Source organism: Hyperoodon ampullatus, assembly GCF_949752795.1.
Source record: "Hyperoodon ampullatus genome assembly, chromosome: 5".
Classification (NCBI taxonomy): domain Eukaryota; kingdom Metazoa; phylum Chordata; class Mammalia; order Artiodactyla; family Ziphiidae; genus Hyperoodon; species Hyperoodon ampullatus.
The window spans coordinates 59434637-59578815 of NC_136918.1; the positions used below are offsets into that span (position 1 = coordinate 59434637).

The 144179-nt window shown below is 38.0% G+C and overlaps 2 protein-coding genes across 4 annotated transcripts; one reads left to right on the forward strand and one right to left on the reverse strand.

Annotated features, from left to right (window-relative positions):
- Positions 1–23901: 23901 nt before the first annotated feature.
- PHC3 (polyhomeotic homolog 3) lies at positions 23902–100140 on the forward strand (the record flags this gene model as incomplete). 3 transcript variants are annotated; one of them, XM_079705018.1, is made up of 15 exons in its annotated part: positions 23902–24060; positions 28402–28557; positions 29685–29762; positions 45676–45834; positions 47909–48007; positions 54621–54867; positions 64158–64603; positions 64715–65029; positions 69586–69739; positions 75000–75250; positions 85639–85798; positions 91342–91456; positions 93543–93675; positions 93767–93998; positions 99986–100140. In XM_079705018.1, 15 exons carry the CDS (start codon positions 23917–23919, stop codon positions 100138–100140), a joined length of 2844 nt encoding a protein of 947 aa, XP_079561144.1. The 3 variants fall into 3 exon arrangements, with proteins under 3 accessions (XP_079561144.1, XP_079561143.1, XP_079561142.1); XM_079705017.1 differs by having other exon boundaries at positions 64158–65029; XM_079705016.1 differs by lacking the exon at positions 47909–48007 and having other exon boundaries at positions 23917–24060; positions 64158–65029.
- A 10080-nt stretch (positions 100141–110220) lies between these two features.
- Positions 110221–111538, reverse strand: GPR160 (G protein-coupled receptor 160). The gene has a single exon (XM_079705413.1). It carries the CDS (start codon positions 111530–111532, stop codon positions 110516–110518), a length of 1017 nt encoding a protein of 338 aa, XP_079561539.1. The 5' UTR covers positions 111533–111538; the 3' UTR covers positions 110221–110515.
- Between the last annotated feature and the right edge of the window lie 32641 nt (positions 111539–144179).

The following is a 144179-nucleotide window of genomic DNA, read 5'->3' on the forward strand; positions in this document are numbered from 1 at the left end:
AAAGAATTTAGTATAATATATGTAACAAATGTAATAATGAATGTAATAAAGGAAGAAACTCAACTGGAAGGTATGATGGTAGATTGACTTTTCTTCCTTCGCCGCCCTCCCCCCCCCAAATCTTGGCCCTTGTGGATTGCCACTGCATGGAACAGGTGCACAATGAATATTTAGCCAATCAGTCAACCCATCCAACTATCCATGCATCAGCATTTTTTAACATCGTTAAAACATTGTTAATATCGACCGTTTTCCATAGTGGCTGTGCCGATTTACATTCCCATCCTAATTTCATTTTTTATTATTCATTGCTAGTGTATAGAAATACAATTGATTTTGTATATATCTTGAATCCTACAAGCTTGCTGAACTCATTAGCTCTAATAGTGTCTCGGTGGATTCCTTAGAATTTCCTGTGTGCAAGATTATGCCATTTTAGAGTACAGATTGATTTACATCTTCCTTTCCAATCTGGATGTCTTTTATTTTTCTTGCCTGATTGCATTAGATAGAACTTATAGTATTATGTTGAATAGAGAGAAGTATGTTAACATTCTTGTATTGTTCTCAGTCTTATGTGGATAGTTTTCAGTCTTTCACTGTTAAATGTGATTATTGCTTTAGTTTTTTTGTAGATGCCCTTTATTGGGTTGAGGAAGTTCCATTCTATTCCTAGTTTGTTGCCTATTTTTATTATGAAGGGTGTTGGGTTTTGTTTAGTGCCTTTTCTGTGTCTATCGAGATTATCATGTTGTTTTGTGCTTTATTCTCTTGGTGTGATATGTTACATTAACTTTTAGATGTAAGCCAGTCTTGCATTCCTGGGAAAAATCCCTCTTGGTTATGACATATAATCATTTTTATACGTTGCTAAATTCGGTTTGTTAATATTTTGTTGAGGAATTTTGAATCTACACTCATAAGCATAGTTTCCTTTAGTTCTTTAGACATGTTTGTAACAGCTGCTTTGAAGTCTTTGTGTGCTAAGTCCAACATATGGGTCCTCTCAAAGACAGTTTCTGTGTGTATGGGTCCCATTGCCTGTTTCTTTGTATGTCTCATAAGTTTTTTTGTTGCAAACTGTACATTTCCATGGTAGCAACTCTGAAGACCTATCCAGATTGGCTCTAGGTCTGGTTGTGGTTGTCGTTGTTTGCTTGCTTATTTGTGAGTTGGCCAGACTTGGTCAATAGACTCTTGTTTCCTCCGCAGTGTGCAGCCTCTAATGTCTCTCCTCAGAAGGTGCAACTTTGGCATGCACACCGTCACCCTGACTCCTTGTCCCTCCCCTGGGGGATGACAGTGGTTTTAGTCAGGTTCTCTTTGACTGTCTCTTTTCCTCATCTCCCTATCAAGCTTTTGGCTGGTTTGCCTTTATGGATATGGCTCCCAGCTGTTAGCCTCCACTAATTGGCAACTGATTGCTCCAGTGTTTTTGACAGTGCCCTGGGGCATAAAATTGTTCTACAGTCTGATCCAATGGTCCTTTTTTATTTATAATTTTCACCAGTTATGGTGGTTTCATTGGGGAGAGTATACAGGGAGCTCCTCATGTTTCCATTCTGGAAGTGCTCTGACATTAATTTTTAAAGTCAGTGTGATGCAATTAAAATAGATACAGGGGCTTCCCTGGTGGTGCAGTGGTTAAGAATCCGCCTGCCAATGCAGGGGACATGGGTTCGAGCCCTGGTTGGGGAAGATCCCACATGCCGCAGAACAACTAAGCCCGTGCGCCACAACTACTGAGCGTGCACTCTAGAGCCCGCGAGCCACAGCTGCTGAGCCCGCGTGCCACAACTACTGAAGCCCACGCGCCTACAGCCCATGCTCTGCAACAAGAGAAACCACTGCAATGAGAAGCCCGCACACCGCAATGAAGAGTAGTCCCCACTTGCTGCAACTAGAGAAAAGCGTGCGTGCAGCAACAGACCCAACACAGCAAAAAACAAAATAAATAAAATTTAAAAATTAAAAATTAAAATAAATAAAATAGATACAAGACACAGACAGTTAAGCATATAGGATAATCAGGGCACAGAAATTATGTCATTTTTAGTAACAAAATATGAGAAACTATTGAGCCATCTCTTTAGTTTAAAGAAACAGGACTCTCTAAAAGGGTTTAAAAGAAACCTGGAATCACATTAATCATATCTTTAGGAAAATCTGGCTTCCTTTCTGTAGATTGAGCTGCTCTAACAAGAAAATGTCTACTCAGAATAGGTAGGCCTTTATATTCAATATTAACTAGCCTCACCAGTGTGTCCTGCTGTACATAGATCAAATATGAAAATTTGTTTTTCATGTTCTTTATGCCATCTAATAAATCCTGCTGCTGGATTTTTGATGCCTGTTTCTCAACTGAGAATCACATGATACAAAATGGGAAGTCAATGGTAAACACTGTGAAAAAGCCTCCCACAGCCCATTTTCTTTCTGTTGTACTTAAAATGGTGCTTACTAGTACCTTCAACTTTGGGTAAGCCTGCCTCCCTTCACCTAGCATTCTTCTGTGGTTTCATTAAGCATTTGATCATGTCACTAAAAAGAGAGAAAGGTGTTTCAACTGCAAGTCCTGATCATTTGGAGGGACTCTGTGACCTGTAGAGATAAATATTGGGCTCTGAGCTAAATTATACTTGCTTTTGGATCACTGTGATGACTTGAATAGCAAAAAAATTAATTAATGCTCAAATCCACCAGCTTAAGGGATTTAAAATATTTTTGGCCAACATCCTCTCATTTTGTCATTATCAGAGTGCCTGTCCCAATGTGGAGCAAAGAAATAAGCTGATTGGTGAATGGAATGAGATAATAAATAGTAGACACATGTCCTGTGTAATCATGTGCTAATAGTATTACATTAATTGTTTTACTTAACCTTCAAGAGCAAAAGTTGTGACCCAAACTCCTGATTGGAGTCCTGACAGCTGTTAGTAAGAGTTTAGTTTTTATTCTGTTAATTACCCTTACTGAGCTAGCATAGATAGCAAACAATACCCCCATGACTCCCTTTCCCCCTTCTTTCTCCTGTGCCTTCTCACTGCCCCATTGACACCGCCAGCTTTATCTGGGTACTCCCTTCACTGCAGCCACATACACTCATTTCCATTGCAGTTCCCCAATCTCACTCCCACAGTACATATAATGATGTACAGCAGTTTGAGCCTTAATTTATTTTGCCTTTGAAATAAAATGTCTTTGTTTTAATGAACTATCAGTGGAGAGTTCCATTAAGCCAAAGAGACAGCAAAATAAATAAATAAAATAATATAAAACATTTACTTAATGAAAGTCACTGAATAGCCAAAGATGTCTGAGAAACCTCAACATAATTAACTCCTATGGGGTTAGTTGGTGCAGGCATTATGCTCTCCCCTTCTTTTCAAGAAAGTTACAATCCAGATAGGATGTCAGGACATACCAATAAAGAGAAAAAATGCAAAATGGGAAACTGTGCGCCAGTAAGTGACAAAGAATAATTGCAACAGCTCCCGAGTGCTACCTCATCTTCTTTAGGAACCAGAAGAACCCACCTGTGTCTGGCTTAACTGAAAGGCACAAAGTTGACTAGTAAAATGTCAGGTTGAAAAAGCCTCCATCAAAACACACAAACTTCTTTTCAAAGTATCATTTGTTTAATGATGTTGGCGCACCAAGTATGCTGTCCCTAACAGCAGTCAACCATTAAATGTAAGCTACCCTCCAATTTGAAGAGGCAAACCTGTTCTTGAGGATGGCGTATCCAATTGAAAATGTAAACCTTATCTAATAAATTCTCCCCACTCCAGCAGCTCACCCACCCCAGCATTGGCCTCCTTCAGTACCCTAGTTCTCGGGGACTTCCCTGGTGTCCAGTGTGTGAGACTCCACACTCCCGATGCAGGGGGCGTGGTTTCGATCCCTTGTGGGGGAACTACATCCCGCATGCATGCCGCAACTTAGAGTTCACATGCTGCAACTCGGAAGCCCACATGCCGTGCTTCTTAGCCCGCAACTAAGACCCAGCGCAGCCAAGATAAATAAATAAATATTAAAAGAAAATAATAACCTAGTTCTCTCTCACAGCCTCTGGAGTACACTCCTCTCCCACACAAGGTTGTCAACCCGTCTTCACCCCTCCCACAGAGGACTAGCTCATTTTCTCTACCACCTCCACCTACTTCCTACTGGACTCAAATCTTTTCATATTGAATTTCTGCTGACCTCGAATTAAACCACATCCCGTTTTGGGCCACAGAGAAAGCAAGGGGGAAAAGCAGAGCTTATAGTCTGTAATGATTTTTTGGCTGCTTAATCCCATGTACAATGTCAAGGGGAACAGCACTCCAGAGATAAAGCTGCCTGTTTGTTCACCTGTACGTGCTTATCACCCTGTGATTTAGGCATGAGATATTCTACTGAATTGGTATGGCTTCCCATTCTGGAAACTAACAAATTATAAATCAGCCTATAATTAAATTAATAAGGACTCCAGACACTGAGACTTTTAAAGCAAAGCATTATTAGGTGCCTCAAGAGCAGGAATCTTACCTTCTAAGTTCTTTTTGGCACTTATAAAATTGTTGGTATTCGACAAATATTAAATTATTTAATTTAATATTGAAATAATTTTCTGTTGGTTTATGTCCACTTAAATACTAAAATTAATCTTACTGTCATAGGAAGGAAGCTGACAACACCAAATAAGCAGAACAAGTCTTCATTTTCTGTTTGCTTTGTTAAAACTGTGACCTGAAAAGTTAGTTCAACTTGCTGAGCAATCTGTTTGCTCAAGTCAAACACAACTCCTAAGAAAGTGACTCTCCTTTTACCTAAGGTGGACTCTTCCAACTAGAATCACGGGAATGGTTGAATTTACTAGCTGGAAGTTACTTTGTATCATCCAGGTCAGTCTTTTCAAACTTTGATAACCATACAGATTAGGCAGGGATTTTGTTAAAATGCATATTCTGATTTATAAGGTCTGATGCTGCTGGTCCCCCAATGACAGTTTGAAGAACAAAAAATCTACACCTCATTTTACAAATGAAGTCCAAAGAACTGAAATGACAGTGACTTTATCATTGTTCCAATGTTTTCCATTATTTAGCCTAATTTTAAAATACCATGAATTTGAAACAAGGACTGAGTGATTTCTGGCAGATGAGGAAAAAAGATTAATTTCACAAAATTCTTAGTTTTGATTTGTTTTTTGTTTGTTTTCCATGATCTAACCACCACATGCTAAAATGCTGTGGAGATTCATTGTTAGTAGAGAATCACTTTAATCCACACATAATCTGTTCTTATCATAATCCATTAACAGGCTCACTGTGTTCCCATAGGTGCATGGCAGGGTACTGAGTATCATGTCATGATATACTCACTCTTCCATTCAGCCACCTTTTCTATTTTACCTTAGTTAAACAGTTCCAAAGATTCTGGTTATGTTCTGCAGGGCACTGTTCAATATGAGGCTAGATTATTCCATCTCCTTCTTCCACCTCATAACTAGAAAGCAAGCTTCAGATAAGAAGAGAAACAGGATGTCTTTTCTCTACTTTTTTTTTTGGCCATGCCACAAGCCATGCAGGACCTTAGTTGGATCGAACCCGTGCCCCCTGCAGTGGAAGCATGGGGTCTTAACCACTGGACCACCAGGGAAGTCCCTGTTTCTCTACTTTCTGACTCAGTAATTTAAAAACTACAACTCAGAGTTTCCCTGAGAGTTAGTTTAATTTACTGGGTTCTGGGGGGAATTCTGCCAATCTCTTTTATCCTTTTCATAGAATTTTAAAACCTTTAATAGTAATATTAAGAAATATTTAAATATGTACATGTACTAATTATTAGTTCTCTGGTGTCTCCACTCCTCTAGGAGAGCAAGTAGAGGGTCACTAGTAATTGTCCAAAGGAGAGAAGGTGCTTCTCCCTTTGAGCCTGTCACCCTGAGCCTCTAGGGAAAAACAGAATGAAACTTAAGCCTAATAGCTTCTTATTTTAAAAATGAATTCAATAAAAACACAAATAATGTAAAGAAATATCTGTTGCATGTCCACTAGGTACAAAGCCCTATATTTCATACAATAAATGTAAAATGCAACTTTTGCCCCTGAGTCTAGTTGGGGCAGTCTACTTAGGAAGTTCACACATAAACCGGTGATAAATAATTCAAGATTACATAAAAATCCAAAGCACTAGGGCAGTACAAAACAAATTGCTAATTTTGTGGAAGAGCAAGTAAGAGCTATAGAAGTTCAGAGAAAGGAGTGATTATGTCCAGCTAGGGTGGAGCAAAAAAATTTTTTAATCTCTGATAGCAGTTATCTCAGAAGATAAGAGTGATATGAAACAGAAACAGCTGTCTTTCATCTGGAGAGGACTTTCTCAAGGCCTACTAACTGAAAAAATGCTTTATGGAGGCCTAACTGAAAAAAAATCCTTTGTTAAGTTGTAAAGTCATAATGTAATTTCAAAGACACCTGGGATCTCCGGCAAATTAACATGAGATAGGCCACAGGCTGCTATTAAGCCTTGTCAGGTCTGCTTTTCCTTACTGGAATCGTGACCTCCAAGACCCATTCCAGTGTAGGATTGTAAGATTCTCGGACCCCTTGGAAACTTCTGGTTTGAAAACTTTACTAGACTGTGAGTTCATGTATAAAACTTCCCCAGCATCTAGCAAAGTCTATGGCGCTTGGTACGTGTAGGTTGACACTAGGATTCTCAAATCAGCTTTTCATTTATTGAACACGTTTTTTGAGGGTTTACTACATCATAGTCCCATGCTAGACATGCAGGTAGTAATATAAAAAACCTTGCCCTCAAGGAGCTCACACTAGCAGACACGTGTCAATGTAAAGGGCCAAGACAATTCAGTGGGGGAAAAAATAGGTCTTTTTTTTGGGGGGGGGTTAATTTGTTTTAACAAATGATGCTGGAACAATTGAATATCCATATACAGAAGAATGAAGTTGGACTTCTACCTCAATCATTTACAAAAATTAGCTTAAGATGGATCAAAGATTTAAGTATAAGAGCTAAAATTATAAAACTCTTAGAAAAAAACACGGCAGGAAATCTTTGTGACCTTAGATTAGACAATGGATTCTTAGATTGCCACCAAAAGCACAAATAATAAAAGAAAAAGATAAATTGAACTTCATCAAAATTTAAAATATTGGTATTTCAAAGGACACAATCAAGAAAGAGAAAAGTCTTCCCACAGAATGGGAGAAAACATTTGCAAATCATATGTCTGATAAGGGACTAGTATTCATATATACAAGTAACTCTTACAACTACAAAAGACAAATAACTTAATTTCTCTTTGTGGGCAAAGAATTTGAATAGACATTTCTCCAAAGAAGACATACAAATGGCCATAAAAGCATTAAAAAAATTCCTTATTAGTCATTAGGGAAATGCAACTCAATCACTTCATACCTACTAGGTTGACTATAATCAAAAGACGGATGATAACAAGTGTTGGCAAGGGTGTGCAGAAATTGGAACCCTCATACATTGCAGGTGGGAATGTGAAGAAGTGCAGCTACTTTGGAAAACAGTTTGACAGTTTCTCAAGATGTTAAATATTGAGTTACCATATGGCTCAGCAATTCCTTTCCTAGCTATATAACCAAGAGAATTAAAAACATATGTCTGCACAAAAAGCAGTACAGAAATGTTCATGTAAGCATTATTCACAGTAACTAAAAAGTGAAATCAAACCAAATGTCCATTAATTGAAAATTGGATAAACAAAATGTGGTATATCCCTAAAATGAAATAGTATTCATCTGAAAAAAGGAATGAAGTCCCGAAACACATGACAATGTGGATAAACCTTGAAAACATTAAGCTAAGCAAAAGAAGCCAGACACAAAAGGCTACATATTGTATAATTCCATTCATATTAAATGTCCATAATAGACAAATCTATAGAGACAGAAAGCAGATTAGTGGTTGCCAGAGGTTTCAGGAAAGGGGGAATGGGGAGTGATTGCTTAAAAGTCTTGGAGTTTCTTCTGGGGTGATGAAAATATTCTGGAATTAGATAATAGTGATGGTTACATGACATTGTGAATATACACTGAGTTATATGCTTTAAACAGATGAATTTTATGTGAACTATATCTCAATTAAAAGTAAATACATGGGGCTTCCCTGGTGGCGCAGTGGTTGAGAGTCCCCCTGCCAATGCAGGGGACATGGGTTTGTGCCCCGGTCCGGGAAGATCCCACATGCCACGGAGCGGCTAGGCCCGTGAGCCATGGCCGCTGAGCCTGCACACCAGGAGCCTGTGCTCTGCAACGGGAGAGGCCACAACAGTGAGAGGCCCACGTACCGCAAAAAAAAAAAAAAAGTAAATACATGGTAAGTATTATTAGAGGAGTATAAACAGAGTACTATGAGAGCGCTAACTCCATCTGGGTGAGGCTGTGAAGCCCAAAGGATGAAAAGGTTGAGCAGAACCTGAAGAATAATGCCAGATGACAATAGTGGGTGGAGAGGGTCAGCATATGGAAGAGGCCAGAGCATGTATTTTGCAGGTGGACTTCGGTTCCAAAGCTCATCCTGCCACTTACTAGCAGTATGACCTTGGACAGGTTACTTAATCCCACTAAAATGAGCACCCTCATCAGCAAAATGGAGGATAATGATACCTGCTTCATGGGTTTGCTGTGCAAATTAGATAGGATACTGTACGTAGAGCCCTCAGTAAGGACACTTGGCCCTCCATATCCTCGGGCTCCGCTTCCACAGATTCAACCAACTGTAGATCGAAAATATTAAAAAAAAAAAAAATTTCAGGGCTTCCCTGGTGGCACAGTGGTTGCGAGTCCGCCTGCCGATGCAGGGGACATGGGTTTGTGCCCCGGTCCGGGAAGATCCCACATGCCGCGGAGCGGCTGGGCCCGTGAGCCATGGCCACTGAGTCTGGAGCCTGTGCTCCGCAACGGGAGAGGCCACAACAGTGAGAGGCCCGCGTAATGCAAACAAACAAACAAAAAAAATTTCAGGAAGTTTCAAAAAGCAGATTTGAATTTGCCATGCTCTGGCAACTATTTCATAGCATTTACACTGTATTTACAAATATTTACATAGCATTTACATTGCATTAGGTATTATAAGTAATCTGGAGATGATTTAAAGTATACAGAAGAATGCACATAAGTTATATGGAAATACTACTCCATTTTTTAGAAAAGAAGTGAGAACCCATGGATTTTGGTATCCGAGGGGGTCCTGGAACCAATTCACGGTGGATACCGAGCGACAACTGTATTTAACGAGTGTAGCCTTCTCTTTCTCCTCTCAGCCTCCCCTTATTGCTATTTTAGGTGAGTTAAAGTTGGGTGTAAAGGCAGGGCAGTGAAAAGGCCTAGCTTTTGTCTGCCTGATGAGAAATTTAATGAGGCTTAAGTATAAAGGCAATTGGAAGCAGAGGAAGAAGGTGTTTTAGAGTCAGAAAATAAAGACTCTATAAGCCACAGAAGGAGCTTTGGATTTAGTCCTAAATCACCTGAAATTTTAGGGAGAAGAGGAATGTAAAAACATTGGTTCTTTAGATGAGAGCAGAGGGAAGAATGGCCCAGAAGAGATAAAAATTTTAGGACCTCAGGAGAGGACACAGATTCTTAACTTCATTAAGTAAAATCAACGCCTACATCTTAGAAGCACTTGATGAGGCTTATTTGCTGGTAATGAATTGCTAATGATTATTTGATGACAGCTTTTCTAATGTTTCTTAAATTGCATGATCCAGCAAACATTTTGATAAAACAAAACCTTAGATGATTCCAGCAAAAGAACGTGCTTGCTTATTGTGGGGAGCAGTGCAGCTCCAGTCTGAGCACTATGTGGCAAAATTGAAAGCCTTGGTTCTAATTTTGACTCAAGCAGGTTATGTAACTTGCTGTGTATTTATTTCCCTTTCAGAGAGTAAATGACGACAACTTTAACCTAACTGACTTCAAAATATTATGAAAATAAATAAACGTTTCAAAGCTCTTTGAAGTCCATGGATGGAAAGTACCCTTTAATCCAAAATTGCACTATGTAACTAGACAGTGAATTATTATTCTTTTCCTGAATAAATTTTTAGTGTTCCCCCTCCAGTCTTGCCCTTGAACATTTCTACAATTACAACAACAACAAAAAAAAACCTCCTAAATTCTTATTCTGAGAAAAAGTCCCTGCAGTATATTGCAGTAAAACTTTAAACATGTACATGGTGCATTGTAGTTACAAAACATTTTGACAAATACAATCACATTTCTGGTAAATATTACTGTTATCCCTGCTTTAGTTATGATGAACTTGGTGTTCAGAGAGGTTAATTGGATTGGCTAAGAGCACCCAGCTGGAAATGGGAAGGATCAGTGCTTAAACTCAGGTTCTTAACTCCAAATTTCAGGCCCTGCCCATCTTCCTGCATTAAATGAGACAAAGATTTATATACACAGATGTGGTTTATATCTTTCATCTGAAAAATTTAACTGGGGAATGAGCATTCATGATACCTAAATTAGGTTGGAAATGTATTAATCATGCTTTTTATTTTGTATATTTTATGATGCTTTGATATCTTGGTGGTCTTACTGACAGAGGAGAGGCTGCCCCTCCCAGGGCTTTTATCTCTAAAAATTATCCTAGAGATAGCAAATGGCTTCCTCTGTGAATGTGCCTTTCATATGCAAACCAACCAATCCAAAGCCCATATCCCCAACTTCCTCCTTTATTTAATTCTCATACACCAAGCCAGTATTTCCCCTGTTCTAAATCACCCCTCCCCACCCAGGGCCAGGTGCTGGACAACTAGAGACCACCGCTATAGACCAGAGCCTGCTAAAAGTATTCAAACTATCCAATCCCAAATTTACTTAAACTTTCATATGCTGCCTCATCCATTCCTTTCTGCAGAAACTACAATAAAGGCTCTGGGCCATGCTTTCTCTTTCACTCCTTCTGCCTCCAGACTGACCCTGGTGCTTCTCCATGTGGCCCTGCATGGTGTGGCATGCTCCCTTTTTTTGGGAACTGTAAATAATAAACTCTTATTTCAAAAGCAGTTGTCCTTGTGTCTGTCACCTTACCATACCTGATTAAAACATATCCCAGGTGTGAATCAAGATAAGTACAGTTGAACAATGTAGGAAGTTAGGGGCACTAACTTCTGTGCTGTCAAAAATTTGTGTATAACTTTACAGTTGACCTTCTGTATCCACAGTTCCACAACCACAGATTCAACCAATCACATATCTTGTAAGTACTGTAGTATGCATTTACTGAAAAAAAATCCATGTAAAAAAATCCATGTAAAAGTGGACCTGCACAGTTCAAACTCATGATGTTCAAAGGTCAACTGTACAGTATTGTTTCTTAACTAAGAATAAGTAAAGAACTGAAGGAAAAAAGAAAGCAATGCTCTATCCATCATGGACAGGAAGTGAAAGAACAAATACCCTTTTTTCAGTGTGTTACTTACACACTTATTTATTTCAACACATTTATTTAGAGCTTACTATGGTGCCTGGCACTGTGCAAGGCACTGAATATACGTCATGAAGAAAACAGGTTTATTCCCTGTCCTTGTGAGATTCACAGTTTAGAGAGAAAAAATAGGCAAGAAAATAAGTGAACAAATGCACAATTACAAACTGTGGTACCTGCTCCAAGGGGAATAAATATTGTGCAGTGATAGAGAATAATGGTGGGGAGAACTCTATAAATTGATCTGGAAAAACCTTTCTAAAGAAATGATGTTTATGCAGAGAATTAAAGGGAAACAAGGAACTAGATTTGCAAAGTATGGGAGAGAATATTCCAGGATTGTATGCAAGGCCATGAGGTAAGCAAAGTGGCATCTTTGAGGAACTGGAAGAAAACCACATACACTGACATGGAAGGATATACTATTAAGTGAAAATGGTTGCAAAAGTGTGTATATAGTCCAATACCATTTTTGATAAAGAGATACATATACTTATATGTATGTTAGTACATAGAAAGTCAAAAAGAATATAAAATAAGCTGTTAATGATTATTTTTGGATGCGGATTGTAGTGGACTTTCACTTCCTATTCTGCATTATTTAGATTTTTGGGCAATTTTGTATTCAGGATTTGCTAGAGGTAAATATTAAAATTAAGTTCTGTATCACTGTATGCTTCTGTTACATAACTTTTCCCCAACTTCGCTAACTTTTCATTCCTGTTCACTAGCTTTGATTGTTCCCTATAATGTATTTTGTTCTGCCTCCTGTTGTCTCTGGCATTTTATGTAATTAAGAGAGACTTATCTACCATAAATAGAACATTACAATTAAGATTTAATATGAAACTGATATGACACTGTTTATTTTAATACATTAGGAGCACACAGGCAAAAATCTATTCTCAGATACCAACACTAAATATTTTAAAATACAGCATATGCATGTTAAAAAATGTATCTGCTAACTAACTTTTAAAAGTAAGGGGGACTTCCCTGGTGGTCCAGTGGTAAAGAATCTGCCTTACAATGCAGGGGACACAGGTTTGATCCCTGGTCAGGGAACTAAGATCCCACATGCCTCAGGGCAACTAAGCCCCTGTGCCACAACTACTGAGCTCACGTGCCTCAACTAGAGAGCCCGCCGTGCCACAAACTACAGAGCCCACGTGCTCTGGAACCCTCATGCCACAACTACAGAGCCCATGCGCCCTGGAGCCCACGTACCACAACTAGAGAATAGAAAAACCCATACACCACAACTAGAGAGAAGCCCATGTACCACAACGAAGATCCCATGTGCCACAACTAAGACCCAAAGCAGCCAAAAATAAATAAATAAAACAAATAAATAAATAATAAATAAATCTTAAAAAGAAAAAAGTAAGGATGGCCTCATAAAAATTGTATAACTTTTGGAAATACAATAGGAGGATTATTTTCCTTTACTTTAAGCATAATAATTTGTGGCAAAATTTTAAAATAATTACATCTATGCTTAGTGAGCATTTATTATGCTCTACTGTTTAGATACATTATTTCATCTTTTTTCAACTTGTACAATAAGTGTGGTAAATACTGTCCCCATTCGTCAGATTAGCAAACTGGGGGATTAGAGCAGTTAAGTAAACTTCATTTATTCAATGCATAATTATTGAGCACTTAATGCTTAAAGAACTAGGAATGTAGAAGTAAACAAAATGTGTAGTTTATAACCTGGAGGTTGATGGGAGTAGTAGATAAATAAACAAATATGTACATAACATAATATATGGAGCATTGAAGTGTCATGAAGAAAAGTAAAGTGAGATAAGGGAAGGAAAGCGATGAGAAGGCCACGTTGGGTTAGGTGGTGGGGAGTGAGCTCTGAGGAGATACTTGAGCAGAGTCCCGGATGAAGTGAGGAAGTGAGACCTGTGTAAAAGGCTTTCCCAACTAGGAAGTAGCAAGTGTGAGAAGGAAAAGCAAGGAGGCCAGAGTGGCTGGAGCAGAGTGAACAAGAGAAAACTCTCTGCTGAGTGTGATGGGCACTGGATGATTTGAGCAGGACAGTGATGTGATCTGATTTACAGCTGTAAAGCTTACTTAGACTGCTCTGCGGAGAGTAAATTACAGAGGAGCAAGAATAGAAGACGGGTGACCTGTCAGGAGCCTCTGGCAGTGGTCCAGGGGAGAGATGATGGTGGCTTGGCTTAGGCTGATAACTGTGGAGGTGGTGAGGAGTGTCAGATTGACTTGGTTTGTATTTTGATAATTTCATGCGTGTTCATGATAGTGTGGCCAGAGATGAGGTTTTATTTGTATATATATCTAAATTTTTCTTGAAAACAGTTGATTTACAGTGTTGTGTTAGTTTCAGGTGTACAGCAAAGTGATTCAGTTATGATGAGGTTATATTTTGAAGGTGGAGCTGATAGCATTGCAAGAGGTCACACAGCTAGAGAATGGCAAAGTCAGGATTGAAATCTAAGTTTGTCTGTTTCTACAGCTCTACGTAGCACAACTCTTCCAGGCTGCCACAATGCTAAGTAAACATTAAGCAAAAGGCAGAATGGAAATGAAAGTCCATAGCAGCTTCAAGTGTTTATCAAGTACCTACATGCTTGAAGTAAGGCATTGTGGCACAAGGCAAAGAACTCCGGACTGGATAGATAGGAGGTTAGGAGATCAGAGTTCAGATTCTGCTTTTGCCGCGGATTCTTCCTCAGCATGGGTCACTTGACGTCTAATGTCCCTTTAAGCTTTAAAGCTCCCAGTTTCTGCTATTCAGCACCTGGGGAAACATAGCCAACTAGTAACAGTGCCAACCACAGGTATACAAGGGAAGATAAGATTGATAAGCATATGATTAACATACTGATTATTGTAAGAGTAGATGAGAGGTGGCAGGGCTAGACTGTCTTTTCAGTTTCAGTACTATTTGCTTTAGTAAAAGTATTTGGTTTTAGTATACTGTATTACTTTCAAGGAAAAGAGAAAGCAAGTCCATATACTGCGTCATTCCAACCTACAGGATATACTAGAATTTTAGTCCTCATTCATCCAAATATTCAAGCATTCATTCCCTCAACAAGCATTTAAAACCTATTGAGTATTAGACATACTCAGTAACATTTATTGAACAAATTCAGGTGAAGGAAGACTTTGATAAAAAGTTAAAAAAAGAAAAAAGAGAACCTTTTTAGACTTTACATTTGGCTTTTTAAGGCTGTACAACAATCTTGTAAGGTGTTGTCCCTCTTTTTTTCACATTATAAAACTAAGGCCTCAAAAAAAAAAAAAAGCAACTAAGACCCAGCGCAACCAAATAAATAAATAAAAAACAAAACAAAACAACAAAATATAAACTAAAACGTGAAGCGGTTTCCCAAGGAGGGTCAGTACTTTACCAGAATTCAAATCTGGGCCGCTTGACCTTCTGTCTCACTATATAGGATATTAGGACAGCAATCAAGTCTAGTTGGGGTGTACGACAGTGTATGTACTATATTAACTACCCTGCAAGTGTCCAGCACGAGGTGATCAGTGATTTAGGACACAGGTCAGCATACTTTTTCTGTCAAGTGGACCATTACAGTGTCTGTTGCAAGTACTCAACTCTGCCCTTGAAGCACAAAAGCAGCTGTAGACAATACATAAACGAGTGAGTATTGCTGTGTTCCAATGAGACCTAATTTATGGACACTGAAATATAAATTTCACATAATTCTCACTCGTCACAAAATATGCTTCCTTAGATAGTTTTTTCAATCATTAGAAAATGTAGAAACCATTCTTAGCTTGAGGGCTGTATAAAAAGAGGCGACAGGCTGGATTTGGCCTGTGGGCTTGTGTTAGTCAGTTTGTGCTGCTATAATAAATACCACAGACTGCGTGGTTTAAACAACAAACAATTATTTCTCACAGTTCTAGAGAGTGGGAAGTCCAGGATCAAGGTGCTGGCAAATGTGGTGTCTGGTGAGAAACTGCTTCCCAGTTTGCAGACAATGGCCGCCTTGTTGCTGTATTCTCACATGGTGGACAGAGATCATCTCTCATCTTTCTTCTTCTAAGAGCACTAATCCCATTTATAAAGGTTCAACTCTGATGACCTAATTACCTCCCAGAGTTTCCAAATACCATCACATTGGGGATTAGGGCTTCAACATTTGAAGGCTGGGGGGACACAAATACTCACTCCATAGCAGTTTGTGAGGGGAGCTCCAGCATCCATGAAGGGCTCTGTGATCGCTCTTCTCTGTAGGCCAGACCTTACAGTGGGAACTGTAGCCACGGAATTGGGGAACCTAAATGCAATAGGAGTAATTGGATCCTAGGGTTGCAGGGACCAACTGGCAGCACTGGTGGACAGCAGAGTCAGAGCAGCAATCGTAATAGTCTGACTTGTGCAGAACTATGTCATTAGCTAGTTGATCATGGTATTCCTAGAAGTGAAACAGATAGGAAACCTACTAAATTCTTACTTGAACAGTATCAGTAGAAAAGTTCTAGGTCAAGTAAACAGAAGTCTAACCTGAATCATAAAAAGAGAGTCATATCCCTTCAATCAATTCCCAGACGTGAGCTGGTTTACAGACCTCAGTACCCCTTAAATAAAGAAGAGGCTACATCCCCGACAGAAAGGACACTGGTACACCAGCCAAAGTTTATACAGTTAATCTTTCTCCAGACTTCACCAAAGGGACCTACAACCTTTTAGCAGGGTAACTGTGCACTGAGGAAAAAGAAATAATCAGACCATTTGGGGACTACTGGATGCTGGCTCTGAACTGACATTAATTCCAGGAGATCAAACATCACTGTGGTCTACCAGTTACAGAAGGGGCTTATGGAAGTCAGGTGATTGAAGGAGTTTTATCTCAAGTTTGTCTCACAGTGGGCCCAGTGGGTCCCCAAGCCCATCCTATGGTTATTTCCCTAGTCCTGGAATGAGGAATTAGAATAGATACACTGAGGGATTTCCCTGGTGGTCCAGTGGTAAAGAATCTGCCTTCCAATGCAGGGGACACAGGTTCGATCCTTGGTGGGGGAACTAAGATCCCACATGCCACAGGGCAACTAAGCCCACGTGCCACAAACACAGAACCCATGAGTCCTGGAGCCCATGTGCCACAACTAGAGAGAAACCCACACGCCGCAATGAAAGATCCCGCATGCTGCAACTAAGACCCGACCCAGCTCCCCCCCCCAAAAAAAGAATAGATACACTGAGCACCTGGCAGAATCACCACGTTGGTTCCCTGACCTGTGGAGTGAGGACTAGTATGGTGGTAAAGTTCAAGTGGAAGCCAGTAGAACTGCCTCTACCTAGGAAAATAGTAAAGCAAAAGCAATAGCATATTCCTGGAGGGATTGCAGAGATTAGTGCCACCACATCTCCACTCAACTTGCCTGTTGGCCTGTGCAGAAGGCAGACAGATTTTGGAGAATGACAGTAGATTACTCTAAGCTTGACCAGTTGGTGACTTCAATTGCAGCTGCTGTACCAGATGTGGTTTTTATTGGTTGGGCAAATTAATATATCCCCTGGTACCTAGTGTGCAACTATTGATCTGACAAATGCTTTTTTCTTGATACCTGTTAGTAAAGACCACCAAAAGCAGTTTGTTTTCAGCTGGCAAGGCCAGCAATACACCTTCACAATCCTACATCAGGCCTAAGTCAACCCTGCAACCCTGTGTCATAATTAGTTTGCAAGAATTTTTTTTTTTTTTTTTTTTTTTTTTTGTGGTACGCGGGCCTCTCCCCGTTGTGGCCTCTCCCGTTGCGGAGCACAGGCTCCTGACACGCAGGCTCAGCGGCCATGGCTCACGGGACCAGCCGCTCTGCAGCATGAGGGATCCTCCCGGACCGGGGCACGAACCCGTGTCCCCTGCATCGGCAGGCGGACCCCCAACCACTGCGCCACCAGGGAAGCCCCAGTTTGCAAGAATTTTGATCACCTTTTTCTTTCACATCATATCACACTGGTCCACTGGTCCATTACATTGATGACATTATGCTGATCGGACGTAGTGTGCAAAAAGTAGCAACTACTCAACTTATTGGTAAGACATTTGTGTGTCAGAAGGTGGGAAATAAATCTGAGAAAAATTCAGCGACATTTCTTCTTCCATGTCAGTGAAATTTCTAGGAGGTCCAGAGGTGTGGGGCATGTTGAAATATCCCTTCTAAGGTGAAGGATAAATTGTTGCATCTGGCCCCTCCTATAAACAAAAAAAGAAGTCTAACACCTAGAGGGCCTCTGGATTTTGGAGGCAACATATTCCTCATTTGGGTGTGTTACTCCATTCCAAGTGGTAGCGGCAGATAGGAATGCTGTTTGGAGCCTTCGGCAGGGCCCTATAGGGAAGTCACAGCACAGGTCTTCAGGATTTTGGAACAAAGCCCTATCACCCTCTGCAGATAACTACTCTCCTTTTGAGAAACAGCTCTTGGCCTGCTACTGGACCTTAGTAGAGACTGAATGCTTAACTATGGGTCACCAAGTTACCATGCAAGCTGCTCACTGTGAACTGAGTGTCATCTGGTCCACCAGACCGTAAAGTTGGGTGTGCATAGCAGCATTCCATCATCAATGGAAGTGGACTATACATGATAGGGCTGAGCAGGCCTTGAGGCACGAGTTATATGAAGAAGTGGCCCAAATGTCCATGGTCCCCATACCTGCTATACTGTCTTCTCTCTCCACCATGTGAGGATTCAGTGAGAAGGTGGCTGTCTGCAAATCAGGAAGAGGGCCCTCACTGGACACTGAATCTGCCTGCACCGTGACCCTGGACTTCCCAGCCTCCAGAACTGTGAGAAATAAATGTTTGCTTAAGCTGCCCAGTCCATGGCCTCTGTCATAGCCGCCCAAACTGACTAAGACAGAAATAGTAGTTTGCCAATCCCTGATCTAGCATTCAGATGAGCACTGTCCAATAGAACTTTCTGTAATGATAGAAATGTTCTATGTCTACACTGTACAATATACTTGCCACTAGCCACATACGGCTATTGAGCACTTGAAGTGTGACTAGTGCAACAAAGGAGCAAAAATTTTAATCTATCCTTCTTTTTCATTCCTGGAGCCTTTTACCATTTCTTTAAGGATTAATACAGTTTCCCAACTAGTTTCCCTGTCTCCAGTTTTACTTTCCTCCAATCCATCCTTGTTAGAGGGATTTTTCTAAAATCATATATGATGCTGGCACTTCTCCAAAGCAACGTTTCCTGGAAACTTTAGAAAGAAGTTCAGCCTGTTAGCATGACACATAAATCTCTTCATTAGGAAATCATAAAGAGGTAAAACACCTTCCTCTGTTTCATCAGATAAGTGATGATAAATTTCTTGAGGGTAGTCCTTTATCATACTTTGTCTCCACTAACTTTTCACACAGTGGCTTGCTGAATGATGCAGGGACGAAAACTTGATTTTGCCCATGGAAAGCTTAAGTTAGAACCCCATTTCTGGTAGAGTCTAGTAGAGTCACCACAGGCATTTAATCACCTTGAGCCTCATGATATTTCTTTTTTAAAAAATACATTTATTTATTTAATTTATTTATTTTTGGCTGTGTTGGGTCTTCGTTGCTGTGCACCACGGGCTTTCTCTAATTGCAGCGAGCGGGGGTTACTCTTCATTGCGGTGCGCGGGCTTCTCATTGTGATGGCTTCTCTTGTTGCGGAACACGGGCTCTAGGCACGCGGGCTTCAGTAGTTGCAGCACGCGGGCTCAGTAGTTGTGGCTTGTGGGCTCTAGAGCACAGGCTCAGTAGTTGTGGCACATGGGCTTAGTTGCTCTGAGGCATGTGGGATCTTCCCAGACCAGGGCTTGAACCCATGTCCCCTACATTGGCAGGCGGATTCTCAACCACTGCGCCACAAGGGAAGCCCGAGCCTCATTATATTTCTGTGCTAAATGATAACTAGGATTGTTGTGATGATCAAATGAGTTTGTGGAAATCCTCTGCTTTTAGTAAAAGGCTATACAAATGCTAGTTGTTATTATAATAAATATTGGGTTTTGAAATGTTTCTAAAAAGCAGTACTGGGGATTCTCTGGAGGTCCAGCGGTTAGGACTTGGCACTCTCACTGCCGGGGCTGGGTTCCATCCCTGGTCCGGGAACTAAGCTCCTGCAAGCCGCTGCCAAAAAAAATAATAAAAAAATAAAAAGCAGTACTGGCCTGATTTTACCTAATATATGTTCTGACTTTTAAAGCCAATCTGCATGAGATGACAATATAGATATATGCCTTAGATGTTCAAAGGAAAGAGGGACGAAAAGGCACAATTTTGGCTCATTTATTCCAAACATTCCTTTGGATTATGCATTTTTCATGTTTAGGTCTAAGACTGCTTTCTTCAGTTTTGTTTTACTAAACAAAAATGTCAGCAATACCAATAGATGGTTGATTTTTTTTTTTTTTTTTTTTTTTTTTGCCCACGCAGCATGCAGGATCTTAGTTCCCCAACCAGGGATCGAACCCACACCCCTTGCATTAGAAGAGTGGACTCTTAACCACTGGGCCACCAAGGAAGTCCCAACAGTTGATTCTTGAGAGTTAAATGAAAATAGCATCGTATGAGCAGCTCAGAAAAGAAAGAAAAGGTAGTAATATCTAATTTTTAAGCATCTACAGGGACTTTTCAAAGGGGGCTTTCTCAGTGAGGTCTCCTAGGAGTAGGAGGAAGGGCACTGCTTTAGATAAGAAAATAAGGTAAAGAAACAATGTTATCATACAGGGAGAAGTGGTAAAGGACAATTTACCTTACATAGGCAGTGGTCTCTTACCTTCCCTAAGGACATCACAGGATTTATAAGATTAAGTATACTTTTCATTAGACCATATTACACTTTGCGATGAATTTATATCACTAATTCATTTCTCAGTTCTTGAAATGCGACTCCACCATCTTAAAAAGTGGAAAAAGAAGGCACTGTTTGTGATCAGTATGCTGTTTTTGGTGAAGGACAGTAAAGATTTATTATTCGTTGAACTTAAGGTTGCCAAAGCGCTTGATGGATCTGTGTCAGATCACTTAGAATGTGTGGCTATCTGTGTAAAACCCACTTCACTCTCCAGATTAAGATTTGTTGGAAGACAGGGACTTGTTTCACTCAAATTTGCATGTTTGTCTCATCCTGCTTCAGATTAGTTGCCATATGCGTAGAATATAGTAAATTACATTAGCAAACTTGTGGCCATTCCTGCTTGTTCCCTGCGGTATGCAAGTCTGCAATCTGTACTAACCACTCAATAAATTTATGTCAAACACATGAATGATATTCATAGGGTAATAATGATGATTCCTTAACCGTCCACCTTATGGGGATCTAGAACACCATCTTTGAGCCCAAGAGAGGAATTGCCGGTTCCATCCCCAAACTGCCATGCGCCCCAGGTAACAAACCCTGCAGCTACCATGGCATTTCCTTTCACTCTGACGCCTCATCATCCAATCCTCGTGGTATTCTCTTTCATCTCACTGTTTGCAGTTCACATAGGCTTTGATATATTTTAGATGTTCTTAAAAATTTTAACAGTCTAATCAGAACTTTTCATATCTTGGTTACAGACTCCCTCCCCAAGAGGAAGAAGACCCTAGGCAAGAGAAAGCGAGCGCGAGGGAAGGTGAGACACTGGTATCTAAACTGGAAACCTGGTCATTTTCCACAGCAAGCAAGGCTTGAACTGGGAGGGGGGATTGGAAGACGAGGACCCCACGTGACCTCGGGGGCCCGAGGCTAGACGACCCCGCCCCCTCTCTCGCCGCCGCCGTCGCCGCCGGGGGGCGCATGCGCAGCCCATGGTAGTGATGGAGGAGAGAAGATGGCGGAAGCGGAGTGAGTTCCTTGCTGGTGACTAATGTCGTAACCGGGGGGCGAGTGGGGGGCAGCGACACGTCCCCTTGAGCTCAGGGCTCTTTCGCGGGCAGTGCGGGGAAAGGGGGACGTGAGAGCTTTCTTATCGTGGAGGAGCCCGCTTGGCCCTTGTGGGGAGACGGAGGAGAACTGTAAGGGTCCAGTTACCTCCCGGCGGGAGCGCCCCTTCCGCCGTCTGTCCCCGGATCTGCGGGGCCCTGTGCGCAGGGTCGTCCCTCGGACCCCGACCGTAGGAATCTTCCGGAAGATGAGCCCGACTGGGCCCCTCAGGCGCTGTCATCCCTGCAAGTGGGCCCCGCGGGCAGCCTTGTGACGGCCGCCTCGCCCGGGGCCCGCAGAGGCTGGGTAGGGCTGGGCGGGCACTGCCAGGCCTCCTTCGCGCTCGCCTCCTTCCCCCCCCCACCCCGCCCAGCGCCACCCCACTGCTTCTCAGTGGGAGAACGCGAGACGTGGGGCTGCTCACCGCCCTCCCCCGGGAGGCTTGCAGGAGGTGTCGCAGCGCCGGCCTTGCAGCGGCGGGGGCTGGTGCGAGTCTGACGAGGCTGAAAACACCCTGCAAGGAAAGATCTCCCTTTCCTTCGGGTCTCTGGCTGCAGTGTTGATGCCGCCCTAGAGGGCCACATTCCTGTGTGGCGGTGTGATGGTATGCTTAGTTAGCGACTCAAACTTAGTGTTTCCTGGGTAGGCCGCTGGTGCAGCAGCACTGCCGTTTGCATTTTGCAGGCAAAACTGTGCGTAGACGGCGGAGTTACCAAAATTGTTCTTTTGTGCCAGGTCTCCAAATGCAGTGCAGTGGTTTGGCCAGTTCTACCCACCGATGTTTAGACGTGTGTCTCGCATTTGGATTCTCTGTGACCATATTTAGTTCCTGAACTGCTTACCGTAGGGTTTGAGGTTGGGCACATGGCTGAGCAGAATAGCACTGTAAAAGGACCAGAATTTAAGCTGGCGTTTTGCATATCTTTGGTACGTGGTTCAGAAGTGCTATGACAGGTAGTAATTTGGTAAAAAGTTCATCTACCGCTATGTCTGTATGCTGTTGAACAGTTACCGTATGATGCTGTGATTTGATGATTGGAAGGCAGTTTGCAAAACTACAAACCGCCCTCCCCCCGCAAAAAAAAAACTCAGCGAAGCATAAAAATGTGTCATTTACTGATCAAAATAATTAGTAAGGGTCAGCTCCCCCCCCACTTTTTTCCTTTCACTTTTCCTCTTATTAAATCGGGATTTTTTTAACCATTTGATTCCTGAAAGAGCACATAAATACTATTTACATACATGATATAAAGAACAAAGAAAATTTGTACATAAAAGGACACCGTATGGGAATAGTGCGTGCATACACAGTTAGTAACAAATTCCTTTGTCTTTTCGTGAAGTATAAAGTGTTCTTGTTACATTCTTGTCAATGCTGCTCCTATGAGGTGGGTCAGGTTTTGTCTCTCAGAAGAAAAGACTGATAAGAAAAGCAGATAAAGCCAGTATATTCTCAAGTGTGCTTTTCACCATTGTGGTGCATTTCTGACCCTTCAAAAAAATACTGTAGTTCTCGTTTCTAACAATATTAAGCCCCTCAGAATTGACTTAATATGTTGTTTGAATTTGTTAAAATACAGATTACGTATTTAGTGGAATTTTGTACCACAGCAGTGAAATGAGTTTGTAATATTGTAGGGAAAAAAATCAGTGTGGTACATAGCTGCACTTTACTGTCCGTACATGAGGAAAGTGACACAATTATGCTGTTTTCAAAATTTGGAGCTATTATTTGTGAAAAAGAGATTTTTGTAAGGAAGTCGGGAAATTGTTTTCAGCTGCTTCTCTTATTTACCCAGTCAGAGTAATCTGCTTATGAGTATTACTCGGTTATTACATGTAGTGAGAACAACGTTGTAGAATAATTAGAGGGAAAGCAGTGTGCGTTAATAAATTATTTTCTAAGAGAGCTTATTTTTATTTTTTATTATTTTTTATTATTTTATTTTATTTTTTGCGGTACGCGGGCCTCTCACTGTTGTGGCCTCTCCCGTTGCGCAGGCTCAGCAGCCATGGCTCACGGGCCCAGCCGCTCCGCGGCATGTGGGATCCTCCTAGACTGGGGCACGAACCCGCGTCCCCTGCATCGGCAGGCGGACTCTCAACCACTGCGCCACCAGGGAAGCCCTAAAGAAATATTTTAATACTCTGACATTGCTTCAGTTTTAATTTTCCTAGGTAGTTAAGTATTCCGTCATCACCTGTTTTAGTTTCAAAACACTCATCTTCCTTCAACAATAAAAAGGTAAACTTTAGGCCAGGCTGTATCTGAGTTACATATCCTGAGTCATTTGAATTCAAATTTAGTAGGTATGAACCATTAAATATGCTATATATTTGTGAAGTGTTTTTCCCTGGCACGTGTTTATGGAGACTGTGTGCTCTCTGTATTTAATGAGGGCCTTCTTAGAAATTTAGACTGTTGCTGATTATTTCTTGGAATATTATTCTTTAAACACCATAAGATAATGCTTTTGCCAATATAAATCCTTTGTGTTATCTGCTAGGTTTAAGGACCACAGTACAGCTATGGATAGTGAACCAAACCCTGGAACATCTTCGGTATCGACAACAACCAGTAGCACTACCACGACCACCATCACCACTTCCTCCTCTCGAATGCAGCAACCACAGATCTCTGTCTATAGTGGCTCAGACCGACATGCTGTACAGGTATTTCAGTTACCATGATGCGTAGTCTAAGACTGAGGATGTCATTACTTTTCGCTTAAGCCAGATGAATCTATTGTTTCATGTCCTCAAATGAGTTACATGATACCCTCTAAATGAGTACAGTTAGAATTGTTCATGTTTGGAACAACCAACAGAGTTATTGAATAATCATTCTATTGAGAGGGCCTACATTTGTCAGCGTGTAGCTTATAAAACAATATGTTGGGAAAATTATAATTGGAAGGTCTCTAGGTACTGCTACAACATTGAGAAACTCAACCAAGAGCCCCAACATGAAGAATGGCTCTAGGTTTTTCTGATTATTTTACATTTGAACCCAAAATATGGACTTAGGATCTATTCAGATCTATTCAGCTCTGTAGATATGTTAAGAGGTTCATTTTAAACCCAAGTGGCCTAAGAACCCTAAACAGGAGGATCCATTTAAGAGCTCTAAGGGGCAGAGGAGGAAGGGAGTATTTAATTAGGAAAAGTCTTAGGCTCTTCGCTTAGTTGGGAAAATAAAATTTACCTGGTTAACCTTTATAATAATGGAGGTTGAGGCTATATGGTATAGCATGAAAGGGGCATGGGCATTGCAATCTGATGTGCTCTTTGAATTCCATTTTCTTTATCATTAGTAGATATGTAGCCTTGGGTGAGAGGCATAATCTCCTTGAGCCTCAGGAAACTGAAAAATGAGGATGAGACCACCTGCTTAGTTAGTTATGAGGATTAAAGGAAGCATCTAGAATTGTGTGGGGCACATTATATATACTCAGTAAACCATAATAGCTAATATTTATTGAATACTTGCTATGTGCCAAGCATTTGATAAATTCTTTACATGGATTTTCTCCATTTAACAGATGGGAAAACTGATGTTGTAAATTGGCTAAATAACTTTCCTAAACTCACATAACTAGTTGGTACTGTAGCTTTAGAGTTGTGCCCTTGGGGCTTCGCTGGTGTCCAGTGGGTAAGACTCCGTGCTCCCAATGCAGGGGGCCCAGCTTCGACCCCTGGTCGGGGAACTAGATCCCACATACATGCCGTGACTAAGAGGTCTGCATGCCGCAGTGAAGATCCTGCATGCCATGGCTAAGACCCGTCGCAACCCCACAAAAAAAAAAAAAAAAAAAAAAAAAAGATGTTGAGTTGTGCCCTTAACCATTCCGTGAGTTCTTATTTTTTCCATTATACCTGTTTTCTCTCTCAAATCTGCATAATTGCACTCCACCCTGAAAAAAAACTTACCTGTTTGTGATGCAGTCATCTCCGATACATTTTTCTAGAGTGGAGATCCCAGTATACTGGCTATTTAGCTGTTCTGTGGCTTAGGATTCTGAAGTTACTGTGGAGTAGCATCAGAATTGTTGGAGACCCAGTCAGTTCAGTAAAAATTCAAACTGGAATGGAGAGTGTGTTTTTAATGTTTTTCACCTTTCTCTGAGGCAAGGGATATAGGGAAGAGTATCTAGAGCTTGAGCATACAGATGATGTGACATTTTAAATGCCATTTTGTTCTCTAGCTTTACCTAAGCTGGATGTGTTAATTAAAAAAAAAGTTATTGAAGATGTGTAGATATAGATATATCTCACAAATAGCACTAACTCTAATTCTTATGAGATCATAGAATTGCTTCCCTTAAAATGTAATCAAATCAATATTTACTGAACTACCTAAGTAGTTCTTCAGTACCTTTCAGCTTTCTTTTTCAGTCCTGAGAATCCTCTTCCCCTTCCTTGCTCCTTTAGAGGAACAAAATAAGAACAATGTGCTATATCTTTAACTTGCATTTAAAGAGTCTCTCTCCCATGAGTATAGTATTGAATCGTAATGAAAGACTGTGCTGACAACAGAAAAAAATTACTATACTCTGACAGAAATATGTGCCAAATAGGTTATTCATTTTTTATTTCAGTTTAATTTTAGAATTTTGTTATAGAATTAGAAGAACATATATAGATTTACCTGACGAAAAAGACATGTTGTTGTGATTCTAAATCACAATGCAGATCTATAGTCCCCTGAAACTAGGTGTCAGAAGCCTACATTGGTTTTGTGACAGGAGTCTGCAGTAGGTATAGCAGTCTTTTTTTTTCCTGCGGTACGCGGGCCTCTCTCTGTTGTGGCCTCTCCCGTTGCGGAGCACAGGCTCCGGATGCGCAGGCTCAGCGGCCATGGCTCACGGGCCCAGCCGCTCCACGGCCTGTGGAATCTTCCCGGACCGGGGAATGAACCCGTCTCCCCTGCATCAGCAGGCGGACTCTCAACCACTGCGCCACCAGGGAAGCCCAGTATATCAGTCTTTTGTTGGGGAATTGAGATATGAACACATGAAGGTAAAAAACACAAGGAAATATGTTTTCTTGGGATTTGGATAAAGAGATAGCTTTGTGGTAAAGGTGTTCTGACTCAGAAGCTCAAGCTGTAGGATTATGGCTCTATTACTCCCTTAGCTCTTTGAAAACTCTGGTTTGATGCTGAGATTTAGGGTGCTGTTTCAGAGTCATCATGGGCATGATGTGACTTTAGGATGTGTTTACAGAGTACTGGTATAATCTAACTTACCATTTGGACAGATAAAGGATTTTCCTCTTATTAGAATACTTGCTTTTCTACATTTATCGATTTATGAAGTTCAGGTTCATAGTTTTCATTTTACTTATAGATAGTCACAGTCATTAACACTTTTTCAGGAATTTTTTTTTAGAAAGAACAGTTTTATTCTGTTTTGAAACAGTTGAATCTGACATTTAAACATTTAAAAACATTTAAAAAAGTGATTATTTAGTAATTTTCTAAAAAAATAGCTTTATAATTTTAAGTGGTTATTAATATAATGAACTAAGTATTTTCAGACATTTAAAGAAAAATACAAATGAGAAGGTAAAAATCACTTCTAATCTAGCTACCCATCAGTAGTCTTTTACTGTTTTCCTGAATATTCTTTAAAATATTTTAATATAAATGGTATCTTACTCTATACACTATTTAGTAACCTGCTATTTCACCTAATGATATATTTGGGGATTTTTTTTGTTAATAGATATATCTGCTCTGTTCAATATAGTAGCTGCTAGCTGCATGTGGCTATTTTATATTTAAATTATAATTAAAATTCAGTAAAATTAAAAACTTAGTTCCTTAGTTGCACTAGCCACCTTGTAAGTGCTCAGTAGATTCGTGGCTGCTGTATTGGATGGCACTGATCTACATTGATACTAGTAATGCTTGCAGGGTATATATATCCTCTCTACGCAAGCTGCAAATTCTACCAAGTTTTATTCAAAATGGTTTTACCAATTTACATTCTTACTAACAGTGTATGAGAGTATCTGTTTCTTCAGTAGTAGTAGTAGTCTTTTAAATTTTTATCCATTGGAAAGTTGGAAAATAGTGTCTTAATTTGTAAGTTTTGACTACTAGTGAGATTGAAGATCTTTTCAAATGCTTACTTAGCACTTTCTCCTTTTGTGAATTGCCTCTACTGGGTAACTTTAATTTGTACAGATTAGTGGATCCTAGTGATATGTAACTAGGAGAGAACTATGTTAATAAGTTTGATGACATTGAATATTAAAGTAGTGAAATTTTATTTTAGTTTATTTTTTAACATCTTTTTTTTTTTTAAGTACATGCACAGACTCTAGACAATGCTATACTTTTTTTTTTTTTTGGCTGTGTTGGGTCTTCGTTTCTGTGCGAGGGCTTTCTCTAGTTGTGGGAAGCGGGGGCCACTCTTCATTGCAGTGCGTGGGCCTCTCACTATCACGGCCTATCTTGTTGCGGGGCACAGGCTCCAGACGCACAGGCTCAGTAGTTGTGGCTCACGGGCCTAGTTGCTCCATGGCATGTGGGATCTTCCCAGACCAGGGCTCGAACCCGTGTCCCCTGCATTGGCAGGCAGATTCTCAACCACTGCGCCACCAGGGAAGCCCTTTTTAACATCTTTATTGGAGTATAATTGCTTCACAATGTTGTGTTAGTTTCTGCTGTGTAACAAAGTGAATCGGCTATATGTATACATATATCTCCATATCCCCTCCCTCTTGCGTCTCCCTCCCACCCTCTCTATCCCATCCCTCTGGGTGGTCACAAAGCATCGAGCTGATCTCCCTGTGCTATGCGCTGCTTCCCACTAGCTATCTGTTTTACATTTGGTAGTGTGTATATGTCAGTGTTACTCTCTCACTTGGTCCCAGCTTACCCTTCCTCCTCCCTGTGTCCTCAAGTCCATTCTCTTAAAGTAGTGAAATTTTAAACTGCTGCTTTTTTAATACTTTATTTTATGGTTAAGATTATGGTTTGACATTGGTTCAATTGACTTATCACAGGTAATTCAACAGGCATTGCACCGCCCTCCCAGCTCAGCTGCTCAGTATCTACAGCAAATGTATGCCGCCCAGCAACAGCACTTAATGCTGCACACAGCAGCTCTCCAGCAGCAGCACTTAAGCAGCTCCCAGCTTCAGAGCCTTGCTGCTGTTCAGGTGAGACGGAAATGAATTAAGAACTTATGAGGCCAAAGTTGATATGACCTGCAGATAATTCCTGAAAATAAATATGTTGGGTATTATTTTAGAGTTTTCAGGTGTCCTGTGATTATTTTTTCTTAAGGAAATATAATAGGCTGCCAAATTTAGGTTAGTTTAAAAACAAATGAATGTGTTTTATGTGTTACTCTATTGCTAACTTTTGTCCCTCTGCTTTTTATCTACATTGCAGAAATGTTATACTAATGTCATGGTTTTGTGTGTAAAATTTTAGGTACAACAGTGAATAATTAGGGTTACATGAATCTTATCTACATTTTAACAAAAAAGGTTCTTTAAATTACATAAGTAATTTACACTCATTAAAAAAAAACAAACAGTATAAAATTGACCATAAGAGGTGAAGTATAGAGGTATTCCTTTTCCATATCCCCTGCTATTTTCCACTCTTCAGAGGTGGCCACTAACAGTTTAATATGTATCCCTCCAGGAATGTTCTGTATAAAAATATGTATGTACACTTTTCTAAAATCCACTCATATGATTACTACTGCTAACAGGATGATTTTATGATTAAATGCTTATGTTTTTAAAAAGATCTTCATTATTATTGCACTGTTTATTTAAATTAAACTGTGTGTGAGATTTAATCTTAAATGTCCTCACCAGAGGAGAATCTCAGTTGACTGAACCTGAAAAAAAGGTTTATTTCTGTTATAAACACATCCCCAGCTGTTACTTCTTCTCGGTAGTGTAATTTTAAATAGCGTCGTGTACATGATACGAGTAAGGAAACCGAAACCCACTGGTACTTGATATAGCTCCAATTTCTTTTTCATAACATTGGAGTAGTGATTTCACTTCAAAGAAGACTGAGACCTGTAGAGTAAAACTGACAATGACTGCGGCTATTAAAATAAGATTAGCCTTTGGGTCTTCTGTTTTCACTGTTCAGTGTTTTCTTTTTTTCTTAATCTGTTTGGCTAAAGCTTAATCCATGTTGACTGTAAAATAACTGTAAAATAGATGTTTTGACTTTTATTGTGGTTTTATGGTATCCTGGTACCAGAAAGTTTTTAACTTCAGGCTTTTATAGACATATTATAAAGATTTTATTATTTTAGGCAAGTTTGTCCAGTGGAAGACCACCTACATCCCCCACAGGAAGTGTCACACAGCAGTCAAGTATGTCCCAGACATCTGTAAGTGCCCGAAATTTTTTCCTGGTTTTAAAATTATAAATTATTGCTTTCCAGAACTGAACTGTTAATATTTACAAAACTGTTATTGTTTATCTGTTGAATATTATTGAAATAACGAATGTCTAGAAACAAGAATGATACATTTCAAGAATTTGGAACTAATGTCAAACTTCTGAAAATCTGAGTCTTAAAAAAGTTTTTGTATTATTTCTTATGTATGTTTTCCCACTCACTGTGTTCACATCTTCTGTGATTCTGAATGGTTGCAGTTTTCAGTGTGCATTGAAAGCATGAAATACATAATTCAAGGAATTAGGTCATACTTTTACTGTGATATAGTAAAGAATGTCATGTCCTTGGTAGACATCTAAATGTTTCTAGCTCTTTCTGTGCAATTCACGTTTTAGAAATTTTACTTTTCAGTTTATGCTTACTTGAGTTATGTGGGTCAAATTTACAAGTATCCATTCCAGATAGTGTTATTTATTTTGAGAAAGGAGTAAAAGAAAGGTGATTTGTTATATTGCACATATATACTGGGAAATTGTGCAGAGTATCCCAGTTAAAAGAAATTTACAGGTGTGGTAATACTTGTTTAACTTTTTATTTTGATATAATTTCAAATTGCAAGAATAATAAAATAAATTTCTGTATACCCTTTACTCAGATTCACCAGTTGTTAGCATTTTGGCTCATTGCTTTATCATGCATTCTTTCTATCTCCATATATACAATTACCTTTTTCTGAACCATTTGTGGGTGAGACATGTTCCTTTACTCCTAAATAACTTTGATATGTACTTCCTAGGAACAAAGTCATTTTTTTATGAAGCCACATGAAGTGGATCGAATTCAGGAAATTTAGCATTGATGCAGTGCCGTTCATATACAGATTTCATCAGTTGTCCCGTATTTCTCGGCCTCATCACTATAGATATTATGGACCAGATAATTCTTGTAGGGGGCTATCCTGTGCGTTATAGGACATTAAGCAGCATGCCTAGCTTAGATACCAGTAGGCTATGCCCTCCTTTCCCCAGTGTGACAGCCAAAAATGTCTGCAGGCACTGCCAGATGTTTCCTGAGGGGCCAAATTGCCCCTTGTTGAGAACCGTTGAGTTAACCTAATAACATCCTCTTTAGATGTTTTTTCCTGATCCAGGATGGTAATACTTTGAAGCTTTGTAAAATTGACTCCAATGGAGTATAGTTTATAGATTGCTGAGGAATTGAAGATGAACTTGTGCTGTATTTCTTTAGCTAAGGTTGTGATCTTTACTAAGTACATGTATGATGAGCGTACAGTTGTTTTTGGGCTATTGAGCTGATATTTTTAATTAAAAAATTACATTTTAGCATGGAAGTATCCTGGCATGTGAATAAAATTAGTTAAGAAAGAAATTACTTAACGACTTGAAAATGTTAGACTGAAGAAAATGAAAAATTTAAGTAATGTAATTTAGCCCTAAGCATTAATGCTATAGTTACTGATATTGATGTCAGATAATATCGTTAACTAATACATTGGTAGTTATGGAAAGGACTGGTAAACTGGCTAAAAAAATTATAGATAAATTCTTTATTCTGTGAAGTATTGGAATGGCATTAGGGTATATATGTATAGAGATATGTGGTCTGAATTTTTTCCCTTCACATTATTAAAAGGTATCCTTTTAAACCATTTTTGTTTCATTATGATTTTATGTATGTGACTTTTACAATCACAGTTCCAGTGATTGTGCTTATTTTTTATGAAATTGCTAGTGCTGCTTGTCATAAACCAGGTAGCCTTGTATGATGAAGAATGCCAGAACCTGTGACTGGCTGGTGGGGGAAAAGAAGTAGGGAGAATAGATGTCTAGAAAAAACAAGGGAATAATGCATAGCATTTGTTTTGTTTTCTATCCCAGCTGAGCAGTAGATCAAGTGAGTGGACTTGCAGTCCAAATTATGATACTCAAGGTAGCTTAGTAAATTTAGGTCAAGTCTCCAAAACAGGGGCAGAGCATGGTAGCAGAAATCTCTAGGTAGTGGTAATAGTGAGCAGTCAGGTGGCAGTCTGCTGGTTTTCAGAGTTTTGGTTATTTTGAAATAGGTTTCCGATAACAGTGAATGACATGAGGGAAGGGTCCAGCCTCCAGTAGATAAGAGGGCTCCAAGGTAGGTTGTCAAGTCACCAGCCAGATAGGTTGGGGTTCAGAGTCGGAGTGGAATGCCAACGGGGAAATGGAATATTGTATTTTAAAAAACGAAGTAAGAAGTCCAATCATACATCTGGGGAAACTGTGTATGTGGAGGAGACCATTGTTAATTGAATGTATAGGTAATTAGTGGTGCCAGCATCCTCTTGTTTACTGTCATGAGAACAGAAGGGCTAATTCTAGACTCTTAGCAGTAGTGAGAGTGGTGGTTTTTTTTGTTTTTGGTGTGTGTGTGTGTGTGTGTGTGTGTATGATTGATTGTCTCTAAAACTAGTTGGGACCGAGTCTTTAGGTTGATGTCTTTGTACTTCAACTTAGTGGGACTAAGATTTAGTCTTTAAATTTGATTTGCTAAAATGAAATCTAAACCAGTTAAAAATTCTTATGCAAAAAAAAATCAACAAAATTAAAAATGAGCAAAATGGTTGAAAATGTATTTGCACCATGTATGTCACCCAGCTTATATTTGTAAAATACCAAGGGCTCTGTTATATTAGTAAGATAAACAATGAGAATACACAAAAGACCTGCATTGGTAATTTTCAAAAGAAAGACTACTTTTAGCTTTTAAACACATGAAAATATATTAACCATATTAGTAATAAAGAAATGTATGTAAAAACAGCAATAATGTTCTATTTTCACTTGTCAAATTAGAAAACAGGGAAAAACATTGAGACAGTAACAGTTGTTGGCAAGTATGGTACACTCATACACTATTGGTGGGAATGTATAATAACTGGTACAGCTTTTCTGGAGGGTTATTTGGCAGTGTGTATGAAAATTTAAACTCTGCGTGCCTTTTCACATAGCAGTCTAATTTTTAGTGATGTCATTGACTAAATATGAGATAATTATGATATAGATAATTATGCAAATATGCATGGTTTGTAGTGGTGGAAAATTATAAACAATACAAATGTTCACTAATTGAGGATTAGTTAAAAGATAGTTAATTCATACAGTGAAATACTATAGCTGCTTAAAAATGTTATATGTATGTATATAAAGAGACTTAGGTTTTCATTAGTTATTAGGTGAAAAAAGCAAGAATATATCATCTCATTTAACTTATTTAATAGGTTATTCTATTTTTCAGTTCTAAAATTGCCATTTGGTTTTTCTTTGTATCTTCTGTTTCTTTTGCTGAGAGTTTATGTTTTCATTTGTTTCAAGTGGGCTCATAATTGCTTGTTCAAAGCATTTTTATGACTATTGCTTTAAAATCTTTGTCAGATAATTAAAATACTTCTTTCATCTTGGTGTTGGCATCTATTTATTGATTGTCTTTTTCATTCAGCTTGAGGTCTTTCTGGTTCTTGGTACAATGAATGATTTTTGATTGAAACCTGGACATACTGCGTATTACATTATGAGATTGTGAATCTTATTTAAATTTTCTGTTTTGGCTGCTTCTGAAAGAGAGCGTTTGCCACATCCTTACTGCCACTTGGGGGTAGAAGTCCAGGTTCCCCATTTGGTTTCCATTGATACCTGAGGGATGCTCCTTGTAATTGCTAAGTGAGCATGAATTCTGGCTCACTAGGCCTCTACTGAGGTATCTCTGGCTAGGAGGGATAGGAATGCTGCGTTACTGCTCCCCACGTGGTCTCCACTGATACTACAGGGATGGCGTGGTTTGTTGTTCGTGATCTTTTACTGCTTGGCTGGTATGAAAGTCTTGGCTCTCTACCTGGCCTTCTCTGACACTAACCTGTTGGAAGGATTTGTGAGATCCGGGTGCCTCATTACAGCCTGGCGAGGGTAGAAGCCTAGGTCTTTGCTAATGTGGATGTGGCTAGGGCCATAGTGTTTGCTGTGGTGTTTGGCTGGAGTAGAGCAATTATTGCCTAAAAGTTTTCTGTGTTGCTAGGCTGTCCCTTTTCTGATCCTTGGCTAGAAAGAGCAGCCCATTGGAGCTTTTTTTTTTTTTCGTCTGTACGCATTGCTGTTTCTGGGTTACTGACTTGTTCACCTTTATGTTTGGGTTATATGAGATTTAAAAAGGAAACCCAGGGAGCTTGCAACCACATCATTCACTGGGTCCTGGAGTCTGCTTTTCTCCACCTTTTAGGATCCTCTTACGTTTATTTTATATGTAACATTCGGGATTTTTAGTTATACTTAGGGGGAGGAGTAAGGAAAAGTATGTCTATGCCACTTTCCTGGAAACAATTCCTATCATTTAACTTATTTTTTAAAATTTATATCTATATATCTGTCTGGTTATGTAGGAAGAAAATCGGTAATGCACAACAAACTTAATCAGTGGTTATCTTTGAGGAAGTAGGTTGAAGAGCTTCATTTTGTCTAAATAAAACATGAATATTCTCTTGTTGTCTAAGATACTGACAGTATAGACAATATAGAGTAAAAGTGACATCCCATTTCAGTAGTCCCTTTTGCCCTGACAAAGTTTTATGTGAAGTTTTCCTATCTTATTACTGTACATTTCTATACATAAATGTAAATAGATAGGCCTATGGTTAATTTTATTTGTTTTAATGTAAGCGATCATTCTATATCTTTCTCTTCTAAGTCTTTGGCGTTTTCAGCTGGAAAGGATTATGTGGCTAGAAATTGCAGTCATAGGTCTATAAATGACTCAAGGGCTGTTTGTATCTCATTCCCTTTTCCTTTCTTTGCTGTTTTTTGGCCCTAGAATCTACATTAATCCCAGATGTTTTGACTTTAATTCACTGTACTATTCTGTCAAGAAGGAAAAACCTTATTTTTGATAGCTTTCTGGCTCTGGTGTCAGACAAAATGAGCTTTCTTTCTTTCTTTTTTTTGGGGGGGGGCACGGCATGTGGGAACTTAGTTACCCCACGAGGGATTGAACCCGTTCCTGCTGCTTGGGAGTGCAGAGTCTTAAACGCTGGACCACCAGGAAAGTCCCAAGATGAGCTTTTGAAGCCCAGTAAGTTTTATGACTTTATTCATTCATACATTCACTCATTTATTCAACAAATATTTATTGAGCATTTAAACACCATTCTAGGTGCTGGGAAAATAACAACACAGCAGATAAAACCTCTTGTCTTTATGGAGCTAGGGATAGACAGATAATAGGTAAACTAGTATATAATATGTCAGATGGTGGTAAGTTTTATAGAGAAAAATAAAGCAAGGAAGGGGAATGGGATGAGGGAATTTGCTCTTTTAATTAGTGTGGTAAGGGAAAGCATTGCTAATAAAAATGGCATTTGAAGGAGGGTGAGGGAGGCAAACATGCTTAAGGAACAGAAAGGAGGGTAGTGTGGCTGGAGTGGAATGAGAGAGTGGGAGTATGTTTAGAGATGACTTTAGAGAGGTAATTGTAATCTAATCACGAGGAGATTATTAAACCCTTGGGTTTTACTCTGCATGAGTTGGGAAGCTACTGGAAAGCTGTTTTAGTAGGGATGTGACATGATCTCACACAGGGTTTAACTTAGCTACAATGTCGAGAGTAAGTTCTAGGGGGCAGTTATAGAAGCAGGGAGACCAGTTAAGTGGTTCCTGTAATAATCCAAGAGAGAGATACTGGGGGCTTGGACCCTGATGGTGACAGTAGATGTGGTAAAAAGTAGTTAGCCAGATTCTGAATTTTTTTTTTCTCCAATATTTTATTATAGAAATTTGGATGTTTGGGGACTTCCCTGGCAGTCCAGTGGTTAAAACTCTGCGCTCCCAATGCAGGGGGCATGGGTTCGATCGCTGGTTGGGAAACTAAGATTCCCACGTGCCTCATGGTGTGGCCAGAAGAAGAAATTTGGATGTTGTGAAAATAGACCTAACAGTATGTGCTGAGGGATTGAATAAAAGATGTGAGGAAAGGTAGAGTCACCGATAACTGTAGTATTTTGGCCTGAACACCTGGAAGAATCTGCTAAAGCAGGTGTTGGAGAAGAAAATCAGGAGTTTGGTTTTCAACACGACGTATGTTAGACACCCACCTATAGATGCTGAGTAGACATTGGATATATGAGTTTGGAGTTCATGTGGCAGGTCTGGTGATTAGTGATGTCTTGTGCATCTCATTGACAATTCAAGTCAGAAGAGTACATGGTGACTTTACTACCAATTGTAGAATATTATGAGAGAAAGTTTGGTAGAAAGGAGGACATAAGAGACCTGGCTTCTGGTCTTAGTTCTGTGACTGACTGGTGGTGTGACTTAGGGCAAGTCATTTAACCTCCTTACACCCCAGTTTTCTTTTATGTAAAATTAAGTTGTCTAATTAGATGGTTTTTAGTCTTTTCATCCATGTGTCCCTGGATCTAGATCAAGGAGAAGTTTCAATAGATGGTGCTATGCACTAAATTGCATCCCTCCCAAATTCGTATGTTGAAGCCTTAAACCCGCGTGTGACTATATTAGGAACAGGGCCTTTAAGGAGGTGGTTAAGGTTAAAAGAGGTCCTAAGTGTGGAGCTCTGATCCAGTAGACCTGGTGGCTTTACCAGAGGAGAGACACCAGAGATCTCCCTCTGTCTACTGAGAGGTAAGAAGGTGGCCATCTGCAAGCCAGCAGAGAGCTTGCACCAGAAACTGAATTGGCTGGCACCTTGGTCCTGGACTTCCTAGCCTCTAGAACTGTGGGAAATAAATTTCTGTTATTTGAGCTACCCACTCTGTGGCACCTTGTTATGGCAGCCTGAGCAGACTAAGATAGATAGGGCTCTGAGCCTTACCTTAAACTTTATTTATTTATTTAAAAAATTTTTATTATTGGCTGCATTGGGTCTTTGTTGCTGCACTTGGGCTTTCTCTAGTTGTGGCGAGTGGGGGCTACTCTTCGTTGCGGTGCTCGGGCTTCTCATTGCGGTGGCTTCTCTTGTTGTGGAGCATGGGCTCTAGGCGCGGGGGCTTCAGTAGTTGTGGTGCATGGGCTTAGCTGCTCCGCAGCATGTGGCATCCTCCCGGACCAGGGATGGAACCCGTGTCCCCTGCATTGGCAGGTGGATTCTTAACCACTGTGCCACCAGGGAAGCCCCCTTACCTTAAACTTTAGACAGAACAGTTCTGTGATCTCTTTGAATCTGGGAGTTCTGAATAAGACGGTGTGTGAAGAAAGGGTTCTATTAAAAAAAAAATTTTGAGAACCAGTGGTTTAGATGTTAATCTAAGATTCTCTCAGGGACTTAGCCTGTCACATAGTAGGTGTGTAATAAATATTTGTTGAAAGATGAAGTTTAATTATAATCATCAACTAGAATATGTAATAAATACATCGTATTAATTTTTAATTCTTGGTTATCTTGGTACCACAAGTGGTTTATCTTCAGTGCAAAGAATCATTTTAGGATATTTTCTGATTGCCTGAAATTACATTATAGAAGAGAGCCTAAGTCCTGACCTCAGTGATGAGATTCTTTTGTTGTTAGTTATGAGCAGGCAGCCAGTTAATCAGGTTTACCTATTGTCCCACACTGTGCTAGTTGCCCTGGGGTACACATGAGTCAAAGTCCCTTCCCTCAGAGACAGTAATAGACATTTGAAGAACTGTGCCTAGACATATCAAACAGTAACCAACATAACAGTATATAATCAAGTGATAAATTCCATGGGAGTGAACAGAAAAGAGATCTTTGGAGATTGGAGTAGTTGAAGAAGGCTTTTTGTACGGGACTTAAGCTGAGCTTTAAAAAATACGTGGAGTTTACAGAGAAGAGGACTCATCCTGAGCTCATGTTCCTGAAATAGCAGAGCTTAGTTTCAGGGATTCATTCCTGAATGGGATTCTGTGCTAGTCTCCCACACTCCTGAGGATAATCTGTGCCAATATTTCCTTATTGAATGCCTACTTGGTGCCAGGCGTGGTGTTAGGTGTCAAGAATCCAAAGTGAACAGAGGTCTTAGAGTACAGTGGATATAGTCTACAGACATGTAAATAGTCAAAGGACACTGTGATAGGAGTTTTGTTTTACTGGAGTTATCTTCTAATAACTTGCTTGTAAAGGGTACGTGGAAAATAAATTTGGAATCTTTGTAGGCCTAAAAATTCCCTCCCCATATCTTAATGATTATTTGTATGTAAATTCTATATTGAAAATGATTTTTCTTAGGAAACTTGAAACCATTTTTTCAGTGTTTTAGTATTACCAAAGAAAAGGCTGATTTTGTCTTATTATCACTAATTGGTACTTTTTCTCTTCAGTCTTTAGGTTTGCCTGTTTTCTTTAGCTTTTGTGGAGTTTCATGAGGCTCTCTAGATGTCATTGAGTTCAGACACTTTTTGGACTCTCTTAGTGTGAAACTTAGTGTTCATGTGTATGAAACTAAAAAAGTTTTAACAAAAATTTATTTCCTTCTATTTTTCTCTGTTCTCTTTTTCTGGAGCTCCTTAGTTGGATATTGGTCTTTCTGGATTGATCCTTTACTTCTGTTAGGTTTTTACTCATTTTCTGTCTTTATCATTTTATTCTGTTGTGACATATTTCCTTACCCTTTTTTTTTAACCCTTTCTTTTTACATTTAAAAGAAAATTTTAGTTCAGCCTTTGTATTTCCAATTTCTAAGAGAATTTTCTTATTCTTTTCCCTTGGAATCCTATTTCTCTGTTATGGCTGAAATATTTTAGATCTCTGTTGTGATACTTATCAGATTTTAAAACTTTTTTTTTCTGTTTCCTAAATAATTTATGTTCCTTAGAAATTATCTTGGTCTTTTTTTTCATGCTGCTGGTTTTTCTCTTATAAGAAAAAGAAGTTTTCCCTTAAAATGCTTGGTTTTCTGCTTATATTTAAGAGTAAATGATTATATAAATTAATCAACATGGGTTCCTTCCACTACTTTGAAGATAGGTTGTTCCCTAGCAGACCTCTTTTCTTAGTGGAAAGGCCGATTAAGATTTCTGTATTTGCATGTGGGAATAGCAGTGGTGATGACAGTGGTAAGGATATATCTTTGGCAGGTTTAGAATTGAAGGTGTGCAGGTTAGAAGCTGGCTGTTAGGCTGGTGAGCCAGCAGTTTTGGAATAAGGAGGGTTTTACTTCAAGGTACCAGTACCCACTCTAGAAGCCTAGCTTTTCCGTGGCAGTTTTTAGACTTTTAAAGAGAAGTGTCCTTTCTTCCTAGGTCTCGATACCTGTTCTGTGTGGGAGAGGGGTGGGGTTATGACTGGTGAGTCTGTTTTCTAGACAGACCTGTAGATAATCCTTCAATTTTTAGCCCCACTTCTTACTTCTGCTTTCATACCTCTAAATTCTGAGTCTAACTAAATCCACTCTGGTCTGTTTATTCCTGTATTCTGGACTACAGAGAGCTTCCTTCTGTTTTCTCCTTCAGTATGATCTCATCTTTAGGTCTTACAGAAATGCAGATGGTACCCTTATCTCTCTCTCTTTGCTGTATGTGTGTTTTCTTTTTGTTTAATGTTGTTCTTTTAATCCCCCAGGTTTTTTTGGAAAAAACATTTAAACCCACAGAAAAATGCAAAGAGTAAGCATTGACCCTTGTGTACCCTTCATGTAGCTATCTATAACAATTGTTAAGTTCCTCTCTATTTACACTGTTTTTCTGACCTTTAATTTTTATAAGTTGAAGGCATCATGACACTTCAGTCCCAAGTGCTTAGCATGTGTTATCCAAGAGGGAGATTGTCACCACAGTACCATGTCACACCTAAGAAATTTAATATCAACACATTATCTAATATGTGTCCCATATTTGGATTCCCTCAGTAGTCTCCAAAATACCTTTTCCCAGGATTTAATTAAGGATCACACATGCATGTGGATGTCCTATTTTCCTTTAATATAAAAAGATCTCCTCCACCCCCCCCCCTTTTTTTGAAGAGCTCAGGTCACTTATCTTACGGAATGTCCCACAATCTAAATTTGTATGTTTGTTTCCCCCAGTCTTTTTTTTTTTTTAACATCTTTATTGGAGTATAATTGCTTTTCCCCCAGTCTTTTTTGTTATTGTATTAACTGCTATTTCAGTGGGTTTTAGTAGGAGGGAGAAGCAAATGGGTGTGCTCAGACCATTATCTTCAGTATTTATTGTTTTATAAACATGATTTTTAATGGCTACATAATATTCTACCTTTTTTAAAAAAAAGTATTTTCCTCTTGATGGCAGTTTTAATTTTTCCCTTTTTTTGCTATTATAAGTAAACCTGCATTGAATGTTATGTATCTTTATATCTAGTAATTCTCTTAAAAAATTTCCTAAGAGTATACCCTTAGGAATATTAGGAATATTAGTATATTAGGTCAATGAGATTGTTTTTAGATCAAGAACCTTATAAATGATCAGTTTTCTCTAAAAATGTCTAAATCATATCAACTACATATCAAATGAATTCATTATGAATTTATCTGGGGGAAAATTACTTGCTTAAAACCAAGGTACTTATCCTCTATTATTAATATTAGGAGGTATTTTAAGTTTTAAAACTCATTGTTTTCAAGGATTGTTAGAAACCTATTTCAAAGCTTAATAGCAGTTTAAAATAAAACTGTAGCCTGCATATTTGTCCGGTCATGAGCAGTTTTACTGCATTCTTATAAAATATTCCCATAGTACAGGTTAAGTAAAAAAGTGTTGTCGCCTTCAGCCTCCTTTCTCCTTCAGTCCTTCTGTCTTCTCAGTTTGCTGGATATCCCTTCAGATCTTCACCTATGCATTTAGGACATATATAGTATAAAGAAATGTGTGCCTATGTGTTTAATACACAATTTTTTAAATACACTATAAACACATGTAGGTATTCTGCATTTTGTTTTTACACTTAACAGTGTGTCTTCAGAGCTTTCTATCTCACTCACTTGAGCTACTGTGCACAGTGTGGCTGCAGTTTGTCTTATATAACTATCTTTGTTGCTGGACAGTTATTTCCAATATTTTAATTGTTTCTGCATTGCAGCTTTTCTTTTTAGGGTGTCAAAATCTGAACACAATTGGGAGGTTGTGAAGTTGTTTTTTGTTTGATTGTTTTGCTGTTGTTTTTACAGCTTGTGTTGCAGAAGGTAGAAATAATGATTTTCTGTAATAAATAGGTAGGCATTTTATTTCATTTCATTGTTAAAAATATGTGGTCTCTTAAAAAGGATATCCTTCATGGGTAGATATTATTATTTGAAATTTCTATAGAATATTTAACACTTCTAGATATTTGAATTGCATAAATTCCCACTGATTAATGAGGCAAGAAAATTTATATGCTGCTTTAATGTGATAAAAACAAAACAATATACTGAAGTAAATATGAAAAAAGGAAAATATCATTTCCTCTCTGATTCTAAAGTTAATATCTACATAGAAAAGACAAAAACTTTGAAAAAGAAAATATAAATCATTCCCAAATTTTACCCCTAGTAGGCATTATTCACCTTCAGCATTTTGGTGACTGTTCTTCCAGGTGTGTGTGTGTATGTGTATATTTCTATATCAAATCTAATCAGATACAAATTTATGAGTATGCATTATTGTGTGTGTATACAGTGCAGACATCTTTCTCTCAACATGTTTTTCACATGTGTGGAATGTATATATACATACATGCAGATATTTGTATATAATTGTATAAGTGGATTCTATTCTACATGTTATTCTACATTTTTTTCACTCAGCAGTGGGTCATAAAGATATTTTCATGCCATTGAATACAGATATAATCAGCCTTTTAATGTCTGTGTACCACATCTCTCTGTAGATATACCTGATTGATTCTGATCAGTTACATGGCAGCAGTGGGTCTCAAATGGGCTTTGGTTTTAGGGAGTACTCTGGGCCAGAGACCCTGTGTAACCTCCTAGTGGGGGCACTAAGGAGTGGTTGAGAGTTAAGTGGCTTTTCTTGGCAGATGTAGTTTTCTTTGGTGACTCTTAGTGTCAGTAAGGAGAGAGCTTCCAGCAATAGGGCTAAAGGAGTAAGTTCCTTTATGGAGTGTGGGGCTTGAGGTGTGAGACCACAGGATTGGCCAAGGCTTTAAAATGAAAGGGAATTACGCATGTTGAGATGGGATTGACAGAGAAGGTAATGGAAACAGTTGAGGGCATCTGGTTCAGGTCAAAACAAAGCGGAAAATAAAGGAGAGACATCAGTTGTGGAAAGGAAGGGACTTCTTGCAGAGTTGGCTACTGATAGCCTTGCCCTCATGGGTTTGGCACTCATTAGTAGACACTGTCTGAAATGGCACTTGCCATTTGGAACTTAAAAATAAACATGATATTTGTTCTTTGATCTCACAACTTAGACAAAGTGAAATGCAGGTGGCTAGGAGGCTACTATTTAGTTTTCTTACTTCCTTTTTAAGAAAAAAAAGCATTCTATTTGTAATTTTTGTTCTACTTCCTTATTCCTTACAGAGCACTCTCAGCACTTGGCTATCAGCCAGTCAGTTTTAAAAAAAACTTGTATGTTTTTGTTTAAAGAGTGTGTGGTCTGTCCTTTACTAGAGTATCTTTCTTTCTTTCTTTCCTCCCCCCCCCCCTTTATTTTTAAGAATCACTGACTGGAAAAACTGCCAAGGCATTATTACTGTAGAGTGACATAAATTAACAAGCTCTCACGGTATAGGAAAGCACCCTGCATGCCAAAATATGAGTCAGAAAACCTGGTCCAATTTTACCCTGCTAAGTGATTTAATCTTTGGAGCAAGGCTTTATCCAAAATATCCGTTTGTGAAGTGGTGTAGAAAAAGAATATGTTTGGGGGTGCTTATTAATAATTTATTATATAGCACATCAAAAGTAGAGTTGAACTAGTATCACCACACTATCTGCATTTTTACTCTGCTTTGTTAGGGACTATACCAGAATTGTTTTCTCTTCTCGCTGTTATACACACACACGCTCACTCTTTGTGATAGGCTTATATTACTACATTTAAAGTATGAAGTATGCCTTAAAATAACATGGCATTCATTAAGTTAATAAACGTATTGAATGAAGGCACTCTCATAGATATTGGTTATATGAAGATAAATAACACATGGTCCCCACCCTTAAAGAAATTATTGTTTAGACGAGTGAGACAGAAGTATATGCTAGAAGTATATGGAAATTGGAGTGGAAGGAGATGATACTGCAGAGGTAGTTAGGGGAGTTTGAATGTTATCTAGAAGATTTTTAAATGGCTAATTAATATTTATTAATTAAAATTAGGGAAAGGTTGTCTGGCAAGTCAGAGGAGACAATATTCCAAGCAGAGAGATCAGTTTGCAGCTGTTAAAGCAATGTAGCTGGAAGTGCTATGGGCTCAGAATCTCAAACTACGTGATTCAAAATCAAAATGAAATTGAGGAAGGTAAAGGTGTAGAAACAGTAAGACATGTGACTGATTTTGTGTGTGAGTTATATGAGAGGGAGGAGTTAGGATGACTTCCAGATTTTCCAGATTAGTCTGTCTTGGGGGATTTTTAGAAGATGCCAGTGGCCATTTGAGGAGAAACTGGTTTAAGAAGGAATAATAGGGCTTCACTGGTGGTGCAGTGGTTAAGAATCCGCCTGCCAATGCAGGGGACATGGGTTCGAGGCCTGGTCCGGGAAGATCCCTCATGCCGTGGAGCAACTAAGTCTGTGCGCCACAACTGCTGAGCCTGTACTCTAGAGCCTGCATGCCACAACTACTGAGCCCGCGCGCCACAACTAATGAAGCCCACGTGCCTAGTCCATGCTCCGCAACAAGAGAAGCCATCGCATTGAGAAGCCGGTGCACCGCAACGAAGAGTAGCCCCCACTCACTGCAACTAGAGAAAGCCTGTGTGCAGCAATGAAGACCCAACACAGCCAAAAATAAATACATGAAATAAAATAAAATAAAATAAAATGAAGAAATGATAATGAGTTTGGTGTTTGAACATGTTGAGTTTGAGTTGGTAAGAGACATCCAGAAAGATGTGTTCTGTAAGTATTTGGACCTAGAGAGTAAGGGTTTGTCATCAAGGATTGAGACTCTTCAGGATTGAATTGTTTGAAACTATGGAGTAGGTATGATAATCTAGGAATTGAAAAGGAAAAGTGTTGAGGACAAAGGAAGAACAGTTTGGGGGTGGGCTAGAAAGAAGAGCTGGTAAAGAAGATCGAGAGGGAATGGTCTAAAAAGAATCCACTGAATTTGTCAGAGGGAATTAGTGATTTTTGCTAATGGGATTTTAGTGGTGTGCTAGAATAAAAGCCAGATTGCAGAATAATTTTTTATATTTTATTGTATTTATGCACTGAATTACAGATTTAAGTATTTTATTAAGAAATACTTAAAAGATACAGATAAATATAGAGAATTAGTTAATCAACTTGTGTACCCACTATGCAGTTTATTTAACTTTTTATTTTTAAATAATTGTCGACTCAGGAAGTTACAAAAACGGTACAGAGAGGTCCTTCTGTATAGCCTTCACTCAGCCTCCTCCAGTCACTTGTTCAGTTTAACAAATGTCCTGGACTGGTACAAATGCTAATGTTCTGGGATAGATTATGGAACTGTGCAGGTAGTGTGAATATGGATTCTGTACCCCTATGTGGTGCAAGCCTGGAGTTTTGATTCTCGTAAGAGCCTCTCTCCTTCCACCTGGGGCAGGGCAGATAGCAACCTTTCTTAATGCTTCTCAGGACGCCATGAGTGGAGCTTTTCCAGCTCCTTTTCACATATTGAGGAGCCCTTTTGAGGATCTTGGCTCAAAACAGGTTTTACTTCTAGGTCCCCCCTGAAATAGGCTCAAAATCAGGTCTTCTATCTCTGTGGGCCAATATCTCCCTAGATTGCCTTGGTGTCAGCTGGAGCTTACATCTTTGTTTCTTCCTTTCCGGCACCTGGGAATTCCCCCTCCCTTCCCCTTTTTTGAGTTCAGTTATATATTTTTATAATTTTTCATGTTGATCTTGCATTTCAGTGAGTGCATTTGGGCACATGGGTGTATTAGTTCAGTCTGCCTTGTTCCTTGAATCAGAAGTCTGATAAACTATTTCCTGATTTCTTATTTCTTAATTTTATTCTCTACATTGTCCATAAAAAGGATTTGAGGTTGGATTATGTTATTCTCATTAAAAATATTATTTAGTTTTAAAATGGATAGTACATGCATGTGGTAGTCTACATGTGTCCTTTTGTCCTGTTCCCACCCAGTTTGCCTTCACAGGTACAACCACTTACCAGTCTCTTATATATCCTAGAGATAGACCATGCACTAGTTTATTCTTTAACAGCAGCTTTAGTGTTTATAGTTTAATCTTGTAACCAATATTCAGGAGTTTTCCATCTGTTTGACAAGTAACAATTCTATTTTCTTATTTTCTGAGAACTTTTGAAGGAGAATGTTATACTAGTTATATGTTACGTGTATGTTTATATACATGTGCATGGATTTTCTGTGTTTTAACTTTTGTTCATTTCAGAAATCCCTCGAAATGTGACAGAAAATGACAAAATAATGTAGACTGTTGATTCAAATGTTTTAAGTCACTACATGGAATATTAAAATAATGGAACAATAGCCCTAATTTTGGGGAGGTAGTAGAAATGATATTTTAAGATGTTGGAACCTTATGAAACACAATGAGGATATCCTTAAAAGTTGTCCTAATTACTAACCAGTACATGCTATTGTTTGCATATGCGCAAATAATTGCCTACAGAAGTGATGGGTCTGTCAAAGATGAAGCCCTCTCTTAGGTTCCTCAGCCACAATATATACCATTGATTGCCTAACTGCAGCTTGGTGAAATTCAGTGACATGGAAGCAAGAAATGGAAGCCTATGACCTGATATGTTTTCTTCCTTAGATCAACCTCTCTACTTCTCCTACACCTGCACAGTTAATAAGCCGTTCCCAGGCTTCCAGTTCTACCAGTGGCAGTATTACCCAACAGACTATGTTACTAGGGAGTACCTCCCCTACCCTAACGGCAAGCCAAGCTCAAATGTATCTCCGAGCTCAAATGGTAAGATATGAGCTACCAGATTTTTTTCAGTGTTTAAAGACTTGAGAGAGATCAAAATGTTTCTTGATTTGATGCAATAGGAGGCATTTTTAATATTTAAGAAATGTTTAACAAAATTTTTGTGTATGTGCCTAGCTCTTATACATTTATGTCATGAAAAATTCTACCTTTAATTGGTAGGCCTTCTTGGTGTATCAAATAGTAATTAGCAGCATTAGGGAGCTAACAGATTCTGTAACATAGGAGTGATTAATTTTTAATATCAAATTTCTTTGATTTCAAACCCTTTTTCATATTTTAACATCTCTGAAGCTGAGATGCATTTTATAATTGATGGCATCTTACGGTTGTAGTTGGTGCTTGTAGTGATACATAAAATCACCGTATATCTTTGACATCTTAGATTTGATGAAATTGTTAGAAACATAAAAAACTTGGTTGTTAACTATAAATTAGAATTTATATTGTGGGATCTTCTGAAATCTGGATTGGAGTTCATGATAATTTACCAGATGAGTCTTAGCTTTGGTTATTCCCGTCTTAAAATCTGCAAGATGATTTGTGTTCCTATGCTCACTTTGATCTTTTGTTAATACAGGAATGTTAATTTGGCTATTGTGTGTTTGAGTATCTACTGATTTCCTAATTTACTTGTTGAGCCTTCTTTAAGGAATGTAAAAATTGGTTGACATTTACTTTATTTGATGTCTTTACAGGTAGGTAGAGAAGAACTTTGTCCCTGATATGTATTTATTTATATTCTTTTTTATCCAGTGAACTGAGTATATATCTGGATCCCCAGTTCTCCACTAAAGTTGCACAGAAGGTTTCCATCATATTTCTAACAGGAAACAATGATATGACCCTCTTTTTATTTACAGACTATTCAATAGACATTACCATATTTCTGGGTTTTTTCCCCATGAGATCTTATTTAATCAATAATATGCTTCAGAATTAGGGAGAACCATTTGAAATGGTTGCTACTGTACTGTTTTTGACCTCTAAAACTGGCAGTTTCATATGGTTCACGCTAGATAGAACATCTTTTTAGGTTTAGGGCTTTTAGCTGTTTATACTGGAAATTACCTCCTTGTGAAAGTTATACCTGTTATTTAATTCACTTAAATTTAGTATGTAAAGAACTGAAGTTTAAATGATCCTTTAATTGGTAATTTTAATTTAAATAGAAATGGCTTTTGAGGAACTGTATAACGATGCAATTTTGAGATACAGTATTCACATGTTCTTTGAAACAACTGTCATAATTTACTAAATTGGATTGGATAATCTCTGAGTGGATTGTATTGCCTTTTTTAATGGCATTCTGTTTCAGTATTGAAAAAAAAGTATTTGAAAAGAGATGGTGATAATTAAATAAATCAAGTATGTCTTTCCTTCCTTTTTCTTTTTTTTTTTTGATGTGAAGTTTTTTTTCAGGCGGCTTTGTTGTTGACTTTTAACATGTTGTGGCATTTACATTTAGAATGAATATTTCTTTACAAATAGTTTTAAAATCAAGAGCAACCTAGGTTTGTACTACACAGATCCTGTGTAGCTGAGTGAAATATTGTAACGTAGCATGTGGCATAGTTATCCTTTGGGGTAAAGAGGACTGAAAAGACTTTTTGGTGTTTCTTTTCATGTTTCTCACTGAAATTTAGTTTGCATTCAAGAGCAGTGACTATGGTTGCCTATTCTAACTTCCATTTTAGGAATCCTGCCACAATAGTTTTGAGCTGGGAAAAGTTTAAGTATAATAGCTTATTTGGGGAAAAATTTGGTATGAGGATTTCATATTGCCAAAATACATTTTCTTTTTTGAGCACTGATTTATTTTCTACTCATCAGAATCATGAGCTGTTTCAAAAATGTTTCTGGTTTTTTTTTTTTCCTTTTGAGTTCTCTATTATCAAGAAGTTCTCCTTGTCATGTAAGACCTTTTGCTTAGGAGACAATCCTAAACTGCATTGTCTTTCTGTCACAAATTTCAGTCTCTCTTGCCTGCTATACATTGTGTGTGGGACATGTTCTTTTGTCTTAGGGTATTTTTTTGGTTTTTCTGTCTGTACAGCTGATTTTCACACCCGCTACCACTGTGGCTGCTGTACAGTCTGACATTCCTGTTGTCTCGTCGTCATCGTCATCTTCCTGTCAGTCTGCAGCTACTCAGGTGAGCTTGTCTAGCTTCATAATGTGGTACTTAAGGTCTGGGTCTTCAGGTTAAAGGTAAACATACATTTGTGTTTAAGTTACTGATGGTTTCAGTGCTCTTTGTCACACATTTCAGATCAACATTTAATCCAGTGAGAACTTCAAGAAAATTTTTTGGTTTTATAGAAATTATAATGCCATTAAACAGGGATATTTAGGTTATTTGACATTAGTGAAAGTTAATACATTTTGCTGTGACATTGTATGTTTAGTTTTACTGTAAAGCAGATTTATTATGTGAGATGTATTCTTTTCTTTAGATTCCTTTGTAAGCAGTTAGGTAATAACCGCATCAAGATGGCTTTTAAATTTAAAAATGAGCTGGGTAAACTTTAAACTTAAAAAATTGAGCAGAATGTTACTCAGTTTTTTGTTTATATTTTGTTTGGTACTATGGAAAAAATGAACTTTAACTTTCTCCTTACACCATTCACAAAAATAAACCAGAAGTAATGTAGACCTAAAGACAAAAGACAAAACTATAAAATCTCTAGAAGAAAACATAGGGGATATCTCTGTAACTCCAGGGTAGGCAAAGCTTTCTGAGATAGGACACAGAAAGCATTAACTGTAAAAGAAAATAATGATAAATTGGACTTTATCAAAATTTAAAAACTGTTCTTCAAAAGACATTGCTACAAAAGCAAAGAGGCAAAGCCACAGACTGAGGGAAAATGTTCACAATACATATATCTGACAAAGGACTTGTATTCAGAATATATAAAGTGGGTTTACAACTCAGTAATAAGATCATGAACAGTTCAGTTAAAAATGGGCAGAAGATTTGAACACTTCACAAAAGATACGCGAAAGGCCAATAAGCACATGAAAAGATGCTCAACATGATTAATCTTCCTAGAAATATAAATCAGAACCACAGTGAATATCACTACACACTCACTAGAATGTCTGAAATGAAGGAGACTGAAAATGCCACATGTTGGCGAGAATGTGGAGGAACCATACTATCATATGTTGCTGATGAAAGTGTAAAAGAGTACAACCACTTTGAAAAACAGTTTTCTTATAAAGTTAAACATATGCTTAACATGTTACCCAGCAATTCCACTTCTAGATGTTTACCCTGAGAGATTTGAAAACATATATCCACATGAAGATGTTTAAATGAGTGTTTGTAGCAGCTCTATTCAGAATAGCCCCAAACTGGAAGTAACCACTGTCTTTCAACTGGTGAATGGATAAACATATTGTGGAATATTACTCAGAAATAAAAAGGAACAAACTACTGGTACATCTCAGAAACATTATAATTAGTAAATGATGCCAGACATCACAGAGTGCAATACTCTGCGACTCTATTTATATGAAATTTCTGAACAGGCAGAACTAATCTATAGTGAAAAAAAATGGATTTGTGCTACCTGGGGCAGAAGGTGGGAGAGATTGACTGGGAAGGGACATGAGTGATGGAAATGTTCTATATCTTGATTGGGGTGGTGGTAACATGGTATATACATAATGTCAAAACTTATTGAACTGGTTCATTCATTTTATTATATGTAAGTCACACCTCAGTAAAGTTAATAAAAATGAATGAAATTGAGTAAATTTTAAATTAAAACAGTTGAGTAGACTTTTACATTGTATGATACCATTTTGATATTTTTCCATAGATAATGTTTTGGATTGCATATGGCAGAAATTGATATATCTCAAGGTCATCCTTGGCTTCAAATTTTTAATTTAATCTCAATCATCTGGTAAAAAGTAAAAAATGAGATAGCAATAATATTCTTTGGTATTTTTCATAGAATCTCTATTTTATTTAATAACAAAGTCCAATTTTCATATATCAGCATATAAAGATGGTGATCAGTTAAACTCCAGTTTCTCATAATGTGCTCTGTGACCCTCTATAGTTCCTTAACTTATTTGGACTTCAGTTTCCATATTTACAAAATGAGACCTTTGTTAACTTTAAGGTTTTTTCAGCTCTAAACTTTAAATGTCTCTTTGTGGAATTAATTTGTTGAAGTAATTATCTTCCTGTTTGTTTTGTTTTGTTTTGTTTTGGTTTCGTTTGGTTTGGTTTTATAAAAGCTGTCAACTTCCAGAATGGTAAAGTGGCATGGAGCTAGGCGTGTGGTTGCCATTGAAATTACATGCATGAAGTCCTGCACGGGCTTAAGTTCACCTCCCGCTGCAGTCATTTATTAGTTGTATGACTTTAGATAAGTTACCAAACATCTCTAATAGTCATACATACTTGCAGGGTAAGTTGAAGAGTGAGTAATATATGTTTCGTGTCTAGAATATTGTAGGTAGTCATTAGTACTTTTTCTGCAAAGGGGAGAATAGGAAGACCTGGGTTTATATTCTGACTTCAGCAACAGTTGCTTTGTCACTTGCCAGCTGATTGATTTTGGATAGGTCATAGTATAGCATGGTGTTTGTAAGTTTGGACTCTGGAGCCAGATTCTCTGGATTCAAATACGTGTTCTTCCACCTTCTCAATGTATATCCTTAAACCTCAGTTTCAACAATATAAAATAAAATAAATGTAATGCTTTGTAGGGTTGTAATGAGGATTAAATAGGTTAATAAATGAAAAACAGAACAGTGTCTGTTACCTAGTTAGCACTCACTAAATGTTAGCTGTTGTTATTCCTTATGCTAAGCCTCAGTTTCTTCACTGTGAACTGGAAGTAATAGCTCAGAGTTGTTATAAGGAATAAATGAGACAGTAATCATAAATAAAGCACTCAGCATAGTGCCTGGCACATAATATATCACATGCTACTAATTACTGTTTTTGTTATGCACTGTCTAAAGATGAGTCATGAATTTGGTTCTTAGCTTTCACGTAGCTAACAGTGAAGAGAGAAACTCAACCATTTAAAGGATTTGCAGTTTCCAAGGTAAAATAAACCAGTTATTAGGAAAATACAACTAACAAACTCTCTAGAGCACAGTCTGTTTTGTGGGTTCTCATAGTCAAAGTAATTTATAGAATTAGCTCTTTGGCGTCTAGTTTGATGTGTATAGGTATGTGGCTCTCTAATAATCTGACTCAATTCAAGGATAGACTGAGGAACTAGAGGGATGGATTGACCTTTAGGAACTTCTCTACTAATGTTTTTCTTTGCTGTGCTTTAGAAGTGGCAGTGAATGAGGCTGACAGTTGTAAGTTATGCTAATATTTTGAATATTCCAGTGGTAACTTTCCTCAAGTTCAGGGCTGTTAGTTTTGAAAAATTTGTGCTCCACTTTGTTAATTTTTAAACATATATTTGCAGTTTTTAAAATATTTAATTTGTTTGTAATTGAGAAATACCAAATCTGAAGTTTTATTTTAATACTCTTTAACTGACAAAAGTCAGTATCAGTTAATTTTTCCTCAGTATTAAAATTTATAGCATACTGTAAAAAAATGAGAAATTTGGAATATCTTACCCTTACCATTTTAAATGCTCCATCTCTTCTCCTTATCATGAAAAAAAAAATGTGACTTTCAGAAAGATATCATGAGACTAAAAGTATGTTATAGAAAAGTAAGAAATCTTACCAAGGCTCTCTGGGCAATTCTGTAAGAATTGAGGAGAAAACAGCCTTTTAGACTTAAAAGCTAGAAACAGTTCTACTGCTGGCAGTGTGACATGAACTCTTAATTTCCTTATCTACAAAGAAGAGAACACATTATTTGTTAGATCCAAATTAAAAAACTGAAGTGAGAGTATTTGGGTAATCCACTATAAAAATGTAAGGTGTGAAATTAGCAAAAATAGGTTGTGGGAAATCTAGACTTTTTCAAAAGTCAGAAAGTTTCCACAAACTGATCATAGGAAAAGTTCAGATGAAATTAAAGTTGGGCATTAGATGCCATAATATTCTTTATCTTAGAAAGGGTGGGTTCTTTTTAAAAGTGAAGTTCTGTCAAGGAAATCTGAATATGTGATCTATTAACAGCTCAGTTAGCTTCTGTATATGCTTTAGGAGTATAGTTTACATGTTTGAAATTTATTGTAAATATTTAAGCCAAGATGACCATAGATAGTAAAGCCATATTCTAAAATTTATCTATTCATATAAATAACATATAGTATATAATATGCACATGCATACGTTTTCTTTCAGAATTCCAGAAAACAAAAGGAAAATTAGAAGAAAAAAGTATATTCTATAGAAATGGACTGCTACAGCTTAAGGGTTCACTGTGTCAGACCTTCATTTACTTTGAATATGCTTTTCCTTTGAAGGAAAGCTTTTGTTTTTCAGGTTATAGTTCAGACCTTGATTACCATGATTCTGTGGTCCCCCTTATACATTATTTATGGCAGATGTTAAATTTCTTCCTGTTTTCCCCTTGCTTCCTGAGAGATTTTAATATTCCTCTGCTAGACATTTGTTGAGATTTCTTTTGGTAAAACATGAACAGATTTTAATGTTAGCTTAAGAAAACCATAAATAAAACAAGATACTTAACAACGACAAGAGCAACAAAATCCATGCAATACATTTTTCAGAATCAGATATAGGAGAATACCTCAGACTTGTGTAGTTTCTGTTATGTCTGCACCCGGAATTGCAGGGAGTACAAAAATGAATGTCAGGGCTTCCCTGGTGGCGCAGTGGTTGAGAGTCCGCCTGCCGATGCAGGGGACATGGGTTTGTGCCCCGGTCCGGGAAGATCCCACATGCCGCGGAGCGGCTAGGCCCGTAAGCCTGCACGTCCGGAGCCTGTGCTCTGCAATGGGAGAGGCCCGCGTACCAAAAAAAAAAAAAAAAAAAAAAAAAAGAATGTCAGAGATGAGAGCCTGCCAGTCAGAGTCTCAGTATTTCACAGACATAGACATTAGTAATTCTAAACCAAGCTAGATGTTTGTCATTGGTGTAGGCCACTATGATCCAATTCTATGGGAAAAGCATAGAGCGGAGGAGAAATTATTTCTAACCAGAGACTTTGAGAGGTTTCTTTGGGAGAATGGGTAGGAATTTTACTGGTCTTGAGCACTGTGTTGGGCTTCAGGAGACAGCGTTGAGGAAAGAGGAATTTGAGCAAGGGCTCTAAATGAAGTCAGTGCAAGGTATGTTTGGAGAAGGGTGAGCAGAACAGTTTGGCTAGAGTATGAGGATTGTGAAATAGAATAGTGGAAAAAGGGGCTCAAAGCAGTTTGGGCCCAGACTGTGGAGGGCTTTGAGTGGCAAGCTGAGAAATCTGGATTTTAGCATATTTTATTTTTGCATTAAATTTCAGTAATACAGCAGTAATTAGTCTATTTACAGTGCTGTGAAATATTTGACAAAAATCAGAGAAGATGTTCCATATGGTCTCACTTAGAAAATTCTTTCAGTAGCTTAGAATAGAACTGATTAAAACTTCAACTGCCCTGAAGTAAACATTTATTTAGCATCTGCTGTTGGCTGAACACTGCATTGGCACTTGGAAAGAGAAGGTATAGAGCATCAGTGAACGATACAGTTGTAGAGACAAAACACACAGGAAACTGAAGAACGTTCATAAAGCAGCAGTATGTTTGTTACTTTAGAATCTCTTTTACTTCAGTTTCGCTCCCAGGGCCAGTGCTGGCATAAATGTATTAGGTGCATTCATTTCCGAGGCAAAAGGTTAGGAAGCTATTGGAGAGGCATTTTCTGCCTTGCTGTTTGAAAATGTTATAGACCTCAGGTGAGAGTAATTGGGATAATCCTTGCCACCATCCAGACTGGCGGTGTGTTTAGAATAGCCCCGGTGTAGATAGGAGTCATCACATGAACCATTTCAAGGCCATGCACGACGTCTTTAGTTCATAGGATCTAGTTCTCAAAGGCAAGTGAGTGTTTCATAACCACCACAACAAAATCTCACTAACCCTTTAAAGTTAGTTAATAGGAAATGCTTTTCATAGTTATCACAATGGGGTAGGTGATTTCATGAATTTGTCTTCTTACTTAGAAGATTAGTGTTCCCTTATAATCTCTGTAGACCTATTAACTTTCTTTTTTTGTTATCTTTCTGATCTTTATTAAGATAGCAATATTGTATCCACACTGTCCTAATTGTGTGTAGTAATTTCTCACAAGTTTATGAGGGACTTTTACCTTAAAATGTTTCCCAATCCTGTCATGGAGAACTCAGAGTGAAGTAGAAGGAACTGCTCATTCTTCCCTCCACACCCTGGGCTCTCCCACCTCTGCAGCTTTGCTCAAGTTTTCCTCTTTGCCTGGAATGCTCTTCCTCTTTCTCCTTCCTTTTGACTGTCTCTGACCTGGTAACTTTAAAATTCAGTATGTTGCAGAGTAATTTCCTCATATTGATAGTTCATTTGCTATATATATATATATATATTTATTCTATTTTCAGTTAGTTCTTAATGATTCTTTTCCTTAATGTCTTTTTAAAAAAATTGCCACTTAATGTTGAAGATATGATTACTTAGAATAATAGATCCCCTTTCCTTCAGGGTTAATTAGTTGTTTCAAGTGCTTGTAGCTTTATGCATAATATAAAAAGCGTAATATAAATGTGCTGTCATTGTTGTTATAATGGTAATGATTACCACATCAATTAATACCATCTGTTTCATCCTTATTTTTTGTTATGTGGTTCTTAGGTTCAGAATTTAACATTACGCAGCCAGAAGTTGGGTGTATTATCTAGCTCACAAAATGGTCCGCCAAAAAGTACTAGTCAAACTCAGTCATTGACAATTTGTCATAACAAAACAACAGTGACCAGTTCTAAAATCAGCCAACGAGATCCTTCTCCAGAAAGTAATAAGAAAGGAGAAAGTCCAAGTCTGGAATCACGAAGCACAGCTGTCACCCGGACATCAAGTATTCACCAGTTAATAGCACCAGGTGGGATAAAGCTTTTGTTGAAAATAGTTGCATTATTCATTTTCTTAGCAAAACAAAAGATATCCATTACTTGAATGAGAATACTTTTAAAACATTTTAAAATGTGAATTTTATAAGTTAACAAAAGAACAGTAGTGTAGCTTGAAAAATCAAAAGAGCCCAACAGCTAAAACAAATTATAATAATAAAATAGATTTTTTGGGTCAGTTGACATTTGATTAACATCTTCATCATGTGCTGGTCTTCTGTTATGTCGATGAAACCTTTTAGCTTTAAAAAAATTTGCCTGTGGTTTGTTTAATGTGCTTTAGTGGAACAAAATTAAAAGCTTTTTTAAAAAAGCAAGTATGTATTTTTCTTTAACATTGTCATTAGTGGGAGGAATTTATCAGTTTCCAAAAATAAGGATTATGCATAATTATTTTCCTCACCATGTTGCTTTTTTTCCATCTTTGATTTCATCTCTGAGAGGCAAATGTCAGAGAATCAACTAAGTCGTTTTCATTTTCATCAGCCTTTGAATCCCGTGTGTGCTCCCTCTGCCATCTACAGATAATGTTGCTTCATGGTTCTCATGCTGGAAATTCTGCGGCCGTGCAGACTGAGTTTCCTTACCATGTCTTCTGTTCATCTCAGAATTTCTCAGTGTTGAGCTTTCTTCACTTCTAATAGGATAAGGAATTATCTGCTTTCTTCTTTAAAGTTAGCACTATTTCCTTGTGTCATTGATTGTGTCTTTTTTACTGGCTCCTGACCTTCTTTCATAGTTATTATAGCATCTTTTGTCTCCCTCATGCTGGATCCTTTCTTTTGCTTCTTAAGCATACTTAGATCTCTCCTATTCTTATTTATTTATTTATTTAACAAATTTAATCAGTTATACATATACATATGTTCCCATATCCCCTCCCTTTTGCATCTCCCTCCCGCCCTCCCTACCCCACCCCTCCAGGCGGTCACAAAGCACCGAGCTGATCTCCCTGTGCTATGCGGCTGCTTCCCACTAGCTATCTACCTTACGTTTGGTAGTGTATATATGTCCATGCCACTCTTTCCCCTCCCCATATCCTCAAGTCCATTCTCTAGTAGATCTGTGTCTTTATTCTTGTCTTACCCCTATGTTCTTCATGACATTTTTTTTCTTAAATTCCGTATATATGTGTCAGCATACAGTATTTGTCTTTCTCTTTCTGACTTACTTCACTCTGTATGATAGACTCTAGGTCAATCCACCTCATTACAAATAGCTCAATTTCGTTTCTTTTTATGGCTGAGTAATATTCCATTGTATATATGTGCCACATCTTCTTTATCCATTCATCCGATGATGGACACTTAGGTTGTTTCCATCTCCGGGCTATTGTAAATAGGGCTGCTATGAACATTTTGGTACATGACTCTTTTTGAATTATGGTTTTTTCAGGATATATGCCCAGTAGTGGGATTGCTGGGTCGTATGGTAGTTCTGTTTGTAGTTTTTTAAGGAACCTCCATACCGTTCTCCATAGTGGCTGTACCAATTCACATTCCCATCAGCAGTGCAAGAGTGTTCCCTTTATTCTACACCCTCTCCAGCATTTATTGTTTCTAGATTTTTTGATGATGGCCATTCTGACTGATTGTAGTTTTGATTTGCATTTCTCTAATGAGTAAAGATGTTGAGCATCCTTTCATGTGTTTGTTGGCAGTCTGTATATCTTCTTTGGAGAAATGTCTATTTAGGTCTTCTGCCCATTTTTGGATTGGGTTCTTTGTTTTTTTGTTATTGAGCTGCATGAGCTGTTTATAAATTTTGGAGATTAATCCTTTGTCAGTTGCTTCATTTGCAAATATTTTCTCCCATTCTGAGGGTTGTCTTTTGGTCTTGTTTATGGTTTCCTTTGCTGTGCAAAAGCTTTTAAGTTTCATTAGGTCCCATGTGTCTATTTTTGTCTTTATTTCCATTTCTCTAGGAGGTGGGTCAAAAAGGATCTTGCTGTGATTTATGTCATAGAGTGTTCTGCCTATGTTTTCCTCTAAGAGTTTGATAGTGTCTGGCCTTACATTTAGGTCTTTAATCCATTTTGAGCTTATTTTTGTGTATGGTGTTAGGGAGTGATCTAATCTCATACTTTTACATGTCCCTGTCCAGTTTTCCCAGCACCACTTATTGAAGAGACTGTCCTTTCTCCACTGTACATTCCTGCCTCCTTTATCAAAGATAAGGTGACCATATGTGCGTGGGTTTATCTCTGGGCTTTCTGTCCTGTTCCATTGATCTATCTTTCTGTTTTTGTGCCAGTACCACACTGTCTTGATTACTGTAGCTTTGTAGTATAGTCTGAAGTCAGGGAGCCTGATTCCTCCAGCTCCATTTTTCGTTCTCAAGATTGCTTTGGCTATTCGGGGTCTTTTGTGTTTCCATACAAATCGTGAAATTTTTTGTTCTAGTTCTGTGAAAAATGCCAGTGGTAGTTTGATAGGGATTGCATTGAATCTGTAGATTGCTTTGGGTAGTAGAGTCATTTTCACGATGTCGATTCTTCCAATCCAAGAACATGGTACATCTCTCCATCTATTTGTATCATCTTTAATTTCTTTCATCAGTGTCTTATAATTTTCTGCATACAGGTCTTTTGTCTCCTTAGGTAGGTTTATTCCTAGATATTTTATTCTTTTTGTTGCAATGGTAAATGGGAGTGTTTCCTTGATTTCACTTTCAGATTTTTCATCATTAGTATATAGGAATGCCAGAGATTTCTGTGCATTAATTTTGTATCCTGCTACTTTACCAAATTCATTGATTAGCTCTAGTAGTTTTCTGGTAGCATCTTTAGGATTCTCTATGTATAGTATCATGTCATCTGCAAACAGTGACAGCTTTACTTCTTCTTTTCCAATTTGGATTCCTTTTATTTCCTTTTCTTCTCTGATTGCTGTGGCTAAAACTTCGAAAACTATGTTGAATAAGAGTGGTGAGAGTGGGCAACCTTGTCTTGTTCCTGATCTTAGTGGAAATGGTTTCAGTTTTTCACCATTGAGGACGATGCTGGCTGTGGGTTTGTCATATATGGCCTTTATTATGTTGAGGAAAGTTCCCTCTATGCCTACTTTCTGCAGGGTTTTTATCATAAATGGGTGTTGAATTTTGTCGAAAGCTTTCTCTGCATTTATTGAGATGATCATATGGTTTTTCTCCTTCAATTTGTTAATATGGTGTATCACGTTGATTGATTTGCGTATATTGAAGAATCCTTGCATTCCTGGAATAAACCCCACTTGATCATGGTGTATGATCCTTTTAATGTGCTGTTGGATTCTGTTTGCTAGTATTTTGTTGAGGATTTTTGCATCTGTGTTCATCAGTGATATTGGCCTGTAGTTTTCTTTCTTTGTGACATCCTTGTCTGGTTTTGGTATCAAGGTGATGGTGGCCTCGTAGAATGAGTTTGGGAGTGTTCCTCCCTCTGCTATATTTTGGAAGAGTTTGAGAAGGATAGGTGTTAGCTCTTCTCTAAATGCTTGATAGAATTCGCCTGTGAAGCCATCTGGTCCTGGGCTTTTGTTTGTTGGAAGATTTTTTATCACAGTTTCAATTTCAGTGCTTGTGATTGGTCTGTTCATATGTTCTGTTTCTTCCTGATTCAGTCTTGGCAGGTTGTGCATTTCTAAGAATTTGTCCATTTCTTCCAGGTTGTCCAGTTTATTGGCATAGAGTTGCTTGTAATAATCTCCATGATCTTTTGTATTTCTGCAGTGTCAGTTGTTACTTCTCCTTTTTCATTTCTAATTCTATTGATTTGAGTCTTCTCCCTTTTTTTCTTGATGAGTCTGGCTAATGGTTTATCAATTTTGTTTATCTTCTCAAAGAACCAGCTTTTAGTTTTATTGATCTTTGCTATCGTTTCCTTCATTTCTTTTTCATTTATTTCCGATCTGATTTTTATGATTTCTTTCCTTCTGCTAACTTTGGGATGTTTTTGTTCCTCTTTCTCTAATTGCTTTAGGTGCAAGGTTAGGTTGTTTATTCGAGATGTTTCCTGTTTCTTAAGGTAGGATTGTATTGCTATAAACTTCCCCCTTAGAACTGCTTTTGCTGCATCCCATAGGTTTTGTCTCCTATTCTTAATATATCTACATATGTTTTTATACCAGTTCAGCTATTGTGTATTGAAAGTGTGTGTGTGTGTTTGTGTGTGTGTTTATGAGATGCACTGGGCTAGATACCTCACATATGTCACATTAAAAAAAAAAAATCTTCCTTTGATCCAGCCTCATCAGGTAAGCATCTTCTTTCTCTCCTTTTATAATTATGCATTACTTTTTTTTTCTTTTTTTTGCATTACTTTTTAAAGATTCATTTTACACTGCCGAAGGTTGCCTTTTCTCTTTTTATGATTCCTCTGTGCTGATATTGCCAACATTCTCTATATCATGCAATCTCAAGATCTTGGAATTGTTTGATTCCCCTAGTTAGAAATCTCTCATCCTTCTGAACTTGTATAGCATTTTTAGAAAAAAAAAAATTATTTAATTGTCTGCACTGAGTCTTAGTTGCAGCATGCGGGGATCTTTTAATTGCGGCATGTGGGATCTTTAGGTGCAGCATGCGAACTCTTAGTTGTGTCATGTGGGATCTAGTTCCCTGACCAGGGATCGAATCTGGGCCCCCTGCATTGGGAGTGTGGAGTCTTAGCCACTGGACCACCAGGGAAGTCCCTTGTATAGCATTTTTATATTTCTTTGTGGTACTTTTTCTTTTATAGTTATTTATATACTTATTGATCTTAGCTTTTCTACTAGACAGTAAGTCAGCTCTTTGAGGGTAGGGAACTAATATCAAGCACCCGCATTTCAGGTACTTTACATTTATTAAATCTTTTAATTCTTTTTCAGATTAACCTTTTCATTCTTTTATCTTGACAGCAGCAAGTTGTGCCTTATATGTACTTATATCTATAATAGGTGGACAATAGTAAATATTTGTTGGATTAATAGTTGATTTTTTTTTCCATTTGAATTTTGGAAGTTATAGCACAGTTTTTTTTTCCATTTGTACTAACTAGGTATCACTGCTTAGAATTCTTCAGTCTGAATCTTAGATAAGTGAAGGGTTTTTTAGAATGTATAAATAATAAATCCACTCATAGTATGGTTAGATGTGAATTCTTTTTTATAAACATCTGTGTGCAAGGTCCTGCTATCTATATGGCATGATAACAGGATTTTTGTACTGTATTGTCCAGAGTATTCGTAGCCTCGAACCAGCCTCTCTGGCCAGTGTTTTGTTTTGTTTTGTTTTCTGTTTGGCTGCGCTCCATGGCTTGTGGGATCTTAGTTACCCAACCAGAGGTTGAACCCATGCCCTCGGCAGTGAAAGCGCGGAGTCCTAACCACTGGAACGCCAGGGAATTCCCTGGCCAGTGTTGGTGGAAGGAGTTAGTGTGGAGAGGCAGTGACCCACTGTGCTTGGAATGACTGCTCAGGGGACAATTTATATTGATTTCTATAGTTTTGATAGATTATAATGGAGGGTAGGTTAATATCCTTTCAAAGAGAAAGGTAGGAACTCTTTCAGGGTTAGTTCAAGCAAGGAGATCTGCTTTTGGATTTTCATTCCCCCTGAACTCACAATATCTGTTTCTAAGTTAACACTTATTCTTCCCCTTTTCATTGATAGTGTGATAATATCTTTATAGTTGCCTTCCTCTGATGGCCAATATTTTATGTAAGTATGGAGGAGACCAGTAAACTAAAACTATCTAAGAGTAAGAGGGCCTTACACCATCCTGAGACTTCAGGACAATTGCAATTCCAGATTTAGAGCTTATGTGTATTAACCAAACTCCAGTTTCTGTGGTGTTACTTTTTAGAAATAAAACCAAATGGAACACCCTAAGCCACATAAACCTTTGCAGCTTCCAAACTTAAAAATTCAGTTTTAACTTAATGCAGTTATTCAAAGCAATTTGTATCTTCTGTCAAGGCAGCAGTTATAATTTTTCTACCCTTTTAGTTTTTCTGCTCTTGTTGGTATGGAGTTAGTCTGAAGCTGAGTTTTTTTTTTTTTTTTTTGAGATTCTTGAATTGGTAATTTGTCCTTTTCTTCAATTAGAAGAATGCTTGCTCCTGCAGGTCCCTTTCAAGTATTAAAAAATCTGCTTGTATTCTAACATAGTATAGTCTAGTAATTATTATAATAGACATATAACAGACATGGTTATTATTTCCTTACATGTATTTCTAGGGTGCTAACATCATTTAGTTTTCTTCATCATTTCTTCTTGAGGGTGGAATTCCCACTTGATATTTATTAATCCTATTTTTAATATATAAAATAAAGGCAAACTTTAACCAAAGGTCTGGAAATTATCATGAACTATATTAGAGCTCAGTCTTTAGAGCTTTTATGAAATTAGTTAGAAAAAATATGCATCTTTTTTTGCAGACATTAATCCAGTATGTAGTGAAAAGCCTAATTAGTCTGCTTAGGCTATCATAAAAAAATACCATGACCTAGATAGCTTAAACCAGGGGTCCCCAACCCCCAGGCCACGGACCAGTAGCGGCCCTCGGCCTGTTAGAAATCAGGCCACACAGCAGGAGGTGAGCGGCAGGCGGGTGAGTAGTGAAGCTTCATCTCCCGCTCCCCATTCCTCATTGCTCACATTACGGCCTGAACCACCATATCTGCCCCTCTCCCCATCCCTGGAAAAATTGTCTTCCATGAAAATGGTCCCTGGTGCCAAAATGGTTGGGGACCGCTGGCTTAAACAACAGAAATTTATCTTCTCACAGTTCTGGAGGCTGGAAAGCTCAAGATCAAGAACTGGCAGTGTTTGGTTTTTGGTGAGCGCTCTCTTTCAGGCTTGCAGATGGCTGCCTTCTAGTTTGTCCTCATACAGTCTTTCCTCTGAGTGCAAGAAGAGAAGATATCGAGTTCTCTTCTGTCTCATCCTGTTGGGTCAGGGCCTCACGCTTTTGACCTCATTTAACCATAATTACTTCCTTAGAGGCCCCCTTACCAAACACAGTCACATTAAGGGTTAGGGCTTCAACATGAATTTTGGGGGACACATACATTCAGACCATAATAGGAACCTAGACTCAGCTAAGACTGTGGATTCTGTTATACCCAGTGCTGCCCCTTAATAGCCAGGTGATTTTAGTCAAGTCACTTCACTACTGAAAGTTTCTTCACTTGAAATATACTGGATTAGTATAGTACCCTATGTACCTCATGGGGTTGTAGTAACTACTGAATGAAATAATATAATAATTTACAATAATATATTTAATTATTTGCAATAATAAAAGGTTCTGCTGCATATGTGAGAGATGGTGCCAATCATTAATTCTCCAGTTATAAGGCCACCCTGACAATATTAAAGTGTTTATTAAAATCAGAGAAATTAACACACGTCATGATTCTCCAGAACACTAGGACTTTTCTTATACGGAAGTATTGTTTAAGATATCCTCACAGTTATTCTATAGTATATGTGCTTGTCAGTTGGAATTAATGGACTAATATAAAATATATAGACTCATTTTGATTTCTGATCAAAGAAAAATTTTATTTAGGTGAAAGGATAACTATTACTGTATTGAATTACCAGCTCTAGAAGGCAAAGATTGCTTACTTGCTAGAGCACAGAAAGACTTTTTATTCCCATGAATATAATCTCCATTGTACTTCAAGAATATCGTAAATTTTAATTATAACTTAAAAATTGAATTAAAGTGGGCCTTTGGTAAACCTCTATTTCCTTATCTGTAAAAGGGTACCTACTCAACAGGCATTTTGTGAGTACAAAGGAGAGAGATGTGAAAGCATCTTAAGCCCCTTGGTGGAAAGGTACTCTATAAAAGTCCAAGATTTTTTTGAATACTCTATAATAGAGAGTCTTTATCAACACATTTATAAAGTGCTGACATAAAATTTTCAGTCTTAGTTTAAAATGCTAGTCTAGTTATATGAAAATTACTTTGTTAGATGAAATTCTAGATCTAATTTCCATTTTGTTTTTAACAATTTGTGGGTATTTGTTGAACCTTCTAAATGCTTCTTTCTTGAGATGTTAATCAGATGTTAATTTCCTTAAAGAATCTCCAGAATTTCAAATAATAACCAACCAAATACAGAAAGGTTGAAAAGAAGTTGTTAGAATTTTTAATAAGGTCTTTGTCACAAATAATGGTTGAATATAAAAATAGATACAAGGCATTACAGTCTGAGATTAAGAAAAAATTTTTGCCTGTTTTTAGGTATATTTTAAATGTGATAATGTTACATGATATTAATATTAAGTAATCTTTTCAGTTTATTTTCTAGTGAACCCAGTTTCCATTCTTATTTAGATAGAGAGGATTTCACCAGCATCTCCCTCTGTGTGAACATATGCACCAGTCAGTATGCAGAAGAGGCATAATGATGTGGAAACTACTTACTACTTGATTTTGCTAATTCTTACATATATATTTCCTGTTGTGAGTGGCTCCCTTGTGGAGAAAACTGGTATTATCACTTATAGATTACTGTAGGTTTTTTTTAGTGTATGTGGGAGAGAGAAGTAAAACAAGATCATTTGTCTAGACAGCATGGCTGATTGCATCATTTTTTCTGCAAGCTAAACTATTGCTCTCCTGGATTTGGAATGGCCCCTGAAATTTCATTTCTTAGTTACTGTGATTATTTAACCATGCTGTAGGATTACATATGTGTTTTGCTTAAGTGAATTAACTTTTTATACAAAATATTTTCCTAGGTCAAATAGTACCAACTACTCATCTCAGTTCAAATTGGGGAACTTATTTGGGAAGCTTTATAGGTAATTACATTGACTGTTAGTTGGAAGAATGTTTAGACATGGATTAGAAAGGATGAAACCTTTATCTTATGATTTTGAAGTTATCTTTATTTATATCACACTTGTTCAGTTACACTCCTCTTCTTCCCAGAGAAGGAATTCAAGTGGATAAACTTTGTTAAAAGTTAATGGAAATATTCTGGTGACATATAAAATTTAATAAGAATAAATCATGTGTAAATTCAGATTTATGAATCAGTTGTTTTAGGCAGTTTTCTTTTGGAACTTACCACAGTACAGTTTGTTTTATGAAATTATGTAGTTTTCCAAGGAAAAGTTGTTTGTCATTACATTTTTGAGCCATTCTTGTTGGGAAGACTTGTAATAGATTTCTGATGATTGTGACCTTCTGATGCGAAAACTTTCCTCATTTAGATTTATTTTAAAATTTATGTGATTATTTTTGAAATAAATACTAATTGTCATTTTTTTCTCTCACAGCTTCATATCCTCCAATTCAGCCTCATCCTCTAATAAAACATCAGCAGATTCCTCTTCATTCACCACCTCCCAAAGTTTCCCACCATCAGCTGATGCTACAACAGCAGCAACAGCAAATTCAGCCAATCACACTTCAAAGTCCAACTCAAGACCCACCGCCATCCCAGCACTGTTTACCACTCCAAAACCACGGCCTGCCTCCAGCTCCCAGTAGTGCCCAGTCACAGCATTGTTCCCCAATTCAGAGTCATCCCCCTCCTTTACCAGTGTCTCCTAGCCAGTCACAGTCAGCGCAGCAGTCTGTAGTGGTGTCTCCTCCACCACCTCATTCACCAAGTCAGTCTCCTACTATAATTATTCATCCACAAGCACTTATTCAGCCACACCCACTTGTGTCATCAGCTCTCCAGCCAGGGTCAAACTTGCAGCAGTCCACTGCTAATCAGGTGCAACCTACAGCACAGCTGAATCTTCCATCCCATCTTCCACTTCCAGCTTCCCCTGTTGTACACATTGGCCCAGTTCAGCAGTCCACCTTGGTGTCCCCAGGTCAGCAGATTGTGTCTCCAGCATCACACCAGCAATATTCAACCCTGCAGTCCTCTCCAATCCCAATTGCAACCCCTCCGCAGATGTCGACATCTCCTCCAGCTCAGATTCCACCACTGCCCTTGCAGTCTATGCAATCTTTACAAGTGCAGCCTGAAATTCTGTCCCAGGGCCAGGTTTTGGTGCAGAATGCTTTGGTGTCAGAAGAGGAGCTTCCAGCTGCAGAAGCTTTGGTCCAGTTGCCATTTCAGACTCTTCCTCCTCCACAGACTGTTGCGGTAAACCTACAAGTACAACCACCAGCATCCGTTGATCCACCAGTGGTAAGCCCTTGGAAGCTCTTTGACTTTCTTGCTGACCTGAAAGTAAAAACAGTTTTCTCCCACGCTATGTTATATCATTAGATCTAAATGCCAATGAATTTAAAAAGCTTGAAATTTCCATCTGTCAGTATCTGACATACATGCTGTATGGACAAAAAAAAAAAATGCCTTTTGTTGTAGTATGGTTGCATGCTTGATAATTTGTGATGGTTATTAAAGTCCCTCGTTAATTTTATTACTATTTAAACAAATCCATCTGCTATCTTTACAGAGTTGATTTTTTTTCCCCAAGGGAATGCATTTGAACCAGTGTCATCTGCACAAAGTTTTTTCTCTTAAGGTGATTATCCTTCATAGATCCCTTCTGTTGGCTTGTATGTTCTTAAACGTATGGTTTATCTAGCTAACCTTTTTGGCTGTATGCATTCTGAAGTACTAGGCCTTTATGGGGCTTTTGCTTCAAGGTGGAGGTATGCTTGTTTGATGTAATTTTTTGGTAAACTTGTATTTTGTAATTAAAACTTCGTAAAAACCAGTTATTCTAGGAAAGAATCCAACTTTGCAAAAACAACATTAACTGTAGGCCATCTTTTAGAATTATTAAACTTCTGATTTTTAAATTTCTACTAAGGGAGAATATATACTTAAAATATTTCTCATTTAAAAAGCTAAGAAAATCTCAGTGGATGAGTTGAATACTGAGGATGAAAAAATCCACTGGGAGGAGTAAAAGTTTTGAGTAACTGAGATTGTGGTGAAATTTATCAAAATAAACCTCTAGAAATGGTACATATTGCCTACAGAGGAAAATTATCCTGAAAAATGTTTTTCTTTTAAACATTCTATAAAGGACTTTTTAAATTTATAAAATAATTTATAATAAAAATTGAAATAAGGTCTCTAAATGTTAGAATGATCAAATTCATAATTTATAACTGAGGAAAACAATATTCTCAAAAGAGGTTTTATTTTTTTTATTTTTACTTTTTTTGAATTTTATTTTATTTTTATACAGTGGGTTCTTATTAGTTATCTATTTTATATATATTAGTGTATACATGTCAATCTCAATCTCCCAGTTCATCCCACCACCACCCCCCAAAGGAGGTTTTATATCAAACCTCACTAAAGAGATTTTATCACTTAAAGGCTAGTAACCATAAACTCAGAAAGGAAAGGAGTTTCAAAGTCTGTTCCTTAATGGGAAACATTTTGGCTCTCAGGATGCAAATTTATAGATTCTTTATTCTTGTCATTCTGACTGATCTTAATAGGCATGAAGAGATTGAATTCCACTTCCTACTCACTTTTATTAAGAACAGAACTTGACAAAGACAACAATAGGCATCTAGAAATAAGTTTGTATTTCAATTATTATGTCTATATTTTCTTTTAATGGATTTTTGAAGAGTTTACAATGGATATTATAATATAAAAACACAGGCTTAAAAGTGTACAGTACCTTCAAAGAAATCAAATTTAATTTGAATTTATATTCTCACTTTCTAGTTCAATGAATTGGTTTTTAACAAGTAAAAAAATAAAATTTCTCTATATGCCTTATATTTTTCTAATTATTTTTGTTAGGGCAGACCTTGGAGGAACATGTTTGGGATAGAAATATCCAAAACATAACAACCCTTGAATTGAAGCTTAAAATATCTAGGATCTTATTATTTTCTGCCCTCTATTAATTTTGGTTTTTTTAAAATTTATGTTACCTCATTTTTGGAATTTTTTGTTTTTCATGAGAAGAATAACTTTCTCTGCTATCACTGGTATGGTCATATTTGCTACAGATGTTTCCATGTTATTGTTCTTATCTTTTACCTTTCTTTGAGTACCATAGCCTACTTATTAAATTGCTGTATTTTTCTTTTATTACCTTTATCAAATCAATTTTTTTAACCATCACATTTCTTCATGAATTACACATTCGTTCACAATTTCCTGGTTGTTTCAGATATTCAAAGGTAGAGAGATACTTACTTCTAAGAGATGTGAAATTTTCAAAGATAAGTGAATTTTCAAAGTAAAATCAGTATGTTTTTTTAAAAGATTTTTCATTGACATTTAGGTATGATAAGTAAGATATAGTGAGTGTAGATAACTTAGAACTAATAAATGTTTTCCACAGTTTATTTAGGGAAAGGAGACAGATGGGACTAATGTACTTTATTGAGGTAAGTTTGGCAGCCAGTGTTAGTTTTAGAATAGTCATAGTTATGAATTAAAGAGAAATTGTGATGTACAGTTTCCAAATGATCTTGTGAGCAAAACCTTCACTTCTTTGCTTTATTCAGTCTTTTAGTTGTCGCACTTAGATTTTTTTTATGCTGATGGTGCCAGATGTCTGTGACAGATCTGCTTTTGCCTACTTCTTTTATTCCTTAACTTACTTTGCCTTTACATGGGAGATGTGGAAGAAAGTATGTATAGTTAGGCTTACCTGTAAAGAATGAAAAATATTTTACAGTATTCTTTGTTGGATTATTTCAGAATATGTTATTTGTGTTTGCCTCTTTTAATCCTTTAAAACTCTTTCATTACATTTTAAAAATCAGAATACTATGCATGATCATGCATGATCTTTGATTCCTTGAAAGGTACTGTAGTAGGTGTATGAAAAACTTGTGACAGCATTAATATTAAAGAGAGAGTTTCAGCATTTTATGAAAAGATGATCTTTGGAAGAAAAGTAATATCTAATAAAGGAATGGTACATAGATACCGTTGAGCTGGTTGATACAACCATTACTTGTCTAATTACCTCTGAATCAACATCCCTACCACTCTGCCAAATTAAGGTAATCACTACTACAGCAGGTGCCCCTCACTAGAAGTTTTTGTTTTTTGTTTTTCCTTTAACCCCCAGGACATTTTTTTGGATGACTTTCCCTATATTGGACATTATCATCATTTAAAAAAAATTATCGTGAACAGATACTAGCAGCTATCATTGTTGCGCTGTACAGTAATGAACGACTGCTTTCACTCCTGAGGATCCAGACATGAGGCAAGGACTCTCTCTTAGTGAAACAGGTTTCCAGATTCAGGGTTGTGAGCAAATAACTTTTAAAAATGTTGCCTACTTAGTAGCTGATTTGAATCACAGCTCAGGATATTATATTTGATATAAAATTATCAGTAACAAAGGGATTTTTTAATTTTAAAAAAAGGAAGCTATTTTTTTCTTAATAGAGTCTTGAAAAATTAGGGGTCTTTTTTGTTTGTTTTGGTTTTTAAATTCTATTGCTGTTGTTAGATATGCCTTTGTAGGTAAAACTTCATAGTCCTTTTTATCACACATTGTTTATGCTGGTTTCAGGAATATTGATTGTTTTTATATTTAATTTCAAATCAAACTTTTTCAGTAGTTTGATTAAAAATACATACAATATTAGATCATTTAAAAGTTTTTTGTGAATGTTGAAGAAACATTTTTTGTTTTGATATTTATTAGAAATATTAATCAGTTTGGGTAAGTTATCTTAAAAACTCACAACTTTTATAAATGTAAGTAATAAACTTTGTACATATAAGAAGGGGGTAAATTGCTTTGTGGCTTTGTTTTTAGTGACCTGTCATCTTTCAAAAATAATGATTAAATAAAAAACGATGACAAATTAAAATAAATACCTGTGTCAGTCTCTACAAGTGGACTTTGAAAATTCAGCCTTAAATTTAATAAAAAAATCAATAATAGGTTAGACATTTTTAAAGTTCCTTCTCAGAGTACTTTTGAGTCCATGTTTTCTTCTTAAGTATTATCTTTACCATTGGATAACAAGGTAGTTAAATTAAAGATGTAACTTTCTTCTATAAGTATGGAACAATATTAAAGAACTAAAAGTAATATGTCAAATGGTTTAGGATGTGTGTGTGTGTGTGTGTGTGTGTGTTATTTCAAGGACAGATGTTTTCTGTTTAACTGATACTAGCTTATAAAAATTCATTAGATTCTTGAGTAGATCAGAAGATTAAACATGTAATCACATACCTTTTTTGTGGGTACTCAGACATTACTTTTCAAAGTTTAATCTTTAATTCACATAAATATAATAAAGAATAACCTGGGATGTAGTCCTTTAAACAGTGCATTTCCTTATATAATATGTGTCATTTTGGAGATTTACTTAACATGCTTGTGAAAAATATTAGTATCTATTTTGATTTATGGCAATGGAAGTTAACAGAAACTATAGTAAATTCCCCAAATAGTTGTTTGAGTGTATAAAATCAAAACATTTTTAAAAATTAACAAAATTAAAAATATGTCCTGACTTGACTATCATCTTTGGGAAACCTTAGTGATTTATAGCCTAGGTACTGATCCACACCTTGCTTTCAGTGAAATATCATCAAGTATCATGAATCATCAAGGATTATGAAAAACTTCATTTGAATGATTTTAAAGTTTTCCTTTCAATCTGTCAAATAGTCATTTTGCCTTTTAATTTTTAAAACACTCGGAATTTATTTTGTTAATTAAATTAAGAACACCTTATCAAATGTATTTTAGAAACATTTTTAGGCAGCATGGTTTGTCGTTGCAGGTTTATCAAGTAGAAGATGTATGTGAAGAAGAAATGCCAGAGGAGTCAGAAGAATGTGTCCGAATGGATAGAACTCCACCACCACCCACATTGTCTCCAGCAGCTATAACTGTGGGGAGAGGAGAAGATTTGACTTCTGAGCATCCTTTGTTAGGTGAGGAAATGCCTGGATTTGGGGAAATTTTCTATTAGAGAAATGTTAGTAACGGAAAACGTTTTTTTTCACTAGAGGTGGTATTAAACTAATTTGCTGTGTAATTAATTGCTGCAAAACATAGATTAGAATTCAAGACTTTTTTAAAAAATTAATTAATTAATTTATGGCCGCATTGGGTCTTCATTGCGGTGCACGGGCTTCCTCTAGTTGCGATGAGTGGGGGCTACTCTTCTTTGCGGTGCGCGGGCTTCTCATTGCGGTGGCTTCTCTTGTTGCAGAGCATGGGCTCTAGGCACACAAGCTTCAGTAGTTGTGGCACGCAGGCTCAGTAGTTGTGGCTCGCGGGCTCTACAGCACGGGCTCAGTAGTCGTGGCGCACAGGCTTAGTTGCTCTGCGGTATGTGGGATCTTCCTGGACCAGGGCTTGAACCTGTGTCCCCTGCATTGGCAGGCAGATTCTTAACCACTGCGCCACCAGGGAAGTCCCAAGATTTTTTTTTTTGATGAGGAATAATTAGAACAGTTGTTGAGGAACTACCCAAATCAAAAATGTATTTCAGCCTTTGAATTTTTAGTAGTTTGTACAGATATGTTTCATATGACCATTCAGACTTATGTGTCAAGTTATTTCTAGCTTAAAACCTAGAATAAATCAAAGTTCTATCAGAAGATTTCAATTATACTTTCCAAAAATCACAAAGCATGGGCTTCCCTGGTGGCGCAGTGGTTGGGAGTCCGCCTGCCGATGCAGGGGACACGGGTTCGTGCCCTGGTCCAGGAGGATCCGACATGCCATGGAGCGGCTGGGCCCGTGAGCCATGGCTGCTGAGCCTGTGCGTCCGGAGCCTGTGCTCCGCGATGGGAGAGGCCACAGCAGTGAGAGGCCCGCGTACCGCAAAAAAAAAAAAAAAAAAAATCACGAAGCATTTGAAGTCATATCTGACATTCGTCATACTTGCTTGTGATCCAGACTGAGTAAATGCTTTTAAAAGTGTTCTTTCCCAGACAGTACTTAAATTAAGCCTTACTAATTCTTACTAGGGACGTGGATTAAAAAATTCTTGAGCTTAAGCGTTCAAATTCTTACTCACTACTTCAGAACAAATTCTTATTCACTACTTCAGAACAAATTATTATTCACTACTTCAGAACATACTTACGAGTTAAAGTAAATCTTCTCTATACTCCTCCTCATAATATCAAAGTGACTGTGAATCCTAGGTATTTTACTAAAACATTATAATCTATAGCCTGGTGTCTCTAAGTCCTAAAAAAGATATATTCTGTGTTAGGGTTTTTTTTTTTTTTAAGTATTTAATTTAGGTCAGGGGTTGGCAAATGATAGCTCACGCTTCAGATCCTTCCTGCTGCATGTTTTTGTATGGCCCATGAGCTAAGTATGGTTTTAAAATTTTTAAATGTTTGAAAAAAAAATCAAAAGAAGAGTAATGTTTCATGTCATGTGAAGATTATGTGAAATTCAAATTTCATTGTCCATGAATAAAGTTCTATGCAACACAGCCACGTTCATTTGTTCAGATATTATCTGTGGCTACTTTTGCATTACTGCAGCAAAGATGAGTCATTGCAGAGACCATATGTCCTTTAGAGAAAGTTTACTGACCGCTTATCCAGATAATACTAATCTTGGTTCAGGCTTTGTCGTAAGTATTTTGTTCTATTGAATATCTCATGGCCTTCATGATCACTTTCAGTTAAGAAGAACCACTACAACAGGCATGGAAACAGACTGTAACGGGGCACTGACTTTGCTACCAAAGCAGCCCTTGTCCTCTCTTTTCTTCAGCATGCCACATTTCTATCCCTTCTCTTCTTTCTAGCTTTTATCCCTTACTACCAATGTGAATCTCTGGAAAGCACGGAGGGGGAAAACCAATTTTCCTCCAACTTTTTCCCCTTCCTGAAAAATAGAAAACATTTAGTCAATAAATTATATGAAATATTTAAGACAAGTTCAATATTATTGCCTTTGCTTATTCAAAATAATACCTCAAAAGATAGATTTAAGAAAATCTAACTCTAGTATTAAATCTTTGTAGTTTGTGTACACTGAAAATGGATTTATGTTGCCGCAGATTTCTTGGAGTTTTGATTTAAAGGCAGAAATATGTGTTTAATTGGATGCTAACCTTGCATTGTGACTGTGATTTAATTACCTAATAATCATTACTAATGATACTCAAGAAAATTTAAACATTTTTGAAATATTGAAACTCAAGAATATCTTCACATTATTTCCTCAGGAATGTAGTCTGAGATCCTGGCAGGCATATCCATCCCTCTGGCTAAATTGTCTAAGTACAATGTAGATTTTTGAATCTTCCTTTAATTTACATCATACTTAACTAGTTTCTGTAGTATATGAGGGGGGAAAAACAAGCACAGGTTGATCATCAAATCATGTAATAAACTAACCTATAAAAATAGAGGGACTTGTTTCCACCCAGGATTCAGTCTTCATAAATCTATAAGAATTCTTTAAAAAGCATCCATAAAAAAGAGTAGAAAAAGCTCATAGATCTTGCTCAGAAAATGAGACTGTGAATAGGCAGAGTAACCTGTGGCAAAGTCTTATCAGTTAACTTGGGGTTTCTCTCTCACAGTTGTCTTAAATCTAGATTGTGTAGTAATTGTGTTTTTTTTGTTTTTTTTAAAAACTAATTAATTAAATTTTGGCTGCGTTGGGTCTCTGTTGCTGCTCGCGGGCTTTCTCTAGTTGTGGCGAGCGGGGGCTGCTCTTTGTTGAGGTGCGTGGGCTTCTCATTGCGGTGGCTTCTCTTGTTGTGGAGCACGGGCTCTAGGCATGTGGGCTTCAGTAGTTGTGGCATGTGGGCTCAGTAGTTGTGGCTCATGCGCTCTAGAGTGGGGAGGCTCAGTAGTTGTGGTGCACGGGCTTAGTTGCTCGGCGGCATGTGGGATCTTCCCACATCGGGGATCGAACCCATGTCCCCTGCATTGGCAGGCGGATTCTTAACCACTGCGCCACCAGGGAAGTCCCCAATAATTGTGTTTTTGTTCTGCTATAATATGTCAATGTTTCTTGTGTTTTTTATTTTAACGGCTGATTATAAACTGGCAAGTCATAGCTATTAATAACTTTTTTAAGAAGTCAGTAACTTACAACTTTGTTTTCAACAAAATTTAGATCTATTTGTATGTATGATCCAAAAATTAGTTAGAACATATACTAAGCAGTATTTTCTGAATAAACCACAATATACTTAATGCAGCTTTATATTTCTAAAGTAACAAAATATTTATAAATCTATAAGAGATATTAAAATTTATCTTATTTTTCACTTCTCCATAGATTTATATTTTCCTTCCAACAGAAAAATTGCTTTTTAGCCCAGTTCAGGATTATATCTTTTATCCTTTTCCTCTAGGAGTATATGTGAAAATCGGGTATGTGGGGTAGGATTTTTATGGAGTTCTTCAGTCTGATAATGCATGTGTACAATTGTGTATTTGTTCCTGGAAATCAGCAAACCAGTATTTCCTGCTGACTTTTTCTTTTCTTTGCTTTTTTTTTTGGCTGCGTTGGGTGTTTGTTGCTGCACGGGCTTTCTCTAGTTGCGGCGAGCGGGGGCTGCTCTTTGTGCTGTGCACGGGCTTCTCATTGCAGTGGCTTCTCTTGTTGCGGAGCATGGGCTCTAGGCGGGCGGGCTTCAGTAGTTGTGGCGCACATGCTCTGCAGCATGTGGGATCTTCCCGGACTAGGGATCAAACCCGTGTCCCCTGAATTGGCAGGCAGATTCTTAACCACTGCGCCACCAGGGAAGTCCTCTGCTGACTTTCTTTTGTAGTTTTTAATGAGGGATTGTGTGACTTTATATAGGTTTTCCAGTACAGTTTATCCTGGTGGATTATTTGGTGGAACTAGGTTAAGTTATGGCTGTAATCTTGCTGTGATAAGCTACATAGTGTTATTAATTACATCAGAGTTACTATGTCTGAACTGTTAGCTTTTCCATTTCTGACACTACACTATTTTGTTAGCTGAAATTTTTATTCGATAGGGATTTCTTTTCTTTCTTCTCTACCTAACTGGGCTATATTTTGAGCATTTTTGATAGTGATATCAATCCTTTTCATACTGATGGTGGAGAGGAGTTACCGTAGCAATGAAAAAAGCATTGTCTCTGGAACCCAGAACCTGACTGCCTGGGTTAGTATCCCAGCTCCACTGCTTATTAGCTGTTTGCCTCTAGGCAAGTTGCTTTATCTTTCTGTGTTTTGATTTCCACATCTATAAAATGGAGATAATAACAGTACCTACCCATAGGCTAGTTTTGAGGACTAAATGTGTTATAACATGTAAGACATTTATACAGTACCTGGCACAGAAGTGCTCAGTAAGTAGTAGTATTGTCTTTACCACATGTTCTTTTTTTGTTATTTTTCTCAGACATCTTGTACTCACTGGTATTCCTAGCTATCAACTGGTTCCGTCTCTCCACTTTGGTACAGCTTAGTAAAGGTTTATTGCTACTGAATGGGGAGGTAAAGTCTCCATTGTAGGCTGTGGGTCTGTCTTGTTGTGGTCCTCAGAGTTTGAAGGGGAGGAATCACAGTGATCCAGCCCAACATTTTGCAATTGCCTGGTATACAGTGTTCCCCCAAATTGACATGTACAGTGTCAGTGAAGAGTTGTTAAAGATAACAACAACAAAGAACATTTGTGCATGGATGTGGATTAGCTTGAAATAAAGGTAATGCCCTGTATAATTCATTAAAATTATTACTTATTCTGTGGATTTCATGATTCTTTTTTTCTTAAGCATGTTTTCAAAGTACTTTTTCCCCCCATATCATTTGGAATATATAAACAGAAACATAGGGAATTTAATATCTGTATAGCTTAAAATTTAAAAGTTTTTTTAGTAATTATTCTTAAATTGACATTCTAAAACATTTTCGTGTCTTATGGGACAGTTCTTTGTAACCAAAGTTGGAATGACAACTTTGAGCAAGTCACCCCCTTCCTCTGTAAGTGGGAATAGTAGTATGTATCTCATAAGGTTATTGTGGAGATTAAATGAGATAATAAATATAAAGGTCTTAGAATGTTTTTTTAAAGCACCTGATATTAACTATTATTGCTTAGAATGTTTTTTTTAAAGCACCAGATATTAACTATTATTGTTACTAATATTTATTCTTGAATTTTCTTTCATATTTGCCTGGGCAGAATGCTAAAGATTAAAAAAATGACTTTTTTTTTTTTGTTCCACAGAGCAAGTAGAATTACCTGTTGTGGCATCAGTCAGTGCTTCAGTAATTAAATCTCCGTCAGATCCTTCACATGTGTCTGTTCCTCCACCTCCGCTCTTACTTCCAGCTGCTACCACAAGGAGTAATAGTACATCTATGCCTAGTAGCATACCCAGTGTAGAAAACAAACCTCCACAGGCTATTGTTAAGCCACAGATCTTGACCCATGTTATTGAAGGCTTTGTAATTCAGGAGGGATTGGAGCCATTTCCTGTAAGTAGCAAGCAAATTTGTATTTTTACAATTATTCATGTAGCATTATCTTAAAATATATAATCTGTTGTTATCTAATAAAAAGCTTGTAATTTTATCTCAAAAGTTGTTAATCTTTTATCTAGAATTTCTTTATATATATCCTTTATATATTTCCAGATATACTTCTAGGATTTTACGCTACCTATTTAAATGTATAAACTAAGAAGAAAAATTTCAGGATATAAGGATATCAGTTTTATAATTTTTAGAGAAGGCAATTTTATGTTTACTCCAATGAAATAAACTTTCTATTTTTTTTAAGGGGATTGAAATGATACCTAAAGTGCATTAGTTTCTTTTTAATGGTGTTTTCTTGCATAATATGATACTTTGTGAACTTTAACTTGAATACAGAAAATAATAACTTCCCAGTGATCTCATACTTCTGATGTTACCCAGTTGATGCTTTAAAATTAGCAACTAGATTTTTTCATTATTCTTAAATCTCAGCCTTCAATCAGATTTCAAAAATGCTTCAAAATGTTCACCTCAAAATTGAGATGCTATATCTGTCACTAAAAGTATTGTGATTTGAGACTAACTGTACATTACAGCTACCCTAGCTACATTACGTACTAATATCTAGAGATGAACATTTTCCCTTAGAAAATATACCAAGACAAGTGGCCCAAATCAAAGCCCAAATCAAAGACAAGAAAACAAAATTATGTATTTTGAAGGACTTTGAGCTATCAGATTCATAGGTAGTGCATTGTGATTGCACTGTGATAGTTGACTGTCTAATCAGTTGTCTTTGCTTTCAGTTTACTGTGTGTATATTAAGCTTGGATCTAAGAATCTCTGATATATAGTGAGTGGAGGAACGGGTTTTTTTCTCCCTATTCCTCAGTGATTGGATCCTGGCTCTGCCACATATAGACTATGTAACCTTTGTCAAGTCATTCAGCCTTTTTGAAATTCATTTGTTCGTCCAGCAGATGGAAGTGATACTTTGCTCTTAGGGTTATTGTGAGGACTAAATGTGCATAAATTGTTCTGTGTAGTGCCTGGCACTTAATGGCCATAGCTTTGATTATCAGTTATTACTAGTGACAGTTACAACTTCTTCTTTCAGATTACAAAAGTAATATATATTATTTTTTTAATGGAAAATTTGGAAAATGTACAGAACAAATAATCCTCAGTAATACCACAGAGTATATTTTTATATATATATTTTTTCATATGATCAAGGTTATTATTATATATACAGTTCAGCTTCTTTCACTTAGTATATCTTGAGCATTTATTTTCTAGTTTGATTAATAGTACTTAGGAAACATTTTGAAAGGTTACATAATATTTCACTTTCTGGACAACTGTAATTTATGTAATCCATTACAGTTGGCCCCCCATATCCACAGGTTTCACATCAGGTAGTCAACCCAATCATAGATCAGGAATTAAAAAAAAAAAAAAAAGTCTACAAAGTTCCAGAAAGCAAAACTGGAATTTGCCATGCACGGGCAACTGTTTACTTCGCATTTACATTGTATTCAATATTATAAGTAATCTAGAGATGATTTAAAGTATATGGGATGGGACTTCCCTGGCGGTCCAGTGGTTAAGACTCCGTGCTCCCAATGCATTGGGTCGATCCCTGCTCAGGGAACTAAGATCCCGTATGCCATGTGGTGTGGCCAAAAAAAAAAAAAGTACATGGGAGAATGTGCATAGGTTATATGCAAATAATACTCCATTTTACATAAGGGACTTGAGCATCTGCAGAATTTGTATCCTCTGGAGTCTTGGAACCAATCCCCTGCAAGTACTGAGGGACAACTATGTTGTTGGACATTCAGGTTTCCATTTTTTTGCTGTTCAGATAGCCCTGAAAGGAATATTTTTGTATGTAAATTATCCACATTTGAAATCCACATTTTAAATAATTTCTTTAGCATAAATTCCTAGAAGTATAGGCGTTGGATCACATTACATATGTATTCAACGTATGTATTCATAAGACTTCTGATACATATTGCCAAATTATTTTCTGGAAGATTATTTAAATTTATTCATATACCAGAAGTGTATACTCTTAGCAGCATTGAATATTACAGTTTTTTCAGCAATGAGTTTTCCATTTTTTCTTTTTTCAATTATAATAGGTTGCTGAACTAGGGAGTCAGGAGACTTGAGTTCCTGATTCTGCTTTTGTAAAGAAATCACCTGCATATTTTTTTTTTTTGGATAGGCATTCCTTTGTTTTATTTTATTTTTTTAACACCTTTATTGGAGTATAATTGCTTTACAGTGGTGTGTTAGTTTCTGCTGTGTAACAAAGTGAATCAGCTATACATATATCCCCATATCTCCTCCCTCTTGCATCTCGCTCCCACCCTCCCTATCTCACCCCTCTAGGTGGTCGCAGAGCACCAAGCTGATCTCCCTGTGCTATGTGGCTGCTTCCCACTAGCTATCTATTTTACATTGGTAGTGTATATAAGTCCATGCCACTCTCTCACTTCGTCCCAGCTTACCTTTCCCCACTCCATGTCCTCAAGTCCATTCTCTACATCTGCGTCTTTATTCCTGTCCTGCCCCTAGGTTCTTCAGAACCATTTTTTTTTTTTTTTTTAGATTCCAAATATATGTGTTAGCATATGTTATTTTTCTCTTTCTGACTTACTTCACTCTGTATGACAGACTCTAGGTCCATCCACCTCTCTACAGATAACTCAATTTTGTTTCCATTTATGTCTCAGTAATACTCCATTGTATATATGTGGCACATCTTCTTTATCCATTCATCTGTCAGTGGACACTGAGGTGCTTCCATGTCCTGGCTATTGTAAAGAGTGCTGCAATGAAAATTGTGGTACGTGACTCTTTTTGAATTATGGTTTTCTCAGGGTATATGCCCAGTAATGGGATTGCTGGGTCATATGGTAGTTCTATTTTTAGTTTCTTAAGAAACCTCCATACTGTTCTCCATAGTGGCTGTGTAAATTTACATTCCCACCAACAGTGCAAGAGGGTTCCCTTTTCTTCACACCCTCTCCAGCATTTATTGTTTGTAGATTTTTTGATGATGGCCATTCTGACTGGTGTGAGGTTATACCTCATTGTAGTTTTGATTTGCATTTCTCTAATGATTAATGATGTTGAGCATTCTTTCATGTGTTTGTTGGCAATCTGTATATCTTTAGAGAAATGTCTATTTAGGTCTTCTGCCCATTTTTGGATTGGGTTGTTTGTTTTTTTGATATTGAACTGCATGAGCTGCTTATAAATTTTGGAGATTAATCCTTTGTCAGTTACTTCATTTGCACATATTTTGTCCCATTCTGAGGGTTGTCTTTCATCTTGTTTATGGTTTCCTTTGCTGTGCAAAAGCTTTGAAGTTTCATTAGGTCCCATTTGTTTATTTTTGTTTTTATTTCCATTTCTGAAGGAGGTGGGTCAAAAAGGATCTTTCTGTGATTTATGTCATAGAGTGTTCTGCCTATGTTTTCCTCTAAGAGTTTGATGGTGTCTGACCTTACATTTAGGTCTTTAATCCATTTTGAGTTTATTTTTGTGTATGGTGTTAGGGAGTGTTCTAATTTCATTCTTTTACATGTAGCTGTCCAGTTTTCCCAGCACCACTTACTGAAGAGGCTGTCTTTTCTTCATTGTATATTCTTGCCTCCTTTATCAAAAATAAGGTGACCATATGTGCATGGGTTTATCTCTGGGCTTTCTATCCTGTTCCATTGATCTATATTTCTGTTTTTGTGCCAGTACCATACTGTCTTGATTACTGCAGCTTTGTAGTATAGTCTGAAGTCTAGGAGCCTGATTCCTCCAGCTCCGTTTTTGTGTCTCAAGATTGCTTTGGCTATTCGGGGTCTTTTTTGTTTCCATACAAATCTTGAAATTTTTTGTTCTAGTTCTGGGAAAAATGCCATTGGTAGTTTGATACGGATTGCATTGAATCTGTAGATTGCTTTGGGTAGTATAGTCATTTTCACATTGTTGATTCTTCCCATCCAAGAACATGGTGTATCTCTCCATCTGTTTGTATCATCTTTAATTTCTTTCATCAGTGTCTTAAAGTTTTCTGCATACAGGTCTTTTGTCTCCTTAGGTAGGTTTATTCCTGGGTATTTTATTCTTTTTGTTGCAGTGGTAAATGAGAGTGTTTCCTTAATTTCTCTTTCAGATTTTTCATCATTAGTGTATAGGAATGCCAGAGATTTCTGTGCATTAATTTTGTATCCTGCTACTTTACCAAATTCATTGATTAGCTCTAGTAGTTTTCTGGTAGCATCTTTTCGATTTTCTATGTACAGTATCATGTCATCTGCAAACAGTGACAGCTTTACTTCTTTTCTGATTTGGATTCCTTTTATCTCTTTTTCTTCTCTGATTGCTTTGGCTAAAACTTCCAAAACTATGTTGAATAATAGTGGTTAGAGTGGACAACTTTGTCTTTTTCCTGATCTTAGAGGAAATAGTTTCAGTTTTTCCCCATTGAGAGCAATGTTGGCTTTGGGTTTGTCATATATGGCCTTTATTATGTTGACATAAGTTCCCTCTATGCCTACTTTCTGGATGGCTTTTATCATAAACAGGTGTTGAATTTTGTAGAAAGCTTTCTCTGCATCTATTGAGATGATCATATGGTTTTTCTCCTTCAGTTTGTTAATATGGTGTATCACTTGATTGATTTGCGTATATTGAAGAATCCTTGCATTCCTGGGATAAACCCCACTTGATCATGGTGTATGTTCCTTTTAATGTGCTGTTGGATTCTGTTTGCTAGTATTTTGTTGAGGATTTTTGCATCTGTGTTCATCAGTGATATTGGCCTGTAGTTTTCTTTGTGACATCTTTGTCTGATTTTGGTATCAGGGTGATGATGGCCTCATAGAATGAGTTTGGGAGTGTTCCTCCCTCTGCTATATATTGGAAGAGTTTGAGAAGGATAGGTGTTAGCTCTTCCCTAAATGTTTGTTAGAATTCGCCTGTGAAGCCATCTGGTCCTGGGCTTTTGTTTGTTGGAAGATTTTTAATCACAGTCTCAATTTCATTGCTTGTGATTGGTCTTTTTATATTTTCTATTTCTTCCTGGTTCAGTCTCGGAAGGTTGTGCTTTTTAAGAATTTGTCCATTTCTTGCAGGTTGTCCATTTTCTTGGCATATAGTTACTTGTAGTAATCTCTCATGATCCTTTGTATTTCTGCAGTATCAGTTGTTACTTCTCCTTTTTCATTTCATTTCAATTATATTGATTTGAGTCTTCTCCCCTTTTTTCTTGATGAGTCTGGCTAATGGTTTATCACTTTCGTTTATCTTCTCAAGAACCAGCTTTTAGTTTTATTGACCTTTGCTATTGTTTCCTTCATTTCTTTTTCATTTATTTCTGATCTGATCTTTATGATTTCTTTCCTTCTGCTAATTTTGGGTTTTTTTGTTCTTCTTTCTCTAATTGCTTTAGATGTAAGGTTAGGTTGTTTATTTGAGATGTTTCCTGAGGTAGGATTGTATTGCTACTAACTTCCCTCTTAGAACTGCTTTTGCTGCATCCCATAAGTTTTGGGTTGTTGTGTTTTCATTGTCATTTGTTTCTAGGTATTTTTTTTATTTCCTCTTTGATTTCTTCAATGATCTCTTAAGCAAGAGATTTAGTAGTGTATGGTTTAGCCTCCATGTGTTTCTATTTTTTACAGATTTTTTCCTGTAATTGACATCTAGTCTCATAGCATTGTGGTCAGAAAAGATACTTGATATGACTTCAGTTTTCTTAAATTTACCAAAGCTTGGTTTGTGACCCAGGATATGATCTATCCTGGAGAATGTTCCATGAGCACTTGAGAAGAAAGTGTATTCTGTTGTTTTTGTATGGAATGTCCTATAAATATCAGTTAAGTCCATCTTGTTTAATGTATCATTTAAAGCTTGTGTATCTTTACATTCATTTTCATTTTGGATGATCTGTCCATTGGTGAAAGTGGAATGTTCAAGTACCCTACTATGATTGTGTTACTGTCAATTTCCCCTTTTATGACTGTAAGCATTTGCCTTATGTATTGAGGTGCCCCTCTGTTGGGTGCATAAATATTTACAATTGTTATATCTTCTTCTTGGATTGATCCCTTGATCATTATGTAGTGTCCTTCTTTGTCTGTTGTAATAGTCTTTTTTTTAAAGTCTATTTTGTCTGATATGAGAATTGCTACTCCAGCTTTCTTTTGATTTCCATTTGCATGGAATATCTTTTTCCATCTCCTCACTTTCAGTCTGTATGTGTCCCTAGGTCTGAAGTGGGTCTCTTGTAGACAGCATATATATGGGTCTTGTTTTTGTATCCATTCAGCCAGTCTATGTCTTTTAGTTGGAGCATTTAATCCATTTACATTTAAGGCAGTTATCGATATGTATGTTCCTATTATCATTTTCTTAATTGTTCTGGGTTTGTTATTATAGGTCTTTTCCTTGTCTTGTGTTTCCTGCCTAGAGAAGTTCCTTTAGCATTTGTTTTAAAGCTGGTTTGGTGGTGCTGAATTCTCTTAGCTTTTGGTTGTCTGTAAAGGTTTTAATTTCTCCGTCGAATCTGAATAAGATCCTTGCTGGATAGAGTAATCTTGGTTGTAGGTTTTTCCCTTTCATCACTTTAAATATGTCCTGCCACTCCCTTCTGGCTGTCAGAGTTTCTGCTGAAAGATCAGCTGTTAACGTTATGGGGATTCCCTTGTATGTTATTTGTTGTTTTTCCCTTGCTGCTTTTAATATTTTTTCTTTGTATTTAATTTTTGATAGTTTGATTAATATGTGTCTTGGTGTGTTTCTCCTTGGATTTATCCTGTATGGGACTCTCTGCGTTTCCTGGACTTGATTGGCTATTTCCTTTCCCATATTAGGGAAGTTTTCAACTATAATCTCATCAAATATTTTCTCAGTCCCTTTCTTTTTCTCTTCTTCTTCTGGAACCCCTATAATTCGAATGTTGGTGCATTTAATGTTGTCACAGAGGTCTCTAAGACTGTCCTCAATTGTTTTCATTCTTTTTTCTTTATTCTGCTCTGCAGTAGTTATTTCCACTGTTTTATCTTCCAGGTCACTTATCTGTTCTTCTGCCTCAGTTATTCTGCCATTGATTCCTTCTAGAGAATTTTTAATTTCATTTATTGTGTTGTTCATCACTGTTTGTTTGCTCTTTAGTTCTTCTAGGTCCTTGTTAAACGTTTCTTGTATTTTGTCTATTCTATTTCAAAGATCTTAGATCATCTTTACTATCATTACTCTGAATTCTTTTTCAGGTAGGCTCCCTATTTCCTCTTCATTTTTTTGGTCTGTTGGGTTTTTACCTTGCTCCTTCATCTGCTGTGTGTTTTTCTGTCTTCTCATTTTGCTTAACTTACTGTGTTTGGGGTCTCCTTTTCACAGACTCCATGTTCATAGTTCCCATTGTTTTTGGTGTCTGCCCTCAGTGGCTAAGATTGGTTTAGTGGGTTGTGTAGGCTTCCTGATGGAGAGAACTGGTGCCTGTGTTCTCGTGGATGAGGCTGGATATATATTGTCTTTCTGGTGGGCAGGACTGCATCTGGTGATGTGTTTTGGGGTGTCTGTGACCTTATTATGATTTTAGGCAGCCTCTCTGCTAATGGGTGGGGTTGTGTTCCTGTCTTGCTAGTTGTTTGGCATAGGGTGTCCAGCAGTGTAGCTTTTTGGTCGTTGAGTTGAGCTGGGTCTTAGCGTTGAGATGGAGATCTCTGGGAGAGCTTTCGCCGTGTGATATTATGTGGAGCCAGGAGGTCTCTGGTGGACCAATGTCCTGAATTCAGCTCTCCCACCTCAGAGGCACAGGCCTGACCCCCAGCCAGAGCACGAAGACCCTGTCAGCCGCATGGCTCAGGAGAAAAGGGAGAAAGCAAGAGAGAAAGAGAGAGAGGGAGAGGGAGAGAGAGAGGGAGGGATGGAGGAAGGAGAGAGAGAGAGAGAGGAGAGAGAGAAAGAAAAAATAAAGGTATTAAAATAAAAAAATTTTTTAAGTATTAAAAATAAAAAAATTAAAAAGTAATAGAAAGAAAGAAAGGAGAGAGCAATGAAACCAAAAAACAAATCCACCAATGATAACCAGCACTAAAAACTATACTAAAGAAAAAAAAAAAGGAAGCAAATAACGGACAGACAGAACCCTAGGACACATGTTTAAAGCAAAGCTATACAGACAAAATCACACAAAGAAGCATACACATACACACTCACAAAAAGAGAAAAAGGAAAAAAATATATATATGTATTCAAAAAAAGAAAGGAAGCGAGCAACCAAATCAATAAACAAATCTATCAGTGATAATAAACTCTAAATAGTAAACTAAGATAAACATAAAACCAGAAACAAATTAGATGCAGAAAGCAAACCCCAAGCCTACAGCTGCTCCCAAAGTCCGCTGCCTCAATTTTGGAATGATTCGTTGTCTATTCAGGTATTCCACAGATGCAGGGTATATCAAGTTGATATAATCCGCTGCTTCTGAGGCTGCTGGGAGAAATTTCCCTTTCTCTTCTTTGTTCGCACAGCTCCCGGGGCTCAGCTTTGGATTTGGCCCCGCCTCTGCATGTAGGTCGCCTGAGGGCGTCTGTTCCTGCTCAGACAGGATGGGGTTAAAGGAGCAGCTGATTAGGGGACTCTGGCTCACTCAGGCCGGGGGAAGGGAGGGGTACGGATGAGGGGCGAGCCTGCGGTAGCAGAGGCCGGCGTGACGTTGCAGCAGCCTGAGGTGCGCTGTTAGTTCTCCCGGGGAAGTTGTCCCTGGATCACAGGACCCTGGCAGTGGCGGGCTGCACAGGCTCCCAGGAGGGGAGGTGTGGATAGTGATCTGTGCTTACACACAGGCTTCTTGGTGGCGGCAGCAACAGCCTTAACGTCTCATGCCCATCGGTGGGGTCCATCCTTATAGCTGCAGCTCGTGCCCGTCTCTGGAGCTCGTTTAGGTGGTGCTCTGAATCCCCTCTCCTCGTGCACCCTGAAACAATGATCTCTTGCCTCTTAGGCATGTCTAGAGTTTTTCCCGGACTCCCTCCTGGCTAGCTGTGGTGCACTAACTCCCTTCAGGCTGTGTTCATACAGCCAACCCCAGTCCTCTCCCTGGGATCTGACCTCCGAAGCCAGTGCTTCAGCTCCCAGCCCCTACCCGCCCCAGTGGGTGAGCAGACAAGCCTCTCAGGCTGCTGAGTGCTGGTCGGCACTGATCCTCTGTGCAGGAATCTCTCTGCTTTGCCCTTTGCCCCTAATTCTGTGTTAGTGTGTGGAAACTTTTCCTCCTTCACAACTCCCTTCCGGAGGTGCAGGTCCCGTCCCTATTCTTTTGTCTCTGTTTATTCTTTTGCCCTACCCAGGTACGTGGGGAGTTTCTTGCCTTTTGGGAGGTCTGAGGTCTTCTGCCAGCATTCAGCAGGTGTTGTTCCACGTGTAGGAGTTGTTCCACGTGTAGGAGTTGTTCCACGTGTAGATGTATTTCTGATGTATTTGTGGAGGAAGGTGATCTCCGCATCTTATTCTTCCGACATCTTGAAGGTCTCCTCCTCCACCTGCATACTTTGAATATTAGTTCCCTTATCTTTATTTTTTTTAATGTATGTATGTATTTATTTATTTATTTTTGGCTGCGTTGGATGTTCATTGCTGTGCGCGGGCTTTCTCTGGTTGCGGCGAGCAGGGGCTACTCTTCTTTATGGCGCATGGGCTTCTCATTGCAGTGGCTTCTCTTGTTGCGGAGCCCAGGCTCTCGGCGCACAGGCTTCAGTAGTTGTGGCACATGGGCTCAGTAGTTGTGGCTTGCGGGCTCTAGAGCACAGGCTCTGTAGTTGTGGTACATGGGCTTAGTTGCTCTGTGGCATGTGGGATCTTCCTGGACCAGGGCTTGAACCCATGTCCCCTGCATTGGCAGGTGGGTTCTTAACCACTGTGCCACCAGGGAAGTCCAGTTGCCTTATCTTTAAAATGCATATGATAATGATCTATCCTGAGGAGATAATCCTACAAATAAAAAGCTTTGTGCATGAAAAATAAATCTTAAAGGTTATTGCAGGAAAAAAATATATTAAAGGTACTCGCTCATCAAAATTTATTACTGATTTTTTAAAAAACTTTTTAGCCTACCTGCCTAAACTAGGACCCTTGGTTCCATTTGACTGAGACTTTGAAGCATCCATACTGCTCATGAACTGCAATATAAAGCATTTATGTTCAGGTTGCTTAACCTTTTCTCAAGGAATAAAGCCCTTAATGAATGGATCTGATCAGTCATACACGTAAATTATCACAGATACCATTCGTTTCAAGAGATTTATAAACTAAGTTGTTTCTGAAAATCTTTTAAGAGATTATTTTATTTTGTGCTGTCTGTCTTTTAAAGGTGAGTCGTTCATCTCTGCTGATTGAACAGCCTGTGAAAAAAAGGCCTATTTTGGATAATCAGGTGATAAATTCTGTGTGTGTTCAGCCAGAGCTACAGAATAATGCAAAGCATGCAGATAATTCATCTGACACAGAGATGGAAGACATGATTGCTGAAGGTTTGTGGATTTTTCTTTAAGATGCCCTTTAACTTTGACTTTTATTGTTTGAAACAAGACATGGGTATTTATTCCACACAGATTTTCACTTGGAAGTATTTACTTTTTTTTCTCATATAATGCATTATTTGACTAAAATAGTGGGAAAGCTAATCAGACTCTTAATGGTCATACAATTAGAATAGCAAGATTGGTGTTAATTTGTATACTATCAGTTTGACATTTGAAGGAGTGTGGTTGGGAAAAGTTCCATTATATATGAAACTAATTCAGAATTTTAGGATCAAAACAACCAATTCTCTTTCTTAAGCAGACTTAAATAAATGACTGTTTTACTGAGCTTGCTTAAAAATTTAGAGCTTCTGGGTTGTTTGGTTTTAGACTTTATGTATTCAGATGTTTGATATCAGGTGGGTATTACAGTTGTGTTAAGGACGTAGTCTTCAGTCAAAAGGCGATTAAGTTTGTTCATAGAGGAAAATATCACTAAATCTTCTCAGTGTCAAAGAATTTTTTTTATAGACCTTATTCTAATAGTGACTATTCCATAAAAGTCAAAGTGGTAATGCAAAGTGACTTTAGGAAAACAAACACAAATAAATGCAAAAATGATATATTTTACTTTTTATTGATTCTGATCATGGCTCTGCAGTTGATACCATTCAGTTTAATTAAATAGCATTTAATATAGTCAGAGCTCTGTAATAGTGAATTAATTAACATCTCTGTCTAAGTAATTATCAGTATATTAATATATTTCATCTAAAATTAATTTATTCATTTTGTAAATATTTAGCATATATTATGTGCCTGTACTTTGCTAAAATTAAGTAAAATAGCATGCTGGTAAGCAAAATAGATACTGACTTGGCTCGCAGTTTTCCTAATTCTTAAGAGGAAGGCTCCTCTGTCATTGTGGTAATTTATGAACTGTTGCAAAGTATTTATCACTGTTTTACTTTTTATTTGAATAGCAAAGAGTATGATAGTAGTATAAAATTTTTTTACTGCTAACTTACGTTGAGTTCAATTTGATTTTTTTTTATTTAAAAGAATGTTAAACATGAAAATTTTCAAACATACATACAATTAGAACTGTATAATGAATCCCACCTCACCCAGACGCAACATTACCCAATTTTAAACATTATTTTGCCACACCAGCTTCATCCATCCCTTTTGTTTTTTTCTCCCTACGTTCCGCCCTTCTCTCTTTCTCTGTTGCTTTTTCTCTTTCCCTTTTCTCCCTTTATTCCTCTGTTTGAAAAAAGATCATGGTTCTTATTGTATTTTACTAGTGCATGCTTCAGTGTGCATCTATAAAAAGTGTACATTTTAATGCCGTGTCACACAAAACAACATTAATAACTGTTTGGTGTCATCTAGTACCTGGTCCATATTCAGATTTCCTCAATTGTATAATTGCCTAAATTGTATAAATGTTCTTTTATAGTTATTTTGTTCAAATCAGGATCCAAACAGTGTGTACATTTTGCCTTTTGTTGTTATGAATTTAATTTCATTTAATTCCTAAATACTTGCTTTTAGTTATGCATACTATTTATCTGAGAAAATTTTTCATTTGAGATAAAGAGTAGTAAAGATGAATGTGCAGGGTTTTTTTTTTCTTGTCTATATCTATAAGAATAAGTTTATAAACAAAAGTTTTCTAGCCTAATAAGCATATGTAATGTGCTCTCTTGTGTGCACATATTGGAGAAAAATGGAAAACTGCTTAGGAAGCTTCACAGCATATTTTGTGATGCTCATGGTTTATATACAATTAAAATATATGCTGGACTATGCTAGAACCTAGAGGAGCTTTTGATCTAGTAGGAAGTAGCAATTGCCACAACAGAAAGATAACTAAGGAGCAACATATGGTAGGTATTAAATGAATTATTATAGACAGTAAGAACTTGGCACGTTAAAACTGAGTGAGATTATTGCCAGTTTGGTGAGTTTTCTGTAGAGATGGGATTTGACCTGGGTCTTGGCTGGTAAAGCATAGATTTAAGATAACAGGAATAACCTTTCAGGTTAGCATACCATGAATAAATGCACAAAAGATGTGCAAGTGCTAGGTAACTTCAGGAGGGGGCAGTGAAGAGTAGACAGTTGGGTTAGAGAAGTGTAGTGGGTAGTAAGGCAGTCAGATTCTAGCATACTTTGATATTCAGCTATGGAGTTAGGAGTTATCTTGCTGTCAAGAGGATGGTTACTGAAGATTTTTTAGGCAGGTGACATGAAAAAGAGTGTTTTTGGAAACTCTGCTGGTCACATGTAGGAGCAGTGTAGAGGTTTGGCATGTAATTGATACCTGTAGTCATGGTGGGAAGAGGAAGACAAGGCAAAGGGTACTTTTAAAGGACAAGATACCAGAGTAAGGAAAAGGGAGATTTAAAGATGATTAATCTATGCAATGAATAATAAATAAGCCGTAGAGATCTAATGCATGGTATAATGAGTATAAATAATATTGTACTATGATCATCAGCCTTGCTAAGAGACTTAAACTTAATTATCCCAGTGACTAAAATGAAAGGATAAAAATGTAATGTGACAGAAGTGCTCAGTATTGCTACAAAGGCAGTCATATTATAATATATAAATGTATCAAGTTAATGTATTTTACACCTTAAATTTACACACTGTTTTATGTTAACTATATTCAGTTAAAGAAAGATTAATCTATTTCATAGTGGAGATATATTTACTGAAAATGTGTCAAATTTTTAAATACTTAATAATTTCCCAAGGTAACTTTATAAAGTGTTTCTGTTACTGTATACTTCGGTGTTTACGGGAAGTATTACAGGGTGAAATGGTGAGGTCACTTATTTAGTGGCTTTGGTTGTAGTAGTATATACAGTTTAATTCAGTATGAAAAACAATGTAAGGATTATTCTTTTTTTAAAGGATAAACTATGTCTCTATTTGGACTGGTTCTATAACCAGAATCTCCAACCAAAATGTGATTTACCAAAATATCTTATGTCTTCCCTGGTAAATCATCACACCAATCATGGTTTCTATCTCATCGCCTCTCTTTGCTGCTGACCATCACATGATCTCAAGTCTTCAGGAAAATTGAAAAGTAACTCCTCCTTGCACAAAAAAATTGGGGATCTCTATTGGTTAGGATATGTGTTTGGCCACTCCATTAGAGACCCAGAATAATACCTGATGAAATAAAAAAGTTTAATTTTCTCTGACATAGTCTAAAGGTAAGCAGTGAAGGGCTCCATTGTGTTGGGCACCTAAGCTGTCAGTGGCTCTGCCATCCCTAGAATGTTGCTCACATTTCCAAGATAGCTAATCTTCATGATCACATTCTAATTGTAAGATGGGAGAAAGGGCAGTACCTGGAATTTGGTCAGAAATTGGCCACACATGGGGCAGAAACTGTACTTTTTATTCTCAGTGGCCATATTCCTAGCTAAATATTAGGATTTTGTTACTGTGGGAGAAAAGTGAAGAACGGATATTAGGGAATTGCCAGCTGTCTCTGACATAGAATCCCATCTTTATTAGCTAAAGCAATAGTTTTTTAAACTTATTTGGCTCTGTAATTTTTTATTTACAAATGTGAAAAAGTAGCCTTGGTAACATTACCAGATTTGTTGAACTTTTGACCAAATATTAGAACTGGACTTTTTTGAATCTGTTAATATTCCTCTCTTCTTTATGAGAAATAAAACTGATGTTCTGTTTTTGTCAGGTTGTTAACCCTTAGACCATACCTGTTTGGGGTCTCCCCTCTCTCACCAGCAAAAACATTTCCTTCTCTTTCATAAGGTATTATAACCTGTTATCAAGTGTTGCATATTATTATGTTAATTAATACAAACTTTTGAAATAAAGCTTTCAGTATAGTCAAAACGGAACAAGTTGACAAATGGGCTCTTTGGGGCTGGGTTGGTGGCAGTGGTGGTCAAATGAGAGGTTCTGTCTCCAGTACAGGCTTTTCAAGGTCAGATCTGGTTACAAGCGTCACAGCGTAAAAGCAATACTCCTGGAAGTATGACACTAGGTCCCAGGGATGTGTTGAGGGGCACAACTGTGTGAAAGCCATCTCTAGGTCATTGGAAGGAGCAGTTTTTACTTTACTTGCTTTGAGACTCTTGTTCCTCATTGCTACTAAATAGATGAGTTTTGTTTATGAAGACAGTCTTGAGAATTTCCTTGAGATGATCCCTTGCTCGTTTATGATTTGATTGGTCATGACAGTGTATTTGGATGTCCCTTGGAACTTCAAATATTTCACAGTGTGTTTTTTAGTTCTTGCTGCCTTCACTTAATTTAGCACTTTGCTGTTTGCTTCTCCAGTAACACTGGGATAATGTGATGCTTGAATGTACTGAGTATGTGTCATCCATGTCTACATTTCAGAGTCCCTTTCTTCATCTTAACAAGTCTTGCTTAAATGAATAACATAGAAAAGCACATATGGAGCTCATAGCTAAAAGCTTTAGTTAGTGGACTTCTTTTTTTGTATATTTTATATGACTCGGCATAGGAATTATGATGCATGAAAATGGCAAAATATGGTGGATTTAAGAATTTAACAGTTTTCATTGAAGTGTTTCTTAAGCACTTATTACAGGTCTTAGTACTCTTAGTTCTTATGTGGAAAATAGGAAATGGAACTGTCACTTTTTTATGCCTGCTACCTGTTGGGCATTCGTGTAATCTTCACTGCAATTTTTCGGGAAGGGTATTTTAAACTCTATTTTACAGATGAGAAAACTGTGGGTCCTGAAGATTAAGTTGCTTACTTACAGGTGACTGCTGCTGCTGAATACTTGAGGATTTAGGTGGGAAGTTTCTTTGGGTCCTGTGGTATGACTTGAAAGTTATGGATATAGAGGTGGAGGGAAGGACATTCTCATTTAACAGAGAGACACCCTGACAAAAAGGAGCAGAGGTTAGAAGTTACAAAACCAATGGTGATTTTGAAGGTAAATGTAAATTACTTTGTTTTAATATGATAAGACTAAAAGGGACTTTTATAATTAGATAAATACATCTTTATATATTCTGTTGTACATTGCAGATCTTTGAGAGTGTTAACTGTTTTAAATGCTCCTCTGAAATCACAGATCAAAATTTTACCTTCTTTTTGGATTGATCCTCATTTTCTCCAGTTAGAAGTGTGTTCTTTGCTATATATATTGTACATAGCACAATGTGTCAAAATTCATATACTACATGATGCATTTTGAAAGTAGTGACTTTGTTTTGTTTTGCACATTTTAGGTAGGTTGGATTCTTAGCAAAATGAACCTTTAAAATGTATTGCATTTTGTGGAGAAAACTCCATAAAATATCTTTATGCAGGAGCAAGAGGGAATTGGTGGAAGTGGTTGTTTTGGGGGGCTTTGCCTTGCCAAAGTGGCTATGGATTGAAAAGTTAAAAGACCATTCCTTTTACGTTTCCTGGAGGGTCTGAACACTAGTAGCATCCAACCAAAGTAGAAGCTAAAAGAAAATTTGCCACGATTAAATTTTTGGAAGTTTTTTCTTTGTTTTCTTCTTTTTAGAGGCATTAGAAGAAATGGACAGTGAGTTGCTCAAGTGTGAATTCTGTGGAAAGATGGGGTATGCTAATGAATTTCTGCGGTCAAAAAGATTCTGCACTATGTCGTGTGCCAAAAGGTATTTCTGTTCTCTTGAATTTCCTAGAGCACAAGCCAACAACTGCTGTAACAAAACCAAAAAACTTGTAGACTTTACCATTAGTCAAAACTAGATATTATAGAGGAATGATATCAAATAGGCATTATTTGGAGCTACTTTGCTATTTAATTGTTAACTTTTGCTCCGTGAAAACTGCATATTCATAACACATACAGCATGATCTAATATTGAAGTGGCAATCTTCTGGTGGTAAGGATATGCTTAGGAGAACCCCTCCTGTGAATAGACTACTAGTCCTTAAGGTATCAAAACAATATTTGTTTTATCAATATTGAAATACCTGGATTTACTTTGTTATATTTTAAAATGTTTCATTTCTTTTACCCATATCCTATTTATTTTAGGTTTCTAAGTGGGACAGCTATAGCATAAGTTCTCCACATTGTTATATTATCTGACAACAAAATGGCCTGTCTTCTAAACCTGTATTTTCAGTAGTAATATTATAGGTGAATAGTATTACTAAAAAAAATTTTTATTATCTTCATTGATCTAGTCTCAAGTTTAGGCTGAGTCCTTTTTGGAGCCTATTTTTACATGGTCCCTGAACTAGGCTAGTATTTAACTTTTTAGGTGGTTGAAAAAGAATCAAAAGAACATTTTGTGACACCTGAAAATTACGTAAAATTCAGATTTAAATGTTATTAAATAAAGTTTTATTGGAACACATCCATGCTCATTCATTATTTTTTTTTTAAATAAATTTATTTATTTATTTTTGGCTGCGTTGGGTCTTTTGCTGCTCACAGGCTTCCTCTAGTTGCGAGAGCAGGGGCTGCTTTTCATTGCAGTGCATGGGCTTCTCATTGCGGTGGCTTCTCTTTGTTGCAGAGCACAGGCTCTAGGCGTGCAGGTTTCAGTAGCTGTGGCACGCAGGCTCAGTAATTGTGGCTCGCGGGCTCTAGAGCACAGGCTCAGCAGTTGTGGTGCATGGGCCTAGTTGCTCCGTGGCATGTGGGATCTTCCCAGACCAGGGCTCGAACCCGTGTCCCCTGCATTGGCAGGCGTATTCTCAACCACTGCGCCACCAGGAAATCCCCATGCTCATTCATTATTGTCTATGGCTGGTTTCATGTTACAGTTGCAGAGTTGAGTAGTTGTGCCAGAAATTTGTGTGGCTTACAAAGCCTAAAATATTTAATATCTGGCCCTTTATAGAAGAAGTTTGCCAGCCTTTGTTCTAGGGTGTTGGAACTCAGTAAATGGAATAGGATTCTTTTAAGCTGTCATCATGCTTTATAAAGGTCTACATTAAAAAATTTTAGAGTGCTCACTTCGACAGCACATATTCTAAAATTGGAATGCTACAGAGAAGATTAGCATGGCCCCTGCACAAAGATGATAGGCAAATACATAAAGTGTTCCATAATTTAAATATATGTATGTTAAAAATGTATATTTAAAAATATTAGTCTATTTTGATAAAGGTAATCTTTCAGCCAATTTTAAAGAATTATATATATTTGAATTTCCTGAATTCCTGAGACCCATGAATTCCTTGTGGAACTTTGAAATCTCAACTTTACCTTTTCATTTCTTGATTTTAGTTATATTTGAAAAATATTTTACTAGCCATTTGAGATTCCCCCTCTCTACTATATTAACCTCTTTTTATTAATATCTCTTCAGAAATGATTACCTGGAAAAATAACAATTTGAACGTTTAAATGATTGATTCATAATTTATTTTCTCCTGGAACCTTGAATTATTTTGCAGCTAGAAAAATGAGTTATCCTCTGTATTTTGCAGAGAGTTTCTATCATGCTGTTATTAGGAGGAAATATCAATACCTTGTTATAGGTGTCCAGTATTATATTGAGAGCTATATTATGATGTAAAACGAGGCCATTTTTTTTTTTTTTTTTTTTTTACTGTTAGCATAAGTAAATCTATTGAACACTATGGTTTACTTTCTGAGGTATTACAGATCATAATGAAATAAATGGCACTTACTGATTCACAACTGCACTTTAAGGTCATAATTAATTACTAAATGGAGTGTCCCATACATCATTTAATTTTTTTCTTACTTGAATTTCTTAGGTACAATGTTAGCTGTTCTAAAAAATTTGCACTTAGTCGTTGGAATCGTAAGCCTGATAATCAAAGTCTTGGGCATCGTGGCCGTCGTCCAAGTGGCCCTGATGGGGCAGCAAGAGAACATATCCTTAGGCAGGTCTGTAGAAACTTTGATTCAATGTACAATACCCTTTTCAGAAATACAAGGAAAGTGCAATGCTGTATTTTACCTGTACTACATTTTCCAGCTTCCAATTACTTATCCATCTGCAGAAGAAGACTTGGCTTCTCACGAAGATTCTGTGCCATCTGCAATGACAACACGCCTGCGCAGGCAGAGTGAGCGGGAAAGAGAGCGTGAGCTTCGGGATGTGAGAATGAGGAAAATGCCTGAGAACAGTGACTTGCTACCAGTTGCACAAACGGAGCCATCTGTATGGACAGTTGATGACGTCTGGGCCTTCATCCATTCTTTGCCTGGTATGTGATTCACCGCTTTGGCCTTAATATTTGTCTTGTGCACACACAGAGGAATGACGTTAGATCCATCCACACCTATTGCACAGAAGGGTTAGAGAAGTTCTATGTGTATGTGCTCATTAAATGGCATTTGGTATTGAAATGTGTTCTGTCTCCTCTTGCTTATTCCCTCAGCACAACTGGGTATTTTCTCATACCCCCCAAGTCGATAAAAACTGACTAGTCCTGCTTCTGCTGTGACACCTCAGCCGGTGAAGAGATTAAAGGTGCTCTCTTCTCTTCAGTCTGATTTCTCTCGAGAGGTCAGTAGAGAGATTGAGTCAGACACTTCTTCCCTTCTGCTCTTCCAGTTTTCTATTCTATTTCCTCCTTATTTCCTAATTTAACCTTTTTTAAATGAAGTAAGAGAGACTATAATTTTTTCTTTTACTTTTTTGAAAGCTAATCAGCACCTTTTAGAATATAAAATTTTGGCTTCTTTAAAAAAAAAAACAAGTGTTTCTTTTAAAGGAGGCTGCATTCTTTGATTCTTTGCAGTAAATAGACATCAAGAATACTTCTGAAATTAAGTAGACAACTGAAATTCAGTTATGATATTCTATTCCAGTATTGAGGGTTACTTTCTTATTTATGTTTTCTGCTCTCTCATTTGGTACTCTTTGCATCAGCTTAAGTCATTATGTTCTTTATCTTTTTTCTTTACTACAACAATAATCTTTTATTTCCACTTTCTCTAAGGGGCTGGCTACTGAAGGCAGCTGCACCTTTGCTCATCATGAGACCCACACTGCTATATATGTTAAGACAATATGTATTTTTTTAATCAGCAAACCTTTATCATTCACTTTGACCTTATGAATATGGAAAATAAGGTTTTAAAAATATTTGTTCCATTTTGGTTTTTCAGTTTCAGAATCAGAATTTTTGGTTTTCAGAATCTGTCATTTCTCTTGACACAAGCTTTCCAGAAAAATGTATCCCCTGTGAACTTGTCTACAGACTTATTAAAATTAATCCAGCTATTTTTGCTAATTAATCTTTCTATGAAGGTGACCACTGTCTCAGAAGCAAACTTACAGCTAAAGTGTTGGGAGTTCCGTGGTGACCTAGACGTTAGGATTCATCGCTTTCACTGCAGAGGCCCAGGTTCAATCCCTGGTTGGGGAATCATCCCACATGCTGTGTGGTGCGGCCAAAATACAAATAATAATAATAATAATAAAAATTAAAATAAATTAATTAAATAAAGTGTTGTATGAGTAAAGAAAGTATATTCAGAAGTATTCTGCTTTTTAAAAAATTCCTGGCTTGTGATGGGTCGACTTAATGAACTTTCGATTTTGTGGTACAAAAACGATACACATTCAATAGAAACTGTGCTTCAGTTTTGAGTTTTGATCTTTTGCTGGTGATATGAAGCACAGTACTCTCTCCTTAGGTTGGGTAGGGCAGCTCCCAGTCAGCCACGCTGTCATGAGGGTAAATAGCTGATAGAACCATTTTGTACCCACGCAACTCTGGTTTTCACTTTCAGCACAGTATTCAATAAATTACATGAGACATTTAACACTTTATTATAAAATAGGCTTTATGTTAGAAAATTTTGCCCAACTTACAGTAGGCTAATGTAAGTGTTCTAAGGACGTTTAAGGTAGGCTAGGCTAAACTACGATGTTCAGAAGGTTAGGTGTATTAAATGCGTTTTCGACTTGATGTTTTCAACTTACGATGGGTTTGTCAGGATGTAAGTTGAGGAAGATATATATACAGAACGCTGAAATTTTATTAAATTATTGTTTCAATATCTTATTTTAGAAATGTTAAATAAGTTTTTCTTTTTTTTTTAAAACAAGGTATGGTCACTTTTAAAGAAAGATGAAATTGTTTAAAGAAGGGATACATTTTTCATGGGAAGAGTTTTAAGCATGCATCTAGGAAAACTTAAGTGTGATTTAAGTTCTGACCATGTGGGTTTAGAATCTGCTTTAAAAAGCTGACATATTAGAGAATGGTGAGTCTTCACTGGGTGTGGTTTTAATACTTAGTGCAAAAAATTGTAAGTTTTATACCAGTCTAGGTATCTTGAGAATTAACATTGGAATTGACACTAATCCCTGAGGCTGGACTTTGATTCTGTCTTCAGACATAGTCTTCCAAATGGGGTACATGAGCTGTTAGCCTGATTTCTCATTTGGGGGAAAATATTTCTTTTCCTTTGGGGAGGAGGAAAGTAGTTGGCCAAATAATAAACAAATAATACATACTGCTGATTCTTCTATGACTTCATATGCTTTTTTTTTTTAGGGCTAATTTTCTAATTCTCCCCAGCATCCATTTGCCATGAGACTACTCCTGGCTGCTTTATTAGAACAAAGGCTAACTCCTTTGTCTTACTCTTGCTTCATTTGAATTGAAAAAAATTATTTCTTATAACTTGAGATGCTTGTCTTATTGAGTTCATCAAGACACTTAATTTTGTTGCTAATTGTTTAGAGAACATTGTATATAAAGGAGACTGCTTTATAATTTAGAATTGCTTGGTACTGTTTTAAGAGTTTGCTGAATATAACTCTGCTTTTCTTTTACCTGATTAAATGGGAGTATTTCTAAACTGCTTTGACAGGCTAAATAACAAGCTTATTTGTGTGATCAGTTAACATCTTCTTTCTCAAAGTTTTTCTCTGAATAATGCCTGTAGCTTAAGGTAAATCTCAGCCAGAAAATGCCATTATCTTTATTTCTCTATGTTCCTCTGGCCTTTGTAAACTTCCTTTTGAGCCGCTTTCAGCTCATTCAGGGCTGGATTTTTTTTTTTTTCCCTAAGCTTTTCTCATGGAGTGAACAAACTTGTAAATTTTGTAATCTCTTGTATTTTGTTTCTTTCCAGTTGAGGCTAGGTTTCCCTGTTTCATCAGGGCACCTATATTTATTCCTAAAGTTTACTCTTCTCATTGTGTAATGTCATCTTGTGAACCAACTTGGTGGGACCATGTTAGAGCTGGTATGCAGACCAGTGTCATAGCTGTTACCAGAGTGAAAAATTATTTTCTTCTAAATTTTTGTACATTAAAAAGTTCTCTATAGGAACGGTTCTTTTTATTCTCAGTTTACTGCAGTTATCTTCCTTAACTCTTCCTTGATATAGTGAACTGCCTTTTGCAAAGATCACTTTAGTCTGTATTTGTTGATCTGTGAATCTGCAGTAGATTTGGTTTCCCTGTAGGCATATAAAGTAGGTATTGTCTAAAAACATATGACAGTTTACTGGTTTTCATAATACTGATATTGGGACTTTTTATTCTGTAGTATTGAGTGCAGGTAATATCTTTTCATCATCCTTACTGATGTTAGTTTTGGGGTGGGGTGTTTTGTTTTAGGTTTAGCTGGAAAAGTGACTGGACATTTGTAAGGTTCATTTGGGACCCATGTCCATGTGCAGAGGTCCATGCCCATTCTGGTGGCTGCTTGTGGTGATGTAAAGCCAGCTGAGCTGACTGGTGCTGCAGTTGGGATATGTTCTGTAATGTTCCTGGGGCGCCAGCTGTTTTACAGAAGTAGATTCTAAATATGTCAGAAATTCATAGAACTATAGCTCAGTATACCTTGAGCATCTAGGTTTTTTAAAAAAATTCATCTTTCTCTAATATGTTTCAGGAAAGCATATTTGCTTCTGCCTTTTTTTTCCATTTTTCTTTTTTTTTTTTTTTTTTTTTTTTTTTTTTTGCGGTACGCGGGCCTCTCACTGTTGTGGCCTCTCCCATTGCGGAGCACAGGCTCCGGACGCGCAGGCTCAGCGGCCATGGCTCACGGGCCCAGCCGCTCCGCGGCATGTGGGATCCTCCCAGACCGGGGCACGAACCCGTGTCCCCTGCATTGGCAGGCGGACTCTCAACCACTGCGCCACCAGGGAAGCCCTCCATTTTTCTTTTTAAAGTCACTTTATTTTTCATTTCTATACTAATGTATGGTATAAATACCCTTTTTGTGGTTGGCTTAAGAAAGTTGTGATCTAAAATTCTGAAGATAATTCATTCCTGTTTGATCATGCTGTTTCCAAACTTTCTGTTCTGTATTATTTTGCTAATACATTTACCGTCTGTCTACAAGAAGACATTTGAAGAGCGCTCTGATAATACCGAGGAACAACCACATGCTATGAATTTCTTCATGGAGAACTCCTTGTTTCTATTCCCAAATGTAGCTCTTATGGTCCTCGTTACTTCTCATTGCTTCTGTTTTCTGAATCTAAGAAAGTCCTACACTATCTTTCTCTCTCTTCTTTTCTTTCCTGTGTTCTTGTAAGTAAGACTGAAGAGAGAAGAACATTTAGTTCTTTCATAAAAAGAAGGATGAAGTCACAACTAGATGCAAGATTAGTCAGTTTTGTCTGCCCAGTTTTGAGAGCTACCTCTGGGAAAAGAAAAGGGGCTTTTCTATGGTGAGTAATCCCATTTTAACTATATAGTTTCTTTTATATGGTAAGTGGCCAAAAGCATTAAATTTTTGCATAGGGTCAGTTTTTAAAAATCTGAGAAATTATTAAAATAGAGAATTGAAAAGCTGATTGCTATATAGGAAACAGGAAGGATACAACCAACAGAGAAGATGGAAAAGAAATAATCAAGAGAAAAGCTGGCCACACAGCTGAATACAGAAAAAAAAGTTTGTGTTACTCTTACAGATGGCTCCTTTTTAGCAGATTCTGTTTTTGTTCATTATTCATTCAGTCAGTCCTTCACTTATCCAAAAATATACGTATTTAGCACCTACAATGTTTTGTGCTTGGTGCTGGGGTTATAGGGATGACATTATATAAGAGGATGACATCCTCTTATATAAACAAGAGGATGATACATTTGCAGTAGAAAGAATAATCATTCCAGCAAAGTTGTATCCAAAGGTATAATGTAACCATTTCCATTATCTTTTTCTTTGTGTTCTCCCTTAGAATGCTGATTTGAATAGAAGAAAGACTTTAAGCTGTTAGTTTTTATTCTTAAATTCACTTTTATAATTTTGTCTTTTATAAGGAAGCTTCCACATTTTTGCATTGTCTCCTCTCATGGTTCGTTAATTCATTACCTTCCCTGCTGGTTTCTTTACCCTTAGTGGGGAAGTTTATTAGCCTGGCTGTGCAAAATTTGGTAGATAATAGAAACGTTTGAGGTTCAAGTAGAGTGCTCACGTTGTTACTTGCTCTAAAGCACTTGGTTTACACAGAGAGGTAAAATATTGGTCAAGAGATTAACCAGCAAGCTCAAAATTTCAATGAGAATTTATGTTTTCTTATCAGAAGTGGAGATTAGTCCAGTGATAGTAAGATTTGAAGTTGAAATTACAAGTTGATCATTGTAATACATTTCAGCAATAGATTGATACTATAATTTTGATGGATTGGTTCTGTCCTGAGTGAATAATAAAAATGTTTTGGATGTGCCTGGCACATTGAAGGTTGTAAATCAGAATAAAGGTACAAATGATAATGAAAGTGGTACTTGAGAAAATATTTCTAAATTATTATTTAAATGGCAGAACATTATATTTTATTCTTTTGTACCTGTATGTGAAGGATATGTTATACAGAGTAAAGTCCTTGAGGTATAATGACTAGTTAATCCAAACTTGCTGTATGTGTGGCATGCTTTCAGGTGACAGCATTGCCCTTTTCATGAAAGTATGTTATATCTATATCTGGACTGAACAATCTGTACATTCTACCTGACTTATAATTATTTCTGCAATATTATTTTTAGAACAAGAATTCCAAGTAAATTGCTTTACCTGGATTTGGAATTCTTACTTTTTAGAATGTCAGGAAATACTCTCTTCTTCAAGAGTGAACCCAAGACGACCATCAATAAATTTCATTTGTTTTTCAGCCTGTATTTCAGATACTCAGACCCAGTGAGAGCATAATTGTGACTGTTAGGAGTAACCTCTGATTGTTGTGTATTAATTCTAACATCCTTCCTCTGATGAAATTCTAGGCTGCCAGGATATCGCAGATGAGTTCAGAGCACAGGAGATTGATGGACAGGCTCTTCTCTTGCTAAAAGAAGACCATCTTATGAGTGCAATGAATATCAAGCTAGGCCCGGCCCTAAAGATCTGTGCACGCATCAACTCTCTGAAGGAATCTTAACGGGATCATGAGGCTTTGAGATAACAGCAGTTTTATTCTTAAACAAACTTGTAAGGTAAAGGCTCAAGTTGGCCTACAATATTATCACTTACTGTGATGGATAGCCAAGCACATTGGGATCTCTGCGTTAAGGCTGACATTTCTTCTACAGATAAAATAATTCATTATATTGATACATTTTCATAATTAGCTAACATTGGTGAATTAATTTTACAGGTTACACACAACATTGAAAGACTTGTTATAGAGGGCCATGATATTTTTCAAAGTGTTTTACTAGATAATTTTTTTAAAGGTGATGTTTATCATTAATATAAAAAATCCTTTTGAAAGTAATTTAATGATTTACATTTCTCCTCTTTTGATTCGGTTTTCTTATACACTTTTCTACCCTATAATTTTTCTATGGGTTTTCGTGAGAGATATAATTTAGGAGTGATTTAGGAATAATTTTGGAGTCCAGTGACTGGAATTGTATGCAGTGAGATATCACTGTATGTTTTAAAAAACATGTCTTTTAGACAATTGCTTTGCCTATAAAAAGGATTGTATTCTAGCATGAATAATACTGATCTGGAAGTTAGAAGATTTGGTTTCTATTCCAAACTTGACCAAGAATTTGGTGTGACTGAGGAAGTTAGTTTTCCTCTTAGTTTTTGTTCTTTTAGAGCAGTGGTTCTCAACAGAGGTCAGTTTTGTTCCCCAGGGGACATTTGAAAATGTCAAGGGACATTTTGGTTGTCATAGCTTAGGGGTTGCGGGGGGTGGGTTGCTGTTGGTATCTGACGCGTGGACAGGGATGTCGCTAAATATCCTACAATGCACAGGGCAGCCCTCTACAACAAAGAGTTATCTAGTCCAAAATGTCAGTAGTGCCAAGGTTGAGAAACCATAACATAGGAGGGATAAATGTTGGTCTTTTTCACTCAGAGGGATATTTTGAGAAAAAAAGTTTTAAAAGGGAGGTAATAAGGAATACATTGTACAATGGAAGTATTTCAGATAGCATTAATGTTCTGCTAGAGTATTTTTCCCAGTTTTATGCATTCTAGAAAAAGGGGGAAAATCTGCCTGTAAAATGAGGACTAGCATACTTAGAATTTTGACTCTCAGTATTGAGTCATAATAACAATTATCTTTCATATCTCTCTGCACTGATGAAGGCATAATATGATTATGCCTTATGAACCAGTGCACAGCCTTTGCTGGCAGGGCGATACTTTGTAGTGGCTATGTGGTTGGTCTTTGGATTTTTCTAGTGTTGAACAAGCTGGATCTAGCTAGAATGCACATTCCTTTTTCCTTGACTAAATCCTTGTATGCTTCCTGCAAAGCAGTTATCCAACTGATCTCTCTTGGATAATTGGATCTAATTTTGTACGTACATGTTTCAGGGAAAAAAAATTTTAAAGCAAAACCTTTCATTGAACAATTAGTGTTCTGTTAGAATTATGGCACTAAAAATTGTGGCAGGCCTGTGAACTTTATAGTCCTGGACATCAAAAATGTTTTAATCTTTTTTTTATCTTATCTTTACCATACAATGGAAATGTTTTAATAATTGAAGGAACACAGATATTTGGCAGAAGTTCAGTAAGTGAGGAAGAATCCATGGGTTTCAGTCATTGTCACTGATCTTTTAAAAAAGATTGTGTTACGCTAGTAGAAGACTAAAGATGTCATTAAAGACATCACAGATATTTATCTTTTGGCTTTGTGTACATTAGAGAATGTTGATTATTTTTATACAAAAATACAGCGGGTAATTTTTTTAACCTTTAGATGCCTCTTGTTTGAATGTATGCTTCGTGGGATTCTTTTGTGTAGTAATGTTTAAAAAAAAAGACATTTACTGATAGTTATGTGTAGGATTAGAATATGTAATATAGTGTAAGGCTCATGTTCCAGACCTACAATAGCTTGTAGTCTATGTCACATATTTCTGTATATCACATTTTTAATTATTGGATTACAGTTTCAAGGAAAGGTAGGTACTCTACAGTTAATTTTCATTTATTAGCAGTTAATCATTATGACAGAGTTGTCATATGCTTTGACTTTTCCCCTTATCTTGTAATTTCAGAACACAAGTATAGGTTAAGCATTAGTAGGAGATGGTCCACTGTATGAGGGCTGAAGGGCACAATGGAAAATCTCCCCTGGAATTAAAACTTTGTCACAGATGATCCACAAACAATTCATACAGAATTGATTCTTTGGGGATAGACTCCCCTGGCAATAATGATTACCTCCCATAACTATATTATCTATATATAGTCTTTAAGGTATTAACTTGGAACTGTGGTCCCTCTTCTGATATCAGTCATTATGTACTTACTGAAAGCCCCTGTGCGTAGCACTGTGTTAAGTATCCGAGAAAGCTTACAAGAGGGGTTTCCATTGGAGAGCACCTTATAATCCTAAATCTTATAATAATCTTAAGAACAGTCCAGATCTTCAGTTGTCCCTACTCAAAACATACCCAGAAAATATACTTGCTTTTTTCAAGTTATTTTATTTAGAAATGGCTCATTGGCTTTTAACTAGTACTTTTCCCATTGATGCAGCTGTTTCTTTCTGGGTGATTTAACTATCTGAATTTCAAAATTTCAGTTATGTATAATGTATATAGACGATAACACTGGGTGTCCACTTCTCTCCTGAGCTTAAAGCACAGTTTTAGTATGAAATAGGTGGGGAGAGTGCTGTCATTTTCATTTTCCTTCATATTACTAGTTGTTTTAGGATTTTGATTGAGGAGAGGGAATGACAAGCAGAAAAGGGTAGGTACATGGGAAGTTCTTCCTACTTTTGCTACCTAAGTTTGCATTTTCTGACTTCTTTATACTGATGCACTCTTTTCCCATTGAGGAAGAAAATCCCTACAAGTTTGAAATTTTATTTGCTTTAAGCCATGTGTTCCTAAGAAAGTACACAGAGAGCTGGTTTATAAAAGTTGTTTCTTACATGATGTGCATTTTCATCAAGCCTTGTGTAGGCATGTGTCTGACACAGCTGTGCAGCTTTGATATATAATCAGTATAAGAGTGCTGTCCCACAAGCTGTCACTTTTTAAGTGGCTGGTAATTTTTCCATGATGGTACTTTTAATTTGCTGGCACATCCTCTAAACAGACTTTTTTTTTAAGTCCCAGTTTAAGGGCATCCCCTCAGAATAGAGAATGGGGAATAGAAGGAAAGAAATATTAGTGAAGGAGCTTGAGAATGGTGGAGAAGCAGACAAGAGACCTGGCACTTTGTTAGTTTATCCCACTTCAGCGCTGAACAAATTTCTGCACTTTTGAAGTTAATATTCATGTTTTACCTAGTTCCAAATAGAAATTATTTTTTGTAGGTAGCCCACTTTATTTTAATTTTTGACATAGTTTATCTTCCCATATCCAGTGTAATATTATAGTCAAACATTTATTCAAATACCAGTCTTGGATTGAAATCTGTCCAAGTGCCCCATATCACTGGCTTGTTCAAGTAAATGTTATAAAGTCCCATTATTTGCATTTGCAGGGTTTTGGTACCACCATGGCACAAGTATGGTAAGGAGGCAATATATAGATTGAGTATAGTCTTAGGCTGTGTTTGCATGTGTGTAAACAGTCTTGGAAAGAATAAACTATTGCACATATATGGGAATGATGCTATCCTCATAGCCATATCGAGTGGAAGAAATCCCTGGCTGGACACACTGTTAAAACATTTCAAAGATATATTTTCGACCAGAACAGCCTGGTTATATTTTGTGGTTTGAAGATCCTCACCCTTAGTGAATGGCAGGAACTCATGCTGCCTCTGGGCAGTGGGCATTGAGCATTACTGCCTATAGGATGAAAGAGCCTCACTCCCCTTACCTCCTCAAGCCCCAAGGAAACTGCATGAAAACTTTCTTCTTAGAGAGACCTCTGCCTGAAAATCCCTACAGAGGACTTTGTAGTAGGGTTAATTTTAGGGAGGTAACTGGGGCAGGAATTTCTAATACCTAACAGTCATGTCTTCGTAAACCCTTTGGGCAGTGGAAGCTGGCTGGCTATTTATGTACAGTGTTTGCTCAGTCTGTTTCCTTTGCAGGACATGTAACTATAACGGGGCCTTGGGGAAGGTTTTCTAGGGGAAAGGACAGGGAAGTGGAGGAGGAGACAAACGGGGAAAAGCATTCCAGACCCAAGAGGATAATATGGTTAACTGAGTGAGGTTGTATAGTATAGATTTGGCCATCAGTAGTTCAGAATAATAAATTGTAATGGTCGGGTCCCAGTTATAGCAATAAACAGAGTATAGTTTTTTTAATGTCAAGATTTACCTGTAATCAAACTCATTCTTTTACTCTCTTTATCAAGAGATTCTGCCCTTAGGAGCATATTAATAGTTCCAATGATACATAAATTGGTGATTTTTGACTTCTGAAAAAGGTGACAATTATTATAGGTGGAGAATATTTGTCAAGAACTCAAAGGTTAATTGTTATAACTGAGTTATCAGAATTCTATAGAGGAGAGAGTGTCCATTGTCAGATACTACAGTTGAATCAACCTTGTGGATTGTTACAAAGAAAGGCATTTTTAAGATTTTTAAGATAGTGTTTTGTTAGGTTGTGTCTCAGTCTAAGAGTTGGATGACTCAGAGCTATAGGGTTCTGTTTATTAGCGTGGATTTCAGTAAACACAAGCCTACCTCTATTTGATGCACAGTAGTGTGGATCATGAAATGAACTGTTTAATCTACATTCATCAATATTGGTATTTTCTGAATCTGTTTAGAGCATTTGATTTCATCTTAAGAATTGTGATTCAATTAAATAAGCACAAATACAATATTAGGGAAAGTAAATATGCAATCTTATTAAAATTTAATTTCAACCTATTATAAGCTGTACATCTTAAAAAAATTCTTTGGGAAGATATTCCTCTTTTGTTAGAAGCTCATAAAATGTATCATTATATAGTTTCCCTCATAGCACTAATATAAGCCATTTCTTCAATAAAAAAATGTTGAAAATTATATTATCTTCTTTGGAAAAAGTTTCCTAAATTTTTAAAAATTATAAAGTTTTACATATTATTTTTCAGAGCTTATTTAATCTACTTTAAAATAATACTATGGTAAAGGTGTTTTTTTGGAAGTTGTAAAGCACTAACACAAATATAATTTTTACCATCATATTCCAGAGCAAAACGTCTGGCTTTTCCTGAACTTTCACTTTAGTACACGTACATGAGAAGGGAGACCTGCCTTCCTTCTCAGATCCGAAGCTCAGCTTCTCTAATGAAAACTCTCCCATTCTGCTCTACGACATGAACACACACCTCTGAAGTGCCATGTTCATGGGAGCTTTGGGAAATGTTTTCCACAAATGTTTCTTTTTTTTCCCTTTGTATAGCTTGTGAACATTTAATTTTACTTAAAGGTGACAATTTCAACCTCCGACATTAGAGAAGAGGTACATTTAAAAAGTATTTTTTTCTACTGCCTTTGAAAAGTACAGTTGCTCTCAGTGATATTGGTGGCGTCGGTATGAATCCATAGAAAAAGAAAACCTGTGTGTAAAGGTCTTAAAATGTATCGTTTAAAAGAAGTAATAAATGAATTTTAATTTGGAAAAAAGAAATCTATATAAATTTAAAGCACTATTCTAACATGGTATAGTTTTAAATGTAAGAGTAAAAAAAGTAAGTCCTTTTAGACCACCTATTTAAATTCACTCCAGTACTTAAGGATGGATAGTAGCCGTCTTATTGACTTAAAAGTTATACTTTAGGGACTGTTATCAGTGTTAAATCCTTGATTTTGTGGAGCTTTAATTGATGGAGGTGAAAAATTTGGGGTTTATAAGAGCGGTGGGGAATGGTAGTGAAACGAACCTCAACATATTTTAGAAAAAGGAACTTTTTTAGTCTTGCCTCAAGCAAACCAGATGTATCCATTGCTTAAAATCTTTTAGAATGCTTATGTTAAAGCCATAATTTTGTTTTAGGTAGTACTAAATAATTACTTCAATAGTAAATAAGAGATGCACATAATCATTAACATAAATGAAGATAAAACACTGGCTGGGAGACTGGGGTTTTACTTCTAGTTGGTGAATTAGCTGTGCGACACCTTAGGCCATTACTTAGCTTTTAACCTGTTTCCTCTTCTGAATATACAGCATGGAGCCTCTACTACTCAAAATGTTGATTTTGTTTAAAATCATCTTTAAGCTATATAAAACTACGATTCTAGGCCACATAATGGGGTATTTTTTAAAGTTGCTCCTACTTAATTCTCTTTTATCTTAATTCTCTTAATTTCCTTTCTTAATGGTTCATTTCACACTTAAGAGCCTTTGCTAAAAGATAATTATTTATTCAGCATCCGTTTCCTGGGTCACCCACAGTCTTTGTTATCCTAAGGATTAAGGTAGAAAATTCACACAGATGAGCAAATGAGGATGTTTTTCTAAACGCTTCTTGCTAAACCACTGAACATATGAACACATCTGAGCATTGTCATTCATTCATTTAGCAAACCATTTGAACATTTACTGTGCAGTGTGTGGAATACTTAAGGAACTAGTAATAAATAAACAGAATCCTCTCTTCCCCCCATTTTTGACTGTGGCTTGAACAAACATGGATGTAATTATTACTTAATGTACTGAATGTAAAGTTGGAACTGAGAGGGAATTTTTATGCACTGGGTGAAGGATTAGGCTAGGTGATATCTAAGGGATCTGAGTGAATCACATCATAATTCCTATAACACATTTTGCATACTAATCCATATATCTGATTAGGTTACAAAATTAAAGGTACCTAATATTAGGATTTACATTTTGAAACTGTTGTGACAGCCATATTTCTCAGAATTATTTTGACACTTGAATCTATTCCAGAGGTGTTGCTATATGCAGGGTGTGTGACAGAACAATACAAAGAAGCTGGTGCTGATTTACTCTACATTTTGAACTACACCCAGTATTGACAGTGCAGTAACTTTTGAAAACTGAAAAATCTCAGAAGAGCTTGCTGAACAGGTTTGGTTTTTATTTTGTTTTTGTCTTTTTAAAGCAAGAAAGATTACATAAAATTTTACTATTATCACAAATATCTACTTTTTAGAAAGCACTCATATATTGCATAGTAAAAGGGTTTCCTTTAAAATGCAGAACCGGTAAGCAGTAAAACAGTTTTGTGCTTGGAGCTTGAATTTACAAGTATTTGGGCAGTAAATATAGAATGGGAGAATTGATTAACTGGGAAGAAGGTCCCTTACAACCCGAGGATTCTGTGAATTACATTGTGATTTCCTATTGACACAACTTTACATATTAATATCACTTGATACTAACCTTCCCCATAAAGATACAAAATGAAAATATATTAAAAAGATCTTTTATGTATCATAGTCACAGCTTTTTAAAGCAGGAAAATGTCCAAATACGTGTTAGACTAGAATCTATAATAAAGTGTTTGTAAACAGGAACACTAACATCCAAGTGACCAGATAGTCTGGGTTTAAAAAATTTTTTCCATGGTACTGGTTAAAACTTTTAAAATATTTTAACTTATGTAATTTTTCAAATATTTTTGCTGTTAAAATATCTATTACATAAATACTTTTTGTATGTGTATTCTGAATTTTTAAAAAATCAGTGGGAGTGTGCAAAGATGGTATAATTTTGGACATCTAATTTCTAAGACATTTAACTAGATTCCCAATCACCTCATTCAAAAGCTTGGTCTTTCTGTTTTTTCCATAGAAAAAAAAAGTCAAAGTAAGCTCCAAAAAACTCCTCAAAGTAAGGGGGTGAGCTTATGGTGTAGGCTGGAGTTGTAGACAGCAGTGTGCAGGATGGATACTGACACTGGTGTCAGGCATTTCAAGCCTCTTTGTTGAATTAGTGCTTTTTGTCTGCTTGCTTATTGAAAACATTTTTTGCTGTTGACTTAACAAAGCCAAATTGTGATAAACTTTTTAAAATTTTTATTTTTGATGCCTTATGCACATGTTAACTGATTTTTAAATTCCTCCTTTTGCTTCCTCCCATTGTTCTAATTAAATAGGACTTTCATATTATTAAAACCTCAAACACTGACCCAACCAGGATGAACAAAGCATCACCAAGGGGAAAGAAAACATTTTTTTATCTTTACAAAAAACAAATGTTAAGATTATATATAGATGTATTCTTTATGTTGGATATTGTATTAGAGTCCTCCTCCTTGCAGGGAATGAAATAGTTTTAGCACTCTTAGCATTAGCGTTCCTAGATGGTGTCTATAGCTACAGTTTTAAAATGTATAACCTGACAATGAAGTTAATTTTGCATTATAAGAGCACACCATGATCTATGTAAAAAGATTGTCCATTTGGTGTATTTTTTTAAAAAAGAGAAAGCACTTTCATATTAACAGTAGCATGTGTATGAATTTTAGATTTTCCTATTTGTTGTGTCTGTATTCAGTGAAGTAAAATTGAACATTTCAAATGTTTGTTGATGGCAACATTAACTGTTAAATTAAAGCACCTTATACTCTGCTGCTTAAACTTGCTTGTAATTGCACCTTTGTTACCTGCACATTTTCACATAGAATATTGTTGTAACATTGCTTCATGTGGGTCTGGATGGAAGGTTAGTGGGCCTACAGGATCATTTATTTATATTGTTTATATTACAATAATATATTGTAGACCAGTTGTAAGTTCATTTCTTTACAAATAAAAGCCTCTTCCATTTGGCTGGTCAACTGAATAATTTCTTTTTTTCCTTTAAGCTTGTGAGGCATGGGGCATCTTCTAAGTAAACAAACAGCTTAGAGGGGCTTGAAATAGTTATACATTATCCAGGTTTAAAATCTGCAGAGAGGATTAGTCTTTACTAATTAAGTAAAATATATTCTTAAGTATCTCAGTTCCACATATGGCCAATTAGAAAGCCAATACATTCAGAAGGAAAGTAACACAGAGAAGTAGAGCCGGTTTGTACACTGACAAATTAGATGGTATCTGTGTAGCTTAACTCACAGAGTGATTTCAGATGTTTCTGCCGTTTAGATTGCTCCACTCCAGTAGTTCTCAACCGGGAACAGTTTGCCCACTGAGGGGAGTATGGCAGTCTCTGGAGACATTTTGATTGTAGTGACTGGGAAAGGAGGTTCTACTGGCACCTAGTGGATAGAAGGCAGAGATGCTGCCAAACATGCTGCAGCACACAGCACAGCTCCCCCAATGAAGGGTTATCCAACAGAAAACGTCAGTAGAGCTGAGGGTGAGAAACCCTACCTTCACACCGTGGTACGTCGCCAATGTGATTACGGGTTGTCATGCAAATATATGACAGATGATAAGTTACAACTGAAGATGGCTCTGTTACATCAGGGAAGAGACCTAGTCACCACTCCCAGTTCTGTAAGGTGAGCAACCAAAACTTTTCTTTTAGGAATATTTGCACTAAGAACAGAGAGATATATTTTTTAATTAGCTGAATTTATTTTTTTTTCATTTACCATTTTAACCACTTTATTTTTTTAAAAGAATTTATTTATTTATTGGCTGCGTTGGGTCTTCATTGCTGCACGCGGGCTTTCTCTCTAGCTGCGGCAAGCGGGGGCTACTCTTCGTTGTGGTGTGCAGGCTTCTCATCGCGGTGGCTTCTCTTGCTGTGGAGCACGGGCTCTAGGCGTGCGGGCTTAAGTAGCTGCCTCACATGGGCTCAGTAGTTGAGGCACGCGGGCCCTAGAGTGCACAGGCTGCAGTAGTTGCAGCCCACGGGCTCTAGGGTGCGCAGGCTTCAGTAGTTGTGGCTCGCGGGCTCTAGAGCGCAGTAGTTGTGGCACACTAGCTTAGCTCTTCCGCGGCATGTGGGATCTTCCCGGACCAGGGCTCAAACCCGTGTCCCCTGCATTGGCAGGCGGATTCTTAACCACTGCGCCACCAGGGAAGTCCTAAAATTAGCTAAATTTAAATTACACTAATCTTTCCGCTTATGTTAAAGAATATCTATACCAAATTATTTAAAGAAAACAGTCTTGATTTTCTTGCTCTAAGTGTAATAAAAATGTTTATTTAAATCTGAAAAGTTGGCAGTGAATCGCAGATTTACCTAACAGTTTGTATCCAGTAGTTTTCTGGGTAACACAAATATCAGTATGGTCAACAGGTATAAATATTTCTTATTCGAAGTATTTTGTTAAAAAAAAAAAAACCTAATAAATAATATCACAATCCCAAAAAGACACATTCTGAAAAGGTATGGAAGTTTGGGATGCGGGGGAGAGCTTTCAGTTCAGTTCATTCTTTATATGTCCCAAGGCATCATTCTTTCCCATTTGTAAAGTTATAATTCTTGTAGCTGTTAGTTTTAGTTTTAACATGGCAACATGTCAACAAATTATTACGGATATAGGCTTTTCAATTTGCTCAAGATTATGAATTGTAAGTGGAATGAAGCAGCATTTCCAGTTGACAAATGGATCCACAGGTAATGCCATGTTTCTAAAATTAAGTGTGTGACAATTAAACCAAAAAACTGTAGCAATGAGAAAACTATTGACAAAGTACAACCACGGAATGTTCATCTCGATGTACGCTGGAATCTGTACTTTAAGTAAAAGGATAATTATTTGAAGTAGTACAAATGGTAACCAGGTACCAAGAAAACAGATAATCAACTTGGGCAAGAGTGTTTTTTTAGAGCTCACAGTATAACTAGAGTGGGATGAAAAGGGAAAATATAGGACAGTCTCATTCATATAGGAAGTTATCCTAACAGCCTGTACCAAGGTAATAACTTCTGACCAAGAGGTTATAAAAGCCATAAATAAAATTATCACCATGGAAAATGACAGCCAGTAACTCTGAATGCTAATGTAGAAAGGACACTGATAAGAATAAACATTCTGTGCCTTCAGGCTTTGGTAGATAGCTGGATCTCCCAAAACATAAGTAAGGACTGAAATCCAAATTAAAATAACTGCAAAGAAATAAAATACTTTTTGACACTTAAATGGAAGCTTGGTGGCTTTAGAGAAATTCAGGTAATAATCTATACAAGCTATCAGAAAAACTGGATAATGCAAAAAGCCGTAAGTAAAAGAAATAATTTGAGTAAATAGGCAGATGTGGTATTTAGTAAACCTAATGCCTAAAAGTACAAAGTCCCTGAAATAGGATATAATGGAAATATTCACCAAAAGTAGAAGATCAGTAAATGCTAGTGAAATGCAAAAATATTCCATAAAATTTTGATGGGTGTTTTTTCTTCTCATTCCTAGTGTGAGGATATTTAATAATATTTTCCCAAGTGTAATCAAGAATAACAGACAGTTACCATCTAGGGGCTGATTTGTTTGATGTAGCTGGTACTGAAAAGAGCAGTTCTCTGAAGTAAGAGCAGTCATTTTTTTTCAGCTCAATTTCAAAGGCCTGCTGCTACAATAAGACAGTGCTTCACTTTATTTTCCATCCCTGCAAAGAAAAGTGAAAAGAAAACCTTGATGTTATCTTGATGCTATCACTGTTTTAAAACTTTACAAAGCAAGCCCCTCATCTCAAAAATCTATTTTAATCCAATCATTTCCCCAAATAAACATATTTCTTATACTTATAGAATACAGAATATGATCAAGAAGAATTAATGTGTACACTCTCATCATTCTTTGAGACCCAGATGGTCCAGAACTCTCAGATCTATAACCAAACTGTTTTATATAAATTACTAACTTCTACATAAGCACAGGTTTTAATAACTTGTTGAAAAAAGGTAGAAAAACACTTTTATCTACCAGAGCCAAAATATAGGCTTCATATAGCTGATTCACTTTGCTGTACAGCAGAAACTAACACAACATTATAAAGCAACTATACTCCAATAAGAATTAATTTTAAAAAATGACTGAAACACTCTTAGAAATACATCTACTATAAAAACAAGCCATGTTTTATGTCATCCAATTTTATAACTGAAGAACTGGGAATAATTCAGAAAAAAGGCATAGAAACTCTGTGTAGCTCTAGAAAGAGGATCTAGGATACCTGATTTTCACTCCCTTACTCTCCTAGAAAGAGAACAGTTCCCTGGAAATAAAAACTGAGATCCTTCTTTCCAAAAAACTGGAAGGTTCCTGCATTAAGTCATGACATAATCATGAGATCATTCTACTATTAACTATGTTGTGAATAAGATACCACATTGATGGTTTGAATTTTCTCCTTTGTAAAAAAAACATTTAGTAAGTTTGACTTCTAAAAATAAAATACATTCCAAGAAAATACAAATATATATATATATATATAATATATATATATAATATATATATATAACATATATATATATAGGCTTCAAATAGCAGCCTGATAGGAATACTCAGAACAATCCACTGATAGCTGCTGACTCAGTCCCACTCTGACACCAGACAACATTACCCGTTTTTATCTTTCTGTCCGTGAAATTTAGACAGTGCTTATGAGGCCCCTTTAATATAGCTTGTTTCAAAGCTTTTTAGCTGCAGGATCATCATTCAAATAAATCTCTGAAGCTCAAAGATAAAAAACAGACGGTTCAGCTGAAAATCATGAAAATATTGGTTAAGGAAAAAGATTCATCAGGTGTGGCACCTGGAGAGATGAAAGAATACAGGGAAGGAGTAGGGATACCTGAGAACGTTAAGAATTGCTAGATAAGGGCAAAGGAACAGGAGCTGAGCTTGAGTGATAAATGCATTCAAAGCAGGAAAAAGATGATGAAAGGGAAAGTTCAAAGAGGAAGAAATCAGGAAAGGATGGAAGAAAAGGAAGGAAATTCAAGAAATTTAGCCTAAAAAAAAAAAACCCCACACAAATTTATCCTTAAAAAAAAAAAAAAACCACAGTTGACCCAAAGTTGTTTCTGCAAGACTGTTCAACCAGTGTTTATAACAGCAAAACAAAACCCAAACAATAACAAAAAACCTACCCATGAATGTCAACAATTAGGGATGTGTTAAAAGTGATACATCCTTGGGGCTTCCCTGGTGGTGCAGTGGTTAAGAATCCGCCTGCCAGTGCAGGGGACACGGGTTTGAGCCCTGGTCCGGGAAGATCCCACATGCCGCAGAGCAACTAAGCCCGTGGGTCACAACTACTGAGCCCATGTGCCACAAATACTGAAGCCAATGCTCCGCAACAAGAGAAGCCACCACAATGAGGAGCCCGCAAACAACAACAAAGACCCAACACAGCCAAAAATAAAAAAAAATTTTTTTAAAGTGATACATCCTTACGATGTACTATTATGCAGCCATTAAAAATGTTTCTTAGGGGCTTCCCTGGTGGCGCAGTGGTTGAGAATCTGCCTGCCAATGCAGGGGATACGGGTTCGAGCCCCGGTCTGGGAAGATCCCACATGCCGTGGAGCTACTGGGCCCGTGAGCCACAACTACTGAGCTTACGTGTCTGGAGCCTGTGCTCTGCAACAAGAGAGGCCGCAACAGTGAGAGGCCCACGCACCACGATGAAGAGTGGCCCCTGCTTGCCACAACTAGAGAAAGCCCTCACACAGAAACGAAGACCCAACACAGCCATAAATTTAAAAAAAAAAATGTTTCTCGGGATAGGAAGACTTAGTTTTCACTCTGCCTTTTCTATACTTGTTAAATGTTGTTATGCCTTGTGATTTTGTTACATGTTAAAAAAAAATACCATGATAAATTTCCACAGTATGTTTACTTAAGTGAAATGCAGGATAAAAAATTATGCAGCAACATGTCAGCTAATTTTTGACAGATATTATACATGTACAGAAAAAGACTGAAAAGATACATATCAAGTTATTAATATGGTAGTATTATAGGTTTTTCTGATTTTCTCAAACTTTACAGAAAAAAAGTAAGGGAGTATATCAAGTCTGAAAAGTAAAAAAACAATTTGCCTACAGATAACTGATGATTAATTTCAAGGAAGTAGTGAGGATACTGTCTGAGGGTAAAGAGAAGGAGAGGGCCACCAGTTCTGTTGACAGAATGAACCCTAAGTTGACAAAGAGTCTCTCCTAGTTGAGAAGAGAATTCAACTCTCTTCAACTAGGCCAACTTTTGAGCTTCGGTATTTGTCTTTTCATTGTCCAGTTTTAGCAAGAATATTGCTAAGTCGGTTTAGGCAGAATCTCTCACTCTCAATATCTGATCTCTCTTAATATCTGACCAGGTTCCTCATCCCCATCATCCTTTAGTTTAGGTGATGTCTATTCACCTTGATCTGCCTTCAGCAAGAATTCTGGTAGGTCAGTTTCACCAGAATCCCCTCTTAACCCCTGATGTTTCCTTGGTAACAGTCCATTCACTGACCTGACCCCCACCTTCTTCCTTGGGTATAAATTCCCCCTTTTCCTTGTTGTACTTGGAGTTGAGTCCAGTCTCTATACCCCCCCAACCCCAACTGCAAAATCCCATTATTGTGGTCCCCACACCTATTGCAGTCATCTTGAATAAAGTCTGCCTCATTGTTCTTTAACAAGGATCATAAATAGTTTTTTCTTTAACATTCTCATGGCCATCAATCTACCTTGTCATTAGCTAAGTTATTAAGACACACAAATAATGTATCTATTTACACACACATGTATATGTAAAGACAGTTATAAAAAATCATCCAATACCTATTTTCATAACTATAGGTTATAAAAGAACAAATGAAACAAGTCCTTTTGTACGCTCAATTTTTTTCCTATACTCAAATATACTATATAGTTTACCCTCTCAGAAAAAGTTCCATTCCAGGTTTGATATACAGGGGCACAGAGTCATGGCTGCCACCTTGACAAACACTACTGGCCTCGGATAAGGAAACCTGGGTGGAATGGTAAGACCATATGAAATCCTCGTGCCAAGAAAAAATTTAGGCTTAGTTTTAAATAGCAAATTTGGTTCAGAATGGGGGTGGGGAAGGGAAACGATGTGGGTTCATATTTATAAAGACCCACTTATTTAAAAAGCATGTTTAGGATAAAAGAAAGAATTATCAGTATAAAATGACTGTACCCTTTACAGTCCTATCCAAAATTAAAGCTAAGGAATCATACTTAAGTAGGCGACATCCAAGGGATGTTTCCTCAGTTTCCATTTCACCACTGACTCTCCCAGGGGAGCTGATTGGAAGGCCAGGACAGCAGGCCTGTCCCTGCAGGAGGGAAGCAATCCTGAGTGTCTCCCAGGGGCCAAGGAAGCGGGTCGGGGGCAGGGGTCAGCCACAGCCACCGAGGCACTAACCAAGAACCTCTTCAGAAGAAGATGGGGAGAAAGAAGACAACAAATCTGAAATGGAATATGTAAGAGAAACATAAAGCTGGAAGAGACTTCAGAGACAAGAAAGAAGGCCTAGGGAAGATATGCAACTTGAGGCAATAAAAAGCAGTCAAAGGGACTGTATGGAAAAATGTTGGAAAATGAGGTTTTGGTCGTTTTACAATGGTTCCTGAACACCATAATCATGGAAACCAATGAAAACTTTCTTAGATGAAAATGTTAAACCCTACTTACTCCATAAACCACTGAAAGTATTCAAAATTCCATTATTTTGTTCTTTAAAAAAACCTCCCTATAGAAGACAAAAAGCCTTTGATGGGCTACCCGTCCCCCAATTTTCCCTTGGAAAATGTTCACATTAACTACTGGGATGCAAAGATTTATGAAGATATGATCCTTTCCCTGCATGATGTTTTACACTACTTATGAATCAAGTCATGCTTCATATACAATTCAAGAAGTTAATGTGCAAGTCCTTTTCAAGGCATCTTTGGGCTTGCTGTGTGATCTGGCCAGTTTAGAAGTATTAGTAGGGCCTGAGAGAAACAAACCATGACTTCTTTTCACTGACCCAGTCTCTGCTTTTCCACTTATAACCCAGTTAATTCTTAACAACACACCATACTTACTCTGCTTTCTCCAGTAGGTCTTTCTTGGCTGATCTTCCTATTTTACTTCAGTTTTACTGCCTTTAAGTATCTCACTTTTGGTTCCTGGCATACCAAAATGCCATGTGAATAAGCTCTGCGTGAAAGATAGAAAATAAAATAACTGTCATTAATAGCCACCTAAATAACTGGAATTCAGTGTAACTGCCTCCAGATCTCTGCTTAGAGAAACTGTAACTATTTGTAGGATTACGGCAAGTAACTTCTTTTTTCCAGCAAAAGGAAGGAAAGGGATACTTAGTTTAAAAGTCACCAAAGATGCTGAGATATGGGTGCAGATAACATGGTATCTGTTTATAGAAATACTGCCTACATTGCAGTTTTCACCCACAGGTTCAGAGTCTAAACTAGCAGCTCTCAAACTCATTTCAGGACCTTTTGACACTTGTTGCATGTTAACGTGAGTAACATTTTTTAAAGTGAAAAATTACTGTGTTTTCCCAAACAAAAAAATTGAGTGAGCAGAGTGGCACTGTTTCACATTTCACAAATTACTTTAGTATCTGGCTCAACAGCAGAGAGCTGGATTCTCATCTATAAAATCAACTGTGATATCACACATGTAGCTTTTGGAAAATCCACTGTACATTCATGAGAGTTTGAGAGTAAAAAAGAGGTTTATAACTTCATAGCATAATTACAATCAAATAGTTGTGTTATGCAATCATAGAAAAGTTTCCTAACAAAACCATTTACATTAAACAATAGGATGGGAAGATGAGCACAATTAACGTTCTGGTCTACTATTATACAGAAAATGGGATTAGCACTGTAGCTGGATTTGCTGAGCCTCACAAGTGAAGAAAGCCTCTGGGAGAAATAATGTATTGAGCCTTGTCCAGGGATTTTATGTACCTTTTATCTAATCCTTAAACAATCATGAAGGGCAGATATTATTTTTTTGCATGAGGAAATGCTCAGGGGTTAACAAGCTCATTTCCCTAGGATGTGTGACTGCTAAGTGTTGAAGCTTGAAGTTCAACCTCAGGTTTGATTTCAAAGCTCTTCAGTAAGCCACAATTATGGCTCAACTCACAACTGGAAATGTAGAAAGGGATCCAATTTATGTATGTGAAAGAGCTTTCCGAATAAGAGTGACTGTGTAGATTATTGGCACCCAAAGGATCCCATGAGAGCCCCTTCAGTGTTCTTCCCCTGCTACAGGGAATAAACAGGATGTGTTCCAGACAGTACAGCTCAAGACAGTGGGACCTCTGTCAATCTGGGTCCTTGAGTGACTGTGTGGGTCAGTGGAGCAAAGCCCCAGGTGATTCAGAATGGATGTACAGTGTAAGCAAGAAATAAAGTTTGTTGTATCAAGCTGGAAGGGTTTTGTGATTATATGTTACGGCCTATCCTGATGCATAAAATTCCTTATAATTCTCTGTACCCTTAATATTTTTTTAAGAATTAGCATGTATTATTTATATTAGCAGAATTTATAAATCTACAGTAGAAAAAAGAACTTTGAAAAGCAGCAAGGCAAATATAAGAAACCAGCAAAATCAAAATTCAGTTTTAATTTCCACTACATTAATTTGCTTTTGCACTGTATCATTCTGAGATTCTTATATTTGCCTGTATTGGAAAATAAGGTCTTGATTCAGTGACCTGAATTTCCACCTTAAGAAAAAGAAGAGTAAGGGAATTCCCTCATAGTCCAGTGGTTATGACTCCACGCTTTCACTGCTGAGGGCCTGGGTTCAATACCTGTCAGGGAACTAAGATCCCACAAGCTGCGTGGTGCGGCCAAAAAAAAAAAAAAAGAAAAAAGAAAAAGAAGAGTAAATTAAACCCCAAAGTAAGCTAAAGGAAGGATATAATAAAGAACAGAAAACAATGAAATTTTAAAAACAAACAGAAATAACAAAAAAACAGTGAACCAAAAGCTGGTTCTTTCTAAAAACCAATAAAGTTGTAAACCTCCAACCAAACTGAGAAAGAACTTAGCAAAATTAGGAGAGAGAGGACCTCAGCACAGATCCTATAAACATTACAAAGATAACAGGGGATTATTAAGAATAATTTTATTCTGGGACTTCCCTGGTGGTGCAGTGGTTAAGAATCCGCCTGCCAATGCAGGGGACATGGGTTCGAGCCCTGGTCCGGGAAGATCCCACATGCCGTGGAGCAACTAAGCCCGTGCACCACAACTACTGAGCCTGTGCTCTAGAGCCCGCGAGCCACAACTACTGAGCCCCCGTGCCACAACTACTGAAGCCCGTGCAGCTGTTACAGCCCATGCTCTGCAAAAACAGAAGCCACTGCAATGAGAAGCCTGTGCACCGCAATGAAGAGTAGCCCCCACTCGCTCCAACTAGAGAAAGCCCGCCCGCAACAACAAAGACCCGATGCAGCCAAAAATAAATAAATATTTTTTAAAAAGAAGAATTTTATTCCAATAAATGAGACAACTGTGATGACACACAAATTTCTGGAAAGACATGGACTACCAAAACTCAAAAAGATCCCTAAAAATCCCTATTAAAGAAATTGATTTTGTACTTAAAAACCTTCCCACAAAGAAAATTCTAGGCTCAGATGTCTTCACTGATGTATTCTGCCAAACATTTAAGGAAGAAATACCAAGATTAAAGAGAACAGAAGAGAGAAACACATTCCAACTCATTTTACAAGACCAGAATTACCCTTGTAACAAAACCAAAGACATTTCAAGAAAACTAAATTACAAAGCATCATCCCTCAAGAATATAGAGTCAGGAACTTCCCTGGTGGCTCAGTGATTAAGAATCTGCCTGCCAATGCAGGGGACACGGGTTCGGGCCCTGGTCCAGGAAGATCCCACATGCCAAGGAGCAAAGAAGCCCGTGTGCTAAAACTGCTGAGCCTGCGCTCTGGAGCCCGCAGACCACAACTACTGAGGCCCGCGCGCCTGGAGCCCGTGCTCCGCAACAAGAGAAGCCACCACAATGAGAAGCCCGCACACTGCAACAGAGAGTAGCTCCCACTCACCACAACTAGAGAAAGCCCGTGTGCAGCAACAAAGACCGAACGCAGCCAAAAAAAAAAAAAGAATATAGAGGCAAAAATCCTTAATGAAAAAATTAAATTCATTAATATATGAAAATAATAATATAACCTAATACATCACAGTTTATGCAATCTTGTTTTAACATTAGAAAATCAATGTACTTCATTGTGTTAACAGAATAAAGGAGAAAAACTATATGATCATCTGAACAGATGTAGAAAAAGAATTTAACAAAATCCAACATGATAAAAACTCTCATGAAAACAAATAATAGAAGGGAACTTCCCAACCAGATAAAAAGCATCTATGAAAAACCCACATTTAAGCTCAAATGCTGAAAGAGTGGGCTTTTTCCTCCTAAAATCAGGAACAATACAAGGATGTCCACCCTCCAACCCTCCTCAACATTTTATTAGAGGTCCTAGCCAGTGCAGTAAGTCATTAACAAGAAATAAAAGGCATGCAGACTGTAAAGAAAGAAGTAAAGCTGTCTTTAATCATGGGTGACATGATCATGTACTTAGAAAGTCTGCAACAAGAGCTACAAAAGGTAACAAGTGAATTTAGCAAGGTTGCAGGTTAATTTTTTTTAAATTGTATTTCCATATACCAGTGATAAATAATTGGAAAATGAAATAACATTTGCCATAGCATCAAAACTATGGAACATTTAGGGATAAATTTGACAAAGCACAGGCAAGTACAGTATTCGGAATATTTTAAACATTGCAGAAATGGCACTTGTGTCTGCTTTTCTGTAATTCGTGGACAAAGACTTACAGACAGATGCAAAAATAAATCCTCCTTTGCAACCCAAAACTCATTCTTCAGTATGAGTTTTGATACAGAAGAAGGAACATGATAGCTAAAACAGGTTCAAGTGATGGGGGTATTTATACACATAAAGGTTGCTTCCAGGACTATAAAATTGATAATTTAAAAGCATAAGATATGAGGGAAATTATCAGCTATACTGATTTAATACTCTAATTTTAATGTTGACATGAAACAAAGATGGCTTCTTTTTTAAGGCTTGTATCTTGATAACACAGTGTCCGGACTTTAAAAAGGTACTGGCATAAAGGAAACACTCCCATTTACCATTGCAACAAAAAGAATAAAATACCTAGGAATAAACCTACCTAAGGAGACAAAAGACCTGTATGCAGAAAACTATAAGACACTGATGAAAGAAATTAAAGATGATACAAACAGATAGAGAGATATACCATGTTCTTGGATTGGAAGAATCAACATTGTGAAAATGACTCTACTACCCAAAGCAATCTACAGATTCAATGCAATCCCTATCAAACTACCAATGGCATTTTTCACAGAACTAGAACAAAAAATTTCAAAATTTGTATGGTAAAACAAAAGACCCTGAATAGCCAAAGCAATCTTAAGAAAGAAAAACAAACCTGGAGGAATCAGGCTCCCTGACTTCAGACTATATTACAAAGCTACAGTAATCAAGACAGTATGGTACTGGCACAAAAACAGAAAGATAGATCAATGGAACAGGATAGAAAGCCCAGAGATAAACCCACGCACCTATGGTCACCTTATCTTTGATAAAGGAGGCAAGAATATACAATGGAAAAAAGATAGCCTCTTCAATAAGTGGTGCTGGGAAAACTGGACAACTACATGTAAAAGAATGAAATTGGAAAACTCCCTAACACCATACACAAAAATAAACTCAAAATGGATTAAAGACCTAAATGTAAGGCCAGACACTATCAAACTCTTAGAGGAATACACAGGCAGAACACGCTATGACATAAATCACAGCAAGATCCTTTTTGACCCACCTCCTAGAGAAATGGAAATAAAAGCAAAAATAAACAAAGTGACCTAATGAAACTTAAAAGGTTTTGCACAGCAAAGGAAACCATAAACAAGATGAAAAGACAACCCTCAGAATGGGACAAAATATTTGCAAACAAAGCAACTGACAAAGGATTAATCTCCAAAATATACAAGCAGCTCATGCAGCTCAATATCAAAAAAACAAACAACCCAATCCAAAAATGGGCAGAAGACCTAAATAGACATTTCTCCAAAGAAGATATACAGATTGCTAATAAACACATGAAAGGATGCTCAACATCACTAATCATTAGAGAAATGCAAATCAAAACTACAGTGAGGTATCACCTCACACTGGTCACAATGGCCATCATCAAAAAATCTACAAACAATAAATGCTGGAGAGGGTGTGGAGAAAAGGGAACCCTCCTACACTGTTGGTGGGAATGTAAATTGATACAGCCACTATGGAGAACAGTATGGAGGTTCCTTAAGAAACTAAAAATAGAACTACCATATGACCCAGCAATCCCATTACCAGGCATATACCCTGAGAAAACCATAATTCAGAAAGAGACATCCACCACAATGTTCACTGCAGCACTATTTACAATAGCCAGGACATGGAAGCAACCTAAGTGTCCATCAACAGATGAATGGGTAAGGAAGATGTGGCACATATATACAGTGGAATATTACTCAGCCATAAAAAGAAACAAAATTGAGTTATTTGTAGTGAGGTGGATGGACACAGAGTCTGTCATACAGAGTGAAGTAAGTCAGAAAGTGAAAAACAAATACCATATGCTAACACATATATATGGAATCTAAAAAAAAGAAAAGTTTCTGAAGAACTGGGGGCAGGACAGGAATAAAGACACAGACATAGAGAATGGACTTGAGGACACGGAGAGGCGGAAGGGTAGGCTGGGACAAAGTGAGAGTGGCATGGACATATATACACTACTAAGTGTAAAATAGCTAGTGGGAAGCAGCCGCATAGCACAGGGAGATCCGCTTGGTGCTTTGTGCCCACCTAGAGGGGTGGGATAGGGAGGGTGGGAGGGAGAGGCAAGAGAAATGGGGATATACGTATATGTACAGTTGATTCACTTTGTTATACAGCAGAAACTAACACACCGTTGTAAAGCAATTATACTCCAATAAAGATGTTAAAAAAAAAAAAAGGTACTGGCATAGCCCAATGATATGTACTGTTCTAGGGTGTGATAGCTTAGGAATAATCTTTCAACCTAATGCATGTTTAGAGGGTGTCTAAAATTCAGAACCAGTCAGAGCCGTCTCCTCTGACCTGAAACATGGTCCTAAAGTAAATTGCTTTAAGAAATTGGATCCCAAAGATTACAGGTGGGGAATTTTTAAAGTGTGGCCATATTCTATGGGAGATCAAAGAAGGTGACCTAGAAGAATTGTGGACTGACTGACATGACAACTGTGGGCTGAGGAAAAGTTCTTTTTGAAAAGGCTATCTTATCTTGAAGAGTATGACTCAAACCTTGGAGGAACTAAGTGACTGGCAGTGGAAGGAATCAGGACATGTGAAATTCCTTAAAAATGTATTGACCTAAATAATTTTGCCTGTTTTATACAATTAAAAAAAAAATCCTGGGCTTCCCTGGTGGCGCAGTGGTTGAGAGTCTGCCTGCCGATGTGGGGCACACGGGTTCGTGCCCCGGTCCGGGAAGATCCCACATGCCGTGGAGCGGCTGGGCCCGTGAGCCATGGCCGCTGAGCCTGCGCGTCCGGAGCCTGTGCTCTGCAACGGGAGAGGCCACAACAGTGAGAGGCCTGTGTACCACAAAAAAAAAAAAAAAAAAATCCTTTACACTTACAAATAAATAAATAAAATATTTAATAAAACAAATTAAAGAAGATCTAAATCCATGGAGACATATATGATGGATTGTCAAGACTCAGCCAGTTTTTTTTGTTGAAATTGGCAAGCTGATTGTACAATTTATATGGAAATGTAAAGGACCCAGCAGAGCCCAAATAATTTTTAAGAACAACAAAGTTGGTGAACGTACACTACCTGTTCTTTTTTTTTTTTTTTTTTTTGCGGTACTTGGGCCTCTCACTGGTGCGGCCTCTCCCGTTGCAGAGCACAGGCTCCGGACGCGCAGGCCCAGCGGCCACGGCCCACGGGCCCAGCCACTCTGCGGCATGCAGGATCCTCCCAGACCAGGGCACGAACCCATGTCCCCCGCATCGGCAGGTGGACTCCCAACCACTGCGCCACCAGGGAAGCCCACACTACCTGATTTTAAGACTTGCTATAGGGCTTCCCTGGTGGCGCAGTGGTTGAGAGTCTGCCTGCAGATGCGGGGGACACGGGTTTGAGCCCTGGTCCGGGAAGATCCCACATGCCACGGAGTAACTAAGCCCGTGTGCCACAACTACTGAGCCTGCGCTCTTGAGCCCGTGAGCCACAACTACTGAAGCCCGTGTGCCACAACTACTGAAGCCTGCGTGCCTAGAGCCTGTGCTCCACAACAAGAGAAGCCATTGCAATGAAAAGTCCTTGCACAACAACGAAGAGTAGCCCCCACTCGCCGCAACTACAGAAAGCCAGCGCACAGCAACGGAAGACCCAATGCAGCCAAAAATAAATAAATAAATTTATTTAAAAAAAAAAAAGACTTGCTATAAAGGTATAGAAATAAAGAGGGGGTATTAGCATAAGGATAGTCCTATAAATCAATCGAACAGAAGAGAATCCAGAAGTAGACCCACATACTTATGGTCAATTGATTCTCAACAAAAGTACAAGGTAATTAATGGAGGAAAGGATAGTCTTTTCTAAAAATGGTGCTGGAAACCATATATCCATATGGGAAAAATTAACCTTAACCCTTACCTCACACCATACACAAAGTAAACTCAAAATGGATCAGAAGGCTAAATGTAAAAGTGAAACTGAAATTTTTAGAAGAAAACAGGAGGAAATCGTTGTGGTCCTAGGTAGGTATATTAGTTCCCTAGGGCTGCCATAACAAATTACCACTGGGTAGTCAAAACAAAAAAATTAATTTCTCACAGTTCTGGAGGCCAGAAATCTGAAATCAAGGTCTCAACAGAGCCATGCTCCCTTTGAAGGCTCTAGAGGAGCATCCTTCCTTGCTTTTTCCAGCTTCTGGAGGCTCCTGGCATTCCTTGGCTTGTGACAGCATAACACCTATCTCTGCCTCCATCTTTACATAGACTTCTCCCTTGTGTGTGTCTGTGTGTGTCCTCTCCTCTTTTTGTAAGAACCTAAATCACTGGATTTAGGGCCCACCCTATTCTGTTATTACCTTCATTACATCTGCAAAAACTTATTTCCAAATAAGTCACATTCCTGATAGACAAGAATTTTGGGGGGACACTAGGCACCCACTATAGTGGGCATAGCTTTCTCAGGATGTGCACGTGTGCTCGTGCACATACACAAGTTGATAAACTGGACTTTGTTAAACAGCAAATACTTACTTCTCTTTGAAAGCATAGTTAAAAAAACGAAAAGGCAAGCTACAGACTGGGAGAAGATATTCACAATAAATATCTTACCAATGACTAGGTCTCAGAACATGAATGGACTCTTACAACTCTAAGACTTAGCCCATTAGAAAAATGGGCAGAAAATTTGAAGAGACACATTGGGGAAATGAAAACCACAATGAGATACTGCTGCAACACCCACTAGAAGAGCTAAAATCTAAAAGACTGACAATACATGTGTTGACAAGGAAGGAGAACAACCTGACATTGCTTAAACTGTTTTGAGACAATGTTAACATTCAATTACCATTTTATCCAGTAATCCTACTCCTAGGTATTTACCCAAGAAAAATGAAGACATATATCCACAAAAAGACTTGTACACAAATGTGTGGCAGCTTGATTTACCATGGCTACTAACCCCATATATCCACCAACAGGAGAATGGAGAAATAAACTGTAATATATCCATATGGTGGAATACTTTTCAGCAATAAAAAGGAATACACGCTACACAGGGATAAATTGAAAAAACACACTGAACGAAAGCATCCTGACACAAAAATGTACAGACTGTATGATGCCAATTATGTGGAATTCTAGAACAGCAGAACTAATCTGTAGGGCCAGACAGACCATCAGTGGAAACCTAGGGCCAGGATGGGGCAGAAGCACCAGGGAACTGTTTGTAGATGAAAATGTTCTAAAAAAAAAAAAAGTTCTTTATTTGGATTGGGGTGGTGGTTCAACAAGTTTCTATACATCTTTCAAAATTCAAACAAAACGTGGAAATGGATGTTTTATTAATTAAGTTTTATATATTATTTATTTATTTATTTTTGGCTACGTTGGGTCTTTGCTGCTGCGCGCAGGCTTTCTCTAGTTGTGGTGAGCGGGGGCCACTCTTCATTGTGGGCTTCTCACTGGGGTGGCTTCTCTTGTTGCAGAGCACGGGGTCTAGGCGTATGGGCTTCAGTAGTTGTGGCACATGGGCTCAGCAGTTGTGGCTCACGGGCTCTAGAGCGCAGGCTTAGTAGTTGTGGCGCACGGGCTTAGTTGCTCCGCAGCATGTGAGATCTTCCCGGACCAGGGCTTAAACCCGTGTCCCCTGCATTGGCAGGCGGATTCCTAACCACTGCGCCACCATGGAAGCCCTATTAATTTATTTTTAAGGTTGTTCATCTCATAATATTGCATTTAAAAGTAAAAACCTGGAATTACTTTAAATATCCAGCAATAGGAAATTGGCTACATAAATTATGATACAACTTCCAATGAAACTGCTTCTTTTCTTTCCAACAAAACAGAAGCAGGAACATAAGCATCACCTAGGAGCTTGTTATAAATACAGAATCTCAGGCTCCAACTTGGACCTAATGAATCAATCTGCATTTTCAATAAAATCTTCAGATGAATCACATATACTGATAATAGACTGAAGAATGCCAGCAATGGAGAAAACACAGTGGCAATCTAATTTACACGTCAGGGCCCTCAAAAGGCTCAGGAATTGTTGGCCCAGGTAACTTTGAAAAGGGATGCAAAGATGGGGCTAAAAACAAGAGGATTAGCTGCAAATGAAATAAACAGATCCCAGATCCCTTCCGCGACTCAGTGCAACACGTAACTCTCTCTCCCCAGCTATGGAATAAGAATGGAGGTCTTCTCCTCTGGCAAGGGTAGAAGAGAGAGTCTCTAGAGTGTGGCCAAGATTTGAGGATGAAGGGGTACCATACTGAAAATGGAGGCTGAGTAAAACTACACATATTAAAAGCTTCTCAGCTTCTCAGCTCTCCAGCCTTATATCCCCACCTGGATTTCAGGAATACCATTATCACAAAAGATAAAGATCCAAAAATCCTTCTCGAGGGATCAGCCCAAGAAGAAATATCTAAAGACAGTGAAATTGAGTCTTCTCTAAGGAAACATCCCAGATGCCCTACTCATATGCATGACTAGACATCCACAGAGCCCCAGACATTCGAAGAAAATCTCTACAATGAAAAGTCAAACCCAAAAGCAGAAAAAAGAACTTCGAGGAAAGAGACACAGTGCTAGAGGAAAACATTATTCAGAAACTCATTGTTTTCAGGGAGAAAGTATTGCATCCATGAAACAAGAGGAGGAGGCTATTTAAAACAACAATCACAGAAATCACCCTTGGAAAATAAAAGTCTGACGGCAGAAATGATAAGCTGAATTGAAGAGTTAGAAAATAAAGTTCAGGAAATCTCCCAGAAAATGTAGAACAAGAAGATAAAGGATAATAAAATAGAGAACAAATTTAGCAGGTGCAATATCTGAATAATAGGAGTCACAGAAAGAGAATAAACTGGAGGGGAAGACATCAAGGAAGAAGAGGATGAACATTTTCTAGAACTGAAGGTTTCTCAAGATTGAAAACCTTCCACCTTGATGGAAGAAAACAGATACACCAGAAATTTCAAAACAGTGATAACAAAGAGAAGAGATAACCAGTTTCCCAAGAGAAAACAACAACAGGAAGTTTTATACAAAGAATTAAGGGATGGAATGGATATCTTGAAAACTAATAAATTAAAGGAAAAAATAAAGCATTTACCCTGCCATATATGAGATGTACCACTTGGTAACCAAGTAGTAGATGAGGGGAAGCATCTTTTTAAAGAGCGTTCCAACTTATAAATGAAAAATAAGTTGTAGACCTGGAATTCCACCCATGAATTAACAGATGTAGGCATTAAGCACCTATGGCTCTGATCTTCACAACAGGAGAGTAACCAGATATTTTGTGCCTCCTACAGGCTGAACCTGAGTCTGATCAAATCTCTGGATCCAGCTGCCAATTTGCAAGAAAGGCAGAGGACACAAAACTGGAAACAATCCAGATTTCTATCAACGAGTCAATGGATAAACAAAAGAGTGGTATATCCATGCAACGGAACACTACTCAGCAATAAAAAGGAGGAACTATCAATACATCCAACAACACAGATGAGTCTCAAAATAACTATGCTGAGTGAGAGAGGCCAGGCAAAAACCAGAATGCATGCTGCATGCTTCCATTTATATAAAATCTTAGAAAATACAAACTCAGAATGACAGAAAGCAAATAATCAATTGCTGAGAAGATAGGGAGGGGTAAGAGGGAGAAATTACAAAGGGGCACAGGGAACTTTGGGGGTGATAAACGTGTTTACTCTCCTGATGCTGGTGGTGTTTTCATTGGTGTAGACATATGGCAAAAGGTATCAAATTGTACACATTAAATACGTGCAGTTTATTGTATGTCAGTTATACTTCAATAAAGCTGTTTTTAAACAAGGAAATAAATACAGAGGGACATACTGAGCTGCACCATGAGTGTGCAATCAGCAAAAGTCACAGTGGAAAACTCTAAAGGTCAAGTGGTCCAGTTCTTCAACAGAAGGAATGGAGAAGCAATCCATAGATTAAAAGAGAGACTTGAAAGACATCTCAAATACTTTTTAGAGAAAGGGTAAGACTAAACTAAAGTCTCCAGGGACACACACTTGGGTGATAAAACTATTTTTTAGAAATGCAAGAAAGGGGGTTTCCCTGGTGGCGCAGTGGTTAAGAATCCTCCTGCCAATGCAGGGGACACAGGTTCAAGTCCTGGTCCGGGAAGATCCCACACACCGCGGAGCAACGAAGCCTGCAAGCCACAACTACTGAGCCCATGCACCACAACTACTGAAGCCCACGTGCCTAGAGCCCGTGCTCCACAACAAGAGAAGCCACTGAGGGCTTCCCTGGTGGTGCAGTGGTTTGAGAGCCCGCCTGCCAATGCAGGGGACATGGGTTCGTGCCCCGGTCCAGGAAGATCCCACATGCCACAGAGCAGCTGGGCCCGTGAGCCATGGCTGCTGAGCCTGTGCGTCCGGAGCCTGTGCTCCGCAACGGGAGAGGCCACAACAGTGAGAGGCCCGCATACCGCAAAAAAAAAACCCCGAAAAAAACAGATACTCAGAAAAGCCCCATTTCCATTCTTATCCCTCCACCCATATCCACCCAACCCTTGTCACTTGTTTCTGGTTTATAGGTACTAAGCACTTTCTGGAAAAATGATTTGTGGAGGTGTATCCTCTGGAATAATTACTATAAACGGGACTGCTAGGTCAAAGGGTAAACACTTACTTATATACTTTTGTCAGATATTGCCAAATTCTCCTCCATAGGGACTGCTGACCATTCTTTTTTTTTTTTTTTTTTTTTTGCGGTTCGCGGGCCTCTCACTGTTGTGGCCTCTTCTGTTGCGGAGCACAGGCTCACGTGCCCAGCCACTCCGCAGCATGTGGGATCTTCCCGGACCGGGGCACAAACCCGTGTCCCCTGCATCGGCAGGTGGACTCTCAACCACTGCGCCACCAGGGAAGCCCTGCTGACCATTCTTGAATGATGGTTTAACTAGTATTAAATTCTAAGTTGAAGGTATGTACTCTTTCGTATTCTAAATGTTATTGTTAATGAGAAATCTGTTGTCAACTGCTGTTTCTTAGAGGTATGGCAGAAACAGTGGTTTTCAAAATCTGTGCTCTCTTCTCTTCCTGAAGCCCACAGGGGACCTATATTTCCCAGTCTCCCTTGCAGTGAGGTATGGTCACATGACTGACTTCTAGCCAATGGGATGTGAGCAGACATGATAGTAGCCCTTTCTGGGCAAAGCTCATTCTGCCTTCCTACGGGCAACCAGAGCAACTCTGCAGGACACATGGTGAAGGCAGCCGGGCTACCATCAGCCGGGTCCCTCAGTATAGAGGGACCCCCAATGACCTGAAATATCCGCCCAGGACTGTTATATGAGAGCAATAAACTTGTACTGAATTTGAGCCACTGTATTTTTTACCTATTTTTACAGCATTTTAGCCTATCCTACTTAATACAAAATACTTCTAATTGCTTCTTTTTCATATCCCTCCCATCTTGCTGCATTTATGTCCCTGCTTCTATTTCAAAATTTTTATCCACTGTAAGCCTTCACTGTATCTTTTGCCTGCTTCTCAGCCTCCCAAAAGTATCCTTAGCCAGAGCACTGACTTATGAGATGCGGTACTCTGCACATACTCATATTATAGTCATTGATGGCTCAACTACCTCGTGATTCACCACGGCCCAGGGGCTTGTTCTGCCAGACTAGGCACAAAGCCAATCATTCTCCAATCTGAACTTCCTGCTTACAAAATTAGCCTTCATTTGACATTGTCCAGTTTGTTAAGTACCTAATTTATCCAGGTTATTTTGACTTCTGTTTCCAGTATTTCTGGCACACAAACAAATATATACACAATACATCAGTAGTCATAAAGTTTATTTAATGGGACTGGGTCCCAGATTGACCTCTGAAGGGTTAACTGGTAAGCGCTATCCTGCACCAGCACCATATCCTTGATGTCTCTGACCTTCCCACCATCTGACTGTGGTATCATATAAGCTAAACTATGTTTCCCAGGGTTGTTGCTGATTATATTATTCATAATTAAATCAACAGCATGAGAAAGTCAAGACATATGTGCCCTGTTTCCTCCAGATCCTTAAAATGTTCTTGAAAAAATTAGGTTACATTGATGAGATTTGGTTTTCCATACAGCTATCATTAATTTTTACCCAATGCCCTAGGTTCGCTTATAAATTAATATTCTGGTGATGTATATTTTCACATATCCCTCCCTCACAGTGTGACTGTATCTTATTTATTGCAAATTCCACACATATATATTCATCTCTTCATCATTTTGGTGGGAACACAGAGATTAATACAAGTACAGTGTTCAGAATTAAGGAGAAAGGAGTTCCATACCTTGTATTAATTGCTTTTGCCACCAAATTTTAAGAAAGATAGCAATAAATAGGAATATACCTAAAGAAGTCAATACATAGGGGAAAGGGATTCATAAGAGTAATAGTTAAAGGGTTACCAGATTGGGAATTGTTCAAAAGGAGGGCATGTTAGTTTGGGAGCTAGTGTTTGCACCACCACCAGAAATGTCCCAATACATATGGGACAACTGCTTAGTAAACATGTTTATAGAGGTTTAGTCCTCAAGGGACATTTGAACTAGAGACTGCTTCCTAGTTCTCAATGATTATCATCAACTTTAGTCCTGCTCTCAAGCAAAGGAAGGGGTTTAAGCATACAGTGATCTGGAAAGTACCAATCAGAAACCCCTGCTCAATGAGACCTCACTGGCAGTCCCAAGCTACTGAACATGGCTCCTGGGATGACTCAACAATCAGAGAGATGACGATACTGCTGAAGTTCAGTTGTCCATAGTTTCTAAAACTATGGCTCTGTTGGTCATTGCTGAGAAAGTGAACCAGGCCAATCACCTAAGGGAGATCCTTTTTTCAACTTCACACAACCTGGGATAGCCTCCCCAATCAACCAGGGTCAAGCTGTCCTATAAGTCATCAACAACAGCATTCCAGACCTATACCAGCTTACACTACTACCATAAACACCCTTTTTTTCCATTCTCTCAGGATTCAGAAAATATAACATACACATCTCCTTATATTGATTAATTTCATTATTTTTATTAAAGTGTAGTTGTTTTACAATATTATATTGCTTTCAGGTGTATGGCACAGTGATTCAGTATTTTTACAGATTATTCTCCATTAAAAGTTATTACAAGACAATGGCTATAATTCCCAGTGCTATCAATATATCCTTGTTGCTTATCTATTTTATACGTAGTAGTTTGTGTCTCTTAATACCATACCCCTATCTTGCCCCTCCCTCCTTCCCTCTCCCTACTGGTAACCACTAGTTTGTTTTTTTTAATCTGTGAATATGTTTCTGTTTTGGTGTATACATTTGTTTGTTTTATTTTTTAGATTCCACATATACATCATATCATATAGTATTTGTCTTTCTCTGACTTATTTCACTAAGCACCTTATTTCACTAGGTCCATCCACATTGCTGCAAATGGCAGAATTTCATTCTTTTTTATGGCTGAGTAATATTCCATTGTATACATATACCATATCTTCTTTATCCATTCATCTGCTGATGGATACTTGGGTTGCTTCCATATCTTGGCTATTGTAAATAGTGCTGCTATGAACACTGGGTTGCATGTATCTTTTTGAATTCACGTTTTTGTTTTTTTCAGATATAAACCCAGGAGTGGAACTGCTGGATCATAGTAGTTCTACTTTTAGTTTTTTGAGGAACCTCCATACTTTTATCCATAGTGGTGGCACCAACTTACATTCCCACCAAAAGTGTACAAGGGTTCCCTTTTCTCCACACCCTAGCCAACATTTGTTGTGTTCTTTTTGATGATAGCCATTCTGCCAGGTGTGAGGTGATATCTCATTGTGGTTTTGATTTGCATTTCTATAAAAATTAGTGATGTTGAGCCATCTGTATGTCTTCTTTGGAAAAATTTCTATTCAAGTGTTCTGCCCATTTTTGATTGGGTTTGATTGTTTGTTTTTGGATATTGAGTTGTATGAGCTCTTTATTTTGGATATTAACCCCTTGTCAGCCATATCATTTGCAAATACTTTCTCCCATTCAGTAAGTTGTCTTTTTGTTTTGTGGATGGTTTCCTTTGCTGCGCAAAAGCTTTTAGGTTTAATTAGGTCCCATTTGTTTGTTTCTGCTTTTATTCCTTTGCCTTAGGAGACAGATCCAAAAAAAGTATTTCTACAGTTTATATCAAAGAATGTTCTGCCAATGTTCTCTTTTAGGAGTTTCACGGTTTCAGGTCTTACATTTAGGTCTTTAATCCATTTTAAGTTTATTTTTGTATATGGTGAGAGGAAATATTCTAATCTCATTGTTTTACATGTAGCTGTCCAGTTTTCCCAGCACCACTTATTGAAGAGACTGTCTTTTCTCCATTGTATATTCTTGCCTACTTTGTCATAGATTAATTGACCATAGGTGTGTGGGTTTATTTCTGGGCTTTCTATTCTGTTCCATTAATCTATGTGTCTGTTTTTGTGCCAGTACCATGCTGTTTTGATTACTGTAACTTTGTAGTATAGTCTGAAGTCTGGGAGGGTGATAGCTGCACCCCAAATCATCTGAAATTCCTTTTAAGTCATTGATTTCTCCAGTGTTTAGGCCAAGGACCACAGACTTCTTAGTCCCCCAGGATTTTCAGGTCAATGAGCAATTGGGACATAGGTAACAAATATACAGATTTTTTTGAGAATTTTTTTTTGAGAAATATTACTGGACACTTAAATGGAAGGACTTTGTCATATCCATAAGTTAGGTCTCCCAAGCTCAGAAAGTAGGAAGTAAGACCTTTTAAGGTCAAAATCTCATTGTGTACAGTTCTGTTATTTTCATACTGATTTTTTTAGGCATGAGATGAACAGCAGAAGTTTCAGAGATTAAGAGAAGTTTTGGGGGACAGGTAGGCCCCTTAAGTCAAATAATTCTACCTAAATATATATGGTGCTTTTTAGTTTATAAAGTATTTTATGGAGATTATCAGATTCAAACTGTCTAAATCATGCTCCTGAACCTACATTCAATGAATCATGCCAAGATGGTCGAGTGTTAGAAGTAGTAACGGTGGTCTTTTCCCTAATTTGACATGATGAAAAAGTGCCAAAAGATGAAAAAGAGACACATTCACATGAACAGAACAAAGGAAAACAAACCAGATGATCATCTTGAGAAATGCAGAAAAAGACTTTTGACAAAATTCAACATCCATTCATGATAAAAACCTCTCAGCAAAGTAGGAATCAAGGGAAATTTCCTCAACCTGATAAAGGACATCTATAAAAAAATCTACAGCTATCATCATACTTAACTGTGAAAAACTGACCACTTTTCCCTTAAAGGAACAAGGCAAGGGAAAAAAAAAAGGCAGAGATTAGAAAGAATAAAGTAAAACTCTTTGCAGATGATGTTTATACATACAGAAAGTGCTAAGGCATCTATCCAAAACTTACTGGAGTTACTAAGTTACTTTAGTAAGGTTGCAGATCAATTTTTTAAATTGCATATATATATGTATGTATATATATACATATATATATGTATGTGTGTATATATATATAGCATATATATAAAACAAAATTTGAAAATGTAAAAATTGCCATTTACAGTAGACTTTAAAATGTAAAATACATAAGAATAAATCTTTTAAAATGTGTACAAATCATCAGGGACTTCCCTGGTGGTCCAGTGGGTAAGACTCCGCACTTCCAATGCAGGGGGCCCAGGTTCAATCTCTGGTCAGGGAACTAGATCCCACATTCATGCTGCAACTAAGAAGCCTGCATGTCGCAACTAAGAGTCCGCATGCTGCAACTAAGAGTCCGCACACCACAACTAAGACCTGGAGCAGCCAAAATAAGTAAATAAATAATTTTTTTAAATGTACAAATCATCAATGCTAAAAGCTATAAAACACTGCTGAGAAGACAACAACAACACTGCTGAGAGAAACTAAAGACTTAAATAAATGGCAAGATATACCATGTCTATGGAAGATTAATATTGTTAAGATGACAATGCTCTCTAGATTGGTAGATTCACTGTTGTCCCGATCAAAATCCAACCAGGCTTTTTGGTAGAAACTGATAAGTTGATTCTAAAGTGTACATGAAAAATGCAAAAGATTCACTTTGCTGTACAGCAGAAACTAACACAACATTGTAAAGCAACTATACTCCAATAAAAATTAATTTTAAAAAAAGAAAGAAAATGCAAAGGGCCAGAATAGTTGAAAAATTTTGAAAAAGAACAAAGTTGAAGGGCTTACACTACCTGATTTCAAAACTACCTGATTTATCAACTACCGAACTGAAGATAGTGTGGTACTAGCTGAAGAACAGACAAACAGAACAGAGTAGAGAGTTCCAACAGTCCACTTGATTTACAAGAAAGTACCAAGGCAATTCAGTGGAGGAAAGGAAAGTCTTTTCAATAAATGGTGCTGCACTAAATGGATAACTGTATGAAAAAGAAGGAGCTCAATCCCATCTCACACCATACTCACAAATTAATTCAGGATTGGTCACAGGCCTAAATGTAAAAGCTAAGACTAAAGCATCTAGAAGGATAACAAAGAAGAAAATCTTTGCAACCTTGGGCGTAGGTAAAGAATTATTAAGCAAAACACAAAAGCACTAACCATAAAAGAAAAAATTATAAAGTAGACTCATTAAAATTAAAATCTTCTGCTTATAAGAAAATGAAAAAGCAAGAGATATACTGGGGGAAAATATTAACTACACATATATCTAACAAACGATTTGTGCTCAGACTATCAAACCATCTATCTATCTATCTATCTATCTATCTATCTATCTACCTACCTACCTACTTAACTACCTTCCTACCTATCTATCTATAATGCCTACAAATCAATAGTAAAAAGACAAACAACTCAGGGCTTCCCTGGTGACGCAGTGGTTGAGAGTCCGCCTGCCAATGCAGGGGACATGGGTTTGTGCCCGGGTCTGGGAAAATCCCACATGCCGCAGAGCAGCTGGACCCGTGAGCCATGGCCGCTGAGCCTGCTGAGCCTGCGCATCCAGAGCCTGTGCTCTGCAACGGAAGAGGCCACAACAGTGAGAGGCCCGTGTACCACAAAAAAGAAAAAAAAAAAAAAAAAGACAACTCAAAACCAAAATGGGCAATATATTTGAAAGACAGTTCAAAAGGAAAATGAACAAATGGTCAACAGCATGTGAAAAGGTGCTCAACATCATTAGTCATCAGGAAAAAGCTAATTAAAAGCACATAGCCGTACAATTTCACATCCATCAGGATGGCTACAAGTAAAAAGACCAATACCAAGTATTGGGAAAGACGTAGGAGTATAAAATGGTACAACCCCTTGGAAAAGTCTGGCATTTAAACATACATCTATCCTATGATCCAGTACTTCCACTCCTAGGTATTTATGCAGGAGAAATTAAAATACATGTCCACAAAAAGACCTGTATGATAACACCAAATGCTAGTGAGCTTGTGGAGCAATAGGAACTCTCGCTGCTAGTGGAAATACAAAATGGTACAGCCACTTGGGAAGACAGTTTAGATTGGCGGTTTCTTACAAAATTAAACATATTCTTATCATATGATCCAGCAATCGCCCTCCTTGGTATTTACCCATAGGAGTTTAAAACTTATATCCACACAAAAACCTATACACAAGTCTTTATAACAGCTTTATTGATAATTGCCAAAAGTTGGAAGCAACCAAGATGTCCTTCAGAAAGTGACTGGATAAACTGTGATTACTTAGCATTAAAGAAAAAAAAAGCTATCAAGCCATGAAAAGACATGGAGGAACCTTAAAAAATGCATTTACAAGGTGAAAGAAGCCAATCTGAAAAAGCTATATACTGTATGATCCAACTATATGACACTCTGGAAAAGGCAAAACTATGGAGACAGTAAAAAGATGAGTAGTTGCCAAGGGTTAGAGGGGAGGAAGGGATGAACAGGCGGAGCACAGAGGATTTTTAGTATTACTCTGTATGCTACTGTAATGGTGAATACACGTCACTATACATTTGTCCAAACCCACAGAATGTACACCACCAAGAGAGAACTGTAATGTAAACTATGGACTTTGGGTGATTATGACGCGTCAATGTAGGGTCAATGACTATAACAAATGTGTCACTGATTGGGGATGCTGATAATAGGGGAGGCTATGCATACGTGGACACAGGAAATATATGAGAAATCTCTTTGGGAAATCGTACCTTCTGCTCAATTTTGTTGTGATCTAAAATTGCTGTAAAAGATAAAGTCTATTTAAAAAAAAGGCTTGTACACGGTTAGGAAATATTTCTTAGATATGTAATTAGAAGTGCAAACCATAAAAGAAAAGAAATTGATATCTTAGACTTCATCAAAATTTAAAACTTTTTTCTTTAAAAGGTGCCATTAAGAAAATAAAAAGATAAGTCAAAGATTCATAGAAAATATTTGCATGTCATATATCTGATAAAGCTCTTGCCTCTAGAATTTAAAAAAATATTTGAATATTTTACTCCAAGTATTTTTATTTGAATATTTTAAAGAATATTAAAAATTTTTTGAAACTCCATATGACGATGGTGACAACCCAATTTAAAAAATGGGCAAAAGATTTAACTAGATATTTCAGCAAAGCAGATATACGAATGACTAATAATAATAAGCAAATGGAAAGGTGCTAATCATCATTAGTCATTAGGGAAATGTAAATTTAAACTGTAATAAGGGAATTCTCTGGTGGTCCAGTGGTTAGGACTCCGAGCTTCCACCGCAGGGGTCACGGGTTCAATCCCCGGTCAGGGAACTAATCCCGAAAGTGGTGTGGCCAAAAAAAAAAAACCAAACAAAAAAACACATAAATTGTAATAAGATACACTCATACAGCCATTAGGATGGCTATAATAAAAAAAACTAACAATACTGAGTGTTGGCAAGAATGTGGAGAAATCAAAACCATCATACATTGTCGGTGGGACTCTAACATTGTACAGCCCGTTAGGAAAACAGTTTACCAGTTTCTTAAAAAGTTAAACATAGGGCCTCCCTGGTGGCGCAGTGGTTGAGAGTCCGCCTGCCGATGCAGGGGATACGGGTTCGTGCCCCGGTCCGGGAGGATCCCATATGCCGTGGAGCGTCTGGGCCCGTGAGCCATGGCCGCTGAGCCTGCGCATCCGGAGCCTGTGCTCCGCAACGGGAGAGGCCACAACAGTGAGAGGCCCGCGTACCACAAAAAAAAAAAAAAAAAAAAAGAAAGTTAAACATAAACTTACTATATAATCTGGTAATTACACTCCTAAGAATCTACCCAAGAGAAATAAAAATATAGGCCCACACACACCTGTACATGAATGTGCACAGAAACATTATTTATAACAGCCAAAAACCAGAAACAATTCAAATGTCCATCAACTAGCGAAGAAATAAATGAAATGTGGTTACATCTGTAAAACTGAACTATTCATCAATACAAAGGAACAAGCTACTGATACATGCTGCAAATGGATGAACTTCAAAAACATTATGCTAAGTGAAAGAAGCTAGACACAAAAAACTACATATTCTAGGATTCCATTTATAGGAAATATCCAGAAAAGGCAAGAGACAGGAAGTAGGTCAATGGCTGCCTGGGCTTAGGAGTGGGGACTTAAGCTGGCATGAGGGAACTTTGGGGGTGACAGAAATGTTCAAAAATTAGATTGTGGTGATGGCTGTACAAATCTATAAAAATCATAGAATCGTACACTTACAATGGGTGGATTTTATGGCATGTAAATTGCACCTCAAGAAAACTGTGTTTTTAAAAAAGGACTTGTAAAAGAATGTTCACAGCAGTTTCCTTCATAAAAGCCCCAAACTGAAAACAACCCAAATGGTCTTCCAGGCAGAATGGACAAATTAATGGTGGTATAATCAAAGAGTGGAATATTAGTTATTAATAAAAAAGAACAAACTACTGAAATACACAACATGCATGAATCTCAAAAACATGTTGACAAAAGAAGCCACTTTTGTTTTCCTATTGTATACTGTATTCCATTCATAAAAGAGTCTGTTGTTTGCTGTAGACAACCTCTGAATCAATCATCACACTTATTTCCAGAAAGTATGGTGTGTGTGTGTGTCTATTTGGAAGTCATAACATGTCAAATAGTTAATATAAATGAATGGCTAATGATTTAATATTCAGTTTAAAATGTTTTAATTATGTCATGTGATACACACAAATATATCTAATATATGTATGTTATTTAACATAATCAAACTCATTTATTCTGTGCATATTCATTCACTCATTTACTCCAAACATATCTATAGAGGACGAAAAATATATTCCTGGCATCCAAGTTCAAACTATGACTCAATCACAAATACAATGTTGATATTTCACTTCTTCTTCATGACAGAATCTGAGTGTACCTTTCAGAATACAGTTTATTTAACATGAGTTTCCTGGTCTGCTCCTGGGAGGAAAAAGTGTTAGGAACCTAACAGTCACAGACTTATGAAGCAAAAACAAGTTTGGTGCCAGTCGGCAACAGCAGATTCAGGACTAGTAAGTGAGGCTGTCATTTCAGGCCTCCACGAACTCCCCGTCCTGCCTGCGCCTGCCACTGGAAGGCAAGCTAAAACGTGCAGACACACCCTGAAGGAAGCTGCTGCCTGGTCAGTGGACTCAGGACTCAGGCCAGGAGGAAGAAATGCCACCATCACAGGCAGCTACCCACCCTTCGGGTAACTTCCCTCCCACTCGCCAACCCCCTTGGGAGTCACACCTCAGAATCTGCTCTAAGCTGGGCCTTGACGTGTGTGATGATGAACAAGGCATGATTGCTGCTCCCCAGAGAATCTGTCTACAGACCACACTACCCAGTGCCCGGGAGGGTATCTGTCAGGGTACTTCCTGTACTCCTCCTGCATTTTAAAGAGTGTTTAGAATGTTCATGCCTTTTGATCCAGCATCTCCACTCCAGGAATTCATCATAGGGGAATAATCAGAGCTGAAGGAAGTAATTACGGCCTGAGCAGCTCACTTCAGCATACTTATAAGGGCCTACAGAACACTCTCCCACCCCAAAAGGATCAGAAGAGTTTAAATGCCTCACAATAAGGAAGTAGTCAAATGATTTATGACAGTCATAAGATGGACTACTATCTGTAGCCATGAAAGACAAGCTCTTCAGAAAGATTAAAGGACGAGAAAATGCTGACAGTACAATGTAAGATGACAGAATTGAGATAAAAGCTGTATGTATCAGGGTTTCTCACGGGGGGAGATACTGTAATGGAATTCCTCAGGCCTTCCAGAGGTTCTAGTGATCCCTGAGAATCCGTGTGACCGAGAGGCGTGAGCTGTTATCCTCAGACAGTCTAACGGTAGGGGATGGGAGGCTGAAAACCAGTGGTACATACAGTATTATTCCCATATTGGGTAAACCCGAAAAATGAATGAATATACACAGATCAGAGGTAATTAATGCCAGGCCACCTGTGATTGCTAAGGTCATGGCCTTGTAGACCAATACTTCTCAAGCTTCAATGTGGATCTTGGTAAAAGCTGGATTCTGATTCACTGCGGGGTGGGCCTGAGATTCTGCACTTGTAACAAGCTCCCGTTGCTGCTGGTCTGCAGGACACACAGGATTAGCAGGCAGCAGAGGCCAGGATACCAATGGGAAATGGCAGGGGCTGTGGAGGGAAAGCCCTGCAGAACAGTCAGAAGGGAGCAGCTCTGTGGGCTGTTAGCTGGGGTGGGGAGGGCCATGGAGGCTGTTCCGCATCTCACTGGAACACCTGGCTGGGAGCGGCGGAGGAGAAAAAAGGGAGGAGAAAGGCAACAGTTCCATGAAGGCCCGGACCCGGGCAGGAGGAGGAGGGAGCCCAGCAGCCCAGTGCCCCACCTCCCCCTGAGCCCCGCTGGCACCTCTGTGAATGGGTCTGGGCAGGAGCTGTCAACCGGGCGACCTCTGCCTCGGCTGCTGGCCGGGGACTCTGGGGGGGACAGGCTACCCCTCCGTTCAGCCTCCCTGGACACAAGGGATGCTTTCAGCTTCCCAAGAACACCTCAGCTCTCAATCTCCCCCTTCCCCTCCCCAGACGTCATCACTGCCTATCACTCCTTAAGGGCATAAGGAGTACGAACACAGGTTACCTTCTCCGGTAAAGGAGAACGCACAGCCCACTCCTCTGTTCCCACTTCTGGGCTCACCTCTGGCCTGAACCTCAGTTCACTTGTGTACCTCTCCTGACAGACAGCAATAGGCAAGAGAAACAAATGCAAACAAATAAGCCCGCACCACTGGTCAAAGATCAAATTGATAGCCCTTTTTTTTTTTTTTTTTTTCCGGTACGCGGGCCTCTCACTGTTGTGGCCTCTCCCGTTGCGGAGCACAGCCTCCGGACGTGCAGGCTCAGCGGCCATGGCTCACGGGCCCAGCCGCTCCGCGGCACGTGGGGTCCTCCCGGACCGGGGCACGAAACCGTGTCCCCTGCATCAGCAGGGGGACTCTCAACCACTGCGCCACCAGGGAAGCCCTTTTAAAACTACAAAATGCTCTGCCAGTACAGGTGAACAGCACCTCTATTATTTCTCCAAGTTAAAAGTAAACCCCCTGGGGTATCTGGTCTTTGACTTCGCCACTAAAGGGCAGGTCGGACACAGTACTTCACGGGGCCTGGGTCAGGACTTCGTATTTGTTAGCTGCTCCCAGCATTCCCGTGAGGAGGGCACGTCCCCAGCTGACAGAAGAGGCGCCGGAGAGGACTCAGGTGGCCCGAGCCCCGCCGCCGCCGAGGCAGAGGCATCTGCCCCATCTACGCAGTCCGCTTCTCCCCGACCGGGGGCCGGTGGGGGGACCCATCTCCTTTCCAGAGGCACAGCGCATTTTAATGCCCAGACCACAGGGCCACAGCCCCAGTTCCCGGCCCCGTTCTCATCATCAGTCCCAAAGCCGCTGCTCCGCCAAACCCCCTGCTGACATCTGTCACGGAGGACATTTCCTCAGGCCACGAGGCAGGCCAGGCGGCCTCTGAAAACAGGGAGGTCAGGGCTGGAAAGCGTATCTACCCTGCAGCCTACCTTCTAACATTCTCGGGGGGAAATCCCCCGAATAAAGGCCAAAGCGAAGGAAGGCAGGGCTCCAGCGACAGCGATAGCCAAGGCTCAGGGAACCCCCACTCCACGCCAGGCCCTCCACGCGCCGCTTCATCCTCGCAGCCCTGTGAGGTAGGTGTGATCAGTACTTCCATTTAACACAGAGAAAACCGAAGGGCAGAGTGGTTAGTAAAATAGGTCAAGGTCACACAGCGAGGTGGTGGGAGAACCAGGAAGACGTCAGCCACCTGGCGAGTCCACACTCGGGGGCGCCACGCTTCACCTGTGTTTGCTGAGGCCGGTCATCAACCTAGTCTCTTTGCAGGCCGTCTGTTTGACCAGGAAGTAGTAATCACCTACCTGAGGACACGCCCACACACCTGAACCCCAGAGCGCCCCAGAAAGGCTCCGATCAACCCGCCGGCCTGGCACTTAGGAAAGCCCTCGGCCTCCAATGTCCTTCTTCCAACCACACAAGGCAGCCCGCCTGCAGCGCCCCCCGTCCCACGTTTCTTCTCACACTGGGGTACGCACACACCTAGACTGACAGCTCTAGTGACAAAGGTCTCAAAACAACACCTGACGTTTCCTCAAAACCGCACAGCCACGTTCCATCTGCACTTCCTCCTCAGCACCTCTGCCTCACCGTGCCCACACCTCCACACAGCAGCCACGAGTACTCAGAACTCAGGGAGAGGAAACACAGATCTAAACAGCAGCCTCCCCTGCGACGAAACGCCACATAGAGACAGAGGCGGGAACATCTGTCCCACGACCCTTGAGTACAAGTTTCAAGATGAGGAATCAGGCCACTCTTGGACTTGCACCCCAGAAACCTCTCAAAGGCTGGACTAGAGCCCCTCAGTTCCTCCTGCCTGCGGAGCTTTCCGACGGGGCCGTGCCTCAGTGGTGTGTAGGACAGATGTGTCACCAGCTGGAGAGGGGTGGGCAGAGGAGGGGGAGGGAAGTACCTTCTGGGCCCCCCAGAGCAGAGAGCCAGGGCACAATCTCAGGATCCCTCTGGATCCCAAAGTCAGGCTGCTTAAAGACGGAGGGCTTCTTGGTGGCCCACCCCTATAGGACACCATGGGGAACCCCCCAGGTGCACAAGACCCATCTTCCCACTCACAAAGAGTCAGTGGTTTGGGGTTTGGGAGGCCCTCCTTTTCTCTGCTGCAGCGTGCCCACACATGTACTCCATTTTTATTGTATTGCAGGGATAGTAAGCTCTAAAGTTCTATGTAAATGAGTAACACAGATGGGGTGTGAGAAAAATGATGACATACCTTGTATTTTCTGTCATAGAATCACTGCAGAGTAAACACAAGAGGCTTCATTCTCTCCAAGGAATATGCTGTTTCCCGTTTTCTTGGGACAAGAGCCCTCAAGCTCTCTTGGGTTATTCCATTTTGGGTAGATGCACACGTAGGAAGACCTCTTACTGTAAGAAACAACGGTGCAAGTGCGATGGTCCCCGGGCTCAAGGATGGGGACCACATAGGGAGGGGTGGAGACCAGGGGGAAATGGGAGTACACTACCCTCCTCTAGAGAGAAGGCTGCTCCAGTACCGCCTTCAGGAATTCTTGGGGGCAGAATATTTGAAATCTCCCAATTGTCAACATTGGCTCAGTTTTGTTTTTGATTTTCCCAAACTGCGCTGGCCTGATAAAACATCCTTGTCGGCTGGATGTGGCACATGGCCCCAGTTTGTAACCAGGGCAGCTGAGTGTGGCAAAAAGATAGCTTGCCTAAACTAACTAAAGAACTCTTGGGTATGGTAGCTCTGCTGTCTGCTAGAGTTTGGACCAGCACAGAGGCTGGAAATAACGTAAACTCTAAGGTCCAACAGATCTGAATTTGAATCCTGGCTCTATTTTTACCAGCTGCCAGACCTCAAGTGAACTATGAACCTCTCTTAGCTACAATTTCAGCCACAAAACGGGTTGAAAATACCCAATTTAGAGAGCTTTGTGAGAATGAAAAACATGTGTGTGAAGATGACTTGAACTCTTAATGAATGTTAAATTTCCTTCCCCCATATCTCCAAAGAAACCACCTGGCAAGCCTTCGCTTCTTTAGATTTTCAAAATTCTCATCTGCTAAAAACTAAAATAATCCTCCAGCACCGCTGCTGAATTTCACAGGATGGGATGAAGTGATGTAGATGAGAGCAGAGTGCTTACAAATTAAAGAGGATTATTGACTGGATTGCCAACACCCTTTCCTCTCACTTCTAGGCCAACAAAGCAGTATGTAATTTGCTTTTCTAATGTGTTTATACCCTTCCATAACATGATGTGGGAGAAGATGGTGTCACATTTGTGGTAATTCCTTAAAATGGCGATTAACAGTCAACTCTCCAGAGCCCGCCCCAATCTATCATCCTCTCACAGAGGAGAGCAAACATGAGGTCACTGCCTGTTCACTTAAGAGCCTGGCAAGTTTCTTTTCTCTCTCCATGTTCTTGTCTCAGAGAACTGAGGTAGAAAACAAAGTCACTTAACAGTTGCATATTTCTTTGATTCACACAAAGAAAACTGTCACAAGCCGAACAATTTCACTTAAGTACCATCATGAATTCACTATGATATTTTCCAACAGTAAGGGGATTTTGTTGGTCCTCTCATTTTCCCATGCACTACGAGGAAACTGAGACATGCTCTGGCATTTCCTCAACTGAATCTGACTTAAAGCATCTTTACAACTTCTTTTATTCTAGTGAATCTACACGGGCAAGGTCTAGGCTGAGGGGATTCATCTAACACTTCAACTTTTAGCTATCACTGATATAATTTACTTGACTTGTTTTCTCTTAAAAGCAAGGAGGGGGCTTCCCTGGTGACGCAGTGGTTGAGAGTCCGCCTGCCGATGCAGGGGACGCGGGTTCGTGCCCCGGTCCGGGAAGATCCCACATGCCGCGGAGCGGCTGGGCCCGTGAGCCATGGCCGCTGAGCCTGCGCGTCCGGAGCCTGTGCTCTGCAACGGGAGAGGCCACAGCAGTGAGAGGCCCGTGTACCGCAAAAAAAAAAAAAAAAAAGTAAGGAGGCATTAAAATCAGTTCCACGGTATCTACTAAGAAATGTGGGTTTATCTTTCGGGACTATGCCTCCATTTCAGGCATGATAGAATGAGTAGTAATTATATGATAAACCCAGAGGGGGAAAAATAAGCAAGTTGGATGAATATATAGATATAACTTCCCGCGTCCCTCCTCTTGAAAGCAGGGTTCTTG

Excerpts from the sequence above, each read along its gene's own strand:
- GPR160 (XM_079705413.1), bottom strand. The coding sequence starts at position 111,532 with ATGACTGCTCTTACTTCAGAGAACTGCTCTTTTCAGTACCAGCTACAT.